Source organism: Eretmochelys imbricata, chromosome 23, assembly GCF_965152235.1.
Source record: "Eretmochelys imbricata isolate rEreImb1 chromosome 23, rEreImb1.hap1, whole genome shotgun sequence".
Taxonomy (NCBI): Eukaryota; Metazoa; Chordata; order Testudines; family Cheloniidae; genus Eretmochelys; species Eretmochelys imbricata.
The window spans coordinates 2586768-2727243 of NC_135594.1; the positions used below are offsets into that span (position 1 = coordinate 2586768).

Consider the following 140476-nt stretch of genomic DNA (forward strand, 5'->3'; position numbering starts at 1 on the left):
ATTCAGAGGCAAAACGGACCAAGGAGATATTTTTGTATATCCCTTTTACAGACGGCATGACGCAGTGGCTAGGGATGTCAGGGGACCACTGTTTGACCTTTGGCAGCTCACGCCCCTGCCCTCTGCCTCAGTTTCCTCTCCCGCTCTTTAGCTAGAAAAGACAGATATTCTTTCTGGCGCCCCCTGTTGCCAGCTGCACATATCACAGGCAGCAGCTTCTCTCTAACCTGGCTGCAAAGCTTGGCCTAGGAAAGCAACCCAGTCTGCAGCCTGTTTGTGCATTTCTGTTGTGAGCTTTTTGGGACAGGGGCTGGCCTCTCATTCTGCATCTGTGCCATGCCGGACACAGTGGGACTGGAATTACCATTGGGCCTCTAAACCAAAACCCCAGTGCGACACAGCTCTCCCGAGTCCCAGGGGCGTGTGTGCAGGAGCGATGGTCCAGGGGTTTAGGCGCTAGCTAGAGACCTGGGTTCAATTCCCTGCCCTAGAGGTACTCAAATCATTTAGCTGCTGCCTGCCTCGGTTTCCCTATCTGCACAGCAGCCTTGCTGAGGGGTTGTGATGTTAACAGCATTAAAGGTAATGATGCAAGCGGAGATTTAGGGATGGAAAGCACGAGAGAGAAACCAGGGATTCTGTCACCATCACAACTCTTCCAAGCTGCTCCAATTAATTCCTCCACCACTCCGCACACCTACACCTAACACGGCAGCTGCGGATAATTCCCAGGGGCTGCTGCCAGCTCCAGGGGGGCCAAGTGAACGCTGTGTGGGGGTGTACTTCAACGCTGGATTTGCTGGCTTTCACAAGGGTGAGTTTTTGCTGAATGTGACCTTCTGGAAGTGCACCAGATTGCTCCAGGCCACGTTAAATTCTGCATTAGCAAGGTTTGTTTTTTTAGGCCATTTAATCCCATGTGGGTTCACACATGCACACGCACTCGGACACCCGGGTTTGCACGCCCAAAGACAGGAGAAATCAGCTGACATGGTGAAAATCTGCCCAGAGTACAAACCAAACTGCATGACACCTGGTCCCACCCGCACCCACAGGCCTGGTCTATGCACCACAGCTTCACTCATTGAGCAGGGGGAGTTTGGAAAGCAATGTCCTTCAGCCTCGCCAGCAGAGATGCCAACCTGGTGCGTGAATTGGGGAATCCTGCCTGAGGATCATCCACCACTCTGCCCCAGTTCCATTGCTCCCCATCTCTCCAGACAGCCCCGTGACCCACAAGTCTTCTCCCATAGCCCCACAGCAGGTCTCCTGCAAGCAAGGGTCAGCCCAATGGTCCAGCAAGCCCAGTATCCTGGCTCCAACAGCAACCAGCATCAGAGCTTCAAGGGAAGCGATCCACTTAGGAGCAATCCATTCCTGTCTTCCCTTCCTGGCTTCTGGGGTTCCCCTCTCCTAGCCCCTCTCTCCAGGACCAGCATGCACTGAGCGAGCTTCTTCAATTTCTTTCCTAGGGGTCTCTGCAAAAACCTTCCTGCAATTCACTGGGGATCCTGAGCTCCAGCCAGTTCTCCTCAACACCAGCCACTCACATTTACTGCTCTCCTGCAGCTTTTGTCTTCTAGGCACTTTCTTCTCCCTGTTCTCCTCCAGTCTGGAACACTTCTTCATTAGCCAGCCCTCCCTTGCTTTATATGGCCCAGCTGCCTCCTTTTAAGCCACATGGGGAGGCAGCTGACCAGCAAGGTGCATGGGCCCTGCTCCCTCTTAAAGGGGCCAATCACCCTGTGACAGCCCACCCCTTCCAAACCACAAGATTGGCTTAAAAATCCATGCAATTTAAAAAATGGTAGATGTGGTGTTCTTTTTATTCACCTTCTAGGTTTTTAGCATGTGTGTGGGGGCGGTCAAACTTTTGTCCACAACCTTGGGGGCTAGAAATTAATCCCCCCCCAAACAATGCAAGCTGAGATTCTCATGGATTCACAGGACTCCAGGAGCTGGGGCTTTCATCAATATGGCAAGCTGCGCTGTAGCATCACACAGGGTGGCGACATCTGCACTGTTTCATCAGTCTGTTTCATAGATGCAGAGATTCCAAGGCCAGAAAGGGGACCGTTGGGCGGTTATCCGGTCTGACCTCCTGTATAAGGCCAGCCGTGGACTTCCCTGAACGAATTCATGTTCACAGCAGAGCAGCTCTTTCAGAAAACCAGCCCATCTTGATTTAAACACCGATGCGGCGGGAGCATCTGCTGCACACATTGGTGGATGGTTGCAATGGTTAATTACGCTCACTGTTAAAAATCTGCCCCTGGTTGCCGGTCTGAATTGGTCCAGCTTCAACTTCCAACCATTGGATTGCATTAGTGCAGCAGTTCTCAAACTGTGGGTCGCGACCCCATTTTAATAGGGGTCGCCAGGGCTGGCTTAGATTTGCTGGGGCCCGGGGCTGAAGCCCCCAGGACTCCGGTTACCAGCCCCCTGCCTGAGACTAATGTCCAAGTCGCCCCTCACCATCTCTTTGATAAGTTAAACATACCGAGCTCCTGGAGTGTCTCTGGGTAAGGTAGGCTTCCCAATCCTGTAGTCATGTCCTTGGCTCTTCTCTGACCCCTCTCCCATTGATCAATCTCCTTCCCAAGTTGTGGGCACCAGAACCGGATGCAGGATCCCAGCAGCGGTCGCACTTGGACCGAACACAGAGGGAAAATAACCTCTCGAAAGCCCCCCATCTATACATCCCGGGATTGCGTTCGCCAGCGGGCACCAGGAGTCCACGTTCAGCTGATTCTCCACCAGGACCCCCCAAGCCCATTTCAGTGCATGTGGGTGTGGATTCCGAGGGCTTGCCTTCCGGGGGAAGTTATTCCCGGGGATAGTCGGGTGTGAACGTAAAGTGCTCATGCTGGTTGACAATAAACTCCCCACGTGGCCCTGGAACGGCCATAGCACAGTTGTGATTTCCGAAGAGCTAGCCCCGGTCAGTTTCTCCATGGAGACAAACCCTGAGTTAGGAATCAGTTTGGCTTAAGCTTGGTCAACCCGCATCGGTGTAACTATGGCAGTGAAGGCTGTCCTTTCTCACCACCATCGTGACACCCCCTAATGTAGACGCAGAGTAGGCCAAAGGTGCGGAGGTTGTTTCTCCTAGTGACTATACCTCAGGGGAGAGGGGACCCCAGAGCTGTATTCTATACCCAACTCTGCTCTGGGCCTGATCGATGCCCTGGAGCCAGTCGTCTCCCCTGCTCTGGGCCTCGGTTTCCCCATCTGTAACCTGGGAATAAGGCTCATTGGTAAAGTGCTTTGAGATCTGCGGATGAAAGCAGCGAGGTCCTGGCAGAGCATTACAGCATAGTCCCCTTCCTCCGCTCCACCGCACATGTATCCCGGTGGGACTGTACCCACACGAGGGGAATTTGCCCCTTCACAACTTGAGCAAGGCCTGAAATTTGCTGTAAGGCAGCTGGAAATAACCGTGTCCACGCTGCCCCCAAGGTTTTGGAGACAGTGGAGGGAAAACAGCAGCCCAGCCCCTGAGAAGACAGCAGGACACAGATGTTAATGAACTCAATGGAATTATTAATAATAATAAAAATACAGCAACGTCCGGGCCACTTTCCCCAGCTTCTGGTGGTAACTGCAAACCATTCTGCTCCAGGTGATCTCCAGTTGGAAGGAAAAGCGGGTGTCTCTGTAAATAATACATACAGAATAATCAGAAGGGTGAAGTGTTTAAATCATCTGTAAACTCTTCCCTCCTTCCTCCCCGGATGCTGGCAGTGCGGGGCCTGTTGGCCCAGGACAGCCCTTGAGCTAGGGGTCAGTACAATGCGTCAGACACACAGACTGGGGGGAGGGGGAAGAGGCCCATATAAAGTGGGGGTTAGATGGATTGAAATGTGGGCGGGGGGGTGACAGCAGATCAGGTGGACTGCGGGACGGGGAAACAGACAGCAGTGGGAGCTAGAATGGGGGGACAGACAGACACCAGTGGGAGCCAGAGCCGGGGAGGGGGGAGGGAGTACAGGGAGGGGACAGACAGACAGACACTCATGGGAGCTGGAGATGGGAGGGGATATAGGGAGGGAAGGGACAGAGACACCAGTGGGAGCCAGAGTTGGGGGGGGGGAATGGGGAGGGAGGGGACAGACAGACACCCGTGGGAACCGGGGGTGGGGGGGGATATGGGGACAGACAGACCAACAGACACCTGTGGGAACTGGGTGGGGGGAGTGGAGGGATACGGGAGGGAGGGGACAGACAGACAGACACCCGTGGGAGCCAGAGACTGGGGGGATGTGGAGCCAGACAGACACCCGAGGGAGCAGGAGATGGGGGGGGAGGGGAGAGATGGGGCCAGACAGACACCCGTGGGTGCCGGGGATGGGGCTGGATCGGGGCCCGGCCGGTGCAGCAGCAGGCGGGGAGCGAGAGATCGGCATGTGGGGAGGAGGAAGAAGAGGAGGAAGAAGAGGAGGAGGAGGAAGAGGAGCCGGGCGGGGGGGATCCGCCTCCGAGCCGGCGAGCCAGGCAGGGGTTAAAGAAAAAGCCCCTTCCACTTCCGGATGTGCTCACAGCTCCCGGGGCTGGGCAGACAGAGCATCTTTCTTCCTCCTCCTCCTCCTCCTCCTCCTCGGCGAGCCCCGGCCCCGGGACCGTCCCCCGCTGCAGCAGCCCGGGGAGGAAGCCGAGCGAGCCGGGAGACGGGAACCTGCCACCGAGCCCAGCCCGGCCCCCCCTCTCCTGTGCGCTGGAGCTTTTTGGGGTGGGGGGGCCCCCTGATCTCTTGAAGGGGGTGGGGGCTGTAGAGATCTGTCCCCCCCCCCACCCCTCTTCCAGCTTTCCCCCCAGGAGCCCCCCCGAAATTGGAAGGCAAGAAATCTTCTCTGGGCAGAGGTCTGGGGGAGGGAGGGGTGGGAAGGGGGGGCTCCCCCTGCTTTGGGAAGGGGAAGGAAAGCAGCAGAGTGCTTTGGGAGGGGGTGTTTGCTCCTTCACCCCCCCATCCCCCCCCTTCCTCAGCCCAGCACCAGGGTGGGTTGTTTTGGTTTTTTTAAAGGATCATCAGTCATTCCGCCTTTGACAGCTCTGAATACTTGACGGGCAGCTGAGACAGCCAAAAGGACTGCTGGGGAGAAAGAGAGAGAGAGAGAGAGAGAGAGAGAAATCGACTGCAACCCCCCCCGCCCCCCCCGCTTTCTCCAGGACCCCCACCCCCCCATCCACCAATGCGTTCCCTCTTTGCATTAGTTCTCTGGCCAGCACTGAATCAGGGTTAACCAAGCCAGGGAGGAGGAGACCCCCACCCCCCACCCGGAGCCCTGAATTGTTTGCAGCGCTTTGGACCCAGAGCCTGGGGTGGGGGGCGGGGGTGGGGGGGATCCCGGATCCTCGCCCCCCATACGCAGCCCACTTGCGAGCGAGAGCGCGAGGAAGCAGGACCCGGACTTGGACGGAACCGCCGGGCACCCAATGGCACAAAGGGTAGGTCCGAGTCCCCCCGGGCCGCGGGAGGCGCGTCTCGGCCCGGCCGACGGATGCGTTTGGCGAGGGGCTTTCGGAAGGGGATCTGGGATTTGAAAAGGGGGGGGTTTGGGGGGGGGGTTGCTCTGAATCGCTACCGCCCCCCCCCCCGCCCCTTCTTCCAACAAGAGAGAGCCCGGGTTGTGTGTGGATGAGCGGGGCGGATGGAGGCAGCCGTGTGTGTCCGTGGGGGGGGGGGGGGGAAGAGGGGGGGATCATTTCTCGTCCTGGTCTCTCTCCTTCCTCCGCACTTCGCTCGGCACCCAGGTCCCTCTCTTCCCCGCTGCCGGGCTTGCTCTGCAAGTGCCAGATGGGGGTGTGTGTTTTTTTTCCCCAGGGTTCGGGGGGGGGGGAGATGTTTACACTTAACTTTTTCTTTAAAATAAAAAAGGGGGGGTCTCGGAAGGCGCTTTGTGTTGTCTCCCAGCGTTGCTCCGTTTCCTGTCCCAGCTGCTCGCTTCGCTGCCTCCCCTGTCCCGGCCGGGGGGAGCCGGGCGATGAAGGGGTGTGTGTCGATACAATCCGTAGATGGGTTGTGATTCTGCACAGGGCTCCTGCCTTGGCTGTGTTCTCCCCCCCCCCGGCGTGTCCTGACTTTCTCCACTCTCGGCGGGGCTGGGAACGCCGCGGTTGCTCGTTTCGGGGCTTTATTAGGTTTCCATTTAATCGGGGGTCCTTTGTGCTTCGTTTCTGACGTTTTTACAACTTAGTTTCGACTCTGATCTCAGGGGCAGGAGCTGTGGCCCTCAGAGCCCGCCCGGTTGTTAGAAATGTAGCCAACGGTTCCTGAAAGATTTTCCTCCGATTTTGAAATCACATTTCGATGTTGCTGTGAGGTTTCTCAGGATCTGACGCAGACATCCTAAACGGCCCGGCCTCTATCTTATTAGCGACCCTAAAATATCCGCACAGCTGTTAAAATACAAACTAACCCTATCCTGCTAAAAGCGGCGCGGGGGGGGGGGGGTTAATGCCAACGTTAAAAAAAACCCCGAGTCACTTCCTCAAGACTTGGGGGGAAAGACCAGTCATCATCCAGCCGTATTTTCTACACCCTGCGCGAGTTAAGTTTCCAGGCGACAGAGAAAAGTTTGTCATTCAAAAGGAGCGGGGGAGACGGGGCTGGGGAAGGCCGGGGCGCTTTGAAAATGCCCTGGAAGTCTGGGGAGACAAAGTGGAGTAAAGCGAGGCACTAGCCGCATTATTACGCGAGAGCTCCAGGATGGGCTCTGGGAGCGAAAACAGAGGTAAACGACTGGTTTAAAAGGGGCAAATAAAACTCCGATCGGCTTTGCAGAATACGCAGCATGTCTAGTTAGATTTTAAAAAGAAAGTGACCCCCGTGTTTCCACCAGAGTTTCCCTCCTGCTCGTAAAAATCGAAGCCTTTGCTTGTATAAATATTCCCCCCTCAACTCACTCCAGCGTCAAACAACCTCCAAACGGCTAATGGAGAATTAAAATGGCTTTTGGCTGGACAGGCTTGAGGACTAAAGTTGGCAATATTTAAATAAGAATAGCTGTCACGTTGGAATAATTTCACAGTCCTTCCTCCCCCCCCCCCTTTAAAAGGTCTGGTTCAGGTAAAAAGTGGAAAGCCTGTTGAATAAATTATTCCTCAGTTCACAGAGTTCAGTGTTTTAAAAAGAGAGATTGAGAGTCTCTTTCTATTGCTAGTTAGAGACCGACATCTAAGGGACTGGCAAATGGAGGATTTAAAAGTTTATTTACAAGGAACCAAGGAGGGAAGATTTTCAAGCAAGACGCTGGGAACTCAGGAGCGCGTTCATATTTTAAACCTCAGATTCCCTCCTCGACAATAGGCTGAAAACGCGTTTTAAAGCAACCCCAGGGGCCAAACAGCGTGGTAAAGGCGACGTTTGCACGAAAATAAGACGATCCATCGCCTCAACGTTAGAAACTTTTTTTAAAGGCGAGAAGGTGGGAGATTGGAGGGCGGGGGGGACTTCCCAGCCAGGGCGAGAGGATCAGTATTCGGATCCGCGACTGGGCTGGGCTGAAACTGACCGCACCGTTTGGTGGCGTGAAAGTGACACGGTTTGCAGCGGCGGGTCGTGAAAGCCGCCGAGGTGCCGGAGTTAAATTAACAAGGTCGCCGGGCAGGAACTAATTACCCCGAAAAGAATGTTTAGATGGCAAAGGGGGTCGGTAAAGAGCGGCATTGATTTTTATTTTAAGCTGGAAATCAAATCAATGCAATTCACCAGCCTTGTGAGGAAGGGTTTCTATTTCTCCGCTTCTCGCCCTCCCAATACAGAGCAGATCAACCCCTCTTCTTTACGAAACCAACGCACATGCCTCGGTTTTCGTTAGGGGACGCCTGTCGTGGGCAGAATAACTCGTCCGGGCCTGATTGTGCCTCGGAGGAGGTCTGGGCAAAAATTACTTCTCCAGCTCCCCGGATCTGAGCTTGCGTAGGGATGTTTTGGGTGCAAAAATTCCTCCCCCTCTTCCACTGTGCCTTCACGGCCCGGGGGCGGGGGGGGGGGGAGAGGGGACTCGGCCGGCGGGCGGCCCCCCTGGCTCACCCCCCCCCCTTGTTGTCCACCTGCCTTGCAGTACGATGACCTGGTGCATTACCCTGCCATGGATGGAGTCGCTTTGCCAGGCTTCGGGGACCCTCACTCGGGTCGGAGTTTGCAGCACCACCCGCTGAGCCAGAGCTCGCCGTATGGACCGGCCGGGGTAGCCCACCGGGCAGGCATGCCCCCGGGGCTGGGGAATACCGACGCCTTGAAGAGGGAGAAGGATGAGATCTACGGGTAAGGAGCCGGGGCTGGGCTCTGGAAAGGGGGGAGGACTCCCAGAGAGGGGGGGTTCTCCCTAGGATTGGCCCAGGTGTCGGGGGGTTCTTGTGCGAGTGAAAAGCCTCGGAGCTGTTTTATTTGGACTTAGGCGTTGTCTGCTTGGCTACGTTTCGGAGGCTGTCTCTTCATTCGGGGCGCTGTCCATCTAATGACCGGGGGACCCCTGGGTCCAGTAGGCTCTGGTCAGTTTCACCGCTGGTGGGACCATCTGCATCTCTCCCTTTTATTTCAAGGGGGGTGTGTGTGGGTAATTTGCGGTCGAGATTTCTGAACGTGGATCAGTCTAATTTCTAGCAGGACCGGGGCTGTCTGTCTGTCTAGCCGTTTTCTGTCTGTTTTCTCCCCCATCCAGTTTCGGGGGGATTTGTTTGTTTCTAACCATGTATTTCAAGAAGGAATCTCTCTCCGCCTGTCATCTTGGTAGTTTCCAGGAGAGAGAGAGATTTACCCACCCCAGACAAAACAAAGGGCACTATGAGAGGGAAAGGCCGGGTTGTCATTTTAAAATCGGGCTCCCGAGTGAGGGAGCGGGGCTTGTGTATGAATCCAATAAGAAAGGACGCAAAGTTTGGCTCCAAAGGGAGCAGAGAGAAGTGGCTCGGGGGACCCTGGAGTGGGGGGTGATTCTGAAGGCTCGGGGAGAGGAAGTTTTTCTCGGCTTGGTGTGAGCACTTTGGTGTCCTGGTCTCTCATTGCTCTGCAATTTGGAGCCATCAAAATTATGGACCTTCGGTCAGGTCCCGGCCTCGTCGCATTTTGCGCTCAAGACTAGAAGTGGGGGGTCATTGCTAGAGAAGAGGGGTGCCTTTCCAGGCAGGTGAAAAGGCTGCATCAGAAAGTCCAGAGGTTTTCTACAGGTGAGGCCAGAAATCCAAGACAGGGAAAGACCCAGGGAAGGGAAGGAGGGGACATGAAATACACCTTTATTTAACACAGCCTCCTCCTTGAAACCTAAACCCGCCCTGTCCCTTGGGAAGGTGTAAATAAGTGAAAAATGCCGAGGTGTCAGACATGGACCCACTGCATTTATAGGGAGACAAGGGAAAGGTGCAGAGAAAGAGGGAAAGAAAGACAGAAAACACAGAGGAGAAAGAGGGGACAGAAAGGAGGGGAGAGGGAGGGAAAGAGAGAGGAAATAGAAAGAGGGAAAGAGAAGGGGGAAGGGAGAAGAGAGAAAGGAAAGAGAAAGGAGAGAAAGGGGGAAAGATAGAAAACAAAAGGAGAAATAGAAGGCAACAGCCCAGGAGGGAAAGAGGGAGAAATAGCTCCCTTCTGGAGAAGGTCAGCAGCCAATGTGGAGGACAGAAAGAGCCGAAAACTGGGAAGAACAGAACCCATCCAGGACCCCTTCCCCCCCCACCCCCAAAGATTTCACAGTCACTATTGGAGGAATAGGGACCGGGTGCTACAAGGGGCATCAAAGTTTGCCAGCCGCTTTCTTCGAATCCTGGCTTTTCTGGCTCCATGTGAACATTTCTAGGAGCAGGGAAGCAAAACTATTTTCCTGCCCCAAGAGGCATAAAATGTCCCTATTCCCCCTCCTCTCCCCCCCCCCACGTGCGCGCCCCCTTTGCCAGAATGGGGGCTGCTTTTAATTTGCAACCATTTGTTGTTTTTACTCGTGGGCTCTGTGGAGACTCTCGGCTCGGCTGCTGGGTTGACAGGCCAGCTCTCAAGTTCCAGGAGGGAGAGACACACTGAGGAGATAACATGGCTTATGTTGGCTGCCAATATTTACATAGCATATGCTGTGTGAACTTGTGCAGCGAGCTGGAAATGCACAGTGTGTGTCTAGATGGAGCGGGAGAGAGAGAGAGAGGCTGCTCTGGCCTATGTGGATCTATCTGGCTGTGTGTGGGTGTGTATGATATATATGTGTGCGAGTGGGGATATATAAACGATCACAGGAATGTAGGGCCCCGCGCTGAGACGGGACCAAGTAACCCTATCCCAGTGGTTCTCAGGCAGGGGTATGTGTACCTCTGGGGGCGTGCAGAGCTCTTCCCGGGGGTACGCAGAGCTCTTCCTGGGGGTACATCAGCTCGTCTAGAGATTTGCCTGGCTTTACAACAGGATACGTAAAAAGCGCTAGCCAAGTCAGTGCCCACTCAAATTCCATCCAGACAGTGACTTGCCTGTACATGGACACAGAAATGTCAGTGCAATATTGATATTCCGATTGATGTGTTTTACAATTATATCCTACAAATGAGAGAGTCGGCCACTCGTCAGTAACAGTGCGGCGGTGACACTTTTCCATGCTTCTGTCTCATTTCGTCAGCAAGTCGCTTTTAAGTGAGGTGAATCTTGGGGGGACGCAAGACAAATCAGACTCCTGAGCGGGGAACAGTTGTCTGGAAAGAGTGAGAGCCCCGGCCCTAGACCGTCCCTGATCAGCGTGTGTATATGGCATACGCATGTGTCCACGAAGTGTGATCAGGGCTGTACCCTGTGCGTCTATGGGACATTTTGTACCCACAGTGCGATAGAATCGATATATTACACACTCGCTGGCTTAGCTGTTATACTGCATGAGCGCTGGGTAAGCTGGAAAGCTGGCAACAGAAGTTGGTCCAACAAAAGCTATTCCCACCCCGCCCTTGTCTTGCTACTATCCTGGGCCCAACAGGGCTACACGAGTGGAAAGTATTGAACTGCCAACACGGCATGTCTGGGTAGACAACATTTTGGGTATATTCTATATACACAGCTACCAAGTGTATATCTCTAGCTATACATGCGGTGTAAATACGTGCTTTTAAAGGTATCTAGGCACCTAAATACCTTTAAAAATCTGTCCTTAATATGCTGTGTTATACACAATGCCTGTATGGATCTTTAGCTACACACTGGGTGTAGGATGTGTGTATGTGCATACATGGCTAGCTGTTCATTTGTCGGTTATTCTGTGTGTGTGTGCAGTAACATTGTGACGTGTGTAAGAATGTGGTACACTGTGTCTATGTACCTATAGAATAGTTTTGTATCTGTGTCTCTCTATATATTTACACAGCGGATGTATGTATGGCATGCTCTGTGTGTATATATATTTATACACACAGTGAGCAAGATCCCTCTCTCACACATCGTACACACAAAGTATACTAATCGTACACATCTCAAAGTATACTAATCATACACCCACAAAGTATATTAATGTTGCACACTGTATCTGTACGTATAGACTGTTTTGGACAGGCAGGAATTCTCTAGGCCCAAATCCCTGTTCCCTGCTGGCTTGTGTGTTTGTTCAGATGAGTGTAAAGTGAGAGCAAAGCATTGCCCAGTGGTAGCCCTGTACGCCCTCTTTACACGCCCGCTGCACTTGTGTAAATGCCTGCATAAGTAGCCGTTGTCTCTAGTGTGTAAATGATCTGCGCACTCTGTGTGTGTGTTCGCACATCAGTAATACACTGGGCCTGTACATACAGACTTGTGTGCGTGTGTGTCCATGTGTACACACAGTGTACAGGACACTGCCTTGCTATGCACGTCTTTACTGCACATTTCAACGTCTGGGTGGTGGCTGTGTTGAGTGGCAGTTTTAAATTTGAAAATAAACAAAATTTCATAGCATGGGCCCGATCCTCAGATGGGGGGTCGCTGCAGGGAAGTTAATGGCCACTGATCAGTTTGCACCACCTGAGGATCTGGCCGTGGCTGCATAAATCTGGGACGCTATCAGTGAGCGTACATGTCCGCGTACACGCAGAGCGTACCATAGGGCTGCAGTGTGTATAGTGTGTCTGGAACCATATTTAACGGAGGAGCTGTAATGTGACATCTGGATTGGCATCTTCCATGCATGTAAACACAACCCAATGTGGGAGTAGGTGTTATACACTGTGCCTGCATTGGATTGACTGAGTGTGAGCAGAACTTTTAGCATGTGTTTTGTGGGGCGGCGTTATATGCTGCTGGGCGGGGGTGTGTGGGTGTGTGTAGAAACACACAGCGGGGTATAATGCCAACACACACAAGTTATAAAAGATATACTCACCCTCAAAATCCGCTTGCATGTCAGTTTTGCGAGCATATGTCATGGCACGTCAATATATGTGTTTGTGTGTTTAAGCACGCCGCGGAGTACAATGCGGATATCCTCACACCCACTGTTTTGATGTTTCTTATGTGAGGCGTGTGCATCAGTCCTATACACTGCAGTGCATCTATACACAAACCCCTGTCCGCACAGCTGTATGCCATCTTGCTATACACAGGATATACTGCTGCAGAGTGCAAACACACCTCCCAAATATTCCCAGGCACGTGAGGTATTTACATATGATATTTGCACACGCAGTATACAGGACTGTCTGGGTAGAAATACTCATCATGTGCACGTTCTCAGTCTTTCGATACTGTAGAGTGCGGACGCATTCTATATGCATCTGTATCAGGCTGTGTATATATATAATACGTATGTTTCTGTGCATACCTGTGAATTACAAACCTCCCTGTACTACGCAAAGTGCATCCAGAGTATAGAGAGGGAGCATGTGTAGAATATGTACATTTTATGTGCTTTGTGTATTTCCTCCCCCCCCTTCATTTTTCTGCTTTCTCTTTTTCTCCTTCCCTTTCTCCTCTAATTTTCTTTCCTTCTTTCCATGCTTTCCCCCTTCCCCTAACCCTTTGGTTCCTACTCCCAGTCTCCTGCTCCCTGCTTTTTACATACATGTCGATTATTAATGTATTGGGCGTATTATGGTGGGTGCCCAGGGACCAATAGAAACGGGGTCCCCTTTGCGCCTGGTGCTGTACGAACACAGAGTAATGGAGAGAGCTCGCCTCTCCCATTCGCAAACCACCCCTTCCCTCCGCCTCCTCTGAGCCCCCCTCTCCCCCTAGGGCTGGACCTTCCTCCCTTAAGAGAATGGTCCCAAGCAAGTGAGTGTTGCCAGCTCAATCCAGTGTCTTCTCTATAGCAGCTCTCTCCCCTCTCTCTGAAGTGGTGCCAATTCTGATCCAGAAAGGCACCACAGTCCAGCTACACTAATGGGCGATGGCCCATCAAGGAAGGAAATCAGGGTGCCTTTGCCTGGTAGCACCGGGCATATCACACAGCTAAGGGGTGTGCGTGTCCGAATGATGCATGCAGGTTAAAATTCTGTCTATGCACGTGTAGTGTGTAAAGTGTGTGTGTGTATGTACGCACTTTAAATGTCACACTCCGTGTGTGTGCACTTGCACTAGGTCATCCCCTAGCCGTGTGTACATGCCCTCAAACGTTCCCCCTTGTGCATGTGGCATTTTCCACACCAAACCGGTTTGCATTTTGTGGTTTCCAACAACTTTCTGTTTCAAAATTTCCTTGATTTTCTTTTTAAATTCCAAACACTGTTTTAAAACCGTCAGAACAACTTTGCAATTTTATTTCAACAAAACCTTTGGCTCTACATGATTCCCTCCCAAACACACTTTTAAAAGCTGCCCAGGGACTGAGACAAATCTGTTCTTCCCCCAGCTCCGTTAATGCGCATGTATATTACATACGCTGTGTGTGTGCACAGTAACAGTGCTCTCCCTGGTGTCTGTGTGTAATATTTGTGTACATACACACACAGTAATAATGTCAGGTTTCAGAGCAGCAGCCGGGTTAGTCTGTATCCGCAACAAGAACAGGAGGACTTGGGGCACCTTAGAGACAAACCCATTTACTTGAGCATAAGCTTTCGGGAGCTACAGCTCACTGCATCGGATGCAGGCAGTGGCAAATACAGGGGGGAGATTTATATACACAGGGAACATGAAACAACGGGTGTTACCCTACACACTGTAAGGAGAGTGACCAGGTAAGGTGAGCTATTACCAGCAGGACAGCGCGGGGGGGACAGGGGACATTTTGTAGTGATAATCAAGGTGGGCCATTTCCAGCAGTTGACAAGAACATCTGAGGAACAGTGGGGGGGGGGGGGTGGATAAACATGGGGAAATAGTTTTACTTTGTGTAATGACCCATCCACTCCCACTCTCTATTCAAGCTGAAGTTAATTGTATCCCGTTGGCAAATTAATTCCAATTCAGCAGTCTCTCCTTGGAGTCTGTTTTTGAAGTTTTTTTGTTGAAGAATTGCCACTTTTCGGTCTGTAATCGAGTGACCAAAGAGATTGACGTGTTCTCCGACTGGTTTTGGAATGACATAATTCTTGACGGCTGATTTGTGTCCATAATAATGCTGTCTTGTGTATTATGCACACTGCGTCTGTACCCACCAGTAACGTCACTCTGTGTATTATGCACCAGTGCCTACAATTCCTACCACAGGGCTACATATGCTACATACAATAGTCACGTACTATATATTCACTATATGAATTATATTTAGGCTCCGAAGGATTCAATATTTCATCAGAAAACAGTGATGGCACTGCATGGGCCAACAAAATATTTCCATCAATAAAAACTGAAATTTACAGCTTAGCAAAGTGCAAATGCAGCTTGTGAACTGCTTAGAGTTTCTTTACTTGGGCTATTTTGACATGGGATTGACGGTTTGCCTTTTCATGATTATAAAGCTTTTTGAATCTCAGCGTCAACTGTCATAAACTAGTGATTGCCGGACGCCCCCCACAATTCCCACAACTGTGACAATTTAAAATAAACAGGAACGGGGGAAAATGCTTAAAAATAAACCTTGAAATTATTAAAAAATAAAAATCTAATTTTGCCCAGCCTAATTATATGCCCTGTGTCTGTCTATATCCGTCTCCACACATGGATTGTGGCCCTCTGTTTGCGTATTTGCTCTGTGTGTGTATATACACTAATGCCGTTCCAGTCTGTATATAACTGTCCTTGGAAAGCGTGCACTTATGTAACGGTCACCTACAGGGTTAGTATTTATAGCCTTTGTTTGCTCACTTCTGCACAATATGGCGCAGAGATAATCCATTGCACCCCATGGGTATGTGAACAGCAGGGGGCTTGTCTAGACGCTACTCCGTCTGTGTGATACGCTGTGGGTGCGTCTCTACTTGTGTGTAGATGGCGTATAGCACGTGTGTTGCACATTGTGCATGCTTCTGCCTGACAGAGTCTTTTATTCCCCAGCATGTGTCCTACGCTGCGAGCGCGGGGATGCTCACCAATGGCCACTGCGCATATTACACCCTGGGTGGGTTCGAGAGACAAGGCCGGGGAGCGAATAGCTTTTATTGGACCAACTTCTGTGGATGAGAGACACGAGCTGTCTTCGGGTCTGGGAAAGGTCCTCCGAGCATCGCAGCGAGGTGGAACAGGTTGGTTAGTGGAAGTAGTTAGCGCTCAAGGTAGAGCGTGGCCCTTTAACACCTCCGCAGTCCTAGGACAACGAGGGGAGGGTAGCTCTGAATATCCCCCAGACCCGAGGAAGAGTTCTGTGTAAGCCGAAAAAGCTCGTCCCTCTCTCCAACTGAAGTTGTTTCACTACAAGGTATTACCTCCCCCACCTTGTCTCTCTAATATCCTGAGACTGACAGGGCTACAAATTACACTGCATACAGCGGGCGTATGCGTTATAGAACACAGGCGTGGGCCTAGTTTGCTTTATGGACCGCACCGAATGGATCCGTGGGCACGACTGACTACTGCGTGCGTGTGCGTGTTTATATTTGTACAGCGGGGTGCAGGTGGCGTACGAGTATTGCACACTCGTGTGTGTGTGTTACACATGGGCTGGGCACACATTTGCATGGCATGGATGCGGTGCGGCGTTTGTGCACGTGCGTGCAAGCCGTTGCAGTGGCCGAGCTGCAATGGTGCAAGCGAGGCAGCCGCGCCAGGAGCCGTCAGGTTATGGGGCCCTACTTATACGGCAGCAGATTTCAGGGGAAGAGGCAGATTTCGGGACCTCTCCTGCCTCCCTCCGTGAGCAGGGGCGGATGCAGCTGGCGGGGCTACCCGGGCTAACGTAGCCTTGCCCCAGGGCCTTCTCTAACCTTGTTCCGGCACTGATCAGCGGGGTGTCTGGATTGCATAATGCGTGTGCCTTGCACCCCCCGTGTCCGCCTCTAACCTCGCCTCTGTCTCGCAGGCACCCCTTGTTCCCCTTGCTGGCCCTGGTCTTTGAGAAGTGTGAGCTGGCCACCTGCTCCCCCAGGGATACCTCGGGCTCTTACCCCGGTGGAGACGTCTGCTCCTCCGATTCCTTCAACGAGGACATAGCCGTCTTCGCCAAGCAGGTCAGTGTCTGGAGCCGGCGGGGGGCAAGTCTGCGGGGAGCAAAGCAGGAGAAACCTAAGGCCAGAGGAACGCAGGGGAAGCCGTGCCAACGCTGGGGCCCGACTCGCTCTAGTGTTACCCCCTGGGTAAAATCGACTGATCAGTGGCTCAATTCGGGGAACTACTTGGAAGACCCAGCGCTGAATTAGACTCTGCAAATCAGGCCCAGCTGCTATCTCAATCATTGCCAAAAAAACAAAACAAAACAAAAACCCTTGTGTTGATCCTGCGTTTATAGACATGTCCTGGACAGGCTGAGAGCGTACACGAGGCTGCATCGTGCTTAAAAATGAGAGAGAGAGAGAGAGAGAGAGAGCGAGCGCAATGCTTGCTTGGAAGGACTTTTAAAAAGGAGACAGGGGTGAAATCTGATCTTGCATAGGAGGGGCTGGGCCGCAGCAGGGGTGGGAATATTTTAAAATACATCCACAGGGCAGAGCCTAGAGTGAAATATACGCATGTGGGTATGTCATGGAAGCTCTGGGGAAAGAGAGATTTCTTTCGCTCTCTCTCTTTTTATGTTCTGGGGAAATGAGAAAAACAGACTTTTTTTTAAATCGTGCTAACCTTTTGCCTCTCTGTGTTTTATTTGTGCTGGATTGCCCATGTCTTTCTCTTTCTAGATTAGGACAGAAAAACCTTTATTTTCTTCCAATCCTGAGCTGGATAATTTGGTAAGAAACTTAAAAAAAAAATCTATAATTCCGTGTACAATGCAAATAATCATTTCTTTTTGTTTTTTAAATGGCGTTTCTGCTGGTCCGGTCGGCTTTGGGTTGTTTTTCTTTCATTTTCCCCTTGGCGGCTACTCATCTTCATTTAAATGTGGCTCCAGTTCTCCAAAGCTATGTCCTGTGAGTGATCCGATTCCACTCAGCCTCTATTCAAGCTTGCATTCCTATTCGGCCTGGGCCTTTGAGCATGTACCTGAGAGATGGAAACATGTACTCAAAGCTGAGTTTAAGTGCTTTCCTCAATAAGGACTTGTACTGGAACTTAGTCAGTGCACCCAAAGTTAAGCACGTGTGTGACGTCTTAGCAGGACCAGAGGCTCAAGATGTTGCATGGGGGGAATTCATCAGTTTCCCACATCTAAGAATACAGGTCCAGATTTTTAAAGGGGCGTCGATGTTGCCATGCTCCACGTTGCAACAGCCAGGTCGTTTTCAAACGGGACATAGGCTGCTAAATCCATCTTGGAAATGCAACCGAGGTGCTGCAGCCTTTCAAAAGCCAGGCCTTATTCACCACCTCAGCTATTTGAAGCGATGCTGAGTAACAGCAGCTCAGGATGTGGCCCACTGGAGTCACACCAATGGAATCGGCCCTTAGAAAGGCTTTTAAGACCCTCACGAGTGACTGGTTTATTAGGCCTTGTTCTCTGTCGTTTTGGACGTTTACACTGGAGCCCAATGAGTCTCACTCACATCACACTGGAGTGTGCTGGTCTAAATGCCTGTGCCCCGAGCCACGGAGAATCAGACTCGTTAAGTTTCACATGAAGGGAGACATGTGGAAAGTTAAATGCTCCATCCAAGTGAATATTTGGGTATAATCTGGCCACCAAATGAAATAAACCATGAGTTTGGTTTATGCTTCGGCCCCTTGATGCCGCTCCGGCCCCTTATGGGAGATGCAGATACGGCTGCCTCAAACGGATTTCCTTTTGTGTTCTTGTTACAGATGATTCAGTCAATCCAGGTGCTGCGATTCCATCTCTTGGAATTAGAAAAGGTAAATCGACACTCCCTTCCCCCTCACCAGCGCGGGTTTGGAGCGTCATTATTGTTAAACGGTTTTATTACAAAGCAAGAAGAAACCCTCTAAAAGGAGCCTTTGTAGGCCACACCCTCAGCTGATCCAAATGGGCCCAGCTCCATTGGTTTCAAATAGAGCAGTACTGATTTGCACCAGCTAGAGATCGGTCCCCTTGATTTTAAGGGAGTTCTGCCAGTTTACACCAGTGGGGAGTTGAGCCCATTGACCTCAATAGAGCCACACTGTTTTACACGGGGGGGGCTGGCCCCAATCTGTACTCAGGCCATATTTTTTTCTCCCAACTGAAGCCATTGCAAACATCACAAGGAACATTTAGTTAAATACGGTGCAACTTATTTGTGCCCGTTTGCAGCTGCTTTGATGATGGATCTGAGGTTTCACGTGACGACAGCAGAAATGAACCTCCAACCAAATAATTTGAGCGAGGAGAAAGTCCTGCGAAAGCCAAAACCTGTCTAATTTATGTTTTCAAAACGAAGCCGGGCCGCTTGACGTGGTGAAAGCTGGATGGCCTGTAACTAAGCCCCACGTGCAGCTGTTAAGTGGCCAAATAAAACGGTTTTAAACCCACGTGGGGCTGAATTTCAGCTTTGGGATTATTATCCTGTTTCACTGATGCAATGGCCCTCGAAGGTTTAATTTTTCATACGGCGAGGCGGGAAGAGGGGGGCAGGTTGAAAGTAGAGGCCAGGCATGAGAGAGAAGAGAAAATAAATGAACATGCTTAAAAAAAAAAAAGATATAAATGAAATGTTTTGGCCAAATCTTAAACAAACCGTTTCGACTTGTTCCAAATTTTATTTTTCTCCTGATAAAACTATTCCCCGAATTCGACCCAAATTTACTATTTGCCATCTTTTTTTTTGCCCAGCTCTAAGCAGGGACTGTTATTTTGTTCTGCATTTGTACAGCTCCTGGCACAATGGGGTTCTGATGCATGTTGGAGGCGGGGCAGCGGTGCTCCCTCGGGCTCCTGTAACACATCTAATAGTCATAAAAATCTACAGCACCCACAGCCCGGCCCAACGGGGCCCTGATCCCCGACTGGGGACCCTAACTAGAACTGAGCAAAATTTTGCAGCTGAAAGTTTGTTCTCCAAAAGAAGCAGACTTAAAACATTTCGTGACGGCAGGGTGATTTCCGAGGGTTGTTTAGGTTGGGAAAAAAGAAAATCCGTGTTTTGATTTGACATTTTCAGATGCAAGTTTTGAGTGTTTGGGTTGGAACAACATTTCTGTTGGAATTTTCCTTTCCTTTGATTTATTTTTATAGTTTTAAAATGTCTAAAATCCAAACAAATTGTTTTGGGTTGGTTTTTTTAAGCTTTTAGATTCACTAAAAGTTCCAAGAAATTTTGTTTTCAGGTCAACACAAAACTATTAAAGAAACATTGTTTTTTGAACTGCCAGTAAGCCCCCCCTCCAAATTGGTTATTGGGAGAGCTGTAGCTGCTAGGCGCTCTGGTACTACAAATAATAAATTACTGATTTACAATAGACGTGCTGCTCTGGTGAATAAGGTGAATCCCATGCATGTGTGTTTGTAGGACTGGGGATTTAAACAGGACAGACCCAATCCAGATCCCCTTGAACTCGGCTTTATGCTTTGCAGAATAAGGATAGAATTAAACACCCGCTTGACAGTAAGCATGGGCTTAAGGGCCTCGCTTACCTTTAAGCACCTAGGTAGACTTTGACTTCAATACCCCTCAGTGGACTGGATCCCTAGCGGGTGCTAATCAGTACAGTCAGTGGCAGAGTTCTTGTAGAAATGGTGATAAAGGGACATGGAATCTCTCCATTTTTTTTTTTTTTAAAAGCAATCAATCTATCTATGGTGCCTATCACCATAGCCTCTGGGCATGTCCCAATCTTCCATGTATTTACCCTCCCTGGGAACATAGAGTGGAGCTGTTATCACAGAGGTGGAACTGAGGCACAGAGAAACTGACAGGTTAGATCCTCCAAGGTGTTTAGGCACCTAGATGTTAATGGGAATTAGGCACCTAAATACCTTGGAAGTGATTTTCCACAAGATCACACAAGGAATCTGTAGGAGAGATAGGAACTAAACCCAGGCTGCCCGAGACCCAGACGAGGGCTCTAACCGCTGAGCCGCCCTCCCTAGGTGCGGCTGCTTTGTAAAATGGACTCTGTTAATTCACGGTAGCTGCAGCTAGTTCTGACAATACTTTAGTCTCCAGTAGCCAAAGCCCTGCGTAGCATGTGTCATTGTTAAAGTAATGAAACCAGGGTGTTCCAGGCCTCCACCGCAGCTCCGTGCTGTTAAAGAGACATGTAGAGGTTTATCTTTTTATGAAAAAAAGAAAAAACACAACAAAAACCAGGGACAGACCTTCCCCTAGTGTCAATCAACGTAGCTCCTTTAAAATCAAGGATAGTGGAGCCAACTGCATAGGGGCTGGAGTCTGAACAAAATACAGATGATGCCTGGAGTTAGACCAAACGCTTTCCAAGTGACCCATCCAGGGGATAAGCAAATGATGCCCCTACGAACGGGCCCATATGGTGGCTGGTTTTGATTTACGGAGAAGCCGGGGGGACATTTCTTGACGCTCTCACAAGCGGAGATCGGGATAAACTTTGCATTTGGGCGGAACGTCATGCAAGTGAAAGACCAGGATGTCTGAGGCCTAGTCTGCGCTCAGATTTTGCCCCAGTATAAACTCTGCTCCAGAGAGGAGTGGTGTTGTGGGAGGAGACCTGCCCAGGTGGGTGGATGACAACTGAATTCTGCTAGCATCACGTCAGAATTTGCCAGTTCTCTTCTCCAGCAGCTTAAGGGCCAGTCTGAATTAGAAATTTTGCCCCCTCAACATCTAATTGCGCCAGTTCCAACCACTAACACACATGCCATTGAAACGGTTTGAAATCGATTTAACGTACTGCGGTAATAATCTGCCACCACAGGGCTAGAGGGTCAGATTCTGATTTTAGTTAAACTGGAATCAGTCGGGACTCAGAGCCCTGCAAGTCAGTGGAGTTATTCCAAGAGCCGAATTCCGAATTGGCACATGGCTCTGGTGGAATTGACACAGGGAGTGAGATCAGAATCGGGCCCTATGGACTTCACCCATTGAGATGTTAGTGAGCCAGACCCTCTGCCCCTTTCCCTGGTGTAAAGCAGGAGTCAACTGGGCTAGCTTAGCCCAGCCAGCTGTAGAGAGAGCTGTTAACCGTGGTGCAGGAGGTGTGGTTTCAATCGGTGAGCCGGATTCTCCCCAGTCATACCCTGGTGTAAATGGGGAGTAATGCCACTGAAGGAGGAATGAGCAAGATCAGAGTCAGGCCCCGCTGATTTGTCAGTCCAGCGTTTGTGCGGGTTGAAATCAAAACGTGATTGGCGAGAGACCTCCAGCACGTGGCGACCAGCCGTGGCTCCGTGGGGGTCCGCGGGCCAGATCCCCGGCTGGCGCGGAGGGGCGGATCTGGCCTGTTCCCCTCCCCAGGCGGTGGGTCTGGTGAATTCCAGGCATGATGCAATCGCGAAGGGGGAGGGATGGGGGGGGTCCCAGAGCCCAGGCCAAGCGGCTTGCCAGGTTAATGAGCTCATTAGAGCCACAATCGCCCTCATGGTTTTTAACTCGATAATCCCCTTGTTAATGGAGTAATTAACCCTTTGAGCGCCACAGCGGGCGCCTGCTGGCAGCTGATAAAAGGGGGTTGTGGGCGCAGTGGGGGGGGGGGGCGAAGTGCTTCTGCTAAGGGCAGGGAAGAAAGGGGAAGCCGGGAGCTGGGGCTTTTCAGAGCCAAAGGCCGGGAGAGAGGAAAGGCAGAGGAGGGACCCACAACACCCGCCACAAATACACCAGGAGGGGTCCTGGACTGGGGCAGATGGGCTCCGGTCTTCTCACTAGGAGGTGTATTATGGTAACACCTAGATACCTCCCCCCCCCCCCCGCAACCGAGATGGGGTTCCCATTGTGCCCTGCTCTGCAGAGACAGATCCCCCCCCGCTCGAGACGTCCCGCCCCCCATCACACCTGCCCGGCCCTGCCCAACCTCTGTCTGTCTCCACTTCCTGTCTCTTCGACCGGAGGCTCTCCAAGGCGGGGATGGTCTTTTCAGCTCAGTGTTTGTGCAGCCCCTAGCACGCCGGGCTAGACCAGACAGGGCCGAGCACCTGGAGGTCCTGGGGCTACCGTAATACACCTAACAAACACAAAAAAACCCTCACAGAAAATAAAAAAAAAACAAAAAACCCTCTCCTCCTTCCGGAGTCTAGCTGATCTCAGAGGAGGAGGGCCCAGGAGCAGAGCTAACACAAGGCGGGGGGGATCTTATCCCCCACATTTGCTGCGGTGGGCTTCTCCCCCTTCATCTGAAGGATCTGGTGGCACCTGTCGCTGTCAGACGCTGGAGATAGCCCCTGACTGCTGATCCCGGCCGGCCGGCCGGCCCTCTGTCCCTACGGGACTTGTCTGGATCTTCTCTGCCAGGGCCAACCAGGCTAAAGCATCAAAGAGTCAGGCTTCCGGGTGGTTCCTCTCAGCTCAGGGCTGGGGAGACGGGACGCCGGGCCAGATGGGCAGGCCTGACTGGGAGCTGCTGAAAAGCACTGAGCCCAACTGGGTTGTGGCCCAGCCACCTGGGCTCGCGCCTCTTAATGTTCCTCCTTTCTGGGGAGCAGGTACACGACCTGTGCGACAATTTCTGCCACCGCTACATCACCTGCCTGAAGGGGAAGATGCCCATCGACCTGGTGATCGATGACCGGGACGGGGGCTCCAAATCCGACCTGGAGGACTTCACGGGGTCCTGCGCCAGCCTCTCTGACCAGGTGGGAGTCCAGACACCTGCTTTAGACACGAGGTCTGGGGGGGTCCTTCGTCGTGCTGTGCGGATACACTGTGAAAGACGAGCCTTGCTCCAAAGAGCTCCCAGGCTCCAGAGACAAGGGGTGGGAGGACAAACCGAGGCACAGAGCGGGGAAGTTGCCCACGGTGTCACCGCAGAGCTGGGAACATAACCCTGGTGTCCTGCTTCCCAGACCAGCCCTGTACGCGCTAGGCCATGCTGCTAACAGGAGACATGCGACCCCAGAACCTGGCTCCAAGGTTTTGCAAGCGGCTCACCCCGAGCGGCGGGGATGTTTCTCTGGCTGGCGGCAGTGGGCCCAGCTGGCCTCTCGGGGCTCTGCGAGCACTGGATGGGGACTGCAGGTGCTCAGCGCGGCTCTGGCCAATCCTCGCCCCAGCCGAGCACTTGGAGATGCAGCTGCGTCCCGGTGCGCGTGCATCCCAAAACAGAGGATGCGATGGGATCTCCTGGCACTCTGGGGGTGAGTCCGGCCATCCGGTGGGATGCAAGGCCTTTTCCCCTCTAGGAGGCTCTGATCCAGGTTAGGAGGGGACTGCCAGGCTCAGAGGCAAGAGAAAGGGGGTCTTTCCTCTCCGGCGCTAATGCGGGCATGTGCAGAGACACGCAGGAACGGCCGTGACATGCCACTCGTGCGCCCACGGATGCGTGCAGCCGTTATAGACCCGGACCGACGCACGCCCCTCAGCTACAAACGTGCAGTCGTCCACTGTGCACCCCCAGACAGACACGGGGACCCCTCCAGGCAAGCACTTTACATGTCAGCATGTGTGTTAACAGCCAGGGCCATGCACCCTCCCCCCTCCACATGCATGCAACGCACATGGAGGATTGCAGACAGGTAGGGCCTCGCCCCCCCCCCCCCCCCACATGAATGCACACCACTCAGCCTCACACAACTGCCCCTCCCTGCATGTATGTGACACACCCGCCGGGATTCAGAGTGCTGAAGGCACATGCGGGTGGGACCCTTGTGTTCCCACAGGTGGACTTTTTCCTTGTGCCGAGGAGCAGACTAGCCACCCATTTTCCCAGCCCTGTTTTCCTACTCCGGGGGTCCCCAAGGTGCAGAAAGTCCCCAGGATCTGGACGCATTCCGCCCCTGTTTTAGCAGGGGGGAGCAGGGGGGCTCCATCTCCAGCTCTTGCCCTTTGCAAAAATCCCGAGGCTGGTGTGAGAACTGGAAAAGATCAGCTGGGGACAAGAGACCCCTTGATCCTTCCCAGTAAGAAATCCGTCAAAGAAAGGGACCATACGCTGGCAAAGAAGGGGGCAGGTCCCCTGCTGTGCCAGACCCTCTCAGCACCCCCTTTGGCAGCATGAAGGGGCCCGGGAGGAGGTGGGGGACAGCCTCCAGTGCAGGGGGCAGAGCGCACTGCGCTGAGGCTGTTTTCTGCTCCCCGGGGCCAGAGCGGGCGTCGGGGCAGCCCCGAGGCAGTGCAGCCCAGTGGACAGAACACTGAGCCGGTGCTCGAGAGACCTGGGTTTGATTCCTCGCTCTGGCCTGCTGGGTGACCCATGGCAAGTTTCTTCCCAGCCTTGTGCCTCAGTTTCCCCCATCTTTGAGATCTAGGGATAAAAAGCACACCACAGGCGCTAACTGGTATTCGTTGGGCATTCAGCCGATGCCATCTGCTCAGACTGGAACAGCAAGGGGTGAGGAGCAGCAGCAGCGCTGGGGGTCAGGATTGAGGGGCAGCAGTAGAGCGGGTGGGGGGAGCCCAGGGCTGGGGGGCTGCAGGTCAGGATTGAGCAGCAGCAGGCTTGCCTGTGAGAATCTAGCCCAGCATCTGTTACCACCAACCTGGTCCTGACCAGCCCCTTTGCGTTCCTGGGGCCTGGCTCACCCCCAAAGCGACCACCCGCTCGAAATCTCCTCCCACCCTCACGCAGCTTCCTCCCACCTTGCTCCCTGGGGGACTTGATGTTGTGACAGGGGCCACGGGCAGAAGCCACAGCTCAGAGCGGGGAAGCGTGCGCGGGCTGGATCGGGGGGGGCGGGGTCCCACATCCAAAGGACGCCAGACTCCCCTGCACCCCTCCCGCTTTGGAAACATTCATGACTGAGCCGTGCTTTGGCAACGGGCCGGCGCTCACTCCCCCTGCTGCCCCTTGCCAGTCTGGCCCCTGCCCCCCGCCCGCTGCCCTCTGCTCGCCTGCCCCCCCTCGCTAATGCGGCCGGTGCATTCATTTCCCTGTAGGAACTCTGCTGCATTTCTAACAGGGCCGCAGGCTACTCGCTGTGGGTGGAGGGAGCTAATCCCCAGCCGGGACTTTGTTGTTATAATTAGATGGAGCCCCCCCACCCCCCTGGGGGGTAGATTTGGGGTCAGTTTCAGCATCAAGGCCCTGCATAACCCCCCCCCACACACACACACACACACACAGTCCATCCCTGATTCCAGACCAGGACTTGGGAGCAGCCGGAGGGGAAGCAGCCAAGCCCCCCCTTCCCCCCCCCCCATTGACCCATCTGTCCTTGGGGTTCGGACAATGACAGACACCGGTGGGTCCAGCCTGTTAGCAGGACCCCTCCTAGGGCAGGGGAAACCTCTCATAATACACACACCCACCCCCCCCGCACGCCATGCCTTCAGAGACAGACACACCCAACAATCTGTGCACACACAGGGACACAGACACCGCAAACGCACCCATGATCTTTGTGTCTCCGTGTGTGCCGTGCACAGATCGTGGGTACACGCTGCCAACATACGCTTTCTTTGCATGTACACAGGCACATGCTGCCAACACGCTTGATCTGGGTGGGTGCACACGCCTGATCTTTGCACACACACACGCTGCAAACAGCATCGCGGCCGGTAGAGACAACACACACCCACCCTGCAAATGCACACACATGGCAAAACTCCTCTCTTCCTCTGGGGAATATTTGCAGCCTTGTGGATGGCCGAGGAAGGTCTCAGGCTGGAGACGGGAGAATACCCAGCCCTGCTCTTTGGCTTGCAAAGCGGCTGTTTAATGCACAGGCCGGGCCCCAAGACCCCCCCAGAGCAATGAACCAAGTTGTCGGTGTTTGTGGTGAAGCGAGACCCCAACTCCCCAACGACTCTGAGAGCAGCAGAGCGGGGAAAGAGTGGGGTCTAGTGGTTAGAGCAGGGGGACTGGGAGCCAGGACTCCTGGGTTCTATCCCCAGCTCTGGGAGGGGAGCGGAGTCTAGTGATTAGAGCGGGGGGGGGGGCTGGGAGCCAAGACTCCTGGGTTCTCGCCTCGTCTTGGGGAGGGGAGCAGGGCCTAGTGGGTAGAGCAGGAGGCAGGACTCCTGGGTTCTATCCCCAGCTCTGTTAGGGGGAGTGTGGAGTCACTCTGAAGTGACACCAGTTTAAAGGAGGCCAGCGCTGGTAGGAGCAGCGGGAATTTCACTCCACGCGGCCCCGGTGCTTTGGTTACAGTCACGGCTGCAGTCTCGACCTCCTGGGCCTTTAACCAGGGACCTTTGATCCACTCCCTCCCCTACTCCCACGGGGGGCGCGTGTCAGGTTCCTCCCTGCAGCCCGTCCCTCCTTAACCCTTCTAACCGCCAGGCTCCCAGCGAGGGGCCTGGGATCAGCTAGCCGGGGTTAACGAGGTGGGGCACATATGGGGAGGGGGTTAGATGGGCCGAGGGCAAAAGGGATGGCGGAGGGGGAGGGGGTGCAACCTGAGCTGTGTCATTCCTCCTGGGGGCAAAGCCGGTGCCCCTTAAACTCTGCCCTGCAGCCTGGGGGTTCACAGCGATCCTAGGTGTGCAAATCCCGCTCTCCCCCCGGCCCCGTTGTTGTGGGTCTGGTTTTGTTAGAGGGTCTTTTAGTGTTGATAACATGGGAGCAACTAGAGACACCAACTGAGATCGGGCCCCCCCAACTGAGATCTGGGGTCCCTGTCACTGCACAGACCCCCCCCTCACTGACATTCAGGGTCCCCATCACAGTGGGTACTTCACAGAACCCCCCAGACTGAGACCTGGGGTCCCCATGACACTGGGCGCTGCACAGACTCCCCCCCCCGCCCCAGATCTGGGGCCCCCATCGTGCCAGGCGCTGCACAGACCTCACAACCCAGATGGGGGCCCCTCATTGTGCTGGGGGGGCCCAGACTCCCTCGGCCAAGATCCGCGGCCCCTCCACCCCGGCTCGGGGACCCCTGCCACGCCAGGCATGGCCCCAGGCAGTGCACGCAAGGCGCCGGGCTGAGACGGGGCGTAGCAGGAGTAACCGTGAATTAGCCCGGGCATTACAGGGGGAACAGTGGGGTCACGCTGGCCCTGGCTTCAGCTCCACTACCCGGCGCTCACCCTCCCAGCGCTGCCCTCTCTGTGTTTAGAATAACTCCTGGATCCGAGACCATGACGAGACGGGGTCCACGCACTCGGGAACACCGGGGCCCTCCAGCGGGGGCATCGCCTCGCAGAGCGGGGACAACTCCAGCGAGCCAGGTAAGGTGGGACACCCCCTCCATCCCAGCTCCCTCCCCCGCCCCAGCCCAGCCTGTGGGGCAAAGCCCGGACTGGGGACGGGAGAGAGAAATCTCCTGGCTGGGAGAAAAAAGCTTCTTTACATCCTGAGAAGTACTAGACAGGTGCCATCCAGCCCTGGGATGCAACCGCCTCTGGGGTGGAGCAGGGCCGCTGTTTTTTTCAGCGATCCCTCTCCCAGCCCTGCAATGCAGCCGCCTCTGGGGTGCAGCAGGCCAGATGATTAACAGCCACAGTGGTGCAGAATAGTTTGGGACAGCAAAGCGAAGGAGGATCCCAACTCCCAATGAAATGACACGGGGGGGGAGGCGGTAGAACAGAATCCCTGTAGCTGGAGTTTGATTTGGGGGAGAAATTTGACCCTAGCAAGTGTCACTGATCAGCAGCCCCCCCCGGTACCACACAGTCCCAGCAGCGTTGGCCTGAGCCCAAGCCCCAGGAGGGCGTCTCCCCAGCAACCAGTCACAGGCCTGTGCGACTATCTAGACACACGCGTGTCGCACGAGAGCCTGCCCATCGGGAAACAGCCTCACCTGGGTGAACCCTCGAGGTGGAGCCTCAGTTTCCCAGCTGCTCTTTCCCGGCTCCAGCCAGCCTCTGACGCTGACTAGCCCTGCAGTGAGGTCTCACCCCGTTCCAGGACACCCCAAGTCCAAACCAAGTCAGGGAGCTTCCTAGTCTTCCAGGAGATCCACTAGGCCAGATCTGCCTCTCTCGCTCCCTGCCAAGGGCTTTTCCTTTGAAACTTTCACTGACAGGTGTCCTTGTTTGGGCTGATTGGCCCTTTGGAAGCCCGTTAACCCCTTCCTGCCTTGCATGGCAGCCCGCGTGGCCCGTTCAACCCTGCAATGCAGCTGCCTCTGGGGTGGAGCAGGGTGGCTGTTTATTCCGGGCTCCCTCATGCCCGTGGGTAGGAACCTCCAGTATGGTGTTTCCAAGAGCCCAGCCGCCAGGCCAGACAATGCACCGGCTCTGGGCGCGCACGGTGCTGCCCTCGGCTCGGTGATTACCCGGCGAACGAACCCGGGGAGTGGAGCAGAGAGGGCGGAGGAAGGGGCCACGGCTGCCTTTGGCTCTGGGCTCACCGAGGTCGCCTTCCTCCCTGCTCAGCGCAGCCCCACGGGGAGACTGTGGGGTGGCAGAGAGCCGAACTCAGAGATGGAGGGCAGTGGGGGGGGGGAGAGGGGGATAGAGAGGCAGTGGAGGGATGGAAGGAAAGTGAGGGGGGCAGTTAGGGGGGACTGGAGGAACAGTGCCGGGGGGTTGGAGAGGCAGTGGGGGGACGCATGACCCTGCCTCGTTGCCTGTCTCTGGTGGGGCCCCTAACGTAACAGGAGCCTGAATTAATCACGGTGTGGCCACATGGCCAACCCTCCCCCCCCCCCCCCCCGCAACACCCCGCTCCCGCCTCCCAGCTACACCGTGCAACCTCAGACCGTACACACGCGTGCATGGTGCATCCCCCCCGTGCAAGCTCACAACCCACACACGCGTGCACCGTTCAGCCACACAACACGCACATGATACACCGCACATCTGTGCAACACGTGCGCCCCGTGCAGCCACACAACACACACGCACAGACGTCCGCTGTGCATCTCCACAATGCACGCCCCCCGCACCATGCAGCACTAGACGGGCCTTGTGCATCCACACATGTGCGTGTGTGTGCTGTCCATGCCATACACACGTCCACACACTCTGTGCATCCGTACAACACGGACAAGTGGACTGTGAATCCTTTATAGAGCCACACAATGCGCCCGGGGGTGGGGGGGACGACTATGCTACGCTGCAGGGAGCGGGGCGGGGGATCAGCGGGGGGCGCTCTCCCCAGTCAGGCGGGGCTGGCCCCAGGGTGGCACTAGGGGGCGCTGTGGGGCAGGGAGTGGGGCGGGGGACTCAGCAGGGGGCGCTCTCCCCAGTCAGGCAGGGCTGGCCCCAGGGCGGCACTAGGGGGCGCTGTGGGGCAGGGAGTGCGACGGGGGACTCAGCAGGAGGCGCTCTCCCCTGGGAGGCGGGGCTGGCCCCAGGGCGGCACTAGGGGGCGCTGTGGGGCAGGGAGTGCGGCGGAGGGCTCAGCAGGAGGCGCTCTCCCCTGGGAGGCGGGGCTGGCCCCAGGGCGGCACTAGGGGGCGCTGTGGGGCAGGGAGTGGGGCGGGGGGCAGCAGGGGGCGCTCTCCCCTGGCAGCCAGGGCTGGACCCAGGGTGGCACTAGGGGGCGCTGTGGGGCAGGGAGTGGGGCGGGGGGCAGCAGGGGGCACTCTCCCCTGGCAGGCGGGGCTGGCCCCAGGGCGGCACTAGGGGGCGCTGTGGGGCAGGGAGTGCGGCGGGGGGCTCAGCAGGAGGCGCTCTCCCCTGGCAGGCGGGGCTGGCCCCAGGGCGGCACTAGGGGGTGCTGTGGGGCAGGGAGTGGGGCGGGGGGCTCAGCAGGGGGTGCTCTCCCCAGTCAGGCAGGGCTGGCCCCAGGGCGGCACTAGGGGGCGCTGTGGGGCAGGGAGTGCGGCGGGGGGCTCAGCAGGAGGTGCTCTCCCCTGGCAGGCGGGGCTGGCCCCAGGGTGGCACTAGGGGGCGCTGTGGGGCAGGGAGTGCGGCGGGGGGCTCAGCAGGAGGTGCTCTCCCCTGGCAGGCGGGGCTGGCCCCAGGGTGGCACTAGGGGGCGCTGTGGGGCAGGGAGTGCGACGGGGGACTCAGCAGGGGGCGCTCTCCCCTGGCAGGCGGGGCTGGCCGCAGGGCGGCACTAGGGGGCGCTGTGGGGCAGGGAGTGCGGCGGGGGGCTCAGCAGGGGGTGCTCTCCCCAGTCAGGCAGGGCTGGCCCCAGGGCGGCACTAGGGGGCGCTGTGGGGCAGGGAGTGTGGCGGGGGGCTCAGCAGGAGGCGCTCTCCCCTGGGAGGCGGGGCTGGCCCCAGGGCGGCACTAGGGGGCGCTGTGGGGCAGGGAGTGGGGCGGGGGGCAGCAGGGGGCACTCTCCCCTGGCAGCCAGGGCTGGACCCAGGGTGGCACTAGGGGGCGCTGTGGGGCAGGGAGTGGGGCGGGGGGCAGCAGGGGGCGCTCTCCCCAGTCAGGCGGGGCTGGCCCCAGGGCGGCACTAGGGGGCGCTGTGGGGCAGGGAGTGGGGCGGGGGCTCAGCAGGGGGCACTCTCCCCTGGCAGGCGGGGCTGGCCCCAGGGTGGCACTAGGGGGCGCTGTGGGGCAGGGCGTGGGGCGGGGGGCAGCAGGGGGCGCTCTGCCCTGGCAGGCGGGGCTGGCCCCAGGGTGGCACTAGGGGGCGCTGTGGGGCAGGGCGTGGGGCGGGGGGCAGCAGGGGGCGCTCTCCCCTGGCAGCCAGGGCTGGACCCAGGGTGGCACTAGGGGGCGCTGTGGGGCAGGGAGTGGGGCGGGGGGCAGCAGGGGGCGCTCTCCCCAGTCAGGCGGGGCTGGCCCCAGGGTGGCACTAGGGGGCGCTGTGGGGCAGGGAGTGCGGCGGGGGGCTCAGCAGGAGGTGCTCTCCCCAGTCAGGCGGGGCTGGCCCCAGGGCGGCACTAGGGGGCGCTGTGGGGCAGGGAGTGGGGCGGGGGGCAGCAGGGGGCGCTCTCCCCAGTCAGGCGGGGCTGGCTCCAGGGTGGCACTAGGGGGCGCTGTGGGGCAGGGCGTGGGGCGGGGGGCAGCAGGGGGCGCTCTCCCCAGTCAGGCGGGGCTGGCCCCAGGGTGGCACTAGGGGGCGCTGTGGGGCAGGGCGTGGGGCGGGGGGCACCTGGCAGCCAGGGCTGGACCCATTGCCCCAGTGCGGCGCTAGGGGGCGCTGCGCCTCAGGGAGGTGCTGACTCGGCTTGTCCTGCGGTGGATGGTGCCGGGCCCTGAATTGACCTGGCAGCTCCAAGGGGGTCACCATCACTTCCTGTCCCAAACTGGGGTTCAGAGCTGGTGCACCCCAGGGCCCGCCCTGCTCCCAAGGCCCCTCCCCCTCTTCTCCTAGCTCCCCTCCCCCATCCCAGCACCTCCCTACACCCCACTCCGCTTCCCCACCCCCTCCCTGCTCCCAACCCCCCTCTCCTCTGCACTCTTCTCCCCCAACCACTTCCCTGCTCCTGACGCCCCTGCCCCAACCCGGCTCATCCCTGCACCCCACTCCCCTTCCCCCCACATTGTTCCCTCCCCCCCCAAACCTCTTACGACCCACTTAACCCCCCTCCCCCCCTCCCAGAACCCCACCCCCACCCCAGCCCTTTTGTTCCTGCTGTTCCCTTTGTTCTCTGGGATTTCCCAGCTCTGAAAATCCATCGGCTGCGGGGGGGGGGGGGGGGGGGGCGAGGGAGAACCCAGCCCCCGCAGCACCTTCTCTGATGCATAATTTACCGGCGCTTCAGGCAAGACTTTTAAGCTGCCTTTTAGCCGGAGGATATGAAAGATCAGCAGCTGGAGGGGGGGGATTTATGTTTCTCCGGGGCGGGGGGCTGGGGAGTGGGTTGCAAACGGTGCTAGCAGGTGCCCGCGTGCCCAAGAGAGGACGTAGGATCAGGGCCGAGGCCCGGAGGAGGCTGCGGCCCTGCTGGGGGAGAGCAGCGTCTCGGGGCTGGGGGGAGAAGAGAGCAGGGAACAAAAGCAGCCGTCAGAACCTTTCGGGGGCGGGGTGGGGGGGTTGAACCCACAATCTGCTGTGTCTCGCATCCTGAGCCAAAGGAGAACCCCCAGCAGCTGAGAGCAGGGTAGGGGGTCTAGGACACACAGGAGTGCAATTCCCGTTCCATCCAGGAGGTGGCAGTCACACACACACACACACACACACACACACCCGGCCAGCGAGCAGACCCCGGTTCCGTTTCATTTCACCTCAGCCGCGGGGAAGGTTTGTTTCTCAAAGGGAACCACTTCCCCTGCCAGCCCTTAACGTCGCGGGTTCGAATCCTGCCCCAGGCAGGAGTTCACCGAAAGATGCTGGCAGGGCAGGGGGCCTAGGAGACCTACAGGGAGGGATGCAGTCGTCCGCCCATCATACCCTTCTGTCTGTCCATCCGTTACCCGGCCTCACCCCACCCCACCCCCGTAGCTTCTAAGGCCCCATCCTCATGGTGTGCTGCTGCTTAGCTGCCCTACACCTCTGAGGATCTGGGCCCAGGTGCAAAACACACCTAAGCTCTCCCCAACCACCACTCTGGAGTCACTCAAGTCCCCATCCCGAGGCTGGGGCTGAGAGGAAACTAGAGTCTGTCTGATCCGAAATAGCCTAGTTCTGGGCCCAGCACTGCAAGGAACCAAGGAAAAGTCCCAAATTCCCAAGGCTGGTGAGGCTCGGCCCAGGCTGCAGTGGGGCAGGGATCCAGCATCAGCCACTGGTGGGGGAGTGGGGGGCAGCGGGTTGGAGTAGGGGAGTCTAGGAGCCAGGATTCCTGGGTTCTGGCTCTGGGAGGGGAGTGGGGTCTAGCGGTTAAAGTAAGCATGGAGGACGATTGGGAGCCAGGACCCCTGGGTTCTGTCCCCAGCTCCGGGGGGAGAGCCGGGCCTGGTGCAAGAGGGGACGGGCACTGGGATTTTGTGCGGCTCTAGTGGTTAAAGTAAGCGTGGAGGACGACTGGGAGCCAGGACCCCTGGGTTCTGTCCCCAGCTCCGGGGGGAGAGCCGGGCCTGGTGCAAGAGGGGACGGGCACTGGGATTTTGTGCACTGGTGAAGACGCTTGCCCAAGGTGCAGGAGAAGGAGACGTGAAGCAAGGGTGGAGAACAGCCAAGAGTCTGCACTTCTCATTCTCGCCCCTAGGGGCCCATGTGCCCCCTGCTGTGGCTCTTTGTCACCCCCTAGTGGCTCAACCGCGTTTATGAGTCAATGCCAGGGAAGGGGCCGAGAGCTCTCCTTTAGCTCAAGCCGCAAGGGGCAGGTGCCTCGGTAGAACCGCTCCCTGGTTCAAGTCCTGCTCCTGGACACTCAGGGTGCCTTCCTTCCAGGGGACTGCCTGGATAACAGCGTGGCCTCCCCCAGCACCGGGGATGACGATGACCTGGACCGAGACAAAAAACGCAACAAGAAGCGGGGGATCTTCCCCAAAGTAGCCACCAACATCATGCGGGCCTGGCTGTTCCAGCACCTGTCGGTGAGTGACGAGAAGGGGGCAGGGCAAGGCCAGGTGCCAGAGACGTAAGGAGGGAAAGTGAGTGAGACAGAAGCCATGGGGTTGGACTGGAGTGTAATGGTTAGAGCCTGGGACTCCTGGGTTCTATCTCTAGCTCTGGGAGGGGAGTGAGGTCTAGTGGTCAGAGCAGTGGACAGCTGGTAGCCAGGACTCCTGGGTTCTATACCCAGCTCTGGGAGGAGAGTGGGGTCTAGTGGTTAGAGCAGAGGGAGATGGGAGCCAGGACTCCTGGGTTCTGTTCCCAGCTCTGGGTGGGGAGCCCAGAGGGGCACTGGCATAAGAGAACCAGGCCTGCAGTGAGCGTGCAAAGTGCCCCCTAGCACAGGGAAAGGTCCCACCTACACTCACCGGAGCTGTGGGACCCCAGGCCGGTCCCGGCCCCCAGTGCCGGTTACAGCTCAGAGAGCTGGTGAACGGCCCAGTCCCCGAGTGGGCAGGCTGCTGAATTGCCATTTCACTGCTGTGCCACCGAGCAGTTAGGGGAGCTGCGGCACCCGTCTCTCCCTGGTTAGTTAAACAAAGCCGAGTTAATGAGCGCTGACCAATTAGTCACTAATTGACGACACCATAAACCTATTAGGGACTGGGAAGGGGTAATCAATTCTGGTCGATTACCCCGAACCCACTGGCTGGTGCTGCCACCCCAGAGGGCTCTGCTTAGCAGAGGCTTTTCCCAGCCTGGCGGGATAGGGGGTGACCCCCCCCAGTGAGTCTGTCCCCCCACCCAGCCCCCCATTTCTGAAACTGGAGACTCTTCATGGGGAGCCTTCCGGTGGAGCGGGAAGTTGGCATAAATTGTGCCATGCGCTAACTGGGCGGGTCAAAGTTGAATTTTGGGAAGGGTGTAGAATAGGGAAGGAGGCTGGGAGCCAGGACTCCTGGGTTCTCTCCCTGGCTCTGGGAGGGGAGTGGGGTCTAGTGGTTAGAGCAGCAGGGGTCAGGACCCCTGGGTTTATTCATAGCCAGCTATTATAGGCTAGCAAATAGCCAGGCCTAGAACAATACTCTCCCGAGTCCCAGTTCATTGCTCCATCCACTAGCCCGCACTGCCGACAGAATTAGCCCATTCAGCCTGTCATAGCTGGGCTTGGACCCTGCTCCCCAAGTGCCAGAATCTCAGGCCTTGAGCTGAGGGGGCAACTCCATCAGCCAGTAGCAGTAGAAGGCTCTTACCCTCTGTGGACCAGACATTGAAGGGGGCACATGATGCATGTAACCACCACAAAGAGCAAATGTCACAGTCGTAAATGTCACCATCGAAGGAATGATCCCTGCCTGGGCCAGACCCTGATGCCAAATTAACCTGGCCACACCCTGGCCCCCAGTGGCCCCCCGGCCCCAAATGGACCCTACCTAGCCCAAACTGAACCTCAGCTGGCCCAGATCCTGGTACCCAACGGACCTGGCCCAGATCCCTCCTCGTCTGTGATGCCTGGGATTCTAACCTATTTTTTGGAGGCATCAAATCTCCCCTGGGAGCTCTGAATTTGCCTCCTAGCAACTGCCCAGCTTGCGGTGACCTGGGCAGCCAGGGAAGGCTGCCTGTCATCTGTCACCGCGCTGTCAGGGCCGGGGGGGGCTTGGCAGAGGTCTCGGGGTGACCCACAGAACGGTGCTGCCTCATCCATCATTGGGGCCTGGCAGGGAAAGCACGAGGCTGCCTGGCCTTTGATCGGCAGGACCTTTGCTGCCCTGCGGGATGGGAGGACGAGGTTTCTGAGCCAGGCCATCTGGTTGGAAGCTGAGGAAGGGGGAGGCTGAGGGCGGGAAGGATCCCAGAGCTGGGAATAGAACCCAGGAATCCTGGCTCCCAACCCCCTGCTCTAACCCACATCTCTAACTACTAGAGGGAAGTTTTAAACCTGTTCACTATAGATCCGAGGCCCCAGGGCTGGCAGCATCCGTGGCAGGGAATACTGGGCATTTTGTGTAGGGAATGATAATAATTAGTGTTAATTATGTTTTTACTTCATCCTAGGGTCTCAAAGCACTTGACAAATATTGACCACCTTTTCTTATGAGGTAGAGAACTCAGGACTCCTGGGTTCCATTTCCAACTCTGGGAAGTGGGGTCTAGTGGTTGGAACTGGGGAGTGGGAGCCAGGACTCTGGGTTCTATCCCCTGCTCAGGGGATGGTGTAGGAGGAAGGCTCGAAATCAGGACTCCTGGGTTCAATTTCCTGCTGTGGGAAGGGAGGATGGGCTGGGAGCCAGGACTCTTGGGTTCTCTCCTTGTCTCTGGCACTAGCTTCACCCAAGCCACTTACCCTCTTTGTGACTCAGTTTCCCCATCTTTATAATGGAATTAAAGTGTCCCTGTCACCAGGCGGCTCGCAGGGCCTGGTGCCCTCCGGCCAAGGGCTTTGAGATTCTCCTGTGGCCGGGGGCGCCGCGTGGCCAGGGCTGCCCCCGGGGTCACGCTGCTCTCTGCTCTGGCCTGCAGCACCCGTACCCCTCGGAGGAGCAGAAGAAGCAGCTGGCACAGGACACGGGGCTCACCATCCTGCAGGTCAATAACTGGTAAGGTTGGCCTGGAAGCTGCCCTGGGGGGGTGGGGTGATCCCACCTGCACCCCCTCTTACCGTCCCTCCATGCCCCTCAGCCCACCCCCACCACCATTCCTCGTGACCCCACCCCACTCCCCTACACGTCCCCTCCCCCTTTGCACCCCTCATGATAACCCCCCCATCCCAGCATCTCCCCCTCGCAACCCCCCCTGCCTCTGGCATCTCCCCCTCCCCCCTCGAACCCCGCATCCCAGCATCTCCCGCTTCCCCCTCACAACCCCCCCCCCCACGTCCCAGCATCTCCCCGTCCCCCTCCCAACTCCCCAACCCCTGGCATCTCCCCCTCCCCCCTTGCAGCCCCCCCCCGGCATCTCCCCCTCACAACCCCCCTCCTCTGACATCTCCCCCTGGCCCCTCGCAAACCCCCCTGCCTCTGGCATCTCCCCCTCCCCTTCACAACCCCTGCCCCTGGGATTATCCCATCCCCGCTCACAACCCACCCCCCCACTTCTGGCATCTCCCCCCTCACAACCCTCTCTGCCTCTGGCTTCTCCCCCTCCCCCCTCACACCCCCATTCCACTGACCCTCCTTGCAACCCACCATGCCCCTGGAATCGCCCACCTTGCAGCCCCCACCCATGCCCTTCACTTCCCCACCCCTCTCATCTCTTCCCCCCATGCACCCACCCATGGGCCTCCTGCCTTCCCCTCCCCCACACCCTGGCACCCCCCACACACCCATGATCAGAGTAAGACCTCCCCCCAGAAGCAGGGGCTGGGGGCCCCTTTCCCCTCATGCAGACCCCGGGCCCTGTGAGGAACACTGTGGGGAGGGGGGTTCTGGGGAACACGGTGGACTCAGGGTTAGAATCGGGGGGGGGTGTCTCTAGGACGCCTGGGTTCTATCCTCAGCTCTGGGAGGGGAGTGGGGTCTAGTGGTTAGAGCAGGGGAGCTGGGAGCCAGGACTCCTGGGTTCAATCCCTGGCTGTGGGGTGGTGGTTGGGGGGGGGGCAATGAAGTGGGCGGGGGGGACTGATCCCCTGTCAGGCCTATTTGGCACCCAATGGGGGGCACATGCCCCCGAGGAGGCTGTTGTGGTCCCTTCCCCAGATAGACACGCTGCAACAACCCCGGGAGACAAAACCCCCCGGTGCGGGTGGGGGGGCTGTGACCTCCACCCTCCCCTTGCACCTGACGTCCCTGGGTCTCCGGGCTGTGTCCTTCTCCCCCCAGCCCCAGCCGCTCCGGGACTCACCCTCTGTCTGTCTGTCCCGCCCGGTGCAGGTTTATTAACGCCCGGAGGCGCATCGTCCAGCCGATGATCGACCAGTCCAACCGCACAGGTGAGGCCCAGCTGGCGGGGCTCTGGCGGGGGGGGGGAGAGGCGCGGGGGCACGGCAGGGGGGGAGCCCGCGAAACCCTCTGCCTGCCAGACCTGGACAAGGCCACGGGGACCGAGCGCCCTGCTGCCCGACAGAGGAGGGGGTGGCATGCCCCCCCCCCGGGCCTGTGTCCTGCCCCCGGAGGAGCGGGGCTCGTGCGCCCCACTCTGCAGAGCCCACAGTGCCCCCCACCCACACTTTGAAACTGCCCCCCGATCTCCACCGTGACCTTTCCTCCCTCTCTTGGGCGCAGGTCAGGGGGCGCCCTACAGCCCCGACGCGCAGCCCATCGGCGGGTACGTCATGGACGGGCAACAGCACATGGCCATCCGCCCCCCAGGTAAGGCTGGAGCGGGGTGGGGCTGGACTAGCTCGCCGGCCTCCTCCGTCCAGTCCAGTTTCATTCCTCCCTCCCCTGGCGACAGTGGGGGGAACCGGAGTCCTGGGGGGCGCCAGGGGGTGGGACCGAGAAAACGGGACATGTACTTTCCTCCGGAAACGTCTCCAGCCGTAAAAAATATATATCAGGGCCCCCCCCTTCCCCTCGCCCCACACCGGTTCCTATTCTTCATTGCAAGGACGAATTCCTCTTCGATTCAGCGTGAAAATTTTTTGGGGGGAGGGGGGAAAGGGTTTTAAATTCTCCCTCCAAATTTTTTTCTGTTTCGATTGGAATCGAAGCCCAAACGGCTGGTTTGTCTCTGGGGGGAGGGGGGAAAAATCTCCCCCATTCCAGCAATTCCCCCCCCCCGACCCCCACCCCCCGAGTGTGTTTTGTATCTGTCAGAAAAAGACGTGTTTCGATTGGGGGGGGAAGCGGGGGGGACCCCCTTTTCGCTGAGGAAGACGTCCAGCCAGGCCCCAGTGCGACTCGATGTCCCTCGAGACACAGTCACCAGAAGTGGAATGAGGTGGGCCGGTCTCAGACAGGAGCCCACCCCCACTAAACAGCTGATGCTCCTGGCTGCTGTCCCGGCCGGGTGAACCTGCGCCATGGGGGAGGGCTGGGGGAGGGGCTGGCATGGTGCGTGCCGTTTTATGGGCCCCCCCCTTTCCATGCTGCATCAAACCCAGGGGGAAGCCTTTAAACCGGGCTGCGGAAAGGTTTGGTCTAGCTCCCCCGTCAGATATGGGCTGGAGGCGGGAGCGACGGGGGCGGGAGGCTGTTCAGCTTGGGTCAGCCGGGCCGGCCGGACCAGGGGGTCCCGTCCGACCCCGGGATCTAGGGCTCTGGGGCTGTGGGTGGGGTCTCAGCTCTCCTCCCCCCCCGCCCCGCCAGGTCCGATGGGCAGTATGGGCATCGCCATGGGAATGGAGGGCCAATGGCACTATATGTGAGCTGCCTGCTGACGCCGACGCTGGGGGAGGTGAGTATGGGGCCGGGGGGGGGGGGGGGGGGAGGCGACGTCGGTCCCTGCAGGAGAGGGGCCTGCCCCTGGCTTTTCTCGTTTCACCCCTCGCAGCTACTGGGTCCTGGACTGATCCCACCTGGGGTCAGCACTGGGGGGGGTGGGGGGGGGCCAAGGAGAATCACCCAGCAGTCATGGGGCAGGGGGGGGGGGAGGTAGCGTGAGCCACGCTGGGTCTGGGGGGGGCAATTGTGAGCTAGCCCCATCCCTCCCCGGACCAACCTCCTGCCTTCATCCCCTTTGCCCGTCTCCCCTCCCGCACCCCGTTCCGACCTGCCCATCCCCCGACCTGCCTTCCCCGCCCCCCGTGTAGCACTAATCTGCCCCCCCCCCTTCCCCGTCTCTTCCAGGTTTCCAGGATATGCCGGGCCCTGCCGGGCCATTATCCTGCCGGGCCCACGGGCACAGAACTCATGCAGCAGCCAGGGTACAGGCACCCCCTCTCCCCCTATCCTCCCCCTCCCCTCTTCCCGCCAGCCCGTGCCATGGCCCCTCCTCCCCCCGCCCCCTCATGCCCCCAGGCAGCAGCCCGCGACGCCCGCCCCGACACCCCAGAGTTGGGGGGAGGCCGCCCCAGAGCGGGGCGACCATGGACACAGAGACCCCTGCTGCCGTCCCCGTCCCTCCCTGCCCCCCACGGATCCGCCCCCCTCTCCCGCCATCCCCCCAGGAACCCCTCGTCCGAGCGGACAGAGCGGGCCGCGCTCGGGAGGACACGAAGCCGGGCCGTCGAGCATCGCAAGGCTCCGAGAGGCCGACGGAGAAGCCAGACTCGGGCACTTAAGAGAACGTGAACCTGACCCGCCCGGCTGCCTGCCAAGGAGCTACTCGGTCGCATTTCAGAGAAGGATTCGGGGCTCTTTTGTGTTACTTTGGGGCTGGTTTCTTATTTCCCTCCATGCACGCACGCACCCCCCCCCCACTCCCCCAACAGAAAGAAACAGCCTCTCTGTTCAGATTTTCACCCCTCTCCACCGCCGTCGCTAAGCTCCGGAGTCTTTCGGGGCCACCGAATCCGTCGGGTGTTTTGGTTTGGTTGGTTTTTTAATTATGAATGAATTAATTATTATTGACGCGCAGAACGGGGAAGTAAATTAACTTGTACATTTTTTTTTTCCTGGTTTGGGGGGTTTTTTTTGGAGGTGGGGGGGAAGGGTTTGGTTTGATCTGTTTTTTATGATATAAAAAACAAATCCCAAAAAAGCGGTTTTGTGTGTATGTGTGGGTGTGGAGCACTTTTCCTCGGTGGATCTCACACGCATTAGGCCAAGTCGTTATTATTAATTGGCATGTGTATTCGTGAACCCAATCAAGGCTCCTGGCAACGAACTTAGACCCAGAGCCTCAGGAAGGAAGCTGCACCATGCAGTCTAGGACCTCAGTCCTGCCGCGATTTGTGCGTGGGTTTAACCGAGGCTGCAATGCTGCGTTCACGGCTGGCGTTTTACTAAGAGCCTCAGGAATGTCCGGCTGGAAGGGCCCTCGAGAGGCATCACGTCCAGCCCCCTGCGCTGAGCCCAGGACCAAGTAACTCTAGACCAGCCCCGGACAGGGGTTTGCCCAACCTGGTCTTAAATCCTCCAGTGACGGGGACTCTACAAGCTCCCTGGGTCACCTGTCCCAGAGCTTAACTGTCCTTAGAGTTAGAAAGTTTGTCTTAATAGCCAACCTAGATCTCCCTTGCTGCTGATTAAGCCTGTCCCTTTTTGTCCTGGACAGGGAGAACAGTTGATCACCGTCCTCTTTGTACCCTCCCTGAACAGATTTGACGACCGTTCTCAGGTTCCCCCTCACCCGTCTGTTCTCCAGACTAAATGGGCCCCCCCCTTTTTTTAAACCTTTCCTCCTAGGTCAGGTCTTTCGAAACCATTTTATAGTTTTTGTTCTTCTCCTCTGGATGAGCCCAGGGCCGGGAAAACAATGCCCTGCAGCGAGAACCAAATCTCCTTAAGTATTTCCGTGGATCTCAAATCGCTTGGTGCAGGAAACTGGTCTTGTTCGCCACAGCTTGTCAGAGGTCACGCAGCAGGCAGAACGAAGACTAGAGCCCAAAACTCCTGTGAGTTAGGCCACTTCGCTAACCATTCTGCCTCCCTATGCATACCTGTCTGTCTAAGCTCCTCCCAGAGCAGAAATCAACAACCCCCTCCCGACAGCTGGGCTTGGCAGAATTCAATTTTTATTGTTTTATCATTTGGACAGATACCAATATTTCTTTTTAAGCTTTTTATTTAATTTAAATTCTCACCCCTGTGTAAAATTACGGGGTTTAAGCATTTTAAAAAATTGATTTAAATTCACAGTTGTGGGAAATGATTGTGGGGGGAGACAATGATTTAATAACAGTAGATGTGGAGGTTCAAAAAGTTAAAGCTTTATAGCCCACAAAAACACAACTGGTCAGCGTCCCATGTCACAATGTACCAAGTAAATGTCCTTAAATCAACAAATCGTACCTGTTTTCACTACTGATTTGCGAGTCTGTTTGTAACCAGCCTAAATCAAAAGTCGCAATCCGTAGCTCTCAACCTTTCCAGAGCTCCCCTTCCAGGAGGCTGATTTGTCTGGCGTTACCCCAAGTTTCACCTCACTTAAAAACGACTTGCTGACAAAATCAGACTTCATAATGCAAAAGTGTCACTGCTGCACTGTTACCGAAAATTGCTGACGTTCTCCTTTTTACCACACAATTAGAAAATAAATCGATTGGAATATAAATATTGCACTGACATTTCCGTGTCTCATATATAGAGCCATGCAAACAAGTCACTGTCTGTATGACATTTTAGTTGGTACTGACTTCACCAGGGCTTTTTATGTAGCCCGTTGTAAACTAGGCAAATAGAAGACCCCTGGAAGACCTCTGCGTACCCCTGGTGGAGAACCACTGGTCTAAATCACTGGAATTTTAATCTAATACATTGCAGCCTTTTTCCTCCCTTGCCTAGCTGTTGATTTCAATTATTATGAGGAAATGTTTTCCCCCCTCAGTTTGTGTGTGTAATTGACATTGACTGATACAAATCCAATCCTTCCCAGCCCAGCGATCCATTCCAAGGCCAGACGGCCCCGCTGTGACCATGGAGTCTGGCCTCCCGTATGACACGGGCCTGAGAACTTCCCCCAAACGATTTCTAGAAAACCTACCCAATCTTGATTTCAAAATTGCCAATGATGGCGAATCCACCACACCCCTGGGTAAATTCTTCCAATGGTTAATGACCCTCACTCGTAATCAGTGATGAGCTGCCAAAATCTTAACAATGTGTCCCTTCCTCACCCCACGAGGGGGTCGTTGCCCACCCCCGCTCCCCGGGACTCCTGCCCCATCCAACCCGCCCCGCGTTCCTTGACGCCCCCCCCAGGACCCCTGCCCCATCTACCCCCCTCCCCTGTCCCCTGACTGCCCCCAGAACCGAGCAGAAGGGTCTCATGGGCCACCGTAGTGGGTGCCCACTCCACCCCTAAGAGCCAGAGGTACCTGCTGGGGGGCGAGGTGGGGAGTCCCGGCGGTGCTTACCTGGGGCAGCTCCCAGGAAGCATCCGGCAGGTCCCTCTGGCTCCTGGGGTGGGGGAGCATAGCTGGGGGGGGAGAGCAGGGGGAGCGGCCGCTCCCCCACTGATCACATCAAAAGTGCTTAGGTGCCGACTCCATGGGTGCTCCGGGGCTGGAGCACCCGCGGGGAAAATTTGGTGGGTGCAGAGCCCCCACCGGCAGCTCCCCACCCCGCGGCCGGCCCCAGATCACCTCCACTCTGCCTCCTCCACTGAACGTGCCGCCCCGCTCTGCTTCTCCGCCCCCCTCCCGCCCCAGCTTCCCGCGAATCAGCTGTTCGGCGGGAAGCCGGGGCGGGCTGAGAAGCAGGCCGCGGCTTCCCGCTCAGGCCGAGGGTGGCGGAGGTGAGCTGGGGCGGGGAGCGGTTCCCCTGCGTGCCCCCCACCCGGGTTACCTGCTGCGGCGCGGGCAGCCCTCCTTGCGCCCCCCCCCACCCGAGCTCACCTCCGCTTCGCTTCCCAGGGCCTGAGCGGGAAGACGCGGCCTGCTTCTCAGCCCGCCCCGGCTTCCCGCGCCAACAGCTGATTCACGGGAAGCCGGGGGTGGGGGCGGAGAAGCAGAACGGGGCAGCGCGTTCAGGGGAGGAGGCGGAGGCGAGCTGGGGCCGGGGGTGGGCCGGGGAGCTGCCGGTGGGTGCTCTGCACCCACCAAATTTTCCCCTTGGGTGCTCCAGGATTGGAGCACCCGCGGAGTCGGTGCCGAAGGAGCCACTTTGGGCCGGTTCAATTTAGAAGCCCTGTTAGAACCGGTTCTCCCTCGCGGAACAACCGGCTCTGAAAGGGCTTCTGAGTTTAACAACCGGCTCCAGCTCACCACTGCTCGTAATTACACCTTCTTTCCAATCTGAATTCAGCTAGCTTCAACTTCCAGCCTTTGGATCGTGTTCTACTCGGCACAATCGACTCCTTCAAGGTAGATGGGTCCTGTCCAGTCCCTGGCCCACAGGGTGTTGACCTGTGGGTCAAGCGATGCGGAACTGAGCAATAACCAGACGGGCTCCGGGAAGGGACACTGGCCGGGGGCTGAGCTGCGGAAGCGACAGACGCTTCCTTTCATGATAATTTCCTGGCACAGGGGTCAAGCCCGGGGGTTCCTCATTAAGGATATGCTCAGTGGTGCTGGCCTTTTAGGCTGTTGTCCAGGCCTCAAGCACCAAAGCAGGGGGCTGGGGAGAGGCAGGCTGACGGGGGGTGCGGGGAGCCCCCATTTTGCATTGCTTTCCAGGGCGCTGACAGGACAGCAACTAACACCACAGGGACCTTCCAGAACAAAGTCTGCTTCAGCAGATGTGGCAGGACATTTCCCCATGGCTACACCCCACCCCTGAGCTGGGAATGGGACCCAGGAGTCCAGACTCCCAGCCCCTTCCAACTACTAGACCCCCATTTCCCTCCAGAGGCAGGACTCCTGGATTCTATTCCTCACTCTGGAAGGGGAGTGGGGAGTCTAGTGGATAGAGCAGGGGCTGGATACCAGGACTCCTGGGTTCTATTCCCAGCTTGGGAAGTTCTGCTTTGACCTTTTGGAACAGAACCTTTGACTTTACACCGAGAGATTTCGCTTCTTTGATATTATTGCAGGGAACTCAAAAGACGTCCCCATGGGAGTGAAATGTTTGGTTCCCCCCAAACGAACTGTTTGGAGCCTGGAATTTCGTTTGATGGGAAATGCCGAATTTTTGTGTCCTCGTTCCAGAAACCAGTTTCAAAACTCAAAACTCTGTTTCCATCCCAGCCCTAGAAACCTAGATTCCAAGAGATCCCGATGAGCACCTAGTCTGCTCTCCTGTGTAACACCGCCAGAGGATCACAGAAACGTCCAGCTGGAAGGGACCTCGAGAGGTCAACACCTCCAGTGCCCGGCGCTGAGGCAGGACCAACTAACCCTAGACCAGCCTTCATGGGTTTTCCCAACCTGTTCTTAAAAACCTCCAGTGACGGGGATCCCACAACCTCACTTGGGAGCCTGTCCCAGAGCTTTGTTCCCCTGAGAGTTAGAAAGGTTTTGCTAATATCTCACCTAAATCTCCCCAGCTGTGGATTAAGCCGTAGGGACTTTCCTCCGTTAATTCCTGTTTGAACTAGAACGGATCTTTTAGAGAAACAGCCAATCTGGATTACCTAGTAAAAACGTGCACTTTACACTGACCCTGTCTAGCTTCAACTTCTAGCCATTGGATTGTGTTTGACCTTTCTCTGCTAGATCGAAGAGCCCCCGGTTATCACATTTCTCTGCTAGATAAAAGAGCCCCCGGTTATCACATTTCTGTTCACCCCTTCATTTCTCTTAACCGACGCAAAAGTTTCTGGATCAGGGACTGGTTAAAAGATAGGAAACAAAGGGTAGGAATAAACGGTCAGTTTTCACAATGAGGACCGGTAAATAGCAGGGGACCCAAAGATTTGTACTGGGCCCAGTGCTGATTGACATATTTACAAATGGTCTGGACAAGGGGGTGACCAGTGAGGGGGGGAAATCTGCACACGATACAAAACTATTCAAGATAGTTACGTCCAACGCAGTTACAAAGGGACCGCGCAAAACTGGGTGAGTGAGCAACAAATGGCAGATGAAATTCAGTGTTGATAAAGGCAAAGCAATGCATATTGGGAAACATAATCCCAGCTCTACGTATAAAATGATGGGGTCTGAATTAGCTGTTACCACTCAAGAAAGAGATCTTGGGGTCACTGTGGATAGTTCTCGGAAAACATGCATTCAATGTACAGCGGCAGCCAAAAACGCGAACACAATGTTGGGAATCATTAGGAAAGGGGTAGATAATAAGACAGTAAATCTCATAATGCCTCTGTATAAAGCCACGGTACGTCCACACCTGCATGCAGCTCTGGTCGCCCCATCTCAAAAAGGATATATTAGAATTGGGAAAAGTACAGAAAAGGGCAACACCAGTGATCAGGGGGATGGAACAGTTTCGATACGAGGAGAGATGATAAAGACTGGGATTGTTCAGATTGAAAAAGAAGGGATACAACAGAGGTCTATAAAGTCATGGCTGGTGTGGAGAAAGTGACTAGAGAAGAGTTATTTACTCCTTCACATCACACACAGACCAGGGGTCACCCGATGAAATGAACAGAGCAGGTTTATAACAAACAAGAGGAAGTATTTCTTCCCCCAATGCACAGTCAGCCCGTGGAACTCCTTGCCAGGGGATGTTGTGGAGGCTAACTGGGTTCCAGAAAGAATTAGACACATTCCTGGAGGACAGGTCCATCAATGGCTATTAGCCAAGATGGTGAGGGATGCAGTCCCATGCTCTGGGCATCCTTAAACTTCTGACTGCCAGAAGCTGGGACTGGACGACAGGGAAAGGATCACTCGATAACTGCCCTGTTCTGTTCGTTCCCTCTGAAGCTGCTGGCACCAGCCAAGGCCAAAAATAGGACAGTGAGCTATATGGACCATTGATCTGACCCAATCTGGCTGTTCGTATGGTCCCTCTTCTTCCAGCCACCTTCCAATGCCACAGAGCAGTGCCACGCTCCCCCTGAGATTAAACAGTCCCCTACCTCCAGGAATTTCCCTAACCCCGGCTCCTCAGGAGGAGTGAGCTGGGGCCAAGCATTGGAGGCCAGCCGGGCACCTTCCCTCCCCAGCTGCTACCCACCAGGCACCTTCCCTCCCCAGCCGCAACCCACTCTCCCAAATCAAGCAGCTGACATGGGATGAGGAATCGGCTCCTGCCAGCACTACAGATTAATTTCCTCCTGCTTTCCTATGATGTTCCCCCTCCCGATATTTCATTCACTGATGGAACCAGCCCAGCGCTGCCCGGCTTCTGCATCTCCTGCCGTTGCTGCAGAGGGCACCAGGCGGGATCCAATACCGGCTCCAGGCCCAGTGCGTTTGGATACCGACCCCTAAAATCCTGCTCTAATCACTAGACTCCACTCCCTTCCCAGTCCTGGCTCCCAGCCCCTGCTCTAACCACTAGACCCCACTCCCCTCCTATTGCCAGGAATGGAAACAGGTCTCTCGACTCCCACAAACACCCCCGCACCCACCCACGTACTTACAGACACAGTCACACAAATACCCCTCACCCCCAAACGCACGTTTGCTCAGTTCCGCCCAGGTCACTGCAGCATCTGCCCGTCTCCCAGCCCTGTCTGTCAGTCCCATCCACCTGTTGGCCCTGGTGTTGCCGCACGTTCTGGGGCAGGGGCTGTCCCGGGGTTTGGGCCGGGCCTGGAGCATCGGGGCCCGGATCCTCATTCGGTCCCCACAGCGGCTCCGTCAGAGAAATAAAAACAACGGATCGTTTATTAATGATTAATAATTATAACAACATCCGCAGCCCCCCAGACCCAGAATCACACCCAGCCACACCACCCCCTCTGCCCCCACCAACAATCACACACTAACATACACCTCGCGCCCTGGCGACGCACAACGCTCCCAGTCACACACACGCCAGCCAAACCTTCACACGCATAATCGCATATATGTCAACCAAACACACGGCATCACATACCTTGACCAAACAGATTATCACACACACACACACACACAGAGGGCAGGGCTCAGCCCCTCCAGCAGGGGGCAGCGTCTCACACACACACTCACACACACTTTGAGTTAACGGGCCCAAGGCCCGCAAATCGCTCCCTCTTTCGCTGCCTAGGTAGATTTATAATAAGCGAGGAGGCGGCTGGCGGCTGGATTAATTTATCGGGCATACGCGTCCCATTGTGGGGCCGTGATTCATGGCCGGCGGCTCGGCAATCAGGCCGGGGGGTGGGGGGGGCCGATGATGGATGCCCGATGCCCAAGCAGAGGCATGAGGTGTCGGGGGACTCGGGCCATGCAGAAGGGAAGGAGGAGCAGAGAGCGCCGCAGAAACAACTACAATAATAAAGCCATTTATCATCGTCTGACGCTTGCCAGTCAAGCAGGGGGGTTCTCTGGGGAGAGGTAGTCGGGGTGGGGGATGGGATGCCCCGGGGGTGGGGGGAGTGTTTTCCAAGCAGCTGGTTTTTAAGCAACATTGTGGCTGTGTTGGATGAAGGCGGAGAGCAGGGAGGGGAAGGCATGGGCCTGCTTCGGAGCCAGGTCTGAGCCCAGCAACAGGGGAACCATGAAAGGAAGGCAGGGGATAGACCCCACTCCCTTCCCAGAGCCATGGATAGAACCCAGGCGTCCTGGCTACCAGCTCTAACCACTAGCCCTCACTCCCTTCCCAGAACCATGGATAGAACCCAGGAGTCCTGGCTCCCAGGTCCCCTGCTGTAACCACTAGACCCCATTCCCCTCCCAGAGTTGGGGATAGAACCCAGGAGTCCTGGCTCGCAAAGGGCCGTGTGCCCGGGGAGGCGCGCTCCATAAATAAAGCATCATCACGGCGTTTTCCTGGAAGACGCCTCCCTCCTCCCCCAGAGCAGCTGGGGACGTTGTCCTGTTTTTACTGCACTTCAGCCCTGGAGTGTTCTTGCCACACGGGCTGGGGCCTTCATCACGCTCAGGCTCCTTTGCGGGGCTCCAGCTCCTCAAACAGCCCCACAGCAGGGGCCTCCCTGGACGGCATGGGGCTGGGAAAGGGACCTGATCTCTGTCCTGCCCTGGCAAAGGGGGCAGACGGAGCGGGAAAGTGGAAAGCACTGTGCAGTGGCTAGTCTCTGCCCACCCCCGCCCCCCCTCCAGGCCCACAGACGGTGGATCGGGAGTGTGGCTGGAGCACATTGATCTGTGGCTATTCTCTGCTCCCCTAGACCTCTGAGGTCTAGAAACTTTTTTAAAATAATAAATAATAATGAAAGGAAAGCTGAGATTCTCATGGATTCCCATGACTCCAGGAGCTGGGGCTTTAAGAAGAGCCCCAAACCCCACAAGAGCCGTGCTCTGCTCCCGAGAGTCAGCAGCCCCTAGAAATACTTGGGCGAGGTTCACGTAGTCTCTGTCCAGCCCTGCTGGCGTTCTGCAAGGCAGGAGTTAGAGGGACGGGCCCGTCTCTCCCCCTTCTGAGGACAAAAGCCTGAAACAGATGGACCAGGCATGGTCTCCAAGACCCCCGCTCTTCCTGGGGAGAGGCGCAGCTTAGCTCGGGCCGAGGGGCTGGGCCAGCGCCTCTGGTTCAGTCAGCGGCTAATGAAGCTACATTAATCATCCGATTATACACCTGTCAGCATCAACACAATGCCAGGGAAAGCCGTGAATGGGGGAGGGGGCATCGGCGCCCACAGGGCTGGGGGCAGAACGAATCGGAGGGGCACAAAGGCAGACACAAAAGAGCTGACCCCGAGAAAGGGAGCTGGGGGGTAGGGGGAGGTGTTTGTGTGTGGGGATGGGACAGCTGAAATCCAAGGAGGAAGGGAAGTGGGACAAAGCAGCTCTCACCCCACGGCTGGCTTTTAAACACGGGGGCGCCGGCCCAGCTGCCCCCCCGTCAGCTCGGCCGTTTCGGGAGCGGGTGGATGAGGGCCGGGGGCTGAGATCAGAGGTCAGGGTGGGAGTGCTAACCACTAAGCTTCACGTCCCTCCTGCAGCAGGGTACAGAAAACCCAGGAGTCCTGGCTCCCAGCCCCCCACACTAACCACTACACCCCACTCCCCTCCCAGAGCCGGGGATAGAACCCAGGAGTCCTGATGCCCACAGTCAGTGCTTGGTGCGATTTTGGAGCCCAACAGTGTTGAATTTCACCCCAGAAGGGCTCACGGGTGGTGGGCGGAAAAGAGCCTTAAAACAAACTCAGGGGCTACAATCCTCAATATTGCTGGAAGGTCGGGAGTGTTCTCTCCCCAGGTCTACATGCCCCTACCCAAGTGGAGAGATCACGTGGGGGGGGTGTGACAGTGAACGGCGGAGCTGTTTCCAGTGCATTTCTCAGCCCCTGAACCCAATGAGGAAACCCACCAAGCCCCGACGCGGGGGGAGAAGAGAAAAGGCAAGGGACCAAAATCAGGGCCCCCCCCCATTGTGCGGGGCGCTGCACGGACCCTGGCCGAGATTAGGGCCCCGTCAGGCCAGGCGCTGCCCAGACCCCGACCGAGATCAGGGCGTAGTTGTACCAGGCGCTGCCCAGACCCCAACTGAGATCAGGGCCCCCCATTGTACCAGGCGCTGCACGGACACAGAGAGAGAGAGAGCCCCTACCCCAAAGAGCTTCCAATGTAAACAAAGGTGGAAGGGGAAACCAAGGCACAGAGAAGAGACGTACCCAGCCCAAGTTCCCCCAATAGGCCAGTGGCAGTGCTGGGAACAGAACCCACGAGTCCTGACTCCCAGGCCCTTGGTCTAGCCGCTAGGTAACGCTCTCTCCCAGAGCTACGGGCCAACTCACAGCTTGCCCTATACCTCGCAGCGAGGCAGTTTCTTGCAGTCTGCTGCCAGCCTGCCGATGGCTCCCTGTGGGTGGGGGGTGGGAGTTAACATGACCAGTCGAGACGGGCAGCGTCTTAGTTGGGCTCCCCCCAAATCGCCAGTCACCCTGAAGAGCCTTGGTGGAGATGGAGCAGAGAAACCCAGCGTGGGACCTGACGGGTGTCGCCCCAGGGTCTCTGTAAGGATCTTCAAATCGTCAGATAGCAGGAGGGGTTTGCCAGCCCAGGGAGTCACCTGCTGGGGGCCAATCCCGCCGAATCACAACAGTACAGATTTGCGCTACACAGGGCTGACCACCCCTGAGAGATGGAGGAGCATTTGCCCTTTCCCTCCCACGCCCCCAGCATGAAAGAGTAGGAGCCTCATTCCCAGGCAGGACTCCTGGGTTCTCTTCCCTACTCCGGGAGGGGATCCCAGCTGACAGCGGGGAGCTGCGTCCACTCTGCCCTGAACAGATCCTGACGGAAGCGCTGAAAGCGGAGCAGCATCCATGTTTTGGGACACAGGTCGGATCTCCTGCTAAAGCTCCCTAGGGATAGCAGTCCCAAAGGCTTGGTGCCCTGGGAAGGAAGGGGAATGGTTATGCTCTTATGACAGGCACCACCAAGGGGCGCGGTTCCACACAGCCTTCTCAGGCGCAGTCCCTCAATGTGCGAGCAAGTGCTCAGTTTCTGGGAGACATGCTACACACTCATTTTTGTTATGCAAGTCTCTGGGTAGAGGAGGGAGCAGGGGAGTTTGCTTTGAACTGTGATGTGAGTCACAGATGCTTAGATTTTAAGTCCAGAAGGAGGTGCAGAATTCCTGTTTCAGCAACAGCAGATCTTGGTCTGAAAATTGCCAGTGGTAAGTTGCTCCAATGGTTAGTTACCCTCCTTATTAAAAAGGTATCGTTTTATTCCCACGAGCTGAAAATCACAGCACAGTTCTAAGAACTTAGTTCCCCAACTGCATCAAGTACTGCAGTCTGAGTGCTCATGCCCTAAGCTTAAAGCGAGGAGGGAAGAGAGGAAGCCAGAGTTAATTATCTCACAGCAGTGCCTTTCAGAGTCTGGAGTAACACTGTGGTTAGAAGACACTGGGCCATGTTCCGCTTCTTCTCTCTGAAAGATCTTTGAAGAATTATACCTGTGGTTTCCTTGGCTTTTATTTCTCTGCCTCCAATCCCTCCAGTTTGCACTGAACACCATCGTGAATTGTGCTTCTACCAGACGCAACCAGAACCTCTCCTGCCTGTGTGTCATAGCGCCTCTACTGCTCCCCAGATTCTGGAGATTCACCTTTACCTCTTGTGGCTCCCATTTCGAGAGTGACAAGCAATTCTGAGTGCCTCCGCTTTTTGGGGGGGAACGCCAACTTGAAATGCCTTCAAGTGGCCTGAGGTTCAGAAAATGCCCAGCACACCCTCGGAAAGCCAGGCCCCTTTAAAGCCGCTCAAATGGGGCTCCCCAAAAAATCACCAGCCACCTCGGGCCGCAGCTCTGTTATGAGTGTTTGTAGGGCAGTAGACATGCCAGCTGAGATCAGGGCCCCACCTTGCCCCGCTGCGGCACAGACCTAGAGAGACAGCCCTCGCCAGACAGCGTTTGCAAAGGGATTTCCTGGGCGTCTCAGAATCTCAGGCTTTCGGGGGGCCATTCCAGGGGTTGAGATCACCCCCGACACCCAAGTATGGAACCCCGCTTGCCTGCGGCTCAGCCCAGCCCCCTTTAAGCACCCGGGTTTGAAAGTGTTAGCAGCAGCTTTCTAATCTGGTCCCCAGAGACGCTGAGCCCCAAGCAGCACCGCGCATTCCCTCCCACCCCCGCAGCTTGGAGCATTACAGAGTAATCTGCTTAATGAGACTTTAATCAGCGGCTCTGGTACAATCATTTCCAACAGACTTTGCAGACTCAGATTAGCAGGGTGGGGCTGGCGAAGGATTCCAATAAGAGGCAAACAAATCAATGCAGGGATCTTTCTGCATTAACCACAAAGGCTGCTCTCAACCCACAGAAGTACAATTCTAATCTGACCTAATCTCTCTAAATGAGGCTTTCATTAGAGAGGCAGCGTTGCCTACTGGATACAGCACTGGTCTAGGACTCAGGAGATTTGGGGTTCTATTCCTCTCTCTGGCCTGCTTGGGTGCTCTTGAGCAAACCCCTTTCCGTGCTTGAGTTTTCCCATCTGTCAAATGGGGATAGGCTTTTCTTAACGTGCTTTGAGATCTATGGATGTTAAATACAGTTAGTAGGGCAGATCAAAAAGACACAGCAGAAAGGGAAATTAGCAGCGGGCGGGTGTTGACAAAATTGATCTCTGGTTTTCCCCCCAAAAGAGAGTTGGGAATTCTGTCCAAATTTGGATTTTTAAAAAAATTTTGCCAGAACCCAAAAATTTGAATTGAAATGTTGTCAAATTCAGGATTTTTTTAAAAATTCCCCAAATTCGGGAGGGGGAGGGAGAATTAAACTCTGTCCAAATTTGGATTTTTTTTATTTTTGTTTCGTTTCACCAAGGTTCAGAAAAAAATTCAAAATTGGGACTGTTTCTCAAAATTCAGCCGATTTCATCCCGTTCTAACAGTCGGGAAATGGAGACAAGGGGGGAATTTTGCACAAATGTGTCTGAAAATGTTCCCCTTTTCTTTTAAGTTTCAACCAGCTGTAGTCACTGTCCAAGTGAAATTTGATTCACTGCCCTCTGCTGGCTGGAATGAAAGGTCCTCTGCCATGTGTCATATGCCCTATACCGCTATCTTCGTAGGATCCTCCGTTTGCACAAAGCCTGCACTTCCGGAGCAGGATGATCTGGGTTCTATCTCCTGTGGTTGCCATGACATGCACCATAGCAACAGTCAAGTCAAGGTGATTTTCTGCTACCTACCTGGTTACCGCATCCACACATGATATCCCTACCTTCTGACTGGGCCATGTAAAACTTCACCATTTCAGCCATCGCACAGAACCAGGAAGATGCTGAGATTTGTCATCATCATGAGAGCACGTACAGGTACCAGCCAGAATCGGGGCCCAGACCAGAATGTGGTGGGTGACACACAGACCGCAATTGAGATCAGGGCTGCCCAGACCCCAACTGAGATGGGGGCCTCCCACTGTGCCAGGCACTGCACATGCACAGAGGGAGAAACAGTCCCTTTCCCAAGGAGCTCACAATCTAAAAGGGTGGGAGGCAAAACTGAGGCACAGAACGGGGAAAATGCGTTACCCGACGTCACCCAGTAGAGCCAGGAACTGGACCCAGGTGTCCTGACCCGCCCCATGCCAGTGATCTACTCACTTGCCCAGACTGCTTGGCCTGGCTTTGTCAAGGTTTCCCATAACGATGGTAGGGGCACGGGATAGATAAGACGTCAGGTGCTTGGTGGAGGGACCCCCGTCTCTCACCCTGCTGCACAGGGTCTGGTACAAGAGCACTGAGGACACACAGCTCTCTCCTGGGGTCACCTCCTCTGGGATTCCTGTTCCCAAACCCTGTCACAGCTAGGGACAGGGGCATGGTACTTATCTGTGGTTTGGTGCCGCCCTCTACTGGGACAACGTCAGCATTACTTTGCCCCCCAAAGATCCAGGTGAGGACGAGGGATGCAGGGGCGCAGGCGGAAAATGGCTTTTGGTCCTGGACGAGGTGCTTGGACGTGGGCAGAGAAGAGCCATTGAGTGGAGTGGAGCCGGGCCTGGCTCGGCCAATGGGGTGCGCTGGGAGCCCTGAAGGGAAGATTTGGGTTTAAACCAAGTGAGGGGGCTAGGCATTCCGCAGTCCTCAGCACTGATTTCCCCCTTCACCCTTGCACCCGTTCCCCTGGAGATGCCAATCCCCCATGCAAAACACCTCTGCCAATGCAACCGGATGCCATGTGGACACAAAAGCCTGGATCCTAACAGGTGGTTAACTGAAACCTCTGGGAGTTAGGTGGCTAAATCCCTGTGAGGATCTAGGCCTAAGCGCCAAGCGAGGGGCCCTCTGCCAAGAATACTTTGCAGGTGGCGCTGGGCCAATGGGCCGAGCCTCTCGCATGGACGTGACTAAATGTTTTGGTTTAGCTTACGTTGATCATAGGAATGGCTTCCTGCTAATGCCAAGCACGCTGCTCTTAAACCAAATAAGGGGGCTCCCTGAACGACGCTCATGGTTTAGGTAAACAAAGACACGGATGGTTTTGTCTGAACTAGGAAAAATTCTTCCTATCTGGGCAGAGAAATAATCTCTACCCGTATAACTACACCCACCCCTCGCTCCTCGAGAGCACTTTCCACCAGCACGGCCCCCTTTTTACAGATATGGAAGGGATCCCCTGAGGCCTACAGCTCTGCCCACTAGGAGATACTGCTTCAATAAATCACACGAGAGGCTGTGCAGGGATGAACGTGCTTGGTCAAGTAACCACACCCCTGACAACGTTACACCAACACGAAGCCTAAGACGGTGCATCTGAAAAACCTCCTCATCTTGCATTTCCCGACTTCCCTCGCTCACTCTGAAACGGGATTGAACTCTGCCGATAGACAGGGGAAAGACACTATGAAGCGGAGGTGCTGAGGGCTCCCAAACTTGCATTTTCCCTTCGCGCTCACCTCCCGGCTCCTTCCCACGACAAGTTAAGAAAGAATTTATTAGATTTTTGCTCCTCCCCATGAAGTTCTTTCTAGAAAGCTATTTTTAGCCGCAATTAACCTTTCGCCTCCCATTTCTAGGTTAGCTGGGCAATTGCTAGAGGCCGGAGCCAATTTGTTTAATTAAAGAGAATTAAGGAAAGAAGTGTCCCCAATTAAAGCAGGAAAAATCATCTGTTTTTAAGGCAGTTTTTTTTGCCACGGGTGTCACATGGAATTAGCAAAGAATGAAGGATGCTGGGTTGAAAGAAAGGGGGCTTGTAACCCTGATGAAAACAGAAGAATCTGGGCTAATTGGAGATTGGTGGGGTGGGTTTTTGCCTTCTAATAGAGGCTTTGTGTCAGACTTCCCAGTAAAAGGCTATAGGAGAAACATCTCATCTGGTTTTCCAGCACTCTGATCCCTAAAATAATCCACATAACGCGTACATAGTTGTTTTTCAGCCCAAAAATTCTACACCCAGATTGCGTCACCTGATGCTGAGACGTGGCTGACTTTGGAGTCTCGTACAACAGCTATTTATACAAGGTCCCTCGCCTGGCACTGAGGTGCAGTCACCTCTGCAGTGGGATGTGGCAGCTGGTTATACAGGGATCCTTCACCCAGCACTAAATTGCAGCTGTCTCTGGGGTGGAACTTGGCAGCTGTTTACACAGGGATCAAATGCAGCCACCTCTGGGGTACCTCCTCATTTGAGAGCCTGCCAGCGTTGAGTAAGGTCTTGTCCACACTGAATTACAGCAGTAAAATACCGCTATCATTATATCCGTATAACTCAGCAGCGGCGTTTCTGAGGCAATGCATCGAGACAGACTGGACGGAGGAGAAGGACTTGTAGAACCAACCCCACTTAGATGGGACTAACCTAGGAGAAGAAGAGATAGGATATCAGTAAAGCAACAGAAGCTAAACTGGGAAAGGGCCCGCGGCCTGGAATAAGAGTTAGACCAGTCTATAACTATAGTGGTATAATTATGCCGGTAAGGTTCCTCATGCAGACAAGCCCTGAGTCGTCAATTACAGTGGGGCACGAGCCATAAACCAGCCTGTAAACTCCCCTACATTTCAGGGGGGTTGGGATCCAGTGTTTTTGCCCAATAGTGGACTTGAAGGGGGGAGGACTTTGAAGATGGGAAACAGGGACAGAGCAGGGATGCCACCAGCCAGAAATCACCCTGTGAGTCTGGTGCCAAAGCGAGGAATAAAACTCAGGAGTCCTGACTCCCAGTCCCCCCATTCTCCCCACTAGAGCCCACTCCCCTTTCAAAGCTAGGCAGAGAATCCAGAAGTCCCAGCTTCCTTAGTGTAACAAGCCGGAAATGCCTTACCTGGCTAAACCAGGCCAATTCTTCAACATCCTTCAAAGGAGCCCACAGGAGTCCACAAAAGGACACAGTTCTGTCCTGCTTTCCCTGGCTGGGCTAATTACCCCTAACGAGGGACATTAGTGCTAATCACCTATTTATAGCACATGTTGGAGCATTTATGGTGACAATTGGGCCCAGATGGCTCGTGACTTCAGCAGCCAGGGGATCAGGCCCATGATGCAAAGCGGTACTGTCCCCCGGCCTAGAGGCACCCCCTTCTCTGTTGTAACTTGCCCTGTAGTGGATATGTGAAACATACAAACCATCCAGCCCAGTATCCGGCCCTGGGAGCGACCAGGTCCCGACTGTACTTGCAACACAGAGGCAGGTTCTCCGTTCTCCGGCACCCAGTCCAGCCATTCACCCCAGTAAAATGTTACCCAGGGAGCATTCTCCACTCGTTTCCAGACCCACTTGACCCTGGCCTCAGTGGCTATGCAAGATGTAGGGTGACAGAGAGCCAGCAAGGTAAATCGTGTCTAGCCCTGGGATTTGCCCTAGTTCAAAGAGAACCCAGGTGTCCTACTTCCCAGCTGCCCTGCTCTAACTACTACCCAGCCCTCTAACCCCTAAGCAAACACTTAACCCTTCCCTCCTGGCCTCATCCCAGCTTGGCTAATTCCGTTTCTGCCTCCCTGAATTCCCTCCTGGCAGTTTCCACTGGAGACGCGACCCTTCCCCATTTGCTGTCCCGTGGGGTTTGCGGCATGGCTGTTTTAAACAGCTGCCGTGTCCTGCCCCAGAGGCAGCTGCATCATCGTGACTGTTTCAGTGGTGGGTCCTGACTGTGACGCACTTTGGGAGGGGAGGCCCTGGAGGGGTGGTTCAGAGCTTACAGTCCGTCTGCAGGGCTCTGTTTGTCCTCTTGCCTTTGTTTCCTCCAGTGGGAATTCAGACCTTGCTGGTTTCTTAGTCTCTACAGCTGAAAAGCCAGCACGGAAATAGAAGATACCAGCCGCCGGGCTGAAAGCAGCTACCTTTATCTCTCAACGAGGAGGATAAATGGCAGGTCCTGATCAAAAGGAGGCCGGGACTGACAAAGAGCCGGCTGAATGGAGAGCTGCGTCTCTGGGGTCAGGGCTGGAACGCACCGGCGACGCTAGGCTGCTGCCGTGGGGAGATAATCCTGGCAGCATGGAGAGGAGGCTGCGATGCGCGTTTATCAGCAGGACATTGCAACGAGAGCTGCCTCTTATCCTTGCTGTGAAAGCACCGTGGCAGAGATACAGCCAGCTGTTTCCTCCCCAGCGAAGGGCAGGGTGGCCGAGCAGGTCGCGGGCTCACCTGGGACTCAGGAAAGTGGGTGTCTCTTCCTGGCTTGGCCTGCTGGACGACCTCAGGCAGGTTGCAGCCACTTTCTGTGCCTCAGTTTCCCCATCTGTAAAATGGGTGTAATGATCTGGCTCTACTGAGGAAAAGTGGTATGTGCGAGGTAGGTGTTAATAAACCCCAGGTGGGCTGAATTTACACTTCTTGAAGCCAAGGAGATGGTGGGGGGCGAGAGTGGTTTTAAGCCACCTTTCTGCTCCCCCAAAGCTGGCCCTGTACCAGCCCAGGGTGTAACTTACAGCAGCCTCAGGGCTTCTCTTAGTTATGCCAGCTGTGGATCGCATCCCAGATGGGGCCCCATCCCAGCATGCTCATCCTGGAAGGGGGAAGGGTAGCACAGAGCCAGCTTGTTGCCTCCCTACCCTAGGACTCTCCCTGTGTCAGGGCAGGATCCTGGGCAGCACAAAGCCCCTCACGCCCGAGAAGTGAGCTCAGTGAGTTGGTGGCAGGACATGGGATGGACCCAGGAGTCCTGGCTCCCAGTATCCTACCGAGAAAGAAACCTACCCATAGCTAGAAAGGTCTGGGTGGAAAAATATCGGCTTGGCTGGTGAATCTACCCACCCAGCATTGCTCCTCGGGCACCCAGCCACATCCACGGCAGGTGTAAATATCAGAAGAAGGTCCAATGAGCCACACTGCTTTACACTAGCTGGGGATCTCGCCCACTGACCCCAACAGAGAGATGCTGAGTTACATCAGCTGGGGATCCGACCCTTCAACCATAGGGGAGCATGGCGATCAGAACCCAGGGCAAGGCATTGCCCCCAGAGTGGTCGGCACCAGTTATGGGGGAAGCAAGAGATTCAACTTCCCACTCGGGATCACATCCTAGACAACGAGAGACTTTATTGAACAACCAAAATAAGACAAGAGTCCCGTGGAGCCCGGCGCACGCACCAGCTAAGCAAACGCTCCTGCATTCAGACACAGAAACCACCTGCCTCCCCTCGCCTTGCTGCTAAAGGGTGGGAAATACAAAAGGAACCGGAAGGAGACGGGAAGATTTTCATTCGTTCAACAAAGCGAGAGATTTCAACATGGGAATTCCTGTATCCAAAGGTCCCGCTAGCTCCCGATCCTGCTCAGACCTGCCACTCGCTGCCTGGAGCTCAGGTACCATCCCGGATAAGGCCGGGGGCAGTGAAATGGATGGTCAAATGGAGCTCTTGTTCCAGTTGAACTGGGGAAGGCCTGCTGCTGATGGAATACCGGCCACCATTCTCCACTGGCCTGAGCCTAGCTGAGGCGTTTAGACCAACACCCCGTGGGTTCAGGTCTTTACAGTTCTGATTGACTATCATTTGCTCAAGGGCTGCTGTGGAAAGCCCCGATTCCCTCTGCTTTAGCCAGGAAAAGCCGCCCAGCAATGCCAGCTCGGTGACAATGGTCCTGGCCAGACGCAGAGAGCAGGGGAGGAAGGTGTAGGGTCTCTCAGGCTGCTGAGACCACGGAGAGGAAAGGCATGTTTGGATACAGGCATGGACTCGCAATGGGGATGATAGGACACTGGGAGGCCAGTTCTTCCATGCTGCTCCGGGACAGGTGGCCGTTGCTGCTGATGTTGGTCTAAAAGGAGGGCATGTGTTGGGAACCCTCCTGGCTTTGGTTGGAGGAAGAGGTGGAGAAGGCGACGCTGGACTCTGGAAGAACAGAGCAAGGCAGAGTTGGAACAGCTGGTGGGCAGGGAGGGGAAGGGAGTGACACCTGTGAAATCCAGCAGGGCTGTCACACCCCAGCATACCAGGGGCCCAGCGTAGGCATCCATCTACACTGCACAGCTAACCCAGGCTCTTCCCCAGGGGTTAGCCAGAACCACTCCCATCCACACAGAAAAACCTCAGACGTGCACTTGGAGATGGGTTAGAACCCGGACTAGGTGGGTTAGAACCCGGACTAGCTGGCCCAGCTGGGGGTGGGTTAGAACCTGGACTAGCTGGCCCACTTGGGGGTGGGTTAGAACCTGGACTAGCTGGCCCACCTGGGGGTGGGTTAGAACCCGGACTAGCTGGCCCAGCTGGGGGTGGGTTAGAACGTGGACTAGCTGGCCCACCTGGGGGTGGGTTAGACCACGGACGAGCTGGCCTACCTGGGGGTGGGTTAGAACACGGACTAGCTGGCCCAGCTGGGGGTGGGTTAGAACACGGACTAGCTGGCCCAGCTGGGGGATGGGTTAGAACCAGGCTGTGAGCTGGCTGGGGGGTGGGTTAGAACCGGGCTGTGAGCTGGCTGGGGGGTGGGTTAGAATCAGGCTGTGAGCTGGCTGGGGGGTGGGTTAGAACCGGGCTGTGAGCTGGCTGGGGGGTGGGTTAGAATCAGGCTGTGAGCTGGCTGGGGGTGTTGTAAAGCCCATGGGATGTCCCCATTAACAGTCTAACAATGGCTGGGGGGCGGCTGGATCGGCTGAGTTCTCCTAAGATGCCAACTGCAGGGGGCAATAGCTCACCTGTCTGAACAACAATGGCCTCTTCAACCCTTTGGATCAGTCGGGTGAAGCCGGCCCAAATCATGGGCCCCAGGACTTGGTGGAGGATATACAAGACGACAATGCTGGTGAAAATGGCCATGGAAATCTGCCAGGGAAAAGCAGGGGGGAGACGTACTGTTACCCCGTCTGTGGCTATGGAGAACTACGGCTCCTTTGAGAAAAAGGCAGGGCCGGTCTCTGAACTGCTGCCGTGGGACACCTGGGGAAACTTGTCCGGCTGGCACCTGGACAGCTCTGGGTGTACAGAATGGGGAGGAGGTGGAGTGTGGCTTGGGCTAGCAGGTAGGCCTGGGTTCTACCCCAGCTCTGGGAGGAGAGTAGTGGCTAGTGGCTATAGCAGCAGGGTGCATGGGCAGGGGTGCTGGGAGTCAGGACTCCCGAGTTCTATCCCAGCTCTGAGAAAGGAGTGGGGCCTAGTGGGTAGAGTGGGGGCGCTGGGCATCAGGACTCCTGAGTTCTGTTCCCAGTGTGGCCCGGCAATGAGGTTTTTCCCACCTTGTGCTTCGGTCGTCATACCAGGCAGCCCCTCTGCAGTGACTAGTGCGTACAGGCTGTCACAGCCCCAAGCCATCGCCAGCCAAAGCTATGGGCCACCTCCTCAGTTGTGCCCTTTTGCGTTCCCTGACACTAGGGCCAGTGGGGTCCCCCAGGCTGGAAAGCCCTAGCCATGCTCCACCTGCTGGCTGGCCTCCCTACACCAGTCAGGGCTGGCCTCCCTACACAATCTTGCTGGCTGGAGTGAGCAAGATCAGGGCCCCAGGTCCCCTTCTGTGTCCCCACCCCTGTACCTTCATGAAGGTGATTGCCCGGGAGGGGCTGAGCTGCAAGCCATGAATGTGGATCACAAACTCCAGGTCATAGTCACAGTAGGTGCTGTTGTCCACGGCCCTGCAGGGACGGACCTGAGGGCTCAGGGCATAGGAAGCCCCGTCGCCAGGGCAGCTGTCGTTCAAGCCGTGCACCCGTCTCGGGTGAGCGCCACCACCCCCGGGACAAGCAGCCTGGGGTCCCAAGGCCGGCCTCCACCCGCTGCATCCCATTCCGTGCGGGGCGGTGTGGGTAGGCATCCCAGAGTCCCTTGTGCCGCCTCCACAGCAGTGGCTTGCAAATGGGTTTGCAGGAGATCTTAAGAAGCCAGGGATGGCCAGGACATGGAAAGAGAGACTCCTGGCGGGGGCTCAGAGTCAGGCTCTGGATACAGCACTGCGGGAGATCGGCAGGGGGACATTTAACACTAGACTAGGGGGCCTGACTCTTGGTTACTCCATTCCTGGACTTGGGGCATGAGGCAAAGGTGGCTTTAAGCCCTGTTGTGCTCTCTGTATTACGGGGCTGTGCAGGGGCCTGCCCTCCAGTGTAAGTTAGAGCAGCCTCGAGGTTGCTCTAGTTTATCCTCCACGTTCCAAGACCCCGAGGAGCAGAGAACAGCTGCAGCTGAGGGTGATGTGGCCATGCCCACCCCTGACACACCTGCTGGGGAGGACTGGGGGAAAAGCCAGCTGAGGAAGCCCTTTGCTCAAAGGTGATCTCCAGGGGCCACTTTCACCCACTCCAAGGCCCCGTATCGTTGCCAGAGCAGCCCACGACGTCCCCTAGAAAGTGTGATTTGGAGCAGCCCTGAGGCTGCTCCGACTTGTTCCAGATGAGGTGCTGGTCCAGGAGATGGAGCCTGGGATGGACAGTGTGGCCTAGTGGATCAAGCTCTGGACTAGGACTCAGGAGAGCTGGATGACCTTGGGCAAGTCGCTATGGGATCTGCAGAAGAGCCAGGGACTATTGTCGACAGACGCCAGGGTCGGCAACCCAGCATACACCGGTGCCGAATGCCCTTGGCTTTAAAGGGCCACGTGAGGCTCACCTGTTAGACACCTCCACCAAAAAGAAGTAATCCGGAGATGTCAGCTCTAAGGGAACCACATCGTAACAGGGGGAATTCTGCTCGCAGACCCACCTACAGGAGGGGAAAGACGCCGTGAGCATGGGCTCCGGATAGCCCTCCTGCCAGGAAGCCTTCAGTGTTGGTGATTACAACTCTTATCCCCTATGAATCCAGCACCTCCCCAAGCACAGTGCGGGGCATTTCAGCTGTTTGAGGCAGGGACTCTCTCTATGGTTACAGGTTTGCACAGCGCCCAGGGCAACGGAGCGCCAGCCTCCAGGCGCCCCTTTGGCCCAAGCAGGTAACCAACGTTTGGGGCTTTGCAGGGCTTTTTCGGTTAGGATAAGCTATCAGTGATACGAATCAGATCTATGTCTGGTTTATTGGCAACGGACCCCCACAAAGTCCTGACTCAAACAGCAGCAGGCAGTTTCTTGTTCTGAAATTCCCAAGTCTGCCCCTTCAGTGGGCTCTGTGCCCAAGAAACCCTGTCTCTCTGCTCCCTCCCAGGGTCACACTCACAGCTGCTTCCCCAGGCTCTCTCCTCCAACACAGAGGCTTCTGTCCTAGCCCTGGGCTGGAAACCAGGCAAACCTGTCTTCCCACACAGCTGAGCTCTGCCTTGGGCACTCCTTCCTTCTTTGTAGCTATCTCTACTGCACAAAGGGGCTTCATTGCTCCCGTCACTGAGCCCATGGGAGAGTGCTTTGCACAGATGCTGGCTTTAATGCGGTCTGTGATCGTCTTTGGATCAAAGCTCTACCCAATGGCACCTTTCAGATGAATAATGATAATGTACAGGGAATAAACCGCACTGGGAGTGACTGAAAAGAGAACAAGCAAGTCAAGTTCAGTCCCCGGTGGAGAATGGCAGGGAAGGGGCTGGAAAGCTGCGTACCCACTCTGATATTTCCTTACTTGATCCCACCGTCGGTTTCGGAGAAGATATCGAAGCCTTCGGGATCAGTAAGGGGAGGTTTCGTGCGATTAGCCCTCATCCAGATCAGACTCTGCGGCGTGCTGGGGAGAGAAAGTGTCCGGAGTCACAGATCCATCTATTTTAAGGCCATTTCAACCTTTTTAAAGAAACCTTTTTTGGGCCTAAGTTTATAAAAGAATTCTCCACAAAAAGTCATTTCCACTCGAAAAAATCTGGAACATGACTGATGTGAAACTCTTTTTCCCAGTCAGAAGATTTGCTGAAACCTGGCTAGATGGAAGGGGAAAACTCCAGCTGTGAGAGGGGGGATCCTGGCTAATACACATACCCTTATCAGCCTTGCCCCACTAGGAGGCCCTGGGGTACGCAGCCATATTCTCATAAGCCTGCATCTGCTGCAGTTCAATCCCCCACCCAAGGAGGCAGTAGAGGGCAACCCAGCCAGACCAACCAAGGCAGCCCCAGCTCCTGGAAAGGTAGGAGAAGCAAAGTGTGAGAAGTAACATCTGCAAGGGGCAGCAGGATCCCATCTCGGTCAGGATCTGTGCAGAGCCTGGCAACAAGTTCCACAGGTTGACTGTGCGTCAGGTGAAGAAAACCCTCCTTCAGTTTGTTACAAACCTGCTGCCTGGCCATTCCATTGGGTGACCCCTGGTTCGTGCGTTCTGTGAAGGGGTAAAGAACACTTCCCTAGTCCCTTTCCCCACACCAGCCATGACGTTAGAGACCTCCGTCGAGGGTAGCTGTGTCCTACCTGCCGTTTTTTGTGTTATAGTCGAGGATTTCGCTCGGGCTGTAGACGCGGATCCTGCTCTCCGAGTACGGCCCTCCTCCGATGATCCTCAGAATGTAGCTACCATCGGAACAAAGAACACGCTGCTGTGAAGACCAGCCCAATGGTCTTCGGCAGTTAGAAACCCCCTCACTCAGGGGGCAAGTCCTCCTAGCCACGTGGCCCAAATAACTGGGTGGAAACCCTCCTCACCCCGCTCACCCCAGGCCTTCACGGCTGTTGCTACAACCCCAAAGGGCGAGACCAGTAGCTTTAGTGTAACTCCTACTGGGTCTTTGTCGCCCGCTAGTGACTCAGCATCTTTTACTGGCCCAACTTCTGCTGGTGAGAGAGACGTGCTTTGGAGTTTACCCGGAGCTTTTGAAGGGGCCTGAAGCAGAGTTCTGTGCAAGCCCGAAAGCTCGTCTCTTCCACTAGCAATAAAAGACACGACTTCACCCACCCGGTCTCCCAGCGCTGGGTGAGTTTTGCTAAACCCAAGGGGGTGGCTTTGCCCAACCCTCACCTGCCCTTGAAAGGTCCCGAGTCCCCTGTCACCATGTCTTGGATCAAGAAGAAGGGGTAAAATACTGTGGGAAAAAGAAGAACATCAAAGCTCACAATTTTAACCGTGCACTTTGCCCCAAAGAGAACATGACACCCCCAGGGATCGCCGTCTGGGGTCAGAGACCAGTATCAAATGGGCGAGACCATCCTGCCCGGCCCATAGTGCTAAGTGGAAGGGGATCCCAGCAAGATCCTGGCTGGGGGGAGGCGAGGGTGGGGTGAGTTCTCGCTAGATCCCAGCTCGATGGGAATGGAAGGGGGGAATCCAGCTAGGTGGGAAGAGGGGGGAATCCCAGATGGATCCTGGCCAGTAAGGGGAAGAGAACCATTGGGCTAAGGGGAAGCTGCAGTGGCCTTGCTCCGTGGACGGCTCTGAGAACACAGAGATCAGCAGCCCACATGCGAGTCCAGCTCCACAACTCTAAGGCACCGGAACAGCCAAACTGAGGCTGATTTCTGGGCAGCTCGGGACATCCAGAGTCGGGGCCTGGGATCACAACCAAGAACCGAGGCTCAGATCAGAATCGAGCCAGGATCTAGCCGGGATCCCCTCCCACCACCCCACCCCTGAATCTCCCAGACTCCAGCAGTGAAAGCCAGCAGCTGGTGCAGATGCAGAAGGGTCCAGCTAGGGTCCACGCCAGACAAGCTAAGTGGGGTTTTACAAGCAGGGTCCAGTTTGATCTGTCTCTGGATCTCAGCCAGGATCTGGTCCCCTGTGCGGACACCTTCATCTGCCTCTCCTTACCATTGTTAAAGGAGAAGCATGGCAATTCTGGGTTCTTGTGGGTGCAGTCAAAGTACCGCTTGTTCTGTTCGGTGGTGTACGTCAGGGTTCGGGTGATGTCAAAGGCCAGCCTTTTGCCCGGGGGGCAGCCAATTAAGATTGGCACCATGGCATAGCCCTGCAGGTGAGGGGAGGGGGTGAGAAAAAGACACCCCTGTTCACTCTGTAGCTTGTAAGGTGCCTAAGTACACCAGGGATGGTCATGGGGGTCTAATGCATGCAGCCAAACGCTGGAATTCCAGTCTGCGGAATGCAACACAACTAATGCTCATGTCGGCTTATTAAGGTACCCCGCCCAAAACTGACCCATTCCCAGTGGCTACTGCCTGCTCCAATGGGGCAGAGTTAAGGGGGCCCTGAGGGGCATGAATCGTCACTTTTTGTATCCTGCTTTCCAGAGGCAAAAGTTTAGCCACTCCACATTTGGGAAGAGCGTGAGACAGCACTGGGCAACCCTAACTCTGTGTTAACTAAATTCTGGGGCAGATTAGATAGATAGATAGATTAGATAGACAGATGGGATGTATGAGGATAGACAGATTGGTAGATAGACAGATTAGACAGATAGATGGGATGTATGAGGATAGACAGACAGATGGGATGTATGAGGATAGACAGATCGATAGATAGATTAGATAGAGCAGGTGTATGGGGTTAGACAGATAGATTAGATCGGGGTTGGCAACCGATGGCACGCGTGCCAAAGACAACACATGAGATGATTTTTAATGGCACACTGCTGCCTGCCGGGTCCCAGCCGCCAGCCCTGCTCAGCCCGCTGCCGAACCCAAGCCGGCAGTGGGCTGAGCAGGGCCGGGGCGCGACCCTGGCAGACAGCAGCATGCCATTACAAATCCTGCCCACCCCGGCCCACTCTTTTCCACGCCCTCCCAACCACCCACCCCCCTAAGCGCGGGGACAGGGTGAAGAAGCTTGGTCCTGCCGGCTGCTGCTGCAGGACAGGCAAGTTCCCGCTCCCCCGCCTCTTCCCCCAGTGTGCTGGGGTCCTGCCCCTTCTCCTCTCCCTCCCTGCTGCAGATTAGCTGGTGGCCCTTGCAAGGGAGGGAGAGAAGCGGAGCCAGAGCTCACTCGCTGCTCCAGGGAGGAGGCAGAGACGAGGTGGGGATGGGGCTTTGGGGAAGGGGGTTGGAATTAGGGCATATCCCCTCCAGCCCCCTGCCATGAGCCACTCTAGGCAGGGGGCTGGGAGCACCGCCAGGACCCTAGCCCACACACCCAGCCCTCTGCCCTGACTCCTACACCCCCCCCACACACACCCCAGCCTCCTGCCCTGCACCCCCACACACCTCAGCCCTCTGCCCTGACCCCTGTACCCCCCACGACCCCAGCCCTGACTCCAGCACCCCCCCACATACCCAGCCCCCCACGACCCCTGCCCTGACTCCAGCACTCCCCCACATACCCAGCCCCCCACACCCCATGCCTTGACTCCTGCACCCTCCTCACACACCCCCAGCCCCTTGCCCTGACCCCTGCACCCCCACACATACCCAGCCCCCCATCCCATGCCCTGACTCTTGCACCCCCCTCACATGCCCCCAGCCCTCTGCCCTGACTCTTAGGGGAGCTAGGGGTGACAGTGGACGAGAAGCTGGATATGAGTCAGCAGTGTGCCCTTGTTGCCAAGAAGGCCAATGGCATTTTGGGATGTATAAGTAGGGGCATAGCGAGCAGATCGAGGGACGTGATCGTTCCCCTCTATTCGACATTGGTGAGGCCTCTTCTGGAGTACTGTGTCCAGTTTTGGGCCCCACACTACAAGAAGGATGTGGATAAATTGGAGAGAGTCCAGCGAAGGACAACAAAAATTATTAGGGGTCTAGAACACATGACTTATGAGGAGAGGCTGAGGGAACTGGGATTGTTTAGCCTGCAGAAGAGAAGAATGAGGGGAGATTTGATAGCTGCTTTCAACTACCTGAAAGGGGGTTCCAAAGAGGATGGCTCTAGACTGTTCTCAATGGTAGCAGATGACAGAACGAGGAGTAATGGTCTCAAGTTGCAGTGGGGGAGGTTTAGACTGGATATTAGGAAAAACTTTTTCACTAAGAGGGTGGTGAAACACTGGAATGGGTTACCTAGGGAGGTGGTTGAATCCCCTTCCTTAGAGGTTTTTAAGGTCAGGCTTGACAAAGCCCTGGCTGGGATGATTTAACTGGGAATTGGTCCTGCTTCGAGCAGGGGGTTGGACTAGATGACCTTCAGGGGTCCCTTCCAACCCTGATATTCTATGATTCTATGATTCTATGATTCTTGCACCCCCCACATTCCCAACCCCACCCTGAACACCAAATAGGAGCTCATGCACCCCTCACACCAAATGGGAGCTGCCCAGGTAAGCACTCCACACCCAAACCTCCTGCCCCAACCCTGAGCCCTCTCCCTCATTCTAGCTCCTGGTCAGACCCTACACCCCAACCCTCAGCCTGCTCCTTCACCCCCAGCCCTGTGCTCAGTGCACTCCCACCCTCAGCTCAGTGCAGAGAGAGAGGAAGAGAATGGGCTAGGACCAGGGAGAAGGTAGGTACCCACTCTATGTGGGCAGGGCCGGGATCCCAGACTGGCAGCAGGCTGAGCGGGGCCGGCAGCCTGCAGCCTGGCTGGCAGGAGCTGGCGGATGGAACCCCAGACTGGCAGTGGGCTGAGCGGCAGTGGGCTGAGCTGCTCAGCCCACTGCCAGTCTGGGGTCCCGGCCGCCGATCCCACTTAGCCTGCTGCCAGTCTGGGGTTCTGACTGCCGGCCCCTTGCCAGCTGGGGTCCCGGCCACAGGCCCCGCTCAGCCTGCTGCCGGCCTAGGTGAACAGAACCCCAGGCCGGCAGCGGGCTGAGCGGGCCGGTGGCTTAAGATCAGAATTTTAATTTAATTTTAAATGAAGCTTCTTAAACATTTTGAAGACCTTGTTTACTTTACATACAACAGTAATTTAGTTATATAATATACAAACTTATAGAGCGAGACCTTCTAAAAACATTTAAATGTATGACTGGCACGCAAAACCTTAAATGAAAGGGAATAAATGAAGACTCAGCACACCGCTTCTGAAAGGTTGCCCTGGGTTAGATAGATAGATAGATAGATTAGATAGAAGGGATGTGTAGTGGGGTGGCTACCCTGCTCCTAAAATAGAAGGGGTTAAAAGCAGCCCTGGAGAGGGCTGTGGCTGGCTGACTGGGGAAGCAGCCGCAGCTGGGCCACGCCCCAATCAGGCCCCAACTGACCTGTATCAAAAGGCTGGGAGCCAGGGGCCCAAGGAGTCTCTCTCCAGGCTGGGAGAGAGCAGGGCCTACCTGCCTGACAGGGTACTGAGGGTGGTACCATGCTGGGGAAGGAGCATGCTGTGTGGGGGTGCTCCACGCTGCCAACTCCCCAGGTTGTAGGCCCTGTTCCAAGGCTCATAGAGGTACTGGGAGGCAGAGGAAGGCAGCAGGTCCGAACCCACTTGCCCATGATGAGTGGCCTTTACGCCGCAGTCTGTCCCAGGGAGCGGGGGTTGGTGACTGGTTGATGACTGGCAGTAGCCCAGACTGAGGCAAGGTGGGGTTGGGGATTCCCCAGGAAGGGGAAACTTAGAGGCAGAGTGTGGGGGTACTGCCAGGGGGCACAACCCCAGAGAAAGGGGCACTGGGGTCTGTGAGGAACATGGGGGCTGGAGCTGTGGCGGATCACCGGCCTGCAGAGGGCGCTCCATACTGAAAAAGAGTTAATTCCCAATGAGCAGCAGGAGGTGCCGTAGGGGTGAGTCTGCTCCTTTACAGAATGTCTGGTGAGAGATAGACAGATAGATAGATGATACAGGGTGTGTGGGGATAGAATAGACAGATAGATAGATTAGATGATATTATTGCTCCATTATCGCAAACAAAATGTTAATATAGTCTTATTAATTTGCCTTTCCCCATGGGTTCAGACCCAGTAGTTACCTGGAGTTTTGGGCCGGACACTGTGTACTGGTAACAGTTTGTTGCTGCATTCATAACCTGGAATGTTTAAATCAAAAATGAATTTCTGTTAGGACCAAACAAATGAAAAGTCCATCGTCAAGGCTCACTGGGCCATCCGGTCCTGTATCCCGCCCCCTTGTACCACAGGATCAGCTTATTGGCCCATGGAGTCTGGGATCCTGCCTCCTGCTGTGTTTGATCACATCACCAGCCCGTCTCGCCTGATATCCCAGTTGCTGCCCTGGCAGATCAGACCACAGAGCCAGCCCACTCCCAGCAATGTCCAATAATACTTGAGACTCCGGAGGAAAGTCTAGGTAACATGACACATCTCCTTTCCCCAGTATGTCACTGAGGAGAAGAACTAAGCCAGACTGGCCGTTCATATGCATAACAAGGTCACTCAGAGCTATCATCGCTAATGCTAACAGAGATCAGAAAGAAGGGCTATTAAAATTTTTAATCCTATCGCCAGCAACAAGGGGTCAGCATGAGACCTAATGCAGGGGACAGATTATCCTGTGCCTGCTACTGCTGGCTTCTTACACCTTCCTCTGCTGCTGGCCGCTGCCAGAGACAGGATGTCATGAAGCAGGACCCTTCTGTAACAGTGTTATGATCGATGTGCCTGGCAAGGACTGACCTGACTAGGTATTGCTTCCTAGTGGGTGTAAAGGGGTTCCAAAGCAGCTGTTAGATCAGAGCTGGAGACACGGAGATGTTTGTGACACATGACTGTCTGGGGTGGGACCAGGGGGTCGTTAAAGGACTGGCTGAACACCACCAGATCAACAGAGAAGAACCCCAGTGACTGAATACCTAGCAACCAGGACATCAGGCAGGTCGAACATGTGAACTCAGCAGGGATCTGGAGGAGGACAGTGGCCCAGGGGAGGACAGGAGGCTGGAATAAGAGAGGCGGGTGAGGGGCTCCCCCAGGGACTGACAGACAAAGGGACAGACTGAGAGGATGGTGAGTTGTGGCTTGGCCGGAATGGACTATACAGAATCATAGAAGATTAGGGTTGGAAGAGACCTCAGGAGGTATCTAGTCCAACCTCCTGCTCAAAGCCGGACCAACACAAGCTAAATCATCCCAGCCAGGACTTTGTCAAGCCAGGCCATAAAAAATTCTGCGACTGCGTAGACTGTCGGTCCTTCATCAGTTGAGACTGAGTCAATCACAACACGTCTTCCAATCTTCTCTCACCCTTGCCATCCTTCGCCACGCTTGTCCATATCTCCTTGTTAGGAAATCATCCCACCTCTTTGCAGGCCGACTGCGGGGCTGTTTCTGTTCTCGCGGATACCACTTGGCTATAGCTGTGGTCCATCTGTTGTTCCTGAATCAGGCCACATGTCCCACCCACCGCATTTTGCTGAGCCTGCTTTCAACAACAATGTCTCACGCTCCAGACTGCTGCCTAACTATTTCGTTGGGGATGTGATCACGGGGCGAAATGCCCAAAAATGTTCGTTCCATCGCCTTCTGTGTGACAGACAGTTGATGTTCTTCAATCTTTGTCAGCGACCATGTTTCGCTGCCATATAACATTGCTGGAAGCACGGTCAAGTTAAAAAGATTCACATGAGTTGTTTTACTGATCTTTCCTTGGAGGATGTCCTTGATGTCACTAAATGTGCATCATCCAGCTTTTTTTCTGCACGACAGTTTGCCTTTCTGATCGTGGCACATGTTGACTTCTTGGCCCAAATAAACATATTTATCAACCTCTTGGATCTGCTCTCCTCCAAGAGTGATTTGGGTTCTTGGTAGATCATCTGATCTCATGTATTTCGCTTTCGCCGGTTCATTTTTAATCCGACTTGACTACTTTTCGTGTTCAGTTCTTTAAGCATTCTCTCAAGCTGGGCTGTATTTTCGGCTATCAGCACTATATCATCTGTGAACCTAAGATGGTTTAGCCGCTCGCCGTTGATATTAATCCCGCCTTTCAAGTCTGCTCGTCGAAAAACCAATTCAAGACAGGCTGTGAATAATTTTGGTGAAACTGTATCTCCTTATTTCACACCTTTCTCGATGGGGATTCGGAGGGGAGTATCGAACAGCGATATGTCCATGCTGCAGCCAGAGTTCACTTCCTTTATTAATGTAATATATTTCGCACTGATGCCCTGTTCTGAAAGAGCTTCAAGGATGGCGTTAGTCTTTACGCTGTCGAACACCTTCTCATAGTCCACGAAGGCAATGCACAAAGGGAACTTGTATTCCCTTGAATGCTCTAGTAGTTGGGTTAGAGTGAAAATGTGGTCTATCGTGCTGTAATTCCTTCGAAAGCCGGCCTACTCTCTAGGTTGCTGTTTATCCAGGTTTTGCGACAGTCGATTTGTTACTATTTTAGTAAACAACTTATAGATAAGCAAAAGCAGGCAGATTGGGCGATAGTTCTTTAGATTTTCTCGATCGCCTTTCTTATGCAGCAAGATGGTATTGGACTCTTTCCAACTGAATGGTATCTTCTGGATTTCCAGGTAGTGGTTGAACCTTTGGGCGAGAGTTTTCCGAAGTTCCTGACCTCCCGCCTTAAGCATTTCTGTAGTCAGACTGCCCTTGCCTGGAGCCTTCCCCTCTTTCATTTGGTGGACTGCGTGACAGACTTCGCTGATGAGAACCGGGAGTATGTGTTCATCGGTTTGTTGAAGTGATGGCATTGGAACATCTATACGGGATGCAAACAGCTCGGTATAGAAATCCCTGCAGATTGCCTCCATCTCTGTTCGATCAGTTACTGATTCCCTGTCCCTGTTCTTCAAAGCCGATAATGATGACCTGTACAATGCTAGTTCCCGTTTGCATTTTTTGAGACTCTTACGATCTTCAGCAGCCTTTAGGAGCTTTTTGGTTCGAAATTTCTTGAAGTCTTCCTTCAACCTCATTCGTATGAGCTTGCAGAGAAGGGAGTACTCAAGCCTGTCGCTGACATATCTTTTCATTTTCCTCCTCTTCCCAATCAAGTCTTTGTATTCTCCGAGATTCTTCCGCTAGCTCTTCTTGGTCTTTCATGCTCAGCTGATTTCACACACTGTTTCAGTCTCTTACTGAAGTTCTCATAATCGTCGTCGCAGTTGTCCAGAAGGCTCCTAGAAATGTTTTTCTTCAGGATTGCCTCGTCAAAAGCTACCGGTTGGTGCCTTCTGTTTGCCATACATAGCGCATTTTTCTCCACCTTCACAGTGAACGTGAGTCTGGCTCTCAGGAGGCAATGATCACTACCGATATTGAATGATGGCACTACTGAAATATCCTGCACAATGTGTCGTCTATAAAAACCTCTAAGGAAAGAGATTCCACTACCTCCCTAAGTAACCCATTCCAGTGCTTCACCACCCTCCTAGTGAAACAGTGTTTCCTAATATCCAACCCAGACCTCCCTCACTGCAACTTGAGACCATTGCTCCTTGTTCTGTCATCTGCTACCACTGAGAACAGCCAAGCTCCATCCTCTTTGGAACCCCCCTTCAGGTAGTTGAAGGCTGCTATCAAATCCCCCCTCACTCTTCTCTTCTGCAGACTAAATAACCCCAGTTCCCTCAGCCTCTCCGCATAAGTCATGTGCCCCAGCCCCCTAACCATTTTCCTTGCCCTCCGCTGGACTCTCTCCAATTTGTCCACATCCTTTCTGTAGTGGGAAGCCCAAAACTGGACGCAATACTCCAGGTGTGGCCTCACCAGTGCCGAACAGAGGGGAATAATCACTTCCCTCGATCTGCTGGCAATGCTCCTACTAATGCAGCCCACTATGCCATTAGCCTTCTTGGCTATAAGGGCACACTTCTGACTCATATCCAGCTTCTCATCCACTGTAATCCCCAGGTCCTTTACTGCAGAACTGCTGCTTAGCCAGTTGGCCCCCAGCCTGTAGCAGTGCATCTGAAACTTTGCTTCTCTGGAACCTAAGGACTTAACGGTGCTGGGTTCCAGGTGGCTAATGAACCCGGCTCTGCTTGGAACGGGCTGCCTGGCATCACTGTGAGCACCTGCTGAGGTGCACAGGTCCCTGCAGAGCACACGAGTCTCTGACCAGGAGTCTCTCAGTTGGACTTGCCGGCAGACCTCCTGGGGTGAGGCAGGAGCCCAGACGCTGTGTGGCCTACGCTGAAGGCAGAATGGGAAACTTTGGGGGTCTGGCCCACTCATGGGAGTCCTCTAAGGGACTGTTTAAAAGCTGGGGCACAGCACAGAGCCTGTGAAGCCATGATGCAGGCCTAGCTGGATCCTAGAAGGCGGCATGGCCTAGTGGAAAGAGCACTGGGCTGGCACCAGGAACTCTGGAACCTTGGGAGAAGTTTGAAAATGAACAGGATTGCACCATCGTCAATTTCTCCTTCTGCTGGAAACAAGCCACAAGCCCCCAGATTTTGGCTAACGGCTCAGGGCAGAAGGGGCACCAATGTCATGTCTCCATGTCTAAGTATCGAGGGCTAGGTTCTTATGTCACTTACACCAGTATCATCCATGGAAGTCAGTGGATTTACTCTGGATCAACAGCACTGGGAGAGCATTAATGAAGCCCTGTGGCAGTGGGGGTTCTGAGGGCAGCGTAAATCCGGAGCAATTCCAGTGACATCCGGCTCAATCTGGTGTCAGATCATAATCAGACCCCTTCGTGTGGAGAGCCAGCGAACCAGTGTAAACCTATGTTATATAGCCGGATCTCACACAGATGATCTAAGGGTGAATTGCTCCTATACCAGGGCTGTCTCTCTGTTTCCCCTTGAATCCCATTGTCTGTATCATAAGAATGGCCATACTGGGTCAGACCAAAGGTCCATCAAGCCCAGTATCCTGTCCTCTGACAGTGGCCAATGGCAGGTGCCCCAGAGGGAATGAACATATAGGTTATCATCAAGTGACCCATGCCCTGTCACCCAAACCCAGCTTCTGGCAAGCAGAGGCCAGGGACACTATTCCTGCCAATCCAGGCTAATAGCCATTGATGGACCTATATTTCATGAATCTATCTAGCTCCCTTTTGAACCCCGTTATAGTACTGGCCTTCACAACACCTACTGGCAAGGAGTTCCACAGGTTGACAATGTGTTGCATGTGTGAGGCTGGTGTGAGGCTATCTTGTGGACTTCCTCCGATGCTGGATCAAACCAGAACCCTCAGGGAGGAACTTGTTTCAGTGTGAGACCTGGGTTCTATCTGATCTCCAGACGAGGTGGTGAGGCAATCTCTGTCACTCGGCCTAATTTAACAAGCTAGTTAGGGAGGGACTTTGAATGGCCTCCTCTTATAGATTTGTCAGAAGCTTCTCTTTCCAGGCACAGGGAGTTGTCAGCATGTTTGCTTTGAATCAGAGGGCCAGATCCTTGGGCTGGGCCATGCAGCGTGCACAGCAGGGTGTGAGGAACAGGCAGGGAAGTCCTCTCCTCTGTCCTTCTGCTCTCCCCAATTCTACCACCAGCTGGCGCTCTGAGGCAGCTCTAGATTACGCTGGCTGCCCTCTGGTGCCCACAGCTCTGGCTCTCAGGCCTGACAGCTGAGAGCTCCCCTTCTGGGGGGCTCTCAGCGGCCGATATACAGCATCTGGCCCGATGTATCTTGCACTAACATACAGCACTGTCTTTATCTGGAGCTACTGGGCCAGGCCCCCAGCTGGTGTAAATCAATGCAGCTCCATTGCATACCCCCTAGCCGAAACAGTTTTGAGAACATCAATCCAGCTCGGAAATAATCCCATCTGCAGTGATCCACTGCTGTCTGGCCTGTGAGCTGATGTGTCTCTCCCAGCCCCCACTCCCGCACAACAAGAAAAAACTCTCCTAGATGTCTTGTTAACCCCTTTGGCAGATTTTCCCAGCACGGCATCCGTTACCACCCAGGGACATGCCTAATGAAACTAGTTGTGCCAAGGAGTTAATAACATGGTGGCTCTGTCCTTGCTCCCGATTACCTTGCTGGGCAACAGGCCAGCCTTTTAGCCTACCTTTAAAGCCATTGAACTCCTCAGAAGGTTTGTCCCACTCAGCTCTTGTTTCGCATACAGTCCGGTGTCACTGATGGTCACCTGACGGGGAGAATTTGTAGGGTGCTGGTCAGGCTCTGTAACTGATGAAGAAAGGGCCTGATCCAACTCTCTTTGGGCACTGGGAGACAGATTAGACTCCTGAATAAAGGTCGTGGGTTTATCAACATTTGGGGCCTTGCTTCTCTTGAAGCATAAAGGGGCCTTCAAGTGAGCAGGAACAATCTGAGAATCACCCCCCATGCAGGGCACCTTTACTGGCCGGCACAGAGCTGATATTTGGGGTCTGCACACTCCCTGCTCCCAGCCCCCAGTGTAGGGAACAGATTGGAGGCATGGATGGAGGGTACAGTTGGCACCTGTCCGGGTTCTCCCAGGATTGGCCCTTTTTTTGAGGTAGCTGTCCCAGATGAAAGGGTTTGGATGTCCTGGAGTTTTGTTTCTCAGGAGTGGCAACTCCTGTTCCCCAAGGCCAATAGGGGGCAGATTGGAATGTGGTCAGAGCACACTGTGCTGTGGCTATTCCCTGCCCCCCCCGGGCTCACGGGGGGTGGATCAGGGCTGTGACTGGAGCGCACTGTGCTGTGACTACCCCTGCTCCATAGGAGACAAAGCAGCCCTGAGGATGGGGCCCAGTGGAAGCATTTCGGCATTCCTCTGTCGTGGACTGACCCAGGACTAATGTGCAAGGGGGTGCCTAGGCCTGGAAGAGCAGGGCTGGCTTCAGGTGAAGACTGAAGGACACTGGCAGAGCTCGGGGACTGTTTGCCTCAATGAGAACTGGATGGGAACAGGAATTTCAAGTTCACAGGAAGCTCCACAATTTCAACCTTTTTGCCATTCCTGAATGAAACCAAAAAAATTCAAAATTTCATTTTGATCTTAATGTTTCATTCCCATCAAATCAAAACGGTTCATTCCAATTTTGACATTTTATAATCTTTTTATTTAAATGAGGGTTTTTTAAACCGAAAGAATGAATTCCATTTTGATACGCCGCAAAACCCCAAAACTATGGAAATATTCGGTTCTGAAAATGTCGCAACAGGACGCTGAGATATTATTAAAATGCTTCATTTTGGCTGTCTCAAAATGAAAGGTTGTGGAAATTGATGCGTGTTTTGATTTGGAGGGAAACGGCATTTTTCATCAAATAACGGTTTTGCTGAAAAGTTTGCAGCCAGAGTAAGTGTGTGTGCAGCCCAGGGCTTGATTGCACGCTCTATAAATCCTTATGTGGGGAAGAAATTTCTGATGGCAGATGACTCTTTAATCTAGCAGAAGATGCCCAAGCTAGGGCCAGCATCTGGATACTAAAGTTTGCCAAAATCAGACTAGAAATAAGATGTGAATTTTCAACAGGGTAATCAACTGTTAGAACAACTTCCCCAGGATGTGGTGGATTCTCCATCACTGATGTTTTTAAATCAAGAATATCTTTTTAAATGCCTGTCTATATCTCAAACAGAAGTTATGGCCTTGCCTTGTTGCATTAATTACTGGGGGCGGGAGGTGTCTCTGGCTTGTGTTACACCGGAGGTCAGACCAGATGATCACAGTGGTACTTTCTGGCCTTTAAAATCTAGGCCTAGGACTGGCACAGTAGGATCTGCTACAGGTCAGGATGGAGGTGGTTTGAAGGGCTGCTTGCAATACACTTGAATGTTGCCAGTGATACCTACCCGAGTAGGTGAATCCATCCCAAAATTGAAAGACAGCTGGTGGGGAAATGCATGGAAACAGCTGCAAAACCAGAACCCTGGCACTATGGATCCTTCTAAAGTAGCCGGCCCCGTGTACTCACCGTATACAGTATGGAGCCCCAGCCGATCAGATAGTGCCGGTGGAGGTGTGAAACCACAAACTTCGGATGCGCTAAGACAATGGTGAGCCACACAAAATCAAGGGAGTTCTCTTCCAGCATTTCCCGCCCTGCAGGACGAGAGAAAAGCCTTGAATCACGCTAGCCATAAACAGATCCATTGGCAATCGGCTGCATTTGCACAGTGTCCTTTGACCTATAATGCAGTCACTGACACAGTTAAGAGAAGCTCCTCTGGGTAGATACGCATCAGCAATCTTCAAAGGCAAGGGCAGTGGGTGGCTTCCTACTACAGGAACCCTTTTGCTTGAAGGTTACAGGTTCAAATCTCACCCAGGTGGGTAGTGACAGAATCTTGTCACAAGCTATCCACTACCCTAAGTTGGAGGTTTACTGTCCCTATCACAGCAATGACCACTTTGATTGGCACTAACTGGCCTCAACAGGGCGAGGATCAAACAGGCCAAAGATTTAATGCTCCTCTCCCGCTCAAGGTGGATCTCTCCAGGTCAAAGCAGATCTCCTTATAGAGGTCAATACGCTGCTGCCCAAACCGGACATGTGGGCTGAGAAAAGGCAACAGCCCCAACATCCTGCTCTCTTCACTAGACCTCACTTCCATCCTACAGTTGGGAATAAAACAGGGGACTTGTAACTCCCAGTCCCCCCTGCTCTAACCTACTAGATCCACTCCCCTCCCAGGGTTGGGAACAGAACCCAGAAGTCCTGTTACCCAGTCCCTTCTGCTCTAATCACTAGACACCACTCCCCTGCTAAGACTAGAACCTAGGAGTTCTGACCCCATGGCTTTCCCAGAGCTGGGAACAGAACTCAGGAGACCAGTTTCCCAGCTCCCCTGCTCTAACCACTAGACACCACTCCACTCCCAGAGCTGGGAATAGAAACCCCTCTTAAGGGAGAAAGTTTTGCCTAGTGGATAGAAGGCAGGACTGAGACTCAGGAGACCTGGGCTCTATGAGGTAACCTTGAACGAGTCCATTCCCCTCTCTGTGCCTTGGTTTCCCCATCTGAAATATGGGGATAATGTTACCGCCCTCCTTTGTGAAGCACTTTGAGGTGTACAGATGAAAAGCGCTAGGTATTATTATTATTATTGATGGCCAGTCCCTCTGCTCTAACTCAGGAGAAGCCGGCTCCTCTGATCTCCTGCAAATTCATCTAGCCGTTAAAATCCAGTTATTTTCACATCGTTTCCCAAGACCCCCTGCTCTTACTGCTTTCTCTCGTCAACCTGACGCTCAGGAACACCGAGAAAGAATAGACGTTATTTTTGTCCAGGTAAATCTTGCTGGGCAGCTCGTTATTGGGCTGCAGGTCATAGATCTTCAAGTAGCTCTCCATGTTGACGTAGACACCTCCGGAGGAGTTGCCGTTGCTTGCTACGTAAAAGAAATACTCCTGAAAAAAGAGAGGCGGATTTAATCTCTACCAAGCCTAATCTATTAATATGCATTAAGCACACACTATCAGTATAACATTATATGTATATTTCGAGCAGTGACATGGCCTAATTTGGCCTATGTCTTTCTATAATCCTGTTCATGGACGCTCCCGGAACACCTTGCGTTAGCTGAATTAAGCTTCAGTGTAGGCAGATAGGAAAACGGCTGGGAACAGGACACATGGGCGTTGGTTACTTGAAATGTGTGTTAACTGCTTATGCTAAACCAGAGGTGGGCAAACTACAGCCTGTGGGAATGTCCTGCCCAGCCCTTGAGCTCCTGGCCTGGGAAGCTCGCCCCCGGCCCCTCCTCCACTGTTTCCCCTCCCCTGCAGCCACGCCACCACGTGGGCAGTGGGGCTGCGAGCTCCTGCCGCTCTGAGCGGCTTGGTAAGGGGGCAGCGGCACGCATGGGGCAGTGACGGGGTTGGGTAGGGGTCCCGGGGGGCAGTCAGGGGACAAGGAGCAGGGGGCGGTTGGATGGGGCAGAGGTTCTGGGGCTGTCAGGGAACGGGGGGGGGGGGGGGGGGGTTGGATAGGGCATGGGAGTCCCGGGGGACCTGTCAGGGGGCTGGGGTGTGGATAGGGGTCAGGGCAGTCAGGGGACAGGGAGCGGGGGGGGGTTGGGATCCTTGGGGGCGGTTCGCAGTGGGGGGGTCCCAGGAGGGGGCAATCAGGGAACAAGGAGCAGGGGGGATTGGATGGGTCGAGGGTTCTGAGGGGGACAGTCAGTGGGTGGGAAATGGGAGGGGGCAAATAGGGGGCGGAGGCCAGGCTGTTTGGGGGGGGGCACAACCTTCCCTACCCAGCCCTCCATACAATTTCGCACCCCGATGTGGCCCTCGGGCCAAAAAGTTTGCCCACCCCCGTGCTAAACAATCCATTCCGCTGTGTGTTTAGCTGTGACGCAGAGTCTGTTTCCCAGCCCTGCAGAAGAGCTCTGGATGAGCTCAAAAGTGTGTCTCTCTCACCGACAGGAGTCCGTCCAATAAACAATATCACCTCCCCCACCTTGTGTCTCTCTTCCCATAGTAACAGGCAGGGAGTTATTTGCACACACCCAGCCACGGCATGTCCCAAAGGAAAAGGACACGACATATGATTGCGTTACCCTGGTACAAGGTGAGGAAGTGCCATCACGCCCCTTGGTACCTGAAATGCATGTGTTCAGAACAAAGAAAGAAGCTGCGAGCCCGGTGCGCCCTGCCCCACAGCAGAAGCCCGGAGTCCCGAATGGGGGGGACATGGGATATGGGCAAAGCGGTGGACTTGATATATCTTGACTTTAGCAAAGCTTTTGATACGGTCTCCCACAGTATTCTTGCCAGCAAGTTCAAGAAGTATGGATTGGATGAATGGACTATAAGGTGGATAGAAAGCTGGCTAGATTGACGAGCTCAACAGGTAGTGATCAACAGCTCGATGTCTAGTTGGCAGCCGGTATTAAGTGGAGTGCCCCAAGGGTCGGTCCTGCGGCCGGTTTTTTTCAACATCTTTGTCAATTATCTGGACGATGGGATGGATTGCACCCTCAGCAAGTTCGCAGATGACACTAAGCTGGCAGGAGAGGTAGATATGCTGGAGGGTAGGGATAGGGTCCAGAGTGACCTAGACAAATTGGAGGATTGGGCCAAAAGAAATCTGATGAGGTTCAAGAAGGACAAGTGCAGAGTCCTGCACTTAGGAAGGAAGAATGCCATGCACCGCTAGAGGCTGGGGACCGCCTGGCTAAGCAGCAGTTCTTAGCCAAGATGGTGAGGGATGCAATCACATGCTCTGGGTGTCCCTAAACCTCCAGCTGCCAGAAGCTGGGGATGGATGACAGGGGATGGATCATTCGATTATTGCCCTGTTCTGTTCATTCCCTTTGAAGCATCTGGCACTGGCCACTGTCAGAAGACAAAAAGAAAAGGAGTACTTGTGGCACCTTAGAGACTAACCAATTTATTTGAGCATGAGCTTTCGTGAGCTACAGCTCACTTCATCTGATGAAGTGAGCTGTAGCTCACGAAAGCTCATGCTCAAATAAATTGGTTAGTCTCTAAGGTGCCACAAGTACTCCTTTTCTTTTTGTGAATACAGACTAACACGGCTGTTACTCTGAAACCTGTCAGAAGACAGGATACTGGGTTAGATGGACCATTGGTCTGACCCAGTATGGCCGTTCTTCTGAAGGCTGGCCAGGTATACCAGTGATCAAGACACTCCACACCTCCCTCCCCTGGGCCCAGACCTGGTGGAGGGGGAGGTCCCAGGTCCCCCTACCTTCCCCACCCTGTCTATCCAGGGAACAGACTGTCAGTTGGTCCGCTGGCCCTCAGACAAGCCCAGCTCCAGGACGTTGAGGCTGGAAAGACTGTTGAGCCACGGCTTGCCCATTAGCCCTGCTGGCCTCCAAGTGAAACCTGCTACAGGCTCAGCAGTGTGAGGGGGCTTCCTGGCAGCCTTTCTGCTGGGCCCAACCTTCAGCTTGCCCCGAGTCACACAGCTGAAGCTACTGGCTCCTCCTCCCACCTCCAGAGCTCCTCAGGTCCAACAAGACCCAGAGCCTGCTCGGTGCAACTGCAAACCCTGCAGCCACAGGGAGCTCTGAGATCAAGGGCCGCAGCAGAGCCGTGAGGCAGGGACCGCATGGGAAATTCCTTCCTGTCACCAGATATATAATGCTGATTTATTCCCTAGGGAAGATTATAATCTTACAGACTTATTCCAACCCATGGCTACTACAGGCCCAAGTCTGCCACCTTCTGACTTTCAGGGCTCACTACCACAGGCAAGAAAAGTTCTTATTCATTACAACTGTTTTTGAAACATGGCCAATCTACCTTCTCTGTCCCACCTTTGGGGAGGAATTTATGAAGATGGGATGGAGGTACCCAAACTAAAATCTATCCAGGCTCTCAGAGTTTACAAATCTGTTTAGAAAAGAATACAACACAATTTAGAAGAGGAACCAAGCCCCTTAATTTGATCTGTTGGGTTTTTTTTGTCAAAAAGGAAAGTTCAGAATCTTTTCTTACTGCATATTTCTTTCTGTTCTTCCACCAGCGCCAAGTTGGGTCATGGACTGGGTCAGCATAAGGCTAAAAGAAAATCAAGGGCGTGCTAAATTACACGTCATCTGAAAACGCAGTATTTTCTCATCTGAAAATTACGTGTCCCTGTTGTGGATTATCCGCATCTTTCTTGGATAGTCCCTGTTACTTGCGGGAAAGTCCACATCCCTGAGCAAGGCAGTTATACAACCTCCTTCCCGGGGTAAACAGCACTAGTTCTGCCCCAATCTCAGAACTTCCAACCTTCCTACCTAGCGCTGTCAAGACAAGGAACTTTCCTCCCAGCCCATCACCGGAACGCAGCTGAGGGCTGACAAGAACTCACCCTGCTATAGTCTGCATGCAGCCAGAGCAGCTGGAAGATCAGTCCCTGGTATACAGCCAGAGACACGTTGTTGTGGAAGCCTGTGCTGTCCATGACATCCGGCGGTTCGGAGCAATAGTGCTCTGTCCGGGTGAAGCGCTGAGGGGCTGGGAGGTCCACGAGGTGCATGACCGAGAAGGAGCAGGGATGGATGAACCTGATGTACTGAGCATTGCTGAGGGATAAACGGGGAGACAGGAACAGAGTGTAGGTTGGCACCAAAATGCAGTGGTTCTTCACAAGGGTGGCGGTGCTCTGGCATGTTGCAGTGGACTGGGCGGTGGGGTGGAGCCTGTGTGCTGGATGGAATCAGAATCTTTCAGCTGTGTGTCATGCGTCCTATACTGCTAATAGCTAAGGGGAGTTGCAGGATCAAGGCTAAACACAGAACAAGCCTTGAGGCTGACTTGGAAATTTTGAGGTGGCGCTGCACCCATGATCTGGCCTGATGTGTACAGCTTCAGGGCCCAATCCTGCCCGGATCTGAGCATTCTGAGCTCCTCGGGACCACTCCCAGGTGCTGAGCACAAGGCAGGATCAGGCCCCTAGGATCTCAATCCAAGGGACACAGTGCTGCCTAGCAGGTAGAGCACTGGATCTGGACTTGGGAGCACAGGTGCCAACTTTCTCATGTGCCGGAGGGTGCTCGACCCCTGGCTTTGCCCCAGACCCTGCCCCCACAGCATCCCTTCCTCCAAGGCCCTGCCCCCACCCCCCTCTTCCCGCTCCCGTCCCGCCCTGCCTCTTCCCGTCCGTCCCGTTCCGCCCCCTTCCCCCAGCGCACCACGCCCTCGCTCCTTCCCCACCCTCCCCAAGCCTCCTGCACGCCACGAAACAGCTGATGGCAGCAGATGGTAGGTGCGGGGAGAGAGAGGGAGGCACTGATCGGCGGGGCCTGCCAGTGCGCGGCAGACACCATTTTCCCCCATGAGTGTTCCAGCCCCGGAGCACCCACGGAGTTGGCGCCTATGCTTGGCAGATTTGGTTTCTATTCCCGGATCTGCCGCTGCTTTGCTCGGTGACCGCGGGCTAGTCCCATCCCTGCTCTGTGCCTCAGTTCCCTCCTCTGTAAAACAGGGTAAGGAGAGTGCTCTCCTTTGTAAAGCCCGTCTTTTGCCACTACTCACTGGAAATACACCGAACGGTACTGATTGACGATGAGGAGCTGGTACGACAGTATGTAATGGAGAGGGAAGTTCCTCTTGATCAGCTTTCCCTCCCCTTGTCCATCCATTATGTAAACCAGCTGAAAGGAGAGGCAAGAGCAGAAAACACCGGGGACAGGTGGAGTTCAACCCCCGCTATTCAGGAGAAGAGGAAAGAAGCCATTGCCAGCTGGCAGCTGAAACTAACACCCATGTGTTGCCTCTTGTTTTCTGTCTTTTTGTCCTGGTCCTTGCCTGTGACTGGGAGCCTTGGGGCTACGCAATACAAATAAATAAATAAACAGTAGCACCCATGGAAAAGCTGAAGAGAAACTGAATCATGTAGCTCAGGAGTAGGCAACCTATGGCATGTTGCCAAAGGCAGCAAGCGAGCTGATTTCCAGGGCACTCACACTGCCTGGGTCCTGGCCACCGGTCTGGGGGGCTCTGCCTTTTAATTTAATTTTAAATGAAGCTTCTTAAACATTTTAAAAACTTTATTTACTTTACATACAATAGTTTAGTTATATATTATAGACTTATAGAAAGAGACCTCCTAAAAACGTTAAAATGTATGACTGGCACACAAAACCTTAAATTAGAGTGAATAAATGAAGACTCGGCCCACCACTTCTGAAAGGTTGCCGACCCCGATGTAGCCCAAGGAGGAGGAGTTTCAAATGCAGGGGTAAGGGCTTTGCTTGGTAGCTCTGGTTTGCTGTGTGTGTGCATGAGAGAGGCCCAGGACAAGAGCTGACGCAGTGAGAGAAAGCCAGGCGGACTGGAACAAGCTGGTAAGGGGGTCCTGAGAGAAAGCTGCGCGGGGACTGGGTGCGGGCTGGAAAGAAGCCTGGGTCTCCTGTTGGTTGTTTCCTACGGTGTTCAAGGAAACAAGGCCTTTGTGCGTTCCGTGCAAATGAACGAACTTGCTGCAAAGACAAAGCTCGACTAGCGCCAATTTCTCCTGCTAATTGGAACAAGCCAGGACACCTGGAATTTTTACCTGGCTGCTCGGGTCAGACCTGGTTGGGGGTCATTTTCTTCATCTAGAGTGGGAGCAAAGGATGCTCAGCACAGCCCGGGGAGCATGTGGTACCTTGTTAAATACCAACAGATCTAGCTGCACCATGTCAGCTTGAGCCTGACAATTTACGGTTGAACTGCAGGTGGGAAGGAAAGTGGGTCTGGTTCTTCTGTGCTGGAGGGTTTTGTGGCTACATGGGGCAGGTGCAGTTATGAGGCCCCCTGGATCCAAGTGGGAATCAGGGCTCAGAACCATGTGGAAATGGGACGGCGTTTGGCTTCCGGATCGGCCACAGCCATAACCTGTGTGGCCATGCCCCTTAAGGGTGGGATGGCTTGGCAGCTCCCCCTTGTGTGAGCATTGCAAGTGCCTCCTGCTTCTGATCTCATTTACACGGGTGCAACTCAGGAGTAGCCCCATTCATGTAAATGGAATTACTCCACGTTGGGATCAGGGTAAAGCCCTGAAGGTGGAAGGCCTGTCTCTATGCCCAGAGCAGGTGCCCCACACTCACCACCGTGTTTCAGATGTAACCTGGAGAAAGCTTGATCTCTAGGGTGTCTGCTAATGAGGGGGCCAATTCTGTGGCTGCTTGGCCCTGGAAACTGGGCTGAGATGGCTCATTAATCCACTGGCCAATCAGCAGCGGTCAACGGCTTCCCAGCACTATAGACCAGGGCTAGATTCAGAAGTCTACAAACCATTAACCACCCCCTGCGCCCGCCCACCCTGTGACTCCTGCTGCCCGGGCTCACCTGCTGCAGTCCCTCCTTGTTAAAGAAGAGGCTCACAAATGACTCATTCAAGCTAAAGTCCTTTGACTCTCTCATTAGCTGTAGGCTGAGGTACGTGTCCCAGGCTTCGGAGGGGTGAAGCCGACTGACGACCGAGCTGCCTTCCACAGAAAACCAGATCTGGAGAGCCAAATGGAGCCAAATGTGAAGAGCAGGCAAAGGGAGCAAAAATCTCTGAAGGTGTCCCTGGAGGGGACTTTCCAAAGGAGCTGCTACATCCCTGCTGCTGAGATGTTGTCACCTCTGCAGCGATGGAGCGTGGCAGCTGTTTATACAGAGCTCACTCATCCAGCACAGAGTTCCTCTCGAGTGGGGAGAGAGTGCAGTCTAATGGTGAGCACAGCCCCTCACAGGACTCCTGGGTTCTATGTGCCCTCTGGTGTGCAAGGTCTTTGCTCTCTCTGTGCTTCACTTTAACCACTCGTACAGGGATAAGAATATTTAGCAGCTCTTCGAAAAGGTTAGGAGGCAGCGTTAGTGACCGAATAGTGTCCTGAGATCCTCAGATGAAAGATACTACACAAAAAGGCAGCCATCCATGACACTGCCTACCACTATCTCATCAGGAGACCGCAAAGCAAGTCAGTACCATTATCCCCATTTTACAGATGGGGAAACTGAGGGTACATCTACACAGCAAAGAAAAACCCATGGCTGTCCTGTGCCAGCTCACTTGGGCACACGGGGCTGTTTCATTGCAGTGTAGACAACTGGGCTGAGGCTCTGGGACCCTCCCACTTCACAGGATTCTACAGTGCTGGCTCGAGCCTGAGCCAAGACATCTACACAGCAGTGAACCAGTCTGAGCCCCGAGAGCCTGAATCAGCTGGCCCGGGCCAGCTGCAGGGGTCTAGTTGTCATCCTATGACACAAAGAGGTGACATTATTCACTCCAGGTCACTCAGCGGCTGAGCCAGGAATAGACCCCAGCTTGCCCAAGTCCCAGGGCAGCGTTCTATCCCCTAGGCCAGTGGTCTCCAAAGTGGGGTGCGCCAGAGGATCCCGGGGGTGCGCGGCAGGAGGAGCGCCGCCGGACGGCACGCCGCTGTTTTTTTCTTCGGCGGCAGCTCTGCACGCCTGCACCTGGTCCTCCCCTCCAGCAGCATGCCTGCGGAAGGTCTCCCCGTCTTCTTTCTTCAGCGGCACGCCTACGGCAGGTCTTCCACTCTTCTTGCTTCAGCGGCACGCCTGCAGTAAGTCTTCCCCTCTCCTTTCTTCGGCGGCACCATGGGGGTGCACGATCCAAAAACTTTGGAGACCACTGCCCTAGGCCACGCTGCATCCAGTCAAACAAAGCACCTGCCTGATCCACCCAAGAGTCACGCCACCATACCTCCTCCGAGTCTGTCACAAACACGACTTCCCCTACATACGACAGAATGAAGTAGCTGATGGGGGACTCTTGTGGGAAGCCGGAGAGAAGAATGTAATTAACCAGGTCGTAGCTGCATGGAAAGCACAGGGGAAGCGGGAAACATTACACTCCATTGCTTTCGTTCCCCTTTCATTCTCTCCCAGAGGTGAAAAGCCTGGTAGTAAAACCATTGCATTTGGCCCTGTCTCTGGGTATGGGTCTCCTGGCAGACAGTGGCCCTTCCGGTCTGTCCCCTGATCTGTTACATTTGTACTAGCTCTAATGTGATTGTTTTGCAATGGTCATGTAATTCCCCACACAGCTCTGCCAATGCGCCACAGGGTGAAACCCACCCCCTGAGCAGGCAAAAGCCTCGGGTAGGACATGAATTCCATTTCAGCCGTATTGGAAGTGCAGTGCATACTTTGTGCTGACACTCTGCACGGTAGGTGAATTTCATCCTCGGGGTGCTGTGCAAATCCGGAGGGATCTTGTGGACCGATGCAATTGAGATCAGAATCGGGTCCAGAGCTTTGGGTCAAGATTCTTTGAAATAGTGATTTTGAGTGCCCCAGTTTTGGGGCTGATTTTCAAAGCAAACACAGGGCAGAGGGGGTTTCACTTTCTGAAAATCAGACCTCTTTACGGTGCCTCCGGCCGGGCCCCTGCAATCACTCCTCTCTTGAAAGTCTTCACCTTGGTTTTTAAAACATCTCATCTGAAGGACCCAAGCATGGCACTTGACTGACCCACTTCGCACTGCTGGGGCGAACTGTGATTCTGAGGCCCCACCTAACACCCTAGTCCTGCAGCTGGGTTCCATGTGCACCTACTTCCTAATGCATGTGGATGGTGCAGGTTGTAATAACTGGGCCTAGAAATGTACCCGAGTTGTGGGTTCAACTCTAAAATGTAAATGGGAAAAGGAATGGAAGGTAGGCAGACTGAATTAGCCCAGGGGAATGGCGGACTGATATAACTGAAGGAGTGTGTTAAAATCATGCCTGGTAAACTAGCAAAGCATGGAACCAACTCATCAGTTGCCTCCCTGAAAACCAGAGATCGATACAGACTTTGTTCTCACCTTTGTAATACAACATTGCCCCAGATGTAGAAGATTGTGCTGAATGGGTTATAGGACAGCCCTCTTGGGATCAGCAGGGAATCCGTGTATTCTTCCAGCCCCAGCAACATCACAAACCCTTTCCCAGTGTCTGCAAAGGACAGGTGGGAGAAACCTGGTCAGAGTGGGTCTTCTGTAGGAGCCATGAGGTCGGAGTTCAGAGAAGAGCAGCAAGAGAAAAAGTTCAGGCTGCAAGGAGATTTTCTGGGTATTCGCAAAAAGAAAAGGAGGACTTGTGGCACCTTAGAGACTAACCAATTTATTTGAGCATGAGCTTTCGTGAGCTACAGCTCACTTCATCGGATGCATACCGTGGAAACTGCAGCAGACATTATATACACACAGAGATCATGAAACAATACCTCCTCCCACCCCACTGTCCTGCTGGTATTGGGGTATTTCTGGGTATTGTTACACTGAAAGTTGCTAATGGCTGGCATGGGGTAAGGCTTTGATCTAAAGACAATCCTGGGCCTCATTAAAGCCAACAGGAGGGCCAAGCAGTCTTTCAGACTCAATGGACACAGTAGTTGAGTCTCTTTAAGTAACAGAGAGCTACAAACGGGGAGGGACCACCCAAGCCACGGGGCAGGTCAAAGGCGGGGATTGCCTGGCTGCCAAGGCAGGGGCTAGAAGATTAGTTTGCAGTCTGTGTGTTGGAGGAGAAAACCAAGCAAAGCACTTGTGAGCACAAACATTAGGAGGAAGCAGAGAGACACTGATTCTTGGGCACAGAGCCCGCTGAAGGGGCAGATGTGTGGACTTTGGAGCAAGGAAAGCTGCCTGCTGCTGTCTGTTTCACCTGTGCTCAGGGAAACTAGATTTTGTGGGCACTCTAAAAAAAAAGAACAGGAAGACTTGTGGCACCTTAGAGACTAACAAATTTATTTACATAGAGAACATGAAACAATGGGTGTTACCCTCCAGACTGTAACATCCATTGTTTCATGTTCCCTGTGTATATAAATCTCCCCACTGTATTTTCCACTGCATGCATCTGATGAAGTGAGCTGTAGCTCACGAAAGCTTATGCTCAAATAAATGGGTTAATCTCTAAGGTGCCCCAAGTCCTCCTGTTCTTTTTGCGAATACAGACTAACCCGGCTGCTACTCTGAAACCTAAAAAAAAAGGTTGCACCAAGAACAGACCTGATTCCTAGCACTGATTTCTCCTCATAATGAGCTATGCAAGGCTAATGCTCAGGTCAAAGAGGCACCATTATTCCTGTTACAGAAGCACCTAAGAACTGCCATGAGATCAGGGCCACATTGCACTAGGGGCTACACAGTCATGTAACAAAGAAGACAAGCTTGCCCAGAGAGCTCACAATCTAGGATCTGTGACACAAAAGCTGGTAACTATGCTGGCTCTGATTCACTGCTGTGTTGCTCTTGGTTTGATGAGTGGAACTTTGTCAACATGGTGTAAAGCAGGAGTTTCGCAGTGGTGAACTAGGCTTGTAGAGGTGGGATAATCAGAGGGGGAGATGAGGGGCTTGTATATACATGGTAGCTATTTTGCAATAGCCAATTCCAGTCAATTTCCCCATGGACACGCATTCCAGAATAAGAGTTCCTTTTTTTGCTTGTCTACACGGGGACAATCAGGAAAGTTAATCCAAATTAACTTCCAATGTGAATTAGTTAAAATGCATGAAGCCCCTGTGCAGATGCTCTTAATCTGAATTAAAGTGAGGCCACGTCTACACTATGGGGACGATAGTAGTGTATTTTTTCACATCTCCGAGCGCATAGTTGTTGACAAAAATTTGCAGTGTAGACCAGGCCTGACTCTAATTTCACTTTGGAAGTGAGTTCAGTGAATCCAGATGAAGGCCACTTTTATTCTGAATCAGAGCATCTGCACGGGGATTTAATGCGCTTTAACCAAGTGCTTGTCAGTACAAACAGGCAGCTTGTGGTGTAAATCTATCCACCACTAGCCTGCTGTACACTAACTCTCCATGTGGACCCTGCTGTCTCGCTCCAAAAATTCCCTCGTGCACTTCTCCCCTTCAAAGCCATAGACAGACTGAGAGAGAGGCTGGGCAGAGCCCTGCAGGGAACAATCATGCTCTGGGTTTGCAGGGGGTGTGGACTGGGAGGGCCGGCTGCACTTTCCAATCTATGGCGTCTATCAGGATATCTCTGCCTCTCCGATCAAAGCCTGTTAGAACGTTCCAAGGTGGGTTCTTACCTTTGGGTATGAAGCGAGGTAAGTGGTACAACATCCTGAAAGCTGCATTGACTATGAACAAACAAACATGGGACGAGTTACAGCAGTGTCTGTTTATTATGTGAACTCATCTTGTTAAATCTTTGTATGTACATGGCCTCCTGTTACCATAGAATCACAATCTTTCATGCGTTTAGCCCCACAGCACCCTGGGAGGTAGGGCAGTGCTATTATCTCCACTGTGCAGATGGGGAAACCGAGTCACAGAGCAGCTAGGTGACTCACCCAAGATCACATGGGGAATGTGTGCCTCCACGTGTACACTGCTATTTTTAGCCATGCTAGTATGGGTTAAGCTAGCGCAGGTATGTCTACCCAAGCTGCAATCACACCCTGGGTCGCAGTGAAGACACACTCTTAGTCCTGACCTAGAAAGATGACTTCTAATGGGCAGTTCAGTCCCTGTCACCATTTTGTCCTTGGCCTCTCTGCTGAGGCTGGGGCCGTTTGCAGTGATAGGAACAGTTATTCACCAGGGGCTGGACTGGCTGATAGCCATTCAGTAGACAGTAATCATTTTCATTTGCTACTGACCTTGGCTGGAGCTGAACCAATAATCTAGGTGGGAAAAGGCAGCCCCAGAGCCGTTCAGTTCTCCTCCATGGTCCAGTTAATAGATCATCACCATTATTAGATCATCACCATCACACCTGAGATAAACCAACACCTTCTGCGAGGGCTAACTCCCTCCTGAGGCCCTTCCCTGCTGAGCAGTGGGGCTGGCAGGATCTGACAACACAATCTGCCCACACCACCCCCACACAGCCCGCTTAGGGACCCGATTCCCTACACATGAACCTTAGCGTCGCTCCACGGACTTCAGTGGATTGACACTGATTCACAGCAGCTGGCTTTACGTTTGTATCGGTACAGAACGACAGCCTGACCTTGATCGTAGGCCACGATGTAGTAACTGGACTCGTTCTTTTTCTTCTCTTCCACCAGCAGCACAATCTTCTCCTCTTCCGTGATGTAGACGGCCCAGAGGATCATGCAAGAAACTGAAAGTGGAGAGAGAGAAAGAGAGAGCCAGCAAAATCTTTCCAAACTGCTCTTTCTAAATATTTCTGTGGCTATGATTTTGAATAAGCAACAGTCTCCTCGTACAACCTGTCACTGCTTCATTGTACCAGTGTTCCAGATGAGGAGTCAGTGTTCCAGAATTGCACCAGAGTTCCAAAATTGTACCAGTGTTCCAGAATTGCACCAGTGTTCCACTGTACCAGTGCCACAGAACTGGAGCCAGAGTTCCAGGTGAGGTCATCTGGAATACTGGCTCCAATTCTGGTCCCCCATGCTCAAGAAAGATGGATTCAAATGGGAACCGGTGTAGAAGAAGGGCTCCGAGGATGATCAGGGGACTGGAGAGCCGATCTCTTGAAAGGAGAGAAAGCTTGTTTTGCCTGGCAAATGGCAGGCTAAGGCTATGTCTACACTTAAAATGGGAGGGGTTCTCCCATCACTGTATACAATTCACCTCCGGCAGAGGCAGCAGCTACGAAGAATTCTTTCGTTGAGCTAGCACTGTCTACACTGGGGGAGAGGTCAGCTGGACTAGGTCTCTCAGGGGTGTGGGTTTTTCACACGGAGCCATGACGATATAAGTTTTCAGTGTAGACTAACCCTGAGAGGGGATTGGATTGCTTTCCGTAGCAATGGCATCGGAAATGGAGGAGGAGAACATGTCCAGGAGGCTGGAGATGAGAAGAAGGTGTCTAACCCTCTGAGGAGGGAACAGCCTCCAGATAGGAGCGGTGAGGGGCAAAGAACCTAACTGGCTGGAGGATGGAGCTTGGCTGGTGTCTGACCGGGGTGATATGGCAGGGTGCGCTCCTCTGATTCAGGGAGGCTGCAGCAGCTGCGGAGCTGGCTCGCATTTTGTGGTTTAAATAATTTTTTACTCCTGCAGCTGGGAGCTGGAGCCTTTGTTCATGGATTTGTTTGGGGATTCATGGTTGAGCCTTTTCTCTGTAACAGACCCTCCCTCCCCCAATTAATCCCATCACAATGGGAGTCTGTTGAACTTCAGCCCCAGGATCTTAACAGCCAGGCTCTCTACCCCAAGGTCGAACAGCCAGTCAATGGCAGGGTTGAGAATTGACACAGGAGTCCTGACTGCCTTCCAGCCCCACTGCTCCAATCACTAGGCCCCACTCCCTTTCCAGAGGTGGAAACAGAACCCAGGGGTCCTGAATCCCACCCCCTCTGCTCCAACCACTAGACCCAAATGTTATAATTTTGTGAGGCTCTTGCACAGCACCACATAAACGTTGAGCCAGAACCTCAGCCGGTGTAAATCAGAACAAAGCTAAATATGCCTATTTCAATGGCACTGCAGCCAATATATATCATGATGCTGGGGGTCTGGCCCCACTGAGTCCAGTGGAGCAGCTCCCATTAATACCAGCTGGGGACCCTGAGGAACACAAGGACCCAAAAGGCACGTACTCTTCAAATATTCGCACACTGTCTTCCTCCCCTTGGCGTGTGATTCGGGAAACTGAACGACTCCATCTGGAGGGGAGAAAAGAGCTGCAGGGTTTCAGCCAGTCAGGCCAGTGGCCCCCAACACATACGTGCAAAAGTGGCGTAGCCAGCATGGGATATTTGGGTGGGCCCTGACTTCGGGTGGGTGAGCAGTTATAGGGGGCTGGGAGGGCAGGAGGGATGGGGGGCCCGCTTCCCCCCACCACCTGCAGGTGGCTTTGCGCGGGGCGATGGATAGACCCTTTGGCCAGGGGCTCCCCACGGCCCGGGGTGCACACGCAGCTCCGAGAAGAGACACTGCTCTCCAGCGTGCATGGTAGGGTGACCAGAGGTCCTGATTTTATAGGGACAGTCCTGATATTTGGGGCTTTGTCTCGTATAGACACCTATTACCCTTCACCCCCTGTCCCGTTTTTTCACACTTGCTATGTGGTCACCCTAACGCACGGCTCCCGGCTCCCTTAGGTGGCTGGCCTACCTTTTTTGAAGATCTCCTCTTCCGCCACCGGCTGCCCGCTCGCTCGCTCGCCCTCCTCCCAGTGGCGGATTAGCCACTGGGCCAACCCGGGGGCCCGGAAAATGGGTGCTCCCGCACCCCACCCGCTCAGTGTTCCTGTCAGGGAGCGTGGTGGGAGCGCAGGGGCTTGCTCCACTCCGCCCACCTGCCTGGCATTCTAGCCAGGGTGCAGGGTCTTGCCCCGCTCCACCCACCCAGCCCCGGCAGGAGTGCCAGGCGTGTGGAGCAAGGCCCCGTGCCCTGACCCCGCTCCCCGGTTGGAGCACCGGGCAGGTAGGAGGAGCGGGTCAAGTGCTTGGGCCAGAGCAGAGCCGGGGCTGGGGGGTGGGTCTGGATGCTAAGTGGGTGGGCTATCGCCCACCTATGGCTACACCCTTGGCATGCAGTTGGCTTGTACCTGTCAATTACTCAGCACCTTAGCTGCCTCCTAGCTAAGGCACCAGGAGGAAGGATGGCCTTCTGGTTCAGGCTGGGACTCAGGAGATCTGACCCTGGGCTAGTCGCTGCATCTACCAGGGCCTCAGTTCCCCACGTATAACGTGGGGATAATAGTCCCTTCCATGTCTGCCTTGTCTCTCAATGTGTGTCCGAGCAGCACCTGGCACAACGGGCCCCTGATCTCAGTTGGGGTCTGTGCAGTGCCCAGCATGATGGGGGCCCAAATCTCAGATGTGGTCTGTGCAGCACCTGGCACAATGAGGGGCCTATTACACACAATAATAATAACAGATATGGCCCTTCAGGCAACGCAAGTTGCAAAACTTTAACAGCTGCCACTTATTTGTCTGCAGGGTGGGCTCTTCTCCCCTGGCTATCAGTCCAGCTCCCTTCACCAGCACTAAATGTGGCACCAGCTGCTGCCCGTGCAAAGGGGCTGGAGCAATAAACATTCTAAGGGGGTGGCTGCCAATCTGTGGGACACTGGATCAGGTCCTCAGCTGGTGTGAAGCAACAAAGCTCCCGGGGCGAATTATCTGGCCCGCACGTCATACCGCGAATGGTGCCAAGGAAGAATTCTCCTTCGTGCATGCCCCCTCCTACAGCAATCACATACTCTGAGCCGTTGTGGGGGAAATGAACAGGGTTTAACTGTGACACGCAGATGTCGTTCAGCACACGGGTCCAGACGCCTAGAGAGAAGAGAGAGACTCTGTCTTAGGTCATGTGGCCCCATCACCATGGCAGCTGAGCATCTCCAGTCTTTGATGCACTGATCCTCAAGGTACCCCTATGCTAGCATTCCTGTGTTGCAGACGGGGAACTAAGGTCCAGAGAAGCTAAGTGAAGCCCCAGGTAACAGAAGAACTCGGTGACAAAACAGGGAATTAAACTGGTGTTTCCCACCTCCCAGGCTGGTTCCCCAACCACTAGATCACCTTCCCCTCTGGGTAGGGAAGCCGATGGGTCTTGGCCATCTCTGGCTTCTCTTACCAGATCCCGGCACATGAGGAGAAAGGACCGAATAGTTCCCAGTGAAGTAATAGACCAGCTGGTTCTGACGGATGAAGAGCACACTTTCCATAGCGATGGCATCGTAAATGGAGGAGGAGAACATGTACAGGGGGCAGTTCAGGGACCCAATCCAGCAGCTGTCGATCGCCACCTGAAGCACAGAGAGGACAAATGAGGGGCAGCGGGCCCCATCCTGATCTCAGCTAGGGGCCAATCCTGCTCCCATTTCAATTAGTGGTAAAGCTCCCAGGGCCTGCTCCTCCGTCTTCCCCAGCCTTGTCATTGACACCAGTGCCAAGCGGGCATTCCCAGGTCCGAAAGGCAGCGTTTCACACTCACTTTGCACTGCTGTAAATAAATTCACAGCTTGGCACACTCTCCCTGGGGACCCTTCCTGGGTCTGGCCCACGGTTCTTGGGCCTACCAGACTTCTCCAGCTGCCCCACCAGCTGTGTCTTGTTTACCTGCCGCTCTCTCTGCCCAGCTCTGTAATCTTCTTTTGAGGGAGATGATCATGCACCATTTTTCTGACTGTTCCTTTTGGCTACCTTGGTTTTTACTGCTGTAAATCACTTGTTGCAAAACACTCCTGTTGCATTCAGTCCAGTGGAGGCAAGATCCGAATCTGGGATCTGGCCCAGCTTCTCCACTAAACAACCTGAGGCCAAATTCTCTGCTGGGGTAAACTGCTGTGATCAGTAGAGCTCTGCTGATTGACAACAGCTAAAGATCTGGTCCCTGACGTTTCACTGACAATGCAATGATCGTGTTTCCATGGAAGAAATCACTGTAGACAGAAGGCCAGATTTTGACCTCATGGCAACTGCACGCCAGTGTAACGTTACTGACTGCAGGGGCATATTTCCTCATTTGCACCGAAGGGAATGAGATTGGAACCAGAGCTGGTGGCGAATATTGATTTAAGTGTGTAATAGGCTTCCGGATGAAAGGGGCAAAATAAATACATGTTACATTACTGTTGCTAAATCAAAAATAAGAGACCAGAAGCTAGGTTGCTGTTTTACTAGTTGCTGCTGTTTCACAACACGCCTCTCATCACAATACCACATTCCTCGCTGGATCTGGGAATAGAACCCAGGAGTCCTGACTCCCTGTCCCCTGCACTCACCACTAGACTAAACTCCCTCCCGGGGCAGCAATGGAACCCAGGAGTCCTGACTCCCAGGCTCCTTCTTCTATCTTCCCTTCCCTCTCTTGTAAACTGAGCCGATCGACTGTGAAATCAGAGCATACACATAAACACATGACATCATGGCAGCATTATCATCATAGGAGCCACTTTTCAGACAAGGACTCCGATTCTGATCTCTGCGCCTGCCACCCGTGTAAATCTGCAGTGACATCCCTCTACTTCAATGGGAACGGGATTGAGCCCTAGCTGGCAGAGGCGTGCCATTGGGCTGCCTTCTGAAGGGATCCAACCCCCCCTTCCCAGCTCTCTTTACCTCCACTGCAGTGAAATCCGCAAACTCCGAGTCTGAAACCAGAATGATTTTGTAAGCGTGGAATCCCCCGAGGATCAGCACGGGGGCTTGATTGAAGGTGGACCAAATGGGACGGGTCGGGCTGTACAGTGACATTACCTCCACCAGTGTTGTAACCTAGAACAGCAGTTCCAAACTTTCTACCACCGTCACCCACCAACTGCATTTGGGCAAGTTTTGCAACCCACACAGGGTCCAAATTTGTGAGGGGCGGCCCCCAAAATTATACACTAGCATCCTTCTTCTCCTTCGTTGCCACCTCCACCTTCTCCTCGCCCCAATGAAGGGGCACCAATCGCCCTCCGCAGCACCCTCTGCCCTGACACCGCAATTTCAGCCACTCCTCCAACATGCCTGGCCACCTGCGCGGGGCCAAGACCCCCGTACCCCAGGTGGCAACACCCACAGGGGGGAACTGAGCCCAGCCCCATGAGACAGGAACCACTGCTGTGGGGTGAATACAGGGTGGACTTGCTGGGATGAAGTGGGAATTTTCTGTAATATTTTTATGAAGCTGATGTGTGCCTCAGTTTCCCTCATATTTCACATGGCGGTGCAGCCAGGGGGAAAAGAACTGTTTGCTCTCAGGGCAGGCTCAGAGACGTAGGTAGGGATGCTGCCTGGCTGTCTGAGCCTGAATGGGTCATTAACAGAAGGATAGGCTTGGCTGACCCCATATCAACGGAAAATCTTCTCAGGCAAACCCAATCACAGGACGTTGATGCTAGCAACCCCCAGCACAGAGGGAGATGGATTTTCCCACCTCTCAGCAGGGCAGCTAGGCAACATCCCCCAGCTGGAGAACAAAGAACTGGAGAGGCGGGGGGAAAGGAGTGGCTGCTGGAATGAGCCAGGACTTTCCCTGGGGAATTGAGGGAGAGAGAACAGCACTTCAACATGGAGTCAGTTCTCTGGCTGCCCTAAGGACTTCCTGGGCTGTTCTGACTTAGCTGTTTGAGTGTCACTGCAAATCCTGGGTGAAGTGCATTCATCTCTGCAGAGTGAGCCAATCTCTACCAGGAGGTTTTCTCAGCTAGACTTGCTGGGCAGAGCGCACGGGATGAAGTAGGGGGACTATTGCCCCAGAGGTTCAGTCAAGGAGGCGGTGAGGCCACGTAGCTTACCCTGTGGAGTGGGACCCCGTGGGGTTCTGGCACACCAAAGGGGTTCCTCCTAGAGACCGTTCCAAAGCTGGGGGCCTAGCACTGATCCGATGGATCCCTGACACTTGCTCTCCAACCTCCCGCACGTACCCTGGGGTCCCCTTTCACACCGGACCCTCAACCCATCTAGAATCTTCCCACGACCCATTGGTGGGTCAGGACCCACCGTTCAGGAAACACGGACCCAGAAGGTGCCAACGGCAGCAGGGGAAAAAAGGCCAGGGTGTGTGTCTTTTCGTTTCTCACCTTGGCACTCAGGTCATGTCTACACCACTGCTTAAGTTGGCAAAACTCAGGGGTGTGAAAAAAACATCCCCTGAGGGTCTCCAGCTGACATATCTATCACCGCTTGTGGGGATGGTTTTATGATGCCCACCGGATAGCTCCCTCCCGTCAGGAGAAGCGGCTACATGAGCAGTCTTATGGCAGCTCAGCTGCATCGGAACAGCTGCGCCACTGTAAGCTCCCCAGTGTAGATGTGGCATAAGGGTGCGTCTACACCACAGTCGGGGTGTGTGACAGTAGCTCGCACAGCACCCCCCAGCTAGCTTTAATCTAGCTAGCACGGGGACCAATAGCAGGGAAGCTGTGGCAGGATGAGCATCAGCATGGGCTAGCCACCTGAGAAAATACCCAGACTTCCAACCAGGCTTGGCAGAGAAGCAATGGTGCCTAGTAGTTAGAGGCCTAAACTGGCACTTAGCAGACCTGGAGTCTATTTCTGGCTCTGCTCCTGGCCTGCCAGGTGAATTTGGACAAGTCATGTTCCCTCTTCTGTGCCTTAGTTTCCCATCTCTAAAATGGGGATAAAGCGCTTTGAGATCTACAGATAAAAAGCACCATAAAAGAGCTTGGTGTTGTTATTCTAACTCATGTTAAAACTACTCTGTTTTCTCGAGGGTTTTACCTCGTATTCACTAACATGAGTTAAGAACACAGCTTTTTTTCTAGCGAAGACAAACCCTTTACCACAATTTACCTTGTCTCCTAGGGAAGACTGTAAACCGGTCTCAGTTTTCTTCATATAGCCGTTAATATTCATCAAAAATCTGTAAACAGTGAAGAAAAACTGATTATAAAAAATATCTTTGCTCGGATTCGTTTAAAAAACTGTCGTATGGGCCAGGGGCGTTTCCCACAATGCCTCTGTGCTTGACTGGAGTCATATCTTGAGGTGCAGGGCTAGCCCACATCGAGGAAGATCCCAACTGCTTCCCATGGACCAACTGTTTTAATATCACCTGCTGTTTGGAGCATACCACAGGCCAAACATTTGCTCCTCAAAAGCACCACAGCAAGGCTAAAAGCTGACCATCCCCTGGCCAGCTGTCATATTAGGGGTCCAGTCCAGGGAGGTTCTGAGTGCCTCCTAAGAGGAAATGAGAACCACCAACAGTCTTTAAAGTCAAGTGTGGTATAAATGCCCAGAAAAGATAAGTATAAATGTCCAGGGAGCATGGACGGATGGATGGATAGATAGACAGACAGAAAGCCATAGATAGATAGATAATGTATGGGGTTAGATTGATCTAGCTATATAAGGGAATAGATAGATAATAAAATTCTTTCTCTCTCTCTCCTCATGCACTATATATCCACTCATCTTGGGGGTTTATACAGTACTTCATTTTTATCTATCTATCTATCCATCCATCCATCCATCCATCTATCCTAAGACCAACAAGGCTCACACACCACTGCAAATATCTATCTAACTGTCATACAGATGCCCAGAGGGGTGGATGGACGGATGGATCTCCTCAGGTCTGTATTCCATCTGTACAGAGCTACACATCCTGATGACATGCCGTAAATGATTACATCAGAGTCATCCCAGAGGGTCGAAGGACAGAAGCCCAATTTTCCCTCTCTGCAGGTCCCCTTAAGGGAGGAGGGCAACTGCCATCTCCCTCCATTTCAGGCAGCTCTCTGACTCCTTGCAGGTTACTGAGGCAGCCCTGGGGGTCCTGGGCCATCCCTGCCACAAGCAGAACAAAGGGCACCCAGGCAGTGCCAACCCTCCTCACCTCTTGCTGTCCACCTCAAGGCCCAGGCCGTTGCTCTCCACCAGGACCTCCATCACCACGCTCCTCTTCATCATTGGCATGGGCGTGTACCAGCACATCCGGCAAACCTCTTCACTGGCACAAGGCCCTGTCGGTGCCCAAGAGACAAAGAGATACCCAACGAGGCTTGGACACTCTCATATGAGCGGGGTGGGCTGATTCTCAGTCAGTCCACTCCTGCACTCGGGACAGGGACAGGGCAAAGGTGGCTTTAAACCCTTTGGACTACCCATATTCTGGGGCTGTGCAGGGCCTGGCCCAGCCTCTGGTGTAAGTTAGAGCAGCCTTGGGGCTGCTGTGACTTATGCTCTGCTTCTGATGGAAGCAGAGAACAGCCATAGCGCAGTGCACTCTGGCCATTCCCTGGATCTGAGAGGGCGGGAGGGCAGAAAGGTATGATCTGCCCCCTACTCCCAGGTAGGGCAGGCCAGTATAGGTCCCTTACACTAGCTGCAGAATTCCTTCTCCAGGGGTTCTTTCTGCCCACTCAGAGCCCCTTTCAAGTTGCCAGAGCTTCCTACAGCAGGGCCTTGGCACAAACGAGACTCTGACCACAGCCATGGGTGGAGGCAGACATCTCTCCATCTTTCCCTCTGCAATTTCACTCTATCCTTCCCTCTGCCATCACCCTCTGCCTCCCCATCCATCTGTCTTGCTCTCATGGCTGCAGCAGCTCCTCACTTCCTCCAACAAACAGGGAAGAAGCCAGGGTCCAAAGGAAAATGCCTAATTCCTGTCTCTCTAGGTGGATTCCCAGGGCAAGATTACGGGCTCGGCTATGGGCCCCGGCACAAAGCCTGATGAGCCATTTAAGTCCCATTTAAACCCTTAAAAGGAAACTTAAGCAGTGCCTGATCCTTGACCTATCTCTCAGCATGGCGGGTGGGGAGGGGATTTCACCCCCTACCCTAGAGCCAAGTAACTCAGGTAACAAGAGAGTAGAACCCTGGGCCCGCCAGGCTGTAGTACCAGCAACCACCTGCAGAGGGAACCGCTGGTATTTGCACTGAAATGGAACAGGAGCAGAATACCCTGAAGCCGGTAAGGGGCCCCTTTCATCTCAATCTGCAGCTGCTCGGGTTTCTGATGTTCTGGATTGACGGACGCTTCGAACCTTACGGTCACAATGGGCCGCAGCCCAGTCAGGTGAGCCTTGCGAATGACTTTCACCGCGTCCTTGAGGGAAGGAAGAGAGGAAAGAAAGAAGCTACCGTGCTGAGCTCCCAGCCCCGAGCACTGAGCTCCCAGCCCCAAGCACTGAGCCAGCGCAGCTCTTGTTGGCTTGGAGGATCACACACGACCACTGCTTGAAGCCCTCTAGCGCAGCTCTTGGGGGGTGCTAGCCTGGAATGCTGAAGCCATGGGGTCAGTTCCCTGCTCTGCCACTGCCTTGCTGTGTGGCACTGGGCAAGTTGCTGCCCTGTGCCTCAGTTTTCCCACATATGAGATGAGGATAGGGACACTTACTCTTGTTGGTAAAGTGTCCTGAGGCTGATGGATGCAGCACATTACATGAGGGGAGGAAGGAGGGCCCTGTGGTTAGGGCAAAGGACTTACCTAGGACTTGGGAGACATGAGTTCCAGTCCTGGCTCTGCCACAGACTCCTTATGTGACCTTGGACAAGTCCCTTAGCTGCTCTGTACAATGGGGAAAATAGCCCTTCCCTGCCTCATAGGAGTGTTGTGGGGATGAACACATTAAAAATTATGAGATGCTCAGTTACTACAGTGATGGGCACAATGTAAGTACCTGAGGTCAGGCCATGTGGGTGGGAAGAGGGGTGATCCCTGACTGACAGAGTTGGGCCAGCAGAAGTCCCTAGTGTGGACACGGCTCTGCCAACAAAACTATGCCCTTCCCACTATAGCCTGTTTCCCTTGCTGGCAGCGGTGGGTTTACTGTAGCAAAACACAGCTCTGCCAGTACACCTGCATCCACCCTACAAGCACCTTGTTGGTGTTTTGGACCTGTATTCCTATACTGTGGTGCAAAGCACTTCCAGCATAGACCAGGCTGAGGCAGATACCTCCAAAGAACACCAGGTGGGGCTGTTTTATCAGCCATTTCCAGATTCACGGTGTTTTGTGGCCATAGCAAATTCACAGCAGCCGCAGTTGTGACCGTTAAAATGTTAGACTAGTGAGAGTTCAGTCACATGGTTATCTGGAAGTGTCATGTCAATAAAATAAGAAATCTTTCCAGTGTAAAGAATAACATGTACTATTAATTAGACCACAAACGTTACACGGTTATTACTAACAATACCAATTTTTAAGAGCACGTGAAGACCCTGGTGGCTGCACACTCCAATTGCAAAGAGATCTCTTTACTGTACCTGAGTGAGGCAGGTTAGATTGATTTTCAGGTAGTACGGGAAGCCCAGGTAGTGCTGTCAGAAAGGAGAAGCAGACTGTTCAGAAAAACGCCTTGAAAGTTTGGGTCGACAGGTGCTAACCGGGACTTTTCTTTGAGTTCAAAGACAAATCGCAGGGCCGTTTAATGGTCGAAGTGAAAATGGCTGTTGGTTCTCTGTCCACTTCCCAGTGTCCATACCACACTGCCCAAGTCATCAGAAGAGCTGGGAACAACCTCTGCAAATCCTGACTCCCATTCCCCTGCCATGAACCACTCTCCTTCCCAGAGCTGCGGATACATCCTGCTCTCCTGTTCCAGCCAGCATAGCACATGCTTCTTCAGTGGATCATCTTCCACCACTCCAGTGGCGGAACAGGAAACAGAACACAGGAGTCCCCTGCTCTACAAACAGGCTTGGCAGAATTCGATTTTGATTTTTTTATAATTTTGACGGATAATATTGATATTGATTTTTTTAAGCATTTTAAAATTTGTATTGATTTAAATTTTCACAGCTGCGGGAAATTACGGGAGGTCAGCCAACGGGGCGGCTCAGACAATAATTACTTAATGACAGTAGATGTTGAGATTCAAAACATTAAAGCTTTCTAGCTGTTAAAACACAAACTGCCAACGTCATGTCAAAATATGCGAAGTGCGCAGCCTTACACCAAACCCTAATAAGTTCTCAAGCAGCTTTTTTCTTACTTTGCTGATCCGTACATTTCGATTGTCATCAATGGCTACATTTTTGTCAGTTTAGGTGTGTATGATGAACTGGATGTTTAAATCTAATCCTTCCAAGCCTATTTAAAAACTACACAGACCACACTGATCCTCCAGCTATTGTTAAGCATGAAGACTCTTGGGGAAGCTTCTTCATGCTGCCACAGAAAAAATAAACTTTCAAAATCAATGACTTTCCGGGGGCTGTCAGAGTTTTACACCAGTGTAACTCCATTGACTTCAGTGGAGTTACTCCTGGTTTACACCAAGGTAAAGGTGAAAAGAGTCAGGCTCCAGCTTTGTTCAAGAGTTAAGTAAGTAAAATTTACTAATGGGAAGGTTTAAACCATCTCAACCTTACACGGGCAAATTTGCCTGTACAAAAGTGGAGTATTGAGCCCAATGGGGTCAGAGCTGATGTGAGAGCAGAATCAAGCCCTTTTCTATATCCCTCATCCTCCTGCCAAGCCTTCTGAAAAAGTCACACTCACCGATTTTTTATCATTCAGGTCTATGGCTGAGTCTGTCAGATTCTGGAACACAGATGCTACGCTAGTGACTGGGTGCTGCCTAAAAAACACAGCTTGGTCCCCACCTAGATTATCAAAATCATTGAGCACAACTTTCCACTCGCAGTCCTTCAACAGCAGGCAAACCTGCATATGCAGCAGCACCAGCAGGGCAAAACGATGCTGCATATTCTGCGTCTCTTGGTTTCTACACAGGGACCCTGAAGAATAAATGAAACATTGAAGCTTTCTAGCCACTTCATTACGAATAATCATATCTAACCCTGATATAGTAAAACAGTTGATCAATCTGCCTAAGAAACTGATATAAATACAGGGACTACTTCACACAGCACCGAAATGCAGCCACTTCTGGAGTGGGACATGGCAGCTGTTCTAGAAGGGAGCACTTTATTTACTAGTAAAAGGCATGAAATGCCGTAGCTGTTTACATGGTTGCTCTCCCAGCAATGAAACGTAGCCAGCTCTGGGATGGAGCATAGCAGCTGCTTTTACGAGCACACAGCAATAATATACAGCAGTTTGGGAGGAGAAGTGAAGAAGAATACCATTCTAGCCAGCTGAAACTACATGAGGATTTTTGGGAGACAGTGTTTAAATACTGAATTGGAATGCAGTCAGGAAAGAGTTTCGGAGTGAACTGGAGGTCACAGCTTGGAGAAGTCTTTAGGCACTTAACCTAAATACTTTTGAGCATCTGGGTCTGAATTCAGAATTAACTACCTCCCACTCCCTAGGATCCCCAGACGGATTTCAGTTTTGGGGCCAGATGCTCAACTGGTTTAAATCGGCACGGATCTATTGACAGCAATGGATCTATGTCAATTTACACCAACTGGGATTTGTGTTAAAACCATGAAGAACAGCCAGTTCTAGCTAGGTTTTGTCTTGAAATCATTTGAATTTAAACTCCCCTGTGAGTCTCAGGGGCTGTGAACCCAAATTCATCAAAAGCCCATGTGACCCTAAATCAGCAAGGGCTGCTGCACAGCTCTAAACTGGAGTTCTGTGTAAATCTTGTGCCTCCTTTCTAGGGATCAGAAACAAACCTCATGTTGACAGGTTGTGGTACTGGAGGGTGTGAATACAGGAGATAACTAAGCAGCACAAGTGTGTGAAATCCACTAGGTTTTGGAAGATAAGAAGTTTTATATGAAATTTTTCCTAGGAGTGTGTGGAGAGAGCAGCTAGAATTAGGGGTGACCGATGTTATGGCAGGTATAGGACGCCACCTGGTGGAAAACCATAGTGGAAAAACCTAAAGGAGATTCCGTAATGTGTACTGTAATGTGTTACAATGATAGTCTTGGCATCTCCCACCCAAGGGACCCAATACACCCCGTAAACATTTAAGGAATGTAGCCTCACAAAATAATTTGGCATAGCACAGGATTAAGACGGCATGTGTTGTACAGGTTCGAGCCAGTGGTTGGAACTGGGACTCCAAGGTTTTCTTCCTGGTTGGGCCATGGACTCAGAGATGGCAAGTCCTGTTCCCCCCCTCCTCCACCCGTGCCTCAGTTTCCCGTGTTGCTAATTCTCACGATTTCCTCATGAGTCTGATGATAACTTACTAAAGCCCCTGGTCCTGAAGAATGAACTTACGGGAGAATCTCCACTTTCATTTTTAAAAGCCCCAGGTTTAGCCTTCGCTTGTGGCGAACAGCTTGAGGGTGTGACCGACGCCCCGCTACGGGCTCAGAAGCCGCATCTCACGAGGCTGGGAAGCTGGAGTCACGGCTTTTGGACGACTGGAACTACCCAGCCGGCTTACGCCCCGAGCCTCCCTATGACGTCACTTCCCCTTCCCCCTCACGACATCACATCCGCCCTCCTTTCCAGGTCACCTTCCCGCATGACATCACATCCTGTTCCCTGCTGGCGCATCTCCTCCTGACGTCACCCCCCATGACCTCACATCCGCTCCCCGTAGGATTTCATGGTCGTCCCCCCAGGGTGTCATTCCCCTCCCTTTCCCGCCCAGTGATGGCCCCTCACGGTGGCACATCATCCATCCATATGACGTCGCGTATCTCGCTTTCCTGACGTCACACACAGCCCAACGATGTCACGCACCCCAACGGCCAACGGCTTCCCGCCTTCACTCTGCGCGCGCGCCGCCCGACCCCCCCGATGACGTCAGACGTCGTGCGCGCGCCCTCCCGTGTTCGGTCAGGCCCCTTCGCCGGGGTTGCCAGGGGAGGCCGTAAAGCAGCGCGGCGCCGGCGGCCGTAAAGGGGGCGGTGCCGCGCTGCGGCGCGGCTGCCGATTCATGGCAGCGATGGCGGCGGCCGGGCTGGTGGTGAACGGGGCGGACGCGGCCGCGGGGCTGAAGGCGGCGGCCGGGATGTACGAGCAGCTCAAGGGCGAGTGGAACCGCAAGAGCCCCAACCTCAGCAAGTGCGGCGAGGCGCTGGGCCGCCTCAAGGTGCGGGGGGGCCGGAGCGGGGGGCGGGGAGCCAGAGGAGGGAAGGAGGGAACTGGGGGGAGGGTCGGAGGGGGGGTACCGGGGTGGGGAGCCAGAGGAGGGAGGGTGGATGGGGGGGCCGGATGGGGGGGTACCGGGGTGGGGGGCTGGGAGGGAGGATGGGGGGCGGAGGGAGGGAACTGGGGGGAGGATCGTGGGGGTTGGGTGGGGGCGAATGGGGGGCAGGGGATGAAGGGACGCGGGGGGGCAGAGGAGGGCGGGGGGATGGAGGGAACTGTGGGGGGGGAGGATCGGGGGAGATGGGGGCAGGGGGCTAGAGGAGGCAGGGAAGGTGGGGGTGGAGCGAACTGGGGGAAGGATTGGGGGCAAGGGAAGTGGGGGAGCTGACAGTCAGGGTGGGGGAGAGCTGGGGGGCAGGGGGGCAGCGGGAGGGAGCATGGGGGTGGTGCTGGGGGCACAGAGATGGGGAGCCTGACTGGGCGAGGGGTTTTGCAGATGGGGAGGGGGCTGGAATCCCCTGAATGGGGGGACGCAGAGGTGGGTCTGGAAGCCCCCCCCCCCCAGGGAGCCGGCAGTGGTGCAGGGGGAGGGACTGCTCCTCTGTTCCCTTGCGGGGGGAGCTGGTGAGCCCAGCAGTGGGGGCAGGGGAGAGAAATTCTGGAATCTCGTAGTGGGGCACAGCGGGGACCCTGGAAGCCTTTAAGCCGGAGCGATTGGGATGCCTGAACAGGGAACCCCCACCCCACTTTTCCCCATTGTCATGCTCTAGGGGCTGGCATCTCTCCATCCCCTGAGTTTATCTCTGCTCCTCTGTATCACCTTTGGCTTCGCCCTTGTGATTTTGCCACTGCCTCGGTGGAGGGCAGGGTAGGAGGCTGGTGGGGATCCTGGTCGGTCTTTGCCCCTCCGGAGTAGTGAGGCTGGATGGCAGGCAGGCCAGGAAGAATTGGGACTGCAGGTTAGTTGGGGGGAGGGAAATGTCATCGGGGAGGTGATAGGTAAGAAGTCATATTTGGGGGGCAGCATGTCTTGTACACATGGAGTCCAGGTAAGAATAATAATGTGTGCATCCAGTGTGTTGTAAAATCCTCTGGCCCTGGTGTGGCTGCTGCTTCCTGAATAGAGTCTGGGTCCCAACAGAAGACACTGTATATCCTGCCTTTCTGTAGAGTCCCTTGGACCGAACAATCCCAGAACACTGTGTGCAAAGTTCATTGAAATGCAGCCACCTTTGGGGTGATAGCTGTTGAACGACCCTATGGCAGTGCTGCATGGCAGCTTAAGATATGGGAGGTGAAGAAGAATCCTGTAGTGGACTGAAGGCAAGCAGAATTTAGGGAGTCCGAAATGGAACTTGGAATCTGAGCTGGAATTTGGCCCAGTTGATGCCCTCTTAAAATATGTCTGAGATATTTGGTGAATGATCCTCAAAGTGCCTTTTTTCCCAGGAGACTTGGCACCTTTGTCTCCACCTGAGCAGGCAGGAACCTAGAGCTGTAGCCCTGTGTCAGAAATGGGGTGGGGGAGAGAATCGTGGGATCCCGCAGAGGGTGGGGTCGATGAGTCAGAAGGAGTTGTCTGCTTCCCACAGGCCATTTGTGCCTTAATATTTACACACCTCTGCACAAGTGCTGCTGTCATGCCCGCCAAGTCACTAGTGAGCCCAGTGCGCCAGCATCATGCTAAGGTAGGATTGAGGCGAACCCAAGGTTGAGGCCACTTGTTAAACATCCCAAGAGACTGTTTGTAAGAATTGGGGTGTTACCCAAGTTGAATTCAGCCAGGATTACTGTTTAATTACATCCTGCCTCTTTAAATTCCTCACCGCTGCCATTTTGGTTAAACGTAGGGTGGTTCTTCACTTCCTGCCCAAAATTGTGGAGCTGGTAAGGGACTGTAGCGTTCCACCCCAGAAGTGGCTGATGTGAAGTAACCCCTGGTATTGCTGTAAGCGTTTGAGGTTTAGGAGCGATTAGCAGAACTGAGCGCCTTGGAGAGCCCAGCTTTAAACAGAAAGCTGTTCTGCACCTCGGCTATAGCAGGGCTGGTGCTCCTGTGTGTGTGTGTGTGTGTGTGTTAACGCTTCGGTTGAACGTAGCACTGCTGAAAGGGGCTAGTTGAGTGATACCAAAGGCTTCTTTGCCCCCACGACAGGTACAGCCAGCGAAAGCATGCCTGCCATCCATCCCTTCCGCCAGTGTGCTGTAACCACTCCGGAAGGGCCCAACCTGGCAGCTCAGTTGCCGAAGCCTTTGGTGTACTCAGCCTTAGCCTGCCGACCAGTTGTGCTGAGGGAGTCTCACGTTGTGGCCACCTGTGCTGCAAGGAACTGGACTGAGCCCCGTTGCAGCAGAACGTGTGCAGGCCCCCACAGCCCTTGGTGGGATGCTAAGTCTTGGTTGTCCTAGCGTCCGGTCTCGTGTAACACGTCTCTGCTCTTCTGTTCCAGCTAGCCCTGCTGGAGCTCAACTTCCTGCCTACTACGGGCACGAAACTGACGAAGCAGCAGCTTATATTAGCCAGTGAGTATCATCTCTGCCTTCCCTAGAAGGAGCTTGTCCTGTCCGTCCCACCCCCCGCCCCCCCCCACTCAGCATAGCAGGCTGTGTGCTCTTAGCTGCAGTTTGTCTCTGTGTTGCATGGCAAATGGCCAAAATGCGCTGGGTCTAATGTGCTGCCTCCTGACTGATACTTCTCGTTAAGGGCAGACTCCCCTGATGAAGGGGGCTGACTGCAGTGCTGTATGTGGGGAAGGAGGTTTCCTTCCTGACCACGGGCCCCAGCGAATGCGATTTGTTCCGCCCTGGTGTCGCCGCAGTGCTGTGAATAGAAAAGGGAGCCTTTTGAGATCTCGGTCAGGCGAGAAGCCCCCCTGCCTGCTGTCCGCCAGTCAAGCTCTCTTAGTCTGCCTTTCCGTCTCTCTCTGTCCCAGGGGATATTCTCGAAATCGGAGCCCAGTGGAGCATCCTGAAGAAAGACATCCCATCGTTTGAGAGATACATGGCTCAGCTGAAATGCTACTACTTTGACTACAAGTGAGTGTCGGACCCCCAGCATTTCGTAGTGTAACCACTGACCCCTGTGGGATGGGAAGCGTTCCCATCATGCGGTACCCGGTTGTACTGACCTCCTCAGACTTTCCTTGCTGGTAGTGTGAATACACATGGTATGGTTCAGCTAGTCTGGTATATTGGATGCCAGTGGTCCCTTTGGTCCAAAATCCTGTCTTCTGCCACGCTGGATTGGATCCTGGTGACTGCTCTGGTCCAGTCTCCTGCTGCCGTGAATGGCTCAGATCAGTGGGCCCTCTAGTCAGGTGTCCTTTCTCTGACAGCAGCCCAGCAGGGGTGCCCCAAACAAAACCATCCCACAGGCACAACACAAGTAGCAGCACCATGCTGTTCCCTGGGAGCGACTCGTCCCCAGTCCCCGAGGTAATCCGGCCCCGGTGAGTCTCCCTGAGATCCTAGTTCTCTTTTAATAAAGAACGTTCTAAACGGGTGCAAAAAAGCCAAACAGAAAAACTGAACTGGACCGAACCAAAAGGCTTCCTGCTATCGCTCAAGGACTATGTTGAAAGCATGTCGGGTGAGCGAGAAAATGTGGGCCTGGAATTAATAAACCAAAATTGGTGTGTTGGAAACTAGTCCTAATTGGTGGCCAAATTAATCAGGGGATGGGCTGTTCCATCCGTCATTCTCTTTTGGGGTCCTTAAAGAAAGACTGGGTGGGGGAGAGAAAGGGGGAAATAAGCAAAAACAGATAGAGGCTACTGGAGTGAGCTTCATCATAGCTGGTACCCCTGGATTCCTTCATCCTACTCCTGAGAGATGGCCAGGCCAGGGAGAGGGGCCAGATAATATCACCACCTCTACCGGCTCCCACTGAAGCCCAGCCACTGCCGGGGATAAAACAGGATCAGACTTTAACACCAGCCGCCGCAGCTCCAGCACATCTCCGCGAACATCTTTTTATTTTCCGGAAAGGACAGTTATCACCCACCACCTTTGATAGCGTTTGAGACTGTCAGCCGGGTTCTTTTTCCTTCTAAAAACCCTCTGGCTAGAGGGAAAGGGACCAAGGGATGCTGCTAAAATGGAAGCCTTATTTAATGCGTTGCATTTCCAATGCTTTCACTGTTTTTCCTTCTTTTATCTGTACCAAAAGGTTAACAGGCTGCTTAATGGTGTGTGTGCCAGGGTACTAAGCAAGCTGAGCTCTTGGGGTACCTAAGCCTGATCCTTGTTTAATGTTAGACAGTGACTGGGTTCTGTTAACATCTTTGGGCCCCTATTGAAATTAATACACCACCGTTCCTTGTAGGGATGAGTTGCCAGACTCCGCCTACAAGCACCAGCTGCTAGGGCTGAACCTGCTCTTCCTGCTGTCCCAGAACCGCGTGGCTGAGTTCCACACCGAGCTAGAGAGACTCCCAGCGAAGGACATCCAGACCAATGTGTACATCAAGCACCCCGTCTCACTAGAGCAGGTAGCTCCCACTGCGGCCTGCTCGGCCTGCCGCTGGCCCTGCCACTGCAGCGTTGGTGGCCTAACCCCTTTCTGCCCAGGGCTTTGAGTTACGGTTGTCTGTGCCTTTTCCATGCATTGTTGACCTTTCCAGCCTACTGTGGGGTGGGATCAGGGCATGGCTGTGTCATTGCATGGATGGGAGCCATCCAGCGAAAGCCTGAGGGTACTAACACAAGCAGCATCTGCCTGGTAGCAGTGAGCCAACACCCCCGCCTGGTGCACGGTGGCATGACTGAGACAGCTACAGCTGCCAGCTTTTTAGATGAGCTGTAAAACAGGCCCTGATCACTTATGAAAGATTCCCAGCATGCTCTTGGGTAAAACTGGAGTGTTACCCCTTGAAAAATATAGTGTCATCCTGCTTCCCTCGCTGTTTCACTTAGTCCTAGCTTCTGGGCCAGTGTTGCTGTGCACTGTTAAACAGCAGCCACACTGCAGCCTGGAAGTGGTCGCATCTTAGCGGTGGGTGGAGGCACGTGCGTGCATGGCGTAACTCCATTGGGGAGTTAAGATTAAAGTGGGCCTGGCTCCAGGAGCAACTAATCCAACTCCCAAGACAAATGCCTCAAATCTCTGCTTCTCTCCCTGGCTAGTACTTGATGGAAGGCAGCTACAACAAAGTGTTCCTGGCCAAAGGCAACATCCCTGCTGAGAGTTACACTTTCTTCATCGACATCTTATTGGACACCATTCGGTGAGTCTTTTTTTTTTTTTTTCCTATTGGCTGCTTCGATCCGCCCTCTGTGGGCTGTTAAAGGGAACCCGTTAAAGGGAACCCAGAGCATGCAGGAAATCACCTGATAGGATGAAGAGCAACTAACGAGCTAGGGCATTGGCGTCTTGCTGTCATGAATCGGTCCAGAGGAATTTATTTTCCCATTGGAACACGTTGGGGAAATTGGAGTTTTTTTTGGCTGCAAGGTGCATGCTGCTATAGAAGGGGGCTTCTCTTCCATTAGGTGTATTATGGTAGCACTGAGGAGCCTGAGTCATGGATCACTGTGCTAGGAGCTGTACAAACACAGAGCAAAACCTCTGGCTCTAAAAAGCATACAAACTAGCTGCTGTGAAACAAGCTCATATAGGAAATAGCATGTAATACAGACTTCCTGTAACCTCCTAGCACTTCCCAAATCACCCATCCCCTCTCGCCCAGTACATATGCCCACAGCTCAGAAAGGGCTACTCTCAGGGAGCCTAAGCATGGAATGATTTAGGATCTGAGAAAGTTGGGAGCGGCTGGAAGGCAAGGGTGGACGGAGATACTTGCGACTGGAAAGTACTTCTCCGTAACTGTGCGTCCTGCCACAGCAGTATGGCAAAGATTCTCCTAAGTGCCCGCTGATTCTGGGTAACCCACCTGAGCCCCCTTTTCAAAGTGCCCTTTAAAGTATCTGTTTATATTTGTGGTGTTTTTCTGGCCCCTTTTACCATAGTGTCTGAGCACCTCACAGGCTGTAATGGATTAATCCTCACATCTCTCCTCTCCTTCCCCCCCCCCTTTTGGCAGGGCTGTTATCCCACTGTTACAAAGAGGGAAACTGAGGCACTGAGTGATCAAGTAAATTGACACAGCAAGTCTGTAGCTTGCGTTTCAGCCAGACACTGGGTCAGGAAGGGATTTTTTTTCTCCCTCTGTGGTGTGGAGTGTGGGTTACGGGCCAGGTTTATCTGGGTCTATCTCAGTCACTTCGCTGCCATTGCAGGGGCCTTGGGCACTAGTGCCCCTCCTATGGCACGTAATAGTCTAGTCTTCTATGGGCTGTGATTCTGTGGTCTCATTTTGGCGTGGTGGGGCTGATGGCCTGTGCCAGACAGGTCAGACCAGCTGATCTAGTGGTCCCTTCTGGCCTCAAACCCTTTGACTCTGACTTAAAGGAATTGAACGCCAGCTTCCTGAGTCCCAGGCTAATCCCCTAACCGCTGGGCCATTCTTCTTTGTCTCAAGTTGGGCTTTCCAAATCGCCACGTGTGTGTGAGCCTCTTGGCCCAGCCGCCTTCCTCCCCCTGTAGAAGTCCCATCTTCCAGCTTGCTAAGTTCTGTTGCTGCTATATGTCTCGTGCTGTTTTCGAAGGCAGAGGTCTGACCACCTTGTTTCCCTCTGGTGCCAGGGACGAAATCGCCGGCTGCATCGAGAAGGCTTATGAGAAAATCCTCTTCAACGAAGCCACCAGGGTTCTGTTCTTCAACACCCCCAAGAAAATGACGGAATACGCCAAGAAGGTGTGTGATCTGCTGTGACTGAAGAGAACCCCACTGTCAGCTGACCTGTGGCCCTGTGGGCAGCAGAGTCCGACCTGCTAGCTTCGTCAAGTCCATTTCTGCTACTCTTTGTTTCCACTAGTCCTCCAAAGCCGCCACAGCTCTGGCAGGCAGAGCCAGATTCAAGCCTGGCTTGTACATCGGCAGGATTGTTAGCCAGTAAAGCTGGTGGGAATACAGAGCTATTTGTTTTTCCCCACAAAACACTTCAGCTAAAACCCTCTATTCAAAACAGGTGCCGCAGTACCTTGTGGGAGTTTTAGTTCGGCTGTCTTTTGCTCCCAGTCTCCTCTGTGGGCCAGGCTTTCTGACTGGACTACATCTCCCATGATGCACCATCTTTCCCTTCTTGGTAAGGAGTGGTGCATTGTGGGAGTCCCTGCCTGTGGTGCATCATGGGAGATGTAGTCCAGCCAGGCTGCTGAGCCATAAGCAGTCCCCCTAATGCTGACACAGAAGCTAGGATGGTGGTTCTTAAGATACCTGAAATCCCCATGGCGTAACCTACCTGAAAGGGTTGAAATGGCTGGGATTCTGCCTGCGCTTCCAGGGAGGTGGAAGGTTTTCAAGCCACCCTGTAAGGAGGAAATAACGCACAACAAGGAAAGCCTTGAAATCCATAAATCGGGAGAGGGCTTGAAACTTTTTTTTTAATCTAATGTTCTTTTCCCCTTTATTTTAGCGCGGTTGGGTTCTGAGTCCACACAACTACTACAGCTTCAGCAGCCAGCAGCAGAAACCCGAAGACACCACCATCCCGTCGACAGAGTTAGCTAAACAAGTCATTGAATACGCCAGGCAGCTAGAAATGATCGTCTAGCAGAGCTCCAGCTGAACTCTTTCTCTGCCCCTCTGGCCCTGGTCCCCTTGTTATTTTAGTGTCTTACTCCTGTTCCCATCAGCCTGTCCCTTTTTAAAACTATTTAAAAGGTTTCTCTGGGACAGCACAGTTACAAAGCATGAGCGGCCAGGCTGCCTCATTCCTTTATGCAGTCATGTCCTGTAGGCAGGGAGGGTCCTTAAGGGCTACACTGTTCTGGGCTTCTCTCGTTCAGCAGCATGGGTGGAGGGCAAGACCCTTTTTAAAACCCTTCCAAACCCAAACTCTCCTCCATGTGGAGGATCCACTTTCCAGCCCACAGCCCTTAACACCCGTGTTCTGGAGGCTGTGATACAGGTGATGGCCTCTATTCTACCTGCCTTTGTTGAGCAGGATAGAGGGAGCATGTCAGATTCTAGTCAACAAATGGTTACGCAGCCCCCAAGAGCTGTCATTAGTGTTTTTGCTTTTTGTTCCCTGCTCCATTTGTTGAGTCATTTAAAGGGACTGTGTCAGTTTAAATAAAACTATCGTTTCTTGTACAAATGCATTTCCTCAGCTGTGGTAGTAAGGAACCCCCTGAACTTAACACTGCATAATGTTAAGGTTGAAGAGAGTCGGGCACCCAGTTAACGTGACTGGGAAGCAGATATCTGACGCTTTAGGTGGCTGTGAAAGGTCAGCCTGCAAATCTCTGCTCCTCCCTGTTTGATCTTGTTTCTCTGGGCAATGAACTGAGACTGTAGAGGAAGGATGGTCTGGGGGTTAAGGTGCTTGGCTGGGACTTGGAAGACCCAGGTTCATTCCCTGCTGTGCCACAGAATACCTCTGTGACCTTGGCCATGTCACCTAAATACACCTTTGGAGGTGCTAGGACTCAATCCGCCCTGTAAAGTGGAGATCACAGCGCTGTCCTGCCTCACGGGTGGTGCGGGGCTCTGGTAGTACGGTCACAGGGACCACGTAAGTACCTTAGACAGCTAGGCCCTTTCTCTGGGTTCTCCAAGGCTGCAAGATTTGGCTACAGCTAGGCAGAGGCATGTTTATAGCCAGACAGACTGGAGGTTTTTTTTTGTTGTTTTTTTTTTGGTGGGACTTAAAAATAAAATAAATATTAGAAATATTTGTGTTTGTAAAATCTTCTAGAGTTAAAACCTAAATCCCCAGCAGTCCTGGCTGGCTTCCTTAACGGTTTGGCAGCCTGGCTCTGCCCCAAACATTCACCTCAGGAATACCAGACCTTACCTTGCCCCCTCCTAGTTAAAACACACGAGTTTCAGCTGGTGCCCCTTTGCTGGGTCAGTTTCAGAGAGCTGCTGCTGCTCTCTGTTTTTCACATGACAGAAGGGAGTGGGTTTGTTACCAGGCCTCTGTCTTCCTTTGGAATTCAGTATCAAACACAAACGCAAGGGGCGGCTGTCTTAATTGTTCTGAAGAGGAAAGCTGCATGCATCAGATTACAGCCTTTGTTCGGGTCAGGGCTGCTGTGTCCTGTCATCCTGCGGAGCTCCCGGGGGAGGCTGTACACAGCTGCATCCACTGAGGTGAAGGGTGCAATGCTGTGAAGGCCAGACACCACAGGTGCTGAACCCAGGCAAAAGGTGGTTACTCCACGACTGAATTTCACCTTGAGTCTGAAGATGGCTGTGGGCTGTGCCATTATTAACAGAAGGGGAACAAACCAGCCATCCTGCTTCCCTGTGAGGGCGGGTTCGAAGGACCTTTAAGTTACTAGCTCCCCGTCTCTCCAAAGCACCCGTACGCTTGTGCTGCTGTCGCTCAGGTCCTGCTGTCTGGTTGCGATGGAGCAAACACAAATTGCAGCAGTTAAAAGTTGCACGTCCTGCCAAGGCAGAAACTTCACTGACTGGAGCAATGCAAACGTTTGTTTAACTAAACTTTGGAACTCACCACTACATGGCAGTAGCAAGGCCCAGAGGTTAGCAGGATTTTCACAGCATGGACCCAGCAAAGCGGGTGTGAAATGCTACGTGGTCAGAAGTCACACTTTTTTTTGTAGGGGTGTCAGTCACTGCGCTGGAGAACTGCTTTCCCGCTCCCCTGAAGCTGCAGCATGCTGCAAAGAAAAAAATTCAAATTTCCTTCCCCTTCCCCCCCTCCCCCACATTTTTCAGTGACATTTAAACTAAAAAGGTAAGTTCACTGATAGGGTGTTTCTCTTTGTTGTGTATTTGTACCAGCACGGCTGGGTCCTAGCGGACGGAGCTAGCTGGCTGTGGGACTGAGCGGCCCCAATAATAATGCCTAGCTCTTAGCAATGGCTCTCAAAGCGCTTTACAGTCTTTCAATGCCAGGGGAGAAATCTCCCCAGATAACTCTCATAGGGGGCGGGGCGCAGTAGCCCTGGCCGCTGGGCCGTTATTCTGGACGAAAGTCACGTAGTCTGGAGTAACTGCTGGGTTTTTATTCTGGAGCCGCGCCCGCGCTGGAGTGATGAAGGAATAGCAATAACAGAAGAACGGTTTTCTATATTTGTGCTGGGAAATCTCCCCCTGTGGACAAGTGCTCTGAAAATCCAGGCCCTTTTCAAGACCTTAACCCAAAATGCACCATGAGGCCTGAATGTTTACCATGGAGGTTTGCCCTGGGCCCTTGCGTTTTCTCTCTCTCTGCCGCTGGGGCGTGCTGCAGCTCTGTGTTGCTGCTTCCTGCATGGAGAGCAGCTGGGCCTCCCGCATAGGCCATCCAGGAACTGGTGCGAGGCTGAGCGGTGGTTTTAGCAGGCGTGGGGCAGCGAGATTGGAGATTGCCCTTGCCTAGAGCTGGGCACAGCTGGGCAAGCTTCTGCTGGCTGGTTCTGCGAGTGCTCCTCGCTCCCAACCCGCAGCCCCTGCTACGCCAGTCCTAGGCCCCAAAACGTCCCTGTTATGCTGTTCCTGCCTCGTCGGCTCTGTCAATGTACCTTCAATTCACGTTCTGGCACCTCCCCCTGCAGGGTCCACGCTTGGTGTCTGTCGGCCGAGCACATTGCATGCACCTGGGGATCTTCACAAACCCCCTGGGTACCACCCTCCACTCCCCCTATTTCAGGGACTCCCTGCACTACCCCATGTCCCCAGGGGCTGTGTGTCCCCATCTTCCCATGGCACAGGCTGTCCCCCATGTTCTTTCTCCTCTCCTCTCCCACCCCCCCCCCCCCCCGATTCCATTCTCCCCACAGGGCTTTTGTGTGCAGCCCTTCCCCAGGCCAGGGTACCTCATTCACCCCTCACTAGGGGTTGTGTGTCCCCCCCCCTCCCCTAAATGGCAATATAAGGGGTGAAGATTGCCAGGGGCCTGTTTCTACCCACTTTAAGGCCCCTTTATATGGCCAGGGGCAGCTCCGGGGGGCCACTGTAGCTGAGAATCAGGCCAGCTGTCTCTGGGGTGGGAAAGTCACGCGCGGGGGAATTCACCCAAGATCTGTCCAGCCTGCTGCTGCTGCTCCCGCGTGGACCGGCGCGTGAATGAAGCCAATCCACAGAGCTGGCCCAACGTGGTTTATTGACAGGAAAACTGGGGAATTCTCAGTCATCATCTCCTGCCTGCTGCTCATATGAATCCAGGAAGAACCTGGTGCCGGCGACCAGCGATCCAGCCAGGATGGCAGTAGAGACCCAGGGCGGCTCAGCCAGGTGGTTGGCGGAGGGAGTCAGCCTGCATTGAAGGGTGAAACAAGAGGACAGGCAGGGGCAGTGGTTTGGATAGGGCAAGCACTCAGTCATCGCTGATCTGCCCCCAGGCACCCACCCTGCCACTTCCACCACCTCTGGCAGCTTTTTCCATTCGGGGAACTGGCGCAAGCGACATCAGCAAACACACATTTTTGCCAGTGGGAGCTGCCTCTCCAGCAGGAGGGTTTGCCGGTCGAGCACTATCGGCAAAGCTTTCCTGGCGCAGGCCTGGTCCCGCTCCCCATCAAGCTGGGGTGGTATGGTCAGGATCAGAGCGCTGGAGACAGGCAAGACAAGATTTCTGCTCTCCAGCTATCAGGGGGCTGCTTGGCTGGCTAGGCCATTGTACAGCAGTCCAGGCTGCTTCTCTGCAAGCACGTGGCTTGATGGGATTGCTAATGGGCTAGCCATACTGGGGCAGACCAATAGTCCGTCTAGCCGAGCATCCTGTCTCTGATAGTGGTTAGGGCCAGAACTTCAAGGGACCGGCTCCCTGACCATCTTGGCTAATAGACCACTGATGGACCCATCCTCCTGTTCAAGTCCAGCCCAGTTCCATGGTGACTGAAAACTAGAGCTATTTCAGTGTGTGAAATTATTTACCTGGGATTTTCAACCACAACCCCCTTGGGCTGGATCTGAACTGGCAACCTAGAGGTTATGGGTTCCCCAATCTCCAAGGCCCAGGTCCTCAGGTATTTAGGTGCCTATCTCCCATTGGCTTTGAGGATGTGGGCCTGGGTCACTGACTCGCCTCCTTACAGAGGCTGGGCTGGGAGCAGCGGGCTCTGAGCGCTGGGGGTGCCTGGGATCCAGACCCCACGGCCCACTCACCACGCGGAGATGTTCCTGGGCAGCTTCCTCTGATCCTGGTGCTTGCAGTAGCACTTCCTGGGGCACGAATCCATGACCTGGAATGGCGGCCAGTGGCGAGCGGAAGCCTGGGGCTTGTCGTGCGAGCCGTCCGGACCCTGCTCTGAGGCTGCATCCTGGCTGGGCTCCGCGGGGGCAACCTGTGGCTCCAGGGCTTCCCGCCCCTGCCTCTGCGACTTGATCTTCTGCGTTTTGGCCTTCGGCTGCCCGTGGGCCTTAAGCTTCTCCTGCGGCTTCTGGGTGGGGCTAGCCGCCACCTTGGGCTGCCAAGTGGACCGGGGCTGCAGCTTAGTCATGGCCTGTTTCCTCGCTTTCGGCCTGACATGGCCTGGCACCCCCTTGGAGGCGCTGCTCTGCTCCAACGCTGCCTGGCGCTGAGCTGCCATGGGGCAGGAGGGGCGGGGAGCCGCCGGGCATGTTGGCACTGGAGGGGCTGGAGTGGGAGGAATAGCCTCCTGCCCAGGCAGGGCCATGGCTTGGTCCTCCCCTTTGCCAGGCTGGACTGTGCTGGCAGCTGCAGCCTCTCGCGAAGGCAAGGCGGGCGTGTCTGGCGTGGGTAGACCAGGAGCCCTCGCTGGTGGATTTGCCTCTGGGGATGGTGTCTCTGGCTTCCGCTGCTGGGTCTCTCCAGCTTGTGTTAGCTGCTCTGGCTCTGCCACGAAGGCAGGGCTAAGTTGAGGGAGTTCCCCATCGGGTTCTCCGTTGGGACCCAGGTTCTTCCTCGTGTTGTCAGCTAGCCAGGCCCTGACGGGCTGTGGGTGGCCCTCATCCTGCCTCAGCCCGTCAAGCTTGGGGCCGTTGCCTAAGAAGGACACGAGCCGAGACACATCTGAGCCGAACCTGGGGCTATTTCTGCCCTGGCCTTTGCGCCGCTGCGGGTAAGGGGTGGGCGCTCTGGGCTTCTGACCCTCCAGGCTCCTGAAGTTGAAGGAGGTGAGATCGTCCAGGATCTTGACCAGATGCAGCTGCTGCTTGGCCTGGCTCCGGGGCTGGGTGGTGGGTGAGGCCTGCTCCTTAGTGCCCATTTTCTGGAACTGCTCCAAAAAAGCCTGGCTCAAGGAGCTGAGACCCTCCTGATCTCTCCTTTCCAGCCCCTTGAGCGGCAGCAGCTTCTCAGCTGCCTTGGGCGACCCAGAGATGCTGGGCGGGGCCTTCTCCTGGGGACACTGCTTCAGGGCGTCAGCAGAGGAGATACTGGAGGAGATCAGGCTGGCCCGGTGCTTTATGGCCTTGACGCTGGGCGGCCGCTGCCCAGGCTGGATGGTGACCTTGTACAGGAAGCTCAGTCCATGTTCCAGCAGGGCCTGCACCCCCTCTGTGTTCACCCCGTCCTCCTCACTCCCTTGGGGCTCCTTTGCTCTGCTGCCCCGGGTCTTGGTCTGGCCGGTGGGCGATTGGGGTGGACTGGCGGGTGCCTTTGAGTCGCCGTGGCTGCCGGGTGAGCCTTCCTCATGAGGAGGGGGCTGTTTCTTCCCTCCTGACACAGCCGGGGGCCTTGGGGGAGCTGTGCTGGTCGGGTTCCTTTCTGCTGCATCGTTAGGCCCCCCCTGGTCATTGGGGTTTGGAGTGTCTGCACGGGCGGGGTTGTCCAGGACTGAACTCGGCGGCCGTGTCTCGATCAGGGCCGGTTGGCTGCAGCCCTCTGGCTCTGACATGCCCGTGGGTGCGCCGACTCCCTGTGCCCCCTCCAGCCGCGCTGGGTCAGCGGCACTCTTGCCTGGAAGGTCGCCCTGGCCTCCTTGCTTCATGATGGAAACGGTCTCCCCTTTGCTCTTCCCCTTGGGCGCTGCCTTTCTGGACCTCAGCAAGTCTTGTTCAGGGGGTGGCTTTTGAGACCCAGATGTCGCCTTCTGGCCCTTGGGTTCCCCTTGGTGGGTGCCTGGGATATCCAGTGCTGGGCTTGGCTCTGTGCCCAAGCTGGCATCGCCACTTAAGCAGGTCGATCCAGCTTCCCCTGCCTTCCCTTGCCCCAATTCCTGAGCCGAGTTATTGTCTCCAAGGCCTGGATCTCTGCTGAGGCTGCTGGAATTCTGAACCCACATGGAAGACAGCTTGAGCTTGGATTTCTTCGAGCAACTCTTGCCCATCTCTGACGAAGCCACCTGCTTTCCTCTTCTCCCTGGCTCTCTGTTGAGTGGCTGGGAAGGTTCTTTCACTGCAAAGGTTTCGGGATGAGGCGGGAGGGCTCCCGATTCACTCCCAGCCCCGCTCGGCGTGCCAGCCAAGCACCCGTCGTCCGCTCTTGGCTTGCCTTCCTTGTCTTTTCCCTGCACGGGGTCTACATCTTGGGATGCTTCCGACTGCACGTTGCCCATTTTCAACGTTCATCCTGTGAGCGGGAGAAAAGAGAATGACAGTGCGGCCCAGTGGATGAAGACTCGGGAGGTGTGCAGTCTAGACTCACCTCTGCCGCTCGCCTGTCGGGTGACCTTGCTTAAGTAGCTTCCCCTCTCCAGGCTTCTGATTCCCCTCCCTGCCCTTGTCTAGTTAGATTATTAACTCTTGATCTAATGGGTCCCTTCTGGCCACAAGCTCTGTGAATCTTGTGGGCAGAGACTATCTCTTCCTAGCACAATTGGGCCTGGAGGGCTGGTTATTTATCTGTCTGCTGAAGGTACTTATATGAGCCCTGTCCCACTGTGCCTGAGCTCCTTGACATCTTTAATGGATTTATCCTCACAACACCCCATTGTACAGATGGGGAAACTGAGGCACGCCATGGCTAAGACCCAGATCCTCTCAGGGATTTCAGTTCAGTAGGAGTTAAGGCTCCTAAATTCCTTTGAGGATATGGCCCAGGCTCTCACCCTAACACTTGGGCAACGGAGCAGATACGCCCTTCCGGAATATACACAAGAATTACAATGCTAGTAGACAACCATTCCATCTGAGCACCTCAGACAGAACAAGGGGGCACATTTTTAACAGGAAAGGCAATTAGCCAGTGGACCAACTTACCAAGGGTCAAGGCGGATTCTCCATCCCTGGCCATTTTGAAATCAAGACTGGCTGTTTTTTCTAAAGGATCGGATCTAGTTCAAAGAGGAATTAATTAATCCAGGGCAGACCTATGCAGGAGGTCCAGCTAGGCCCCTTCTGGCCTTAGAAGCTATAAACAGTGATGAATTACGCCACCCGGGTCACAACAGCCACCCCCAATTTACAGACGGGGAAAATGGGGTGAACTAACTTGCTCGAGAGAAGACTGCAAAACTGTCACCCAGGTACCATGAGAAGGTAGGAAGGTTAGATACAGACGTGGGGCAGGATCTGAAGCCTATTCAAATCCAGGGGAAGCTTTCCACTGACCTCAATGGCCACTGGATGAGGCCTAGGCAGAGTCACCACCCCCAGGGTTGCTCATTTTGCCTTGATTTCAAAGGCAGATTTTTACTTCCTCTAGCAAAGGGGACTCCTGTTATTCCTATTAGGTATATTATGGTAGCTCCTGGGAGCACCAGGTATTGACCAGGACCCATTGTGCTAGGTGCTGTACATTTGTATGGCTATTAGGTGTATTATGGTAGCACCAAGGCGCCCCAGGCATGTACCGGAACCCCATTCTGCTAGGTGATGTACAAATACACAACTAAAAGATGGTCCCTGCCCCCCAAAGAATTTACAAATGGGGTTCCACCCCTGGTTTGGGATGCAAACAATATTTTACAAAGAGAAACTTTTTAGGGTCAATGTTGGGTTAAAAAGATCATTCGATTCTACCCTAAATTACACTGGTGTAGATCAGGAGTGACTCCACTGCAGCCACTCCATTCCACTGGTGTAAACCCAGCATCAGGGAAATGATCATCAAGCCCCATATGTAATCATCACAGGAGTTGGTGAAAGACAGGGAGGCAGTGTTGCCTAGTGGATAGAACCCTGCCCTGGGAGTCAGGCCACCTGGGTTTTATTCCCAGCTCTGGCTTGCCAGGTGCCCTGGGGCAAGTTACTTTCCCTCTCTTGTGCCACAGTTTCCCTATCTGTATATACGGATAATAAGCGTTTTAGGGATAGTGAGAGTGCTTTGGTACAGCATTTTGAGCTCTCCCGATGATACGAGCTAGGGATTGTTATGGGCGATTAACACCCTAGATTGTTACAAATTAAAAATCTAATTTCTTCCCCAATCCCCAATCCTCACCTTTCTTCAGGCCATCTTTTTTTTTAACCTGGGGAGGAGGTGGTGGTGTGTCTGTTGTTTGCATTTCTCTTTGCTTGGTAGAGACCTTTTGTCTCGGGGTTCTCCCACGGGGGGACAGCTGAGCTGCATTGCCAATGGGGGGAGAAGGGTTACTTGTTTACAAAAAGAAACTGGAGAAGTTTGGTGATTAAAATTAAAGCTGGCAACAGTTAAGCCGCTGGCGTGCTGGGACCACCGGTCGTCATTCGGACCACTGTGGTCTGTTTCCTTCTACTCTCCTGTCGGTTTGTCTGTCTCCACCTGCTGTCTCTCGTCTTACACTCACGTTGCGAGCCCTTTGGGGGCAAGGCCCATGGGTTTGTTGTGTGTTTGTTCAGTGCCTAGCACAGTGGAGACCTGACAGATTCCTAGGCATGACAGTGATACAAATAATAATATAATGGGAACAATTTCTGCTCAGGCTTAGGTTTCGAAAAGCTAGTTTTTAACCAACCCCTCCAACCCCCTTGTTAACCCAAATGTGACCTTTCAAATATCAATCAGAATTATTATGAATGTATTGACTCCTATTATGTGTATTCTAGGCCAACAGAGATGGGGAACCCATTGGGACGGGCACTACAGGGTAAGAGACAGTCCCTACCCCCAAAAAGCTTACAAGCTAAAGAGACAAAGAGTGGGAGGGGAAACTGAGGTACAGAAAGGTGAGGGACATGCTCTAGGGCACCCAGCATGTCAGTGACAGAGCTGGGAACAGAACCCAGGAGTCCTGAGTCACTGAACGCTAATTATTATTGGATCATTCTATAAGTCTGGCTCCCCGTCGTTCTCCGGTCTTGATGCCAGGCTTGAAAATGTGAACGCACATCCCCCTCCTCGGGGTAAGAAATGCCTTTTCCTCCAGGCGCCCATATCTTCCCCAGCCGCTTGTTCCTGAGCCAGCTGCCTCTGCCCCCAAACCCAGAGGGAAACAGCCTTGGGACCCCCCCCCAAGCTTAATGCTTCTGCTGCTTGCCCCCTGGGTACTGCCCCAAACGCAGACTGCCTCCCACTGCCTGGGCCCAGGCCCCTGCCCTGGCTCATAACCTCCGACCCGCGGTTAGTGCCCCCTGCTCCTGCCCCCACAGAATAATGTCCCCGACCCCTCCCTCAGTTAATGCCCTCCAACCCCTCCCCTCTGCCATCTCCCCCGGTTACTGCCCCAACCCCTTCCCTCCGACCCCTCCCCTCCTCTGGTTAATACCCCCTAGCCCCTCCCCCAGCTAATACCCCTGCCCCTGACTCCTCCCCTCTGACCCCTCCCCCAGATAATGCCCCCGCCCCCCCCGACCTCTCCTGTGGTTAATGCCCCCTGACTCCACCCCTCTGACCCCTCCCTCAGCTAATGCCCCCGCCCCCTCCCATCTGACCCCTCCCCTCTGGCCCCTCCCCCGCACTCACCGCCCGGCCGGGGGCTCTGTCCGGCGGCGCAGGGAGCGGCCGGGTCGGGCCAGAACCGCCGGGGGCTGGAACCCAACGGTCGCGAGCCCCGTTCGAACCCCCCGCCCCCTCACAGCCCCCCCCGCGAGCCCCCTTCGAACCCCCCGCGTCCTTCGAGCCCCGCCCCCTCAGCCCCCCCGCGAGCCCCCTTCGAACCCCCCGCCCCCTCACAGCCCCCCCGCGAACCCCCTTCGAACCCCCCGCGTCCTTCGAGCCCCGCCCCCTCAGCCCCTCCCACGAGCCCCCTTCGAACCCCCCGCGTCCTTCGAGCCCCGCCCCCTCACAGCCCCCCCGCGAACCCCCTTCGAACCCCCCGCCCCCTCACAGCCCCCCCCGCGAGCCCCTTCGAAACCCCCGCCCCCTCACAGCCCCCCCCGCGAGCCCCCTTCGAAACCCCCGTCCCCTCACAGCCCCCCCGCGAGCCCCCTTCGAACCCCCCGCGTTCTTCGAGCCCCGCCCCCTCAGCCCCCCCGCGAACCCCCTTCGAACCCCCCGCCCCCTCACAGCCCCCCCCGCGAGCCCCTTCGAAACCCCCACCCCCTCACAGTCCCCCCGCGAGCCCCCTTCGAACCCCCCGCCCCCTCACAGCCCCCCCGCGAGCCCCCTTCGAACCCCCGCGTCCTTCGAGCCCCGCCCCCTCAGCCCCCCCCGCGAGCCCCCTTCGAACCCCTCGCGTCCTTCGAGCCCCGCCCCCTCACAGCCCCCCCGCGAGCCCCCTTCGAACCCCCTGCCCCCTCACAGCCCCCCCCGCGAGCCCCTTTGAAACCCCCGCCCCCTCACAGCCCCCCCGTGAGCCCCCTTCGAACCCCCCGCCCCCTCACAGCCCCCCCGTGAGCCCCCTTCGAACCCCCCGCCCCCTCACAGCCCCCCCGTGAGCCCCCTTCGAACCCCCCGCTCCCTCACAGCCCCCCGTGAGCCCCCTTTCGAACCCCCCGCCCCCTCACAGCCCCCCGCGAGCCCCTTCGAACCATCCGCCCCCTCACAGCCCCCCGCGAGCCCCTTCGAACCCCCCGCCCCCTCACAGCCCCCCCGCGAGCCCCTTCGAACCCCCCGCCCCCTCACAGCCCCCCCGCGAGCCGCCTTCGAACCCCCCGCTCCCTCACAGCCCCCCCGCGAGCCCCCTTCGAACCCCCCGCTCCCTCACAGCTCCCCCGCGAGCCCCCTTCGAACCCCCCGCTCCCTCACAGCCCCCCCGTGAGCCCCCTTCGAACCCCCCGCTCCCTCACAGCCCCCCCGTGAGCCCCCTTCGAACCCCCCGCTCCCTCACAGCCCCCCGTGAGCCCCCTTCGAACCCCCCGCTCCCTCACAGCCCCCCGTGAGCCCCCTTCGAACCCCCCGCTCCCTCACAGCCCCCCCGCGAGCCCCCTTCGAACCCCCCGCCCCCTTAGTCCCCCCGCGAGCCCCTTCAAACCCCCCCGCATCCTTTGAGCCCCGCCCCCTCAGCCCCCCCGCGAGCTCCCTTCGAACCCCCCGCCCCCTCACAGCCCCCCGTGAGCCCCTTTGAACCTCTGCATCCTTCGAGCCCCATCCCCCCACAGCCCCCCCGCGAGCCCCCTTCGAACCCCCCGCCCCCTCACATCCCCCGCGAGCCCCTTCGAATCCCCGCGTCCTTCGAACCCCCCGCCCCCTCACAGCCCCCCCGCGAGCCCTCTTCGAACCCCCCGCCCCCTCACAGCCCCCCCGTGAGCCCCTTTGAACCCCTGCGTCCTTCGAGCCCCACCCCCCCCGCGAGCCCCCTTCGTACCCCTCCATCCTTCGAGCCCCGTGTCCCCATAGTCCCCGCCCCCTCACAGCCCCCCATGAGCCCATACCCCTGCGAGCCCTGAGAGCCCCTGCCCCCTCACAGCCCCCCTGTGAGCCCCCAGAGCCCCTGCCCCCCACAGCGCCCACCCCCGCACAGCCCCCCTGTGAGCCCCCAGAGCCCCTGCCCCGCACAGCCCCCCTGGGAGCCCCATGCCCCCAGAACCCCTGCCCCCTCACAGCCCCCCGTGAGCCCTGCCCCACATGAGCCCCCAGAGCCCCCTCCCCCTCTCAGCCCCCCCCAGGAGCCCCACACGTCCTTCGAGCCCTGCCCGCTCAGAATCTCTGTGAGCCCTGCAGTCCCCCCGTGAATCCCCTTTGCCCCTCTGAACCCCTCCATCCTTTGAGCCCCGTCCCCTCACGGCCCCCGCAAGGCTCCCATAGAACCTCCCCTGTCCTGCAAGCTCCGCCCCCTCAGACCCCCATGTTCTTCCAGCCCTACCCCCTCTGAATCCCCGCAAGCCCCCTCCCAAGAGCCCTCCCACGACCACCCCCATCAGAACCCCCCTGCCCCCACAACCCCCCCACCTCTATAGCCTCCCCACAAGCCCCCCACCAACCCTGCCCCTCGCAGCCTCCCTGCCCCCTCAGAATCCCCTGTGCACTCCACAGGCTGGAGTCCCCCGTACATCCCCAGAGCCCCCCCTTCATGCGACCCACCTGAGCCAGTGCCCCTCCTATGGTCCCCCTGGTCCAGAGCCCCGCTCCATGCAACTCCCTCCCAGGCTAGAGTGCCCCCCTTCCATGCAGCCCTCAGGGCACAGCCAGCCCCCCCTCCCCCACTGTGTATCCTCCCCACCCCTTGGGGGGCAGAGTTGCCCCTCATGTGACTCCTGCTCAACTCCAATATTCCCCACCCACAGCATCCTCTGGTGCACCCTCTCCCTGAAGGACAGGGCAATCCTCCCCCCAGCCAGATGCAGACTTCCCCCCAGTATCTTCCTTCCTCGGGGTCAGTTACCACCTCCCAAGTATTTCCTCTCCCCAAAGCCAGAAGTTGCCCCCCTCCCCACCAGCACAGCGCATCTGTCTGTCCTTCCTGGAAGATGATTCCCGCCTTCCAGGTAGGTGCACTCCCTCTCGTTCCGCCACAGTACAGACCCCCCCCCATCCCAGGGCCAGGTGCATCCCCCTATACAATGAGACTGACCCCCCGCCCCAAAGTCCAGTGCAGTCCCCCTGCATCTGCCCTTCCTTGGGCACCAGGGACAGGAGATCCCTCTCCCAGTGTAGAACCCCTTCCAGCCAATTACACCCTGCCTCCCCTCCCTTCCCCAGAACCATCCCCTCCCACTCCTCCACATTACAGAGCCCCCAGGGGACTGTGCATCCCCCATACAATGAGCCTGCTGCCCCCGCCCCCCCCCCATCCCATGCAGCCCCCAAAGCACCATGGCCAGAAACTTTCCACCCCAGCCAAGAACAGAGCTTGCTCCTAAATCTGAGCAGGCACAGCTGCTAACTGAGGTGGAGGCCTTAGCTGTGTACTGGCTGGGCTGGGGTGTCACACCTGGGGCAGGAGGTCCACGACTTGGGAGGCTGGCCTTGGATTCCCTGCTCTGCTGTAGACCACCTGAATGACCTTGACCAGGTCCTTCCGGCCCAGATTTTTAACTGTTGCAAGGCCTAGAGGATTGGATGTGGGCTTCTAAGTGCCGACATGATAATGGGGCTCATGAATCTGCAGGGCATTACGACACTGGGTGCCTAAACACCTTTTAAAATCTGGGCTGTAACTTTGTTGTGCCTCGGTTTCCTCATCTGTACAGTGGGGATAATAGTTCTGTCAATACCAGGGGCATTGTGGAGCTAACAAGATTAAAGATTGTGAGGTGTGCAGGTACTTTTGGGGGGAGGAGGAGGAACATGTAATAATCCCTAACCCTTATCAGTAGATGTTGATACCGATCTCCTTAGTGAAGTGCATTATTATTCCTATTTTACGGATGGGGAAACTGAGGCACAGAATGAGGAAGTGACTTGCCCAAGGTCACCCAGCAGGCCGGTGCTAGGAATAGAACCCCGGTCTCCTGCCTCCTCATATAACACTGCCTCCTCATATAAGCACTTTGGGTAGATAGCCAGATTGTCCTTGGCAGTGTTAAATGCCAGGCTCAATCCTTTGCCCCCTCTAAGCACACACCCATGAATCCATGTGTTTCCCCAGTAAGAACATCAAGTCCCACTCATTTATCCCTCTCCTGGGGCTTCAACCCTTGTCATGGCAATAACCAAACCTCCTGTTCTTGTGCATTTAAAAGGAAAGAGGGTTTGGGGGTTGGTTTTTTTAGAATTAAAATTGCCCTTAGGGGCTCAGAATCTGGGTTAATTTTTTTCAGTTGATCAATTTTGTATTAACAGGAACTGGAGACCCAGGGTCCTAGGCACAAAGCCTGGATCTAGAACCAAACTTTCCCACCGCTGGGAAAACCAGTTTGGCTCATGAGTTGCAAAATTAGGATCAAGGTAGGTTCTTCTCTGGCATCACCATAGTAACCAAGCCTCAGAAACGCTGATGGGTTTATCCTCACACTCCCTCTCTGAAGGGACTTAGCTTCACTCTCCCGGTTTTATAGCTAGGGAACTGACGCACACAGAGAAGCCCAGACTCAGGAAGCTACTTAAGCACATGCCCGCTGTCCTTCAGCAAGTCTGTAGCAACGCCTGGGCATTGAACCCAGAGCACTGGTGTCCCAGTCAGTTCTTTACCCACAGGACTGTCTTTCCTCTTGCATGAGAAATTTAATTCTGATCTAACCCCCAATTCAGGCATGTTCTGGGCCCTGGTTCTGGCCTGCTAGAGCTGGAGATGACATACAAAATCTGGATCGGGACTTTGGTTTGCATTCCAATCCACTTCATCGTTTGGATCTAGTGCTTCGGTACCAGCCAGTTAGAGATAACGAGACGAGCTGTGAAATTCAGACTGGATCTGGGTGTGCAAGCTGATCCCTCCCATTGTTCAGACCTGGGATTCTGCTTTGGCATGTTGAGATGGGATATAGAATCATAGAAATGTGAGGCTGGAAGGGACCTTGAGAAGTCATCAAGTCCAGCCTCCTGCGCTGAGGCAAGACCTTGTAAACCCTAGACCATCCCTGACAGGTGTTTGTCCAACATGATCTTCGACATTAGAATTCGGATTGGCTCTGGGTTTGCGTGCGGATCCTCCCCAGAGTTCTGATCTTGGATTCTGCTTGGGCTCAGTGGGACGAGAGATGAGACTGGGATCGGATCTTGGTTTGCGTGCTGGTCCTCCCTCGATTTCAAACCTGGGATTCTGGTTCTGGCCCATTATAGAGACAAGGTGAGAAATTCAGCACTGGATCTGGGTTTGCTTGCCAATCTGCCCGAGGCTCTTCCGAGCCCGGTTCCGACCCACGTCCTCTTCCCTCCGTAACCATCGGCGGATGATTAATGTTCAGATGCTTTGATTTCCCCTCCCCTAATCCTATAGGGGCATTAGGACCAAGTGGAATCCACTTTTCTCTGTTCCTTTTCCCTTTTCCCAGCTCAGCTTTGGATTCTCTCTTCTCTCCCCAGCTCCTGGTTCTCCACTCCCGGTGTAAGAAATCAGTCCAGGCCCCCAGCTGTGGTCAGTATTAACCAAGGCAGGTGCAGTGGCGGGGAGGGAGGGTGGGTTGGGAATGGGGGGGATAGGAAAAAAGGGGGAGGAGGGATTAGAAATGTTACTTGCTGAAAAATGGCTGCTGGATCTTCATTCTCCTTATAATGATGAACAACTAAAAAGAAAAGAAATTTTTAAAAAATTGAAAATCCTACCAACATATAAAACACACACAAGCCACACACACAGAGCAGCTGCACCAGCCATGGAAGTAGAGTGAGTCGGTCTTCATTTTCCATCTGCCCCCCCATTAAAAAAAATCCCCATAAAAGCAAGAAAAGGGGGGGATATTTTAACCCAATTTATGCCCCCCCTTTTTTTGGCAAAACAATCGAGATTTTAAAATTTTGTTTTGCTGCCTAAAAAAATAATAATTTTCATTTGAGAAGGAGGCAAAATAAAATGACATCTTTAAAAACATCTTGCATGCTTTCATTTCTCCATTCTCCTTCTTCCCAGCTGCTGCTGCTGCTGTTTTTAATTTAATTTCTTCTCTCCATCCTCTTTTATTTTTAATGATGTTTTTAATGCCAAAACCATTTTATTATGAATTTTTTTTATGAATGAAATTAGATGTCCCCCCTCCCTAAAAGGGTGGGGGGACGTGAAGGGTATTTGTTTGTGAATCAATCCTATTTGCATCTGGATTCATTCATAAAAAAAAAAAAGAAGACAGGGTTCACCTAGAGGATCCATCATGGTGGGTTTAATTTCCTTCCCTTCTTGGCATGTCAGTTTTTTGGTTGGGGAGGGGGATGTAGGGAGTGGGAGGGGGTCCTTTATATCTGGTACTGTCACACAGTGGGAATTGGTGACTGTTTAAAACTGAGATGTGGAGTGAAGCTGACACATCCTGTGACTATATTTCCCCTCCTATATATCTTGGATTCTTTTTTTTTTTCTTGTTCACCTGTTGTTTATTGAAGGGAGAGGGACAAAGAGCCTAGCTTGGGTCATGTGACCCTCCATTCACAAAAATCCCATGGTTTCCATTGAGATGGGCTGAAAGGATCAAGCAGTTGGGCCATAGATAAGCATTTTCAACATACCTTTTTGCATGCATGTTGTCCAGTACCTACAGCATTGGCAGAGGGGAAGCCAGTGGTGCTTGGGGGTGGGGGGTGGGGGGGGTTACAGATCACATCTGGGGTGTTTCTTTCTACAAAATAAATTCTACTGTTTTGATTCCATAAATATATGCACCAGCAGACAGCTTCTGCAAGAAGGTTCGCAACTGGACAGTATGTATCTGGGCATGATCTATAGCCATTGTATGTTTGTTGGGGTTGGATTTTAATTTGTGTGTGTTTGTTGCAGGAAAAGAGTGCTTAGAAGATGCTTTGATGGAGAATTTTAAAATATTGTGCTCTAGGAATATTTCATTTATTTGTTCGGAAGGATGTGGGATTTTTTTAAAAAAATGTAGCTCCTGCAAATAGGGAGGCCAGGGTGTGGGTAAGAGAATCGAATTTCCAATGTGTATTATATAGATCTATAATTTTAGGCTTTGGTTGTGTTTGGGGGCAGTGGGGGTGGGGAATGAGACATGCATTTTAAGCCCTGGCAAAAGGTCTGTTTGATTTTTAGTCATAGTGGGTAATTATATATATAATATTTAAATTTAATTCATGGTTGTGTGAGCAGAAGGGTTTGGGTCTATTTATTTATTATTTTAAAATTTTCCTCCCCGTGTTAAATAAATAAAAATCCTGCAGTGAAAAACCCCAGATCTGATATTTTTTAATGATTATTTTTTTAAAGTGTTATGATGGTGGGGCTTGGAGAAAAATGCTTGGTTGTGTGGACTAGAAAATGGGGAATGGCTGACTTGGGGTGTTTGTAAGGATGCCTTATGTCTTTGAACAGTGTTGTCCTTTTCGCGTCTGTAGCCGCCCCATTTCTCCCTTATTTTCCTCCCCCCACCCTCCTAAAAACCAGGGATCTGTAGATCCACTTTGCTTCAGTATCTTTGATCTTGTAGTACATAATGTCGTTTCCCATGGCAACGCGTTGTGATGTCATGTATATGCTTAAAACACTCTTAATTATTGTATTCTTATATTTTAGGGGGGGGCAATCTGGTGTTTGTTTCTGATTTTTTACTTTATTAAGGGGATTGTCTTAAAAGGGTCTTCATTCATATTCTGAATTATCGGAAATGCATTGCACTGTCTTCTGATTGGTGGAGAGAGCTTCTTTCATTACATACTGGTGGTCAGTTGATTTTATTTAAACAGGAAAGTTTTCATTCTTGTTTTCTGTTGTTGCAAAAGTTGACCATTTATTTCAGAGCAAAATTGAGAAGTAAATATGTGTGCGTATGTGTGTAATGAGGCAAAATATCAGTAGCTGCAAAATATAACTTTTTCACAGAGGAGCGGGCTCTGGTGGGTAGAACAGGGGTGAGGCTGTGAATCAGGACTCCTGAGATCCATTCCCAGCTCTGCCACAACTATGCTGCATATCGTTCAGCGAGCCAGTTCCCCTGCTCCGTGCCTCAGTTCCTCCATCTGTAAAATGGAAATAATGAATCTGATCCATTTCTCAGAGGAACCAGGAGCCTAGATCCATCCATGCTTGAAAAGTGCTCTCAGCAACTCCGAGGGGAGGCACGTTCACCACGCTTAGTGCATTCATGGCTGGCAAAGGGCACGCCTGCTTGGCTACAACTTGCAGCGCCTCCTGCTGGCTCTTCTGTCATCAAGGGCTCATGCTGTGGGAGGGCTGGGTCAGCCTTGCTATTTCCATTTTACAGATGGGGAAATGGGGACAGAGCGGGGGAGGTGACTTTCTCGACAATGCATAACAGTGGCAGACCTGGGAATAGAACCGGGGAGCCCTGACTCCGAGATTCCCTTGCCCAAACCATTAGACCCCAGTGCTGGGACAGAACCCAGGAGGCCTGGCTCCCAGCCCCCCTGTTCTAACCACTAGACTCCACTCCCTGTCTCCCCACTTGTTAAACAGTAAACCCAGAAAAAGCATGCAGCATTTATCCTAGTAGTAGGCACCACACTTTTCCATTCTGGGCGCCCCCTCCTATATAGCAGAGCCCTCCCCTTCCCAAGTAACCATAAGAGACCCCCGAAAGCCTGCTTGCAATCTTATCTGGGTAACACCCATTGTAACATTTGCCCGATTGCAGGTTTGTTTTTGTAGGGCCTTTTGGTTTAGCATGAAATGATACAAAGCCATCCCAAACGTCATTCTAAACTTGACGCAGCAATCTCTATTCTTTTAATATACACCCATGTTTTAATATGATTTTATTTTAAGTAAAACAGTCGTAGCTGGTGAATAAAGCAAAATGAGTAATCGCTCTTGGGTTTCAGCAGGGGGACTTGTGTCAGATGGATCATGTGAAATATTATTATTTATGCCTCCAGCTCCATTAATGTGTTCAAGGCAGAGTGGGCAATGGTTAGAGTTCTGGATGGGAAGTCAGCAGGCCTGGGTTCTGTGCCTGGAAATGTCGGCTAGTGGTTAGAGCGGGGGGCCTGGGAGTCAGGACTCCTGGATTCTGTTCCTGCCTCTGAGAAGGGAGTAGGGGGTCTGGGTTCCAGATCTGGCTCTGGGATGGGGGTGGGGAGTGGGGACTGGTGGGTTATGTCCTGCTCTGGGAGGGGAGTGGATGTGTGGGACTCAGGGCTCTGGGTTCTGTTTCCAGTCCTGCCACTCACATACTGTTTGGCTTCTGGGGAATCACTTCCCCTCAGTGTACCTTGGTTTCCCTGTCTTTAAAATGGGGATAATTACATGATCCTCCTTCATAAAAGCTTTGAGAGCCTCCGATGAAATTGGGCTGTGGAAGCCACGTGCAATTGTTGTTACCATCATATTTATAGAGAAAAACGACGTGGCCCCTGGCCAGAGGAGTTTACCACCCAAGTTAAATAAGGGTCATTGTGACAATAGAGGACTTACACAGCATGAGAACATGAGGTAGTGGATTTCTTACTCGGATGGCAGCAGGATCGAGTGGTTAGAGCAAGGCCCGGTGATGCTATTCTCTGTCCTGGGTGCTGTCCCTGGCTTTGCCCCTGATTCACTGTATGGCTTTGGGTAAATCACTCCTATTATGTGTGCCTTGGGAAGAGAGACTTTGTGATGTGCTTTGAGATCCTCGGCTGACAACCTCTGCGTAGATGTACAGAATTATTATCGTTGCACTGTGTGAATTGTGAGAGAGCTCAGTAACAGCCTGTCGTCTGCCTTAGTATTTATCCTTTGTTTTACAGTAGTGCATGGGCACCCCCCAGCCATAGACAAGGACCAGGTTGCACTAGGTGCGGACCAAATGCAGAACAAAAAGATAGTCACTGTCCCCAATGAGCTTCCCGTCTAAGTAACCCTTATTACTTCTGTCTAATCCGTGTAATGTAACCTTTATCTATATAAACGTCTAACACTTTTTTTTTTTTTTTTTTTTGCAATCCCGCTAGGCACTTTGGCCTTTAGGATAATCTTGTGGCAAGGAGTTTCACAGGTGAACAGTCCATTGTATATAACAATGCCTTTCCCAAGTATCAGCTTTACATTTGTCGCCGTTCGGTGTCCCCTTGTTCTACTGTGCCAGGCAAAAAATCAGCAGGGTGAATGGGGGGTTGATTTCCAGAGGAAGACACAAAGAGCTACGTCTGCCTGGTTTTGGTAGGTGGCAGGTGGAGCAACAAAGAACCATCTTCCTGTATATGAAGATTTAAACCCCTGGGATGGGTGGGCGAAGGGGTTAAAACTAGGTGTCTGTGGATGAAATTGTGGAAGGCCTGGAGAGTGCGCAGAGCAGGGGCACAGGAGGGCTGGGGAAAATGCCTTAGCAACTCCCAGAGCTTGTCTGGATAGTTACTAAAAAGATGGTCGAGAGCAAGCTTGGTCAAGATGTCTGTATCCCTTCGTGGGGAGAAAACATTGGCTACCAAAGGGCTCTTTAATCTAATGGAGAAGAGCAGAACAAGAAGTTAAAGCCAGACAAATTCCAGCTAGAAACCAGGTGCTGGTTTTTAACAGTGCGGGTGACTGGTGAGTGGAGCAAGCTCCCAAGGGAAGTGGTGGATTCACTGACTGCCTTGCTGGAAGAGATGCTCAATGTACAGGGCCAAATGCAAAGGTAACTGGGTGCAGTTCTGTGTCCTGGCCAGTCTAGGTGATCCGATTGTCCCTTCTGGCCTTGAACGCCATGAAATTAAAGAAAGGGTAAATCTTGAGTGAACACAAGGACAGGCGTTCGATGGGGAGATCTTCTGTAGAATTGACTTCTGGAGGGGAGGGACATTTTAAAACAAGGCTGGAGAAACCACTGGACGATGAGGAACAATATTGTACTGGCAGGCAGCTGGGCGAGGTACATGAATGGTTGGATGGAGCTGTGCTAGCTACAGGCTTTGTTGAGAACCTATGGGCATAGTTTCTGAGGATTTAAAGTTATGGCGAACAGCATACCTCATCCTCTAGCTTCTGTGTGGAGGAGTTGAGGTTACCAGGAGAGCCTTGACTTTTGGGTCTTGAAAACTCTGATTGTAGCTTCTTTTTTAATATCTTCCTGGGCCTGACTATCTTTTACACTGGAGTAAACTGGGAGTCCACAGAAAATCAGATTAGCTCTAAAGCAACCCCATCTAACCTACTCGCTTGGTAATGGATAGATCTTGCAATTCTAGGTGCCATGTATGTTGTTGTTTTTGCAGAAGTCCCAAGAAGCCCTAGTTGAGGACTAGCACCCCATTGTGCTTGGAGCTGTACAAACATAGACCAAAAAGATGGTCCCTGCTACAGCTGGGTAATTGGAAAGGGCATACAGTAAATATGGGTGAAATTCAGCAGATAGTTTCATCCGGGGGGGAGGGGGAGCAAGGGCTCCATCAAAAAAGTTGAAATGGTTTGTTCGGCCGTTTCCGAACGCAATGGTTTGAGTTCTCATTTCGAAACGGCGTTTTGTTTTGCAATGTAACTGGTTTTTTAAAGGTGAAAAACCCCCAAAATGACCTTTTTTTCTTTTTTACTAGGAAAAAACGAGCAAAATCCCTTTGGGCTGAAACCAAACCAATCTCTTCATTTTTCAGTTCAGCTTATGAACTGAAAAATCAGTTCTTCATTTAGTTCTAGTCCTTGCCCAAAAGGCCTTCCGCTCTGTGCACAGCAGAAAGTACAGCACTTGAGGCCTGGTGTCGGCATAAAACTGATCCCAGCATAGCTATGTCAGCTCAGAGTATGGAAAAAAAAAAAATCACATCTCAGCTGACGCAGCTCTGCCAGAAAATCCCCAGTGTAGACCCCGCTATGCTAACAAAAAAGGGCTTCTGCCCACGTGGCTAACGGTGGTGTTACAGTGCTGACCGAAAAATCCCTTCTATTGGCATAAGCTACACTAGGGGGCTATCCCAACACAGGCTCCGTCGCACAGACACAGCCTGAGTTTCATTCATAGATCCATAGAAATTAAGGCTAGAGGGAATCATTCAATCATCTAGTCTGACCTCTTGTATAGCACAGGCTGGAGAATGTCACATAGTTATCCCTGTGTTGAGCCCGGATGCATGTGTATGGCTGCAGCATCTCCTCCAGAAAGGCAGCCAGTCTGGATCTGAAGACTTCAAGAGATGGAAAATCCACCTGGGGTGGGTTTGGTGGAAATTTTCCAGGAACGTTTCCCCGTCGGCGAGCTTGGAAAACGCCAGGTGAAGAGCAGAGGAGTGCTGGAAATGAGGAGTGTGGGACCGTGGGCAGAGGTTACAGTAGAGAGCTTATTGGGACCCAAATTTTCAGGGCCGCATCTCGCAATGGTCACCTTTCCCAGTCTGGTAGCGCCGAGAGCCCTGCCTGAGACTGAAGGGCTACCTGCTGCTTGGATCCTTGCTGATGTCGGGGGTCTCCCCTTGTGCCAGGTGCTGCACAGCCCTTGCCAACCCTGGAGGGCTGTCCATCGTGCCAAGCACTGCACGGGCCCTGGCCGACGACAGGGGGTCAGAAGATGCCACTGCCCCAAGCGCTGCGTGTGCCCGAGCAGAAATTGGGGGCAGGTGGGGGAGGCGGGGGCTGCTCTGTTAGCCAAGGTCCAGTTGTGCTGGGCGTGGCACGGACACCTAGTGAGGCCTGGTCCCGACCCGGGGTTTGGATCTACTCCCCCCACCTTTTCGATTGGGGGGGTGATGTTTGGTTTTTTAATGGAAATAGTTAAAGTGGACAGTTACACCAGGACCTTTTATGTAGCTTGTACTGGGAAAAGCTCCTCTGTCCTGGGAGAACGGCCTCCGCGGGAGGGTGCCTTTGTACTGCTTGTGCTATAGGGCGGTGGGCACGACTTCTGAGTGTGGCCACTGCGTGGGAGGCAGCCCCTGCCCCTGCCCAGCCAGTCTGAGATGAGAGGGAGGGTCATTCTCTCCAGGTCATAGAGGAGAGGCAAAGTGAGTCACCCAGGAGAGCCTGTGGCGGAGACGGGACTCAAACCCAGAGCCCCATCCCAGCGCCCTCACCCCTAACCAGTTTCTCTCCTTCAGCCTGGCCTTTAGGTTCTGCGCCCTGCTGCAAATTTTGCCCTCCTGGGTGCAGCTGGGCGTGCAAGGGGCCCTGCCTGAACCAACACCGCCCGCCCAGCTGTAAACTGTCAATGATTAACGTCTGTAGATGGAAGCCAAATGCAGCTGCTTTTAAAGTCAGATTAGCACCATGTTTGCGTAACAGCTGGGCAGCTGAGGCTGCTGCTGGCTGCGGTGGGAGGCGTGGGAGGGAACGGTTAATCAGTTGCCTGTCCAGTTGGTTGGCATCATGGTGGGAGTGGGAGGATGGGAAGTGTGCAAAGAAAGGGGAGGACTGGGATAGCAGGGGGCTGCGGTGGGATTGAGGGACACGAGAAGAGCGGTGTGGGAGGGAAGAGCCCGGGGGCTGGGACAGCAGGGTGCTGCAGGTCAGGATTGAGGGGCATGGGCAGAGCAGGGAGCAGGTAGGGGTCATGGGGAAATGAAATAGGCACTGGGAGTCTTTGGCAGCATTCGAGGAAGAGAACTGGTGATTCCTCCAGGGCTGATGCTGGGGGTGGCCATCATCTGGTCGGGGCCAGCAGTTTTCAGAGTGAACGTGAGCTTTTCCGAGGCCGGAGCCCTCGGCTGTGGCAGGGATGGGCGTAAAATCCTTCCAGCCACTGGGTTCAGGCTTTGCTTTCCTTCCCCTTTGTGAGAATCGGATGCTGGAATGACAGCCCATGGGGCCACCCTGTCTTGGAGCATTTCTGTGACCCACACCACCCTGGGCTTCGACTCGGCAAAGCAGCCAGCTGGCTGGGTTGAATCCCCATCCAGACCGGGAAGCCAGCCACAATCGGCAGCATCCCACGGGCGTTCAGGGTCTCCCAGGATGGGCTGGGCCATGCAGACTGAAATCCCCTGGGAAAGAGGGTGTCCTCAAGGACAAGGGGGAGCAGTGTGTGTGGGGAGGAGGGTCAGTTTCTTCCATTTCAAAGTGACTTTTCTTTTTGAAATTTCAGCTCATTAGACCAAAACCAGCTATCGCGCACCACCCCCCCATTCCATTTCCTCTCCATTCTCAGTAACTGGCGCTGTTCAGGCCCCCTCCCCGCACCCAGTGCCCTTCAGGACCAACCTCTGAACCCTGTGGCCTCAGAACGGAGCTGCCCATTCACACTGGGCATCGAGGAACATTGAGCAAAGGGGGCCAGCTGTGGGGGATTGGGGGATCAGATGGGAGGTGGGTGGGGGAGGGGGTCAGAATTCAGCTGGGGTGGATTGGGATCAGCTGGGGGAGGGCAGGCAGGGTGGGAGGTTGAGGACTGGCTGGGAGGTGCAGACTGGGGAGGGGGGCGGAGATCAGCTGGGGGTGCGGGTGGGAGAGAGGGGCTGGGGATCAGTTGTGGGGCACATGGGAGAGTGGGGAATGGGGATCGGCTCGGGGGGTAGGGGCAGGGAAAGGAGAACGGTCTCAGGCTGTGTGAGTAGGCCGCTTGAGGTGGGATGATGTCATGACATGCCCCAAAGCTACACAACCATCAGCCTCCTCCCTCCGCTCAGAGCGGCGTGGCGGGGGGCACAGTGGGATGATGGAGGCAGTCATCCCTTGTGCACCCCGGGGGGTGGGGCTATGCGGGCGAGGGGCGTGGGCAAGACCGGGCAAATGGCCTCGGGGCAAGGTGTGTGTAGGGCAGGCTGAAGGTGTGTGGCACGGGCAGTGAGTGCACCTGAGGCAGGGACCCTGGGGTTCCATGCAGTGTGCGAGCGATGGGGAAGTGCAGTGCGGTGCAGAGGGCTGCACGGTGCCCTTGCAACGGGAGCCCAGGAGGCAGGCTGAACTTCGGTGGGGTCTGCGGGGCCCCTGCAATTGGTACGTGCTAGACGGGAATGTCAGCAGAGCGTGCAGGGCCCATGCAGGCTGTGGGCTGGTAGGGTCTGCCGCGCCCATGCGGTTGGTACACACCCGCTATGAGCGTCAGCAGAGCGTGCGGTGTGCGTGCAAGGGGCGCCTGGGAGACCAGAAGCGTTTGTAATGGTTTGCAGCACGCGTGCGACCGGTGCATGCAGCGTGCATGGGACGGGTGCACTGGAGAGGTGCAGTGGGTGTGCGCAATGGGTGCATCTGACACACCAGGCGCTTCTGCACTGTGTGCCATGTGCCCGCAATGCGGCTGGCGGGCGGATGTGTGCAGTGCCCATGCTATGGGGGTGTGCACTGTGTGTGCAGTGTGCTGTGCAATGGATGGACAGCTGCAAAACAGAAAGATCCTTTTCCAGGGTGTGCCGTGGCCGTGCGATGGGTGCACATGAGACAGGCTGTACTTTAACGGGGCATGCAGGACACGTGCAGTGGATGGGCTCCTGTGAAGCAGAAGGATCTTTTAGCAGGGCACGCGGTGCACGAGACAGGCTGTACATTGGTAGGGCATGCAGTGTCCGTGCGGCAGGGTGTACAGTGATCGTGCTGTGAGGCATGCAGTGCCTGTCCAATAGGTGCACAAGGGAGACACGTTGTACTTGGCAAGGTCCGCCTTGCCCATGTGACGGGGCTGTGCAGTGACCATGTGATGGGCGTGTGCAGTGCCCAGGCGATGCATGGCGTGTGCAGTGCCCATGCAATAGGTGCACAGGAGACAGGCTGCGCATTGGTAGGGCCTGCAGCGCCCGCGCAATGGATGCTTATGAGACAGACTGTACATTGGTCGGGGGTACAGTGCCCCTGCTATGAGACATGCAGTGCCTCGTGAGACAGGCTGTGCAACTTGAGCCAGGCTGTGAGACAGAAGGTATGCAGTGCCCGTGCCATGGGTGCTCATGAGCCAGGCTGTGAGACAGAAGGTATGCAGCGCCCGTGCGACGGATGGTGTGCAGCGCCCGTGCCATGGGCTCTCGTGAGACAGGCTGTGAGACAGAAGGCATGCAGTGCCCGTGCGACGGATGGTGTGCAGCGCCCGTGCGATGGGCTCTCGTGAGACAGGCGGTGCGACGGATAGCATGCAGTGCCCGTGCGACGGATGGTGTGCAGCGCCCGTGCGATGGGCGCTCGTGAGACAGGCTGTGAGACAGAAGGCATGCAGTGCCCGTGTGACGGATGGCGTGCAGCGCCCGTGCGATGGGTGCTCATGAGACAGGGGGTGCGGCGGATGGCGTGCAGGGCCCGTGCGACGGGTGCTCGTGAGACAGGCGGTGCGATGGATGGCGTGCAGTGCCCGTGCGACGGGTGCTTGTGAGACGGGGTGCGGCGGATGGCGTGCAGGGCCCGTGCGGCGGATGGCGTGCAGGGCCCGTGCGACGGGTGCTCGTGAGACAGGCGGTGCGACGGATGGCGTGCAGTGCCCGTGTGACGGATGGCGTGCAGCGCCCGTGCGATGGGTGCTCGTGAGACAGGCGGTGCGACGGATGGCGTGCAGGGCCCGTGCGACGGATGGCATGCAGGGCCCGTGCGGCGGATGGCGTGCAGGGCCCGTGCGACGGGTGCTCGTGAGACAGGCGGTGCGACGGATGGCGTGCAGTGCCCGTGCGACGGATGGCATGCAGGGCCCGTGCGGCGGATGGCGTGCAGGGCCCGTGCGACGGGTGCTCGTGAGACAGGGGGTGCGACGGATGGCGTGCAGGGCCCGTGCGACGGATGGCGTGCAGGGCCCGTGCGGCGGGTGCTCGTGAGACAGGCGGTGCGACGGATGGCGTGCAGTGCCCGTGCGACGGATGGTGTGCAGCGCCCGTGCGACGGGTGCTCGTGAGACAGGCGGTGCGACGGATGGCGTGCAGTGCCCGTGCGACGGATGGCGTGCAGCGCCCGTGCGACGGGTGCTCGTGAGACAGGCGGTGCGACGGATGGCGTGCAGGGCCCGTGCGGCGGGTGCTCGTGAGACAGGCGGTGTGACGGATGGCGTGCAGGGCCTGTGCGACGGGTGCTCGCGAGACAGGCGGTGCGGCGGACGGCGTGCAGGGCCCGTGCGGCGGACGGCGTGCAGGGCCCGTGCGGCGGACGGCGTGCAGGGCCCGTGCGGCGGACGGCGTGCAGGGCCCGTGCGGCGGGTGCTCGTGAGACAGGCGGTGCGGCGGACGGCGTGCAGGGCCCGTGCGGCGGACGGCGTGCAGGGCCCGTGCGGCGGACGGCGTGCAGGGCCCGTGCGGCGGACGGCGTGCAGGGCCCGTGCGGCGGGTGCTCGTGAGACAGGCGGTGTGACGGATGGCGTGCAGGGCCCGTGCGACGGATGGCGTGCAGGGCCCGTGCGACGGGTGCTCGTGAGACAGGCGGTGCGACGGATGGCGTGCAGGGCCCGTGCGACGGATGGCGTGCAGGGCCCGTGCGACGGGTGCTCGTGAGACAGGCGGTGCGGCGGACGGCGTGCAGGGCCCGTGCGGCGGACGGCGTGCAGGGCCCGTGCGGCGGACGGCGTGCAGGGCCCGTGCGGCGGGTGCTCGTGAGACAGGCGGTGCGACGGATGGCGTGCAGGGCCCGTGCGACGGACGGCGTGCAGGGCCCGTGCGACGGGTGCTCGTGAGACAGGCGGTGCGACGGATGGCGTGCAGGGCCCGTGCGACGGATGGCGTGCAGGGCCCGTGCGACGGACGGCGTGCAGGGCCCGTGCGACGGGTGCTCGCGAGACAGGCGGTGCGACGGATGGCGTGCAGGGCCCGTGCGACGGACGGCGTGCAGGGCCCGTGCGACGGGTGCTCGCGAGACAGGCGGTGCGGCGGATGGCGTGCAGGGCCCGTGCGACGGACAGCGTGCAGGGCCCGTGCGGCGGGTGCTCGTGAGACAGGGGGTGCGGCGGATGGCGTGCAGGGCCCGTGCAACGGACGGCGTGCAGGGCCCGTGCGACGGGTGCTCGTGAGACAGGCGGTGCGACAGATGGCGTGCAGGGCCCGTGCGACGGGTGCTCGCGAGACAGGCGGTGCGGCGGATGGCGTGCAGGGCCCGTGCGACGGACGGCGTGCAGGGCCCGTGCGGCGGGTGCTCGTGAGACAGGGGGTGCGGTGGATGGCGTGCTGGGCCCGTGCGACGGACGGCGTGCAGGGCCCGTGCGACGGGTGCTCGTGAGACAGGCGGTGCGACGGATGGCGTGCAGGGCCCGTGCGACGGATGGCGTGCAGGGCCCGTGCGACGGATGGCGTGCAGGGCCCGTGCGACGGACGGCGTGCAGGGCCCGTGCGGCGGGTGCTCGTGAGACAGGGGGTGCGGCGGACGGCGTGCAGGGCCCGTGCGGCGGACGGCGTGCAGGGCCCGTGCGGCGGGTGCTCGTGAGACGGGGGTGCGGCGGATGGCGTGCAGGGCCCGTGCGACGGACGGCGTGCAGGGCCCGTGCGACGGGTGCTCGTGAGTCAGGGGGTGCGACGGATGGCGTGCAGGGCCCGTGCGACGGATGGCATGCAGGGCCCGTGCGACGGGTGCTCGTGAGACAGGCGGTGCGACGGACGGCGTGCAGGGCCCGTGCGACGGACGGCGTGCAGGGCCCGTGCGACGGACGGCGTGCAGGGCCCGTGCGACGGGTGCTTGTGAGACAGGCGGTGCGACGGATGGCGTGCAGGGCCCGTGCGACGGATGGCGTGCAGGGCCCGTGCGACGGGTGCTCGTGAGACAGGCGGT

At 54.7% G+C, this 140476-nt stretch overlaps 3 protein-coding genes across 3 annotated transcripts; 2 read left to right on the forward strand and 1 right to left on the reverse strand.

Moving 5' to 3' along the window:
• Nucleotides 1-5433: 5433 nt before the first annotated feature.
• Nucleotides 5434-38936, forward strand: MEIS3 (Meis homeobox 3). Its single transcript, XM_077840262.1, has 12 exons — nucleotides 5434-5445; nucleotides 8064-8266; nucleotides 16326-16473; nucleotides 17137-17187; nucleotides 18197-18247; nucleotides 22944-23093; nucleotides 27456-27567; nucleotides 33524-33669; nucleotides 36152-36228; nucleotides 37501-37559; nucleotides 37852-37938; nucleotides 38878-38936. Exons 1-12 carry the CDS (start codon nucleotides 5434-5436, stop codon nucleotides 38934-38936), a joined length of 1155 nt encoding a protein of 384 aa, XP_077696388.1.
• Nucleotides 38937-58109: 19173 nt separating this feature from the next.
• Nucleotides 58110-102061, reverse strand: CATSPERG (catsper channel auxiliary subunit gamma). Its single transcript, XM_077840249.1, has 29 exons — nucleotides 101752-102061; nucleotides 100515-100568; nucleotides 99210-99354; nucleotides 98140-98266; nucleotides 97092-97161; nucleotides 94911-95066; nucleotides 93424-93595; nucleotides 92985-93122; nucleotides 91437-91502; nucleotides 89876-89989; nucleotides 88950-89000; nucleotides 86714-86843; nucleotides 85609-85720; nucleotides 84237-84395; nucleotides 82440-82558; nucleotides 81274-81487; nucleotides 80913-80975; nucleotides 77666-77849; nucleotides 76413-76540; nucleotides 74570-74650; nucleotides 68595-68651; nucleotides 64613-64769; nucleotides 63824-63887; nucleotides 63280-63378; nucleotides 62504-62605; nucleotides 61565-61657; nucleotides 60495-60594; nucleotides 59665-59791; nucleotides 58110-58854 (listed from the first exon to the last, which is right to left on the reverse strand). Exons 1-29 carry the CDS (start codon nucleotides 102043-102045, stop codon nucleotides 58331-58333), a joined length of 3900 nt encoding a protein of 1299 aa, XP_077696375.1. The 5' UTR covers nucleotides 102046-102061; the 3' UTR covers nucleotides 58110-58330.
• A 1974-nt stretch (nucleotides 102062-104035) lies between these two features.
• PSMD8 (proteasome 26S subunit, non-ATPase 8) lies at nucleotides 104036-112956 on the forward strand. The gene is made up of 7 exons (XM_077840267.1): nucleotides 104036-104218; nucleotides 106668-106740; nucleotides 107151-107253; nucleotides 108542-108707; nucleotides 109342-109442; nucleotides 110861-110972; nucleotides 111694-112956. Exons 1-7 carry the CDS (start codon nucleotides 104063-104065, stop codon nucleotides 111829-111831), a joined length of 849 nt encoding a protein of 282 aa, XP_077696393.1. The 5' UTR covers nucleotides 104036-104062; the 3' UTR covers nucleotides 111832-112956.
• Nucleotides 112957-140476: the final 27520 nt, after the last annotated feature.

Bases quoted from the DNA above. Each gene is read 5' to 3' on its own strand.
- MEIS3 (XM_077840262.1), top strand. The intron at 8,267-16,325 runs GTAAGGAGCCGG...TCTGTCTCGCAG, and splicing joins GAGAAGGATGAGATCTACGG to GCACCCCTTGTTCCCCTTGC. The intron at 16,474-17,136 runs GTCAGTGTCTGG...TTCTCTTTCTAG, and splicing joins TAGCCGTCTTCGCCAAGCAG to ATTAGGACAGAAAAACCTTT.
- CATSPERG (XM_077840249.1), bottom strand. From the start codon at position 102,045: ATGATTATTCGTAATGAAGTGGCTAGAAAGCTTCAATGTTTCATTTAT. The intron at 97,162-98,139 runs GTGAGGAGGGTT...CACTGTTTACAG, and splicing joins CTTGAGGTGGACAGCAAGAG to ATTTTTGATGAATATTAACG. The intron at 59,792-60,494 runs GTACAGGGGTGG...TTTCCCTGGCAG, and splicing joins GGGCAATCACCTTCATGAAG to ATTTCCATGGCCATTTTCAC.
- PSMD8 (XM_077840267.1), top strand. From the start codon at position 104,063: ATGGCAGCGATGGCGGCGGCCGGGCTGGTGGTGAACGGGGCGGACGCG. The intron at 104,219-106,667 runs GTGCGGGGGGGC...CTTCTGTTCCAG, and splicing joins AGGCGCTGGGCCGCCTCAAG to CTAGCCCTGCTGGAGCTCAA. The intron at 110,973-111,693 runs GTGTGTGATCTG...CCTTTATTTTAG, and splicing joins TGACGGAATACGCCAAGAAG to CGCGGTTGGGTTCTGAGTCC.